The sequence below is a fragment of the Staurois parvus genome, unplaced genomic scaffold (assembly GCF_062004578.1).
Source record: "Staurois parvus isolate SC_StPar_1 unplaced genomic scaffold, SC_StPar_1.0 ptg000769l, whole genome shotgun sequence".
Taxonomy (NCBI): Eukaryota; Metazoa; Chordata; class Amphibia; order Anura; family Ranidae; genus Staurois; species Staurois parvus.
The window spans coordinates 81,572-224,687 of NW_028318565.1; the positions used below are offsets into that span (position 1 = coordinate 81,572).

The window sequence follows — 143,116 nt, forward strand, 5'->3', positions numbered from 1 at the left end:
AATAAACAAAAACCAATTAAGACCAAAATATTGACGGCTTAGTTTTGGTGGGTGGAGCCTAAACATGGCGGCGACGGAGAGCACGATGTGAGTGCTCTCCGACAACCTCCAAAATGAAGCCCTACCTGCCTGAGGAGGGCTCCAGGAGGGGAGAGACTGGCGCGGGGAGGGGAGAGGAGAGTGGGAGCGGACCTCCGGAGGGTGAACTCGCTGCGGAGACTCCAGTGCAGCTGTCGGGTTGCCGGGGAGACGAAGCAGGGCGGTGTGAGCACGCTGCTCGCCGCAAGTCACTACTGGGAGGCAGAGACGCCGGCCGGTTCCCTGTCAGAGCGGCAGTGACATGTCAGCTCCCCCTGCGCTACAGGACTGGAAATCCATGCGGCCAGTGGAGGAGTGAAGCTGGTAGGAGAAAGGGCCCAACTGAGGAGGACCTTGGAGGGAAAGAGGAGGCTGGTTGGTGCTCTGACACGACAAGGTGCTGCCGGCCTATAGCTGCCTGTACTCCCTGGCCGGCTGTTTGATCCTGGGTCAGGGAGACCCATAAATATCAGGAGATCCATTCTTCTTCCCAGAGACGATCCCCAAGGAGAGAGAAAGGAGGTGGAAAGAAAGAAATAAAGTATCGGATACCCCGAGGAATCCCCCCCAGGACTGAGCAGCAGTGAAGGCCCTCCACACAAGCCTGGAATCACCGTCCTGAGAAGGGAAGGGTGAGTGAAAGCTGTTGGGGGCTTATTGCGTGGTGAACCCCTGAGGGACATAGGCGACCAAGGGGTGAAAGCGGGGAGGATTCCCAGGGGTTAGAAGAGAAGAAGAAAGGAGGCCCAGGTGTCCTAGGAGAGTAAATGATATAGGAAAAATTGCAAGGCTATCAAGATATATAGAGGATATGAAGAACAAAGGTCCCAAGGGAGCAGGGCCCAAAGGGGCCCAAACAGGAACAATAAAGAAATTTACATCATATGGAAATACTACGCCAGAAAGGGCCCAAGGTGCAAAGGGGGAAATGGACATTAGTTCAGGAAATAGCCCTAGATTATCATGGGGCATGAATAGCAGCGGTAGCCAACAAATAGTGGAGGGCTCGGGAAAAAAAGAATCTGAAGGTGAACTACAAATACCAAATAAGAAGGAGATGGCAGAAATGTTTCAAAATCTGGAAAAAACGATAAAACATGAAATGACAGCTATCCAAAATGATTTAGGACACCTTCTATCAAGAATGGAAGAAACGGAGGAGAAAGTTAAAATCCAGGCCCAGAATATAGATAATTTAAGGGAAAAAATAAGCCAATTAGAAAATAACCAGAAAAAGATGATCTTTAGGATGGAAGTTCAAGAAAATAAAGAAAGAAGGTGTAATCTTAGAATACGAGGAATCCCAGAGACTGCCAAAGGGGAAATACTATATGAACTAGTTAAAAAAATCCTAAACTCCATAAGACATAAACCGGAATCTGACGGGATCGGTTTGGACGGAGTGTTTAGGGTAGGAAAGTTCAAACGGGCTACTGAGAAGGAAAGACCGAGGGACATAATTGTCCAGTTCCAAAATTTTGGGGTCAAAGACGAGATTTGGAAGAAGATCAAGGGAAGATCATTAATTAAGTTTGAAGACTTGACTATCCAAATCTATGCGGACTTAACAGTAGAGACCCTAAGGAGAAGGAGATCCCTGAAACCCCTGTTGGAGCAAATGAGAAAACAGAATGTGCAGTATAGATGGGGTACCTCAGCATTTCTAATTGGCTGGAAAAATGGGGTCACAGCGTATCTGAGATTTCCGGATGAATTAAGAGAGTTCTGTGATAGACTGGACTTGCAAAGAATGGAGATAGCTGGGTGGGAAGAAGAAAAAGAAGACAAAGGAAACACAAATGTTATAAGAAAAGAGGACTGGTAGCAGGTCGGGGTGAGGGAGGCCTCGGGGTTGGGGAGGGAGGAGAGGGAGAATTAAGTAGAAAATGATATTTTTTTTTTTTTCTCTCTTACTTCCCCCTCTCGCCTCTGGTCTTCCCCCTCCGGATGTTGAGACCCGCTTGGAGGCTCCGTTTAAGGGAGGGAGGTAAAGAGTAAAGACTCTTGCTGAGTCTAGACGATAGAGAGAGGGAATCGGGGGGGTTGGAGGAGAGGTGAGCCGTACATAGGCGGAGCTGACGCCCCAAATTTTAAATCAATGGTGGAAATAGATCCACAAATGATTTGTAGGCAGTTTATAGGCCTAAAAATGGGTAGGGGAAAAAGAAGAGAGGGTGGGAGGGGTGATGGGGGGAGGGAGGGAGAGTTGGGTGGGAGGGAGGGAGGGGAGGAGGTATTGGGTCAATACTCTGCAGGACAGAAGGGATAAAGAGGAAGAGGCAATCTGGAAGAGAGATGGAGTTAATTGGGAATGATGGAAGAAATACAGTTTATAACCTATAATGTGAACGGGCTGAGTTGTCCAGGGAAGAGATTTAGGTTGTTTAATGAGTTACATCATAGGGCTACGTCAGTGGTATTTTTACAGGAGACGCATTTTGAGATAGAGGCAAATATGAAATTGAAATCCAAATACTATCCAACATGGTACTATGCAGATTCTCCAATTAAAAGAGCAAAAGGGGTTGCAATAGGTTTGGCAAAGAATATGAGATTTGAACTGGAGGATAGAAGAACCGACCCAGAGGGGAGGTTTTTATTCTTAAAAGGTAGACTTCAGGGGATTGAGTGTACTTTAGCCAATATATACTGCCCCAATAAAAACTCGGAGATGTATATGAAGGGTCTGTTGAAAAAATTAATGGAATTTAAAAAAGGGCGCTTGATAGTAGCTGGAGACCTAAATTTCTGTATGGACCCACAAAAGGATAATACCTCTTCCATGCAAAGAGAGGGGAGTAGGTCTCTGAGAGCTCTGAAAAAAGTGATGCATGAATACCAACTAGTGGATACCTGGAGAATAACGCATATGAAAGACAGAGACTATACCTTCTTCTTTAATGCACATGAGATATACTCGAGATTAGATTACATCTTAATAGACCATCAACTTATAGATCATCTGGTAAAAATTGACATAGAGACAAGGACGTTCTCAGATCATGCTCTGGTCGTGATGAAGATGGGATGGGGAAGAAGGTGGACTGGAGGATTAGGGTGGAGGTTAAATGAGGTTCTTCTTCTGGATGAGGATGTAGTTCAGAAAATCGAGAAAGAGATTAAGGTATACTTTAAGAAGAACGAAATAGACGAAGTATCGATAGCTACAGTCTGGGAAAGTCACAAGGTATTCATAAGAGGAATCTTGATTGCGGCAGGAGCAAGGAAGAAAAAGGAAAGAAGAGAGAGGGTCAGTGGGCTCTTAAAAGAAATATTGGACTTGGAGCAGATCCATAAGAAGAAAATAACAAAAGATACGAGACAGAAGATAATGGATAAAAAAGATGAGCTAGAGAGGTTGATGGATGAGGAGAAGAGAAGAGTATACAACAGGGTTTTGAACGAGAGATATAGATGGGGAGACAGACCAGGAAGATATCTAATGAGAGCTTTGAATAAAAAGAAAAATAGGAACTATATAGAAAAGATAAAAAGTTCAAAGGGGGAGTTGGTCCACTCAAATAAAGAGATTATTAAAGTGTTTACGGAGTATTACAAAAAGTTATATAATATTAGCCCCCAAGGCCCTCTAAAATAAGCCCAAGAGGGAATTAATGAAAAAAAGATGACATACTTAAAAAATGCGGGATTACCAAAACTAAGTGAAGCACAGTTGAACTCCCTAGACGCAGAAATTTCCCAGGAAGAAATTAAAATAGCATTAAAAAGCACAGGAGGGGGAAAAAGTCCAGGCCTGGATGGCTATACAGTTAAGTACTATAAGAAATTTAGTGAAGTACTGTTACCCAAGCTGGAGAAATATATGAATGCTCTGGGAGGTGGGATGGAAGTGAGGAGAGAATCCCTACAGGCCCATGTAGTACTTATTCACAAGGAGGGAAAAGACCCATCTCAGTGCTCCAGCTATAGACCTATCTCATTATTGAACACAGACACTAAACTGTATGCAAAGGTGTTAGCAAACAGGTTGAGAGATCTGATGCCTGAATGGATCCATGGAGACCAGGTGGGCTTTGTACCGGGGAGAGAAGGTAGAGATAACGGCTTGAGAACCCTGATGCTTATTCAGAAAAGTAGAAAAGGGAAAGCCCCGGTGGTGCTCTTGTCAATTGATGCAGAGAAGGCATTTGATAGAGTGGACTGGGGCTTTATGATGGACAACTTAAAAGTGCTGGGGATAGGTGATAGAATGCGAGAGTGGATAAGTAAATTATATAGGGAGCCTACCGCAATCATTACGGTAAATGGGGAGAGATCAGAACCCATTGGAATGTCTAATGGTACAAGACAGGGCTGTCCTCTGTCCCCTCTGCTATAAGTATTGTCACTCGAACCTCTGTTGTCAATAATAAGAAATAAAATAAACAAAGTGCAGCGCTTTAAAACAGGTTTAAAAAGTTCGACCTCAAAAGTTCGACCGAGGATCGATCTAAAGACACACGTTTGAATGTTCATATGATCAAAATAGGCAATATGTGAACACAGCTGGAAATCTGGTCCGGGAAATGGCAAGAATGCGCACTCACCGACCGCACATAGGAAATGCGCGTTTACGTGTATCCAATCAAAACGAATGTAGATATCCCACAGAGAGAGATGTCCTCAATCGATCTGCTGGGCTGATGGATCAATCACAGGCACATGTTCCTTACAGGTACAGGTGTTCCTCCTCTGGATGATATGTAGCTGTGTCTGCCTACCCCTCAGTGGGGTTTAAGAAGTGGGAAAATACTCATGGTGTAGTATGTCAAATATTTATTGATAGAAGTGATTAAAAAGCTAGGTCAGTAATGTCACTGGCAATGTGCCATATAACACATATACAAAAGTGAAGAAGTAAGTTACTGACCCTTTAAGAGCAAGCACCCAGACCTCCTCGTGGTCTGGGTGATAAAGAGGCGTCACAGGCTGTCAGTTCCTCCTGAGGCCTTTCGTGCTAAGGCACATCTTCAGAGGGGATGCTGACAGCTCTGTGACCGACGCCAAATGAATATGTAGAGAGAATGCGGGATTCGCGCATGCGCAATAGATCGCCGCCATTTTCCGGAGGACCATACCACTGCGCATGCGCGCACATCGAAGCGCCATTTTGCCATAGATATATAGAACTGTCAGCAGTGGGATAACTAGCCATGCTGACAGGACGCATATACAGCGCAATTGAGCCTAAAGCATATGGCTCAGAGTACCCAGGGGAGTAGACCAGCAAAATCTTTTAGTTTGTATCCCAATAAAACGGCAACGGTGCCTCATTGATTAGTTCACCATAGTTAAGGTGACACAATAAGGGGGTGATGTGAATGGACCCATATTATGAAAAAAGCGCTCCGAGTGCCCAGGTTACAGACATTGACAATAATCCGAAACCTCATTACATGCAAGTAATTGACGGTCTGTCAGAGAATAGTTCTCCACCGCTATTGGTCAGTATATTTGTATCTAGAGACGCCATTATTATGCCAGATCAAGATGCATCTCTTAATTAATAATACTTCACCAGTTTAAGGTAAAGGGTAAATTGGCATTAATATATGGCAAATATAGATGGTCCAGGTGCAAAAAAATTTGTATAACATTAGACATATTCAAATATATACATATGAGTGACATATCATTTCCATACACAAAGAAATAAATAGATAGCTTATAATTATAGAATGGTAAATTGAATAAAATGGCTTATAATCAAATAAACCAAATAAAATAACATAAAAATAGAAATAGATAAAACTCAGCTAGGGGTAATGTCTAAAATATCTAATGTCCTATTCAATAATTGATTCTGTCTTTAGAGACACCAACTCATTACCAGAGATATATATATAGGTTGTGCATGCTACGCACCTCCAATTAATAAAAGAGTATACATGTGTTACTATGTGGTGATTAAACGTGTTCACCACATATATTGGATAATGTAAAAATGACACTAATTCATCCTTGACATATCTAAGGTGCTCACGGTGCAGTAGTCATCAACCCGTGTATAGTATTATATTTCTAAGAAATCACGATTACCGCCAGCAGTATATAAGAAGGAATAATTCCTTATGTGCTAGCTCTTATAACTAAAATCAGGAGTAATGACATAAATACTAGTGATAAGATTAAAAAATGGAATAGGATAAAATGGAATAGGTCCTAAAAGACCTGAGGAGTATCCCTATCAGGAACTCTTATAAGGGAACAGGTGATAATGTGGCAATTAAATCCTTACTCGAAAGGAAAGACCTTGTCATTAGACCAGCGGACAAGGGGGGCGGTGTGGTGATCCTTGGCAAAGTCCAATACATTACGGAGGTGGAAAACATCTTGAGTGACAATACTACTTATAGACCTTTATCACACGACCCATTAATAGGGTACAAGAAGGAATTGAAAAAGATTATTAACAAAGGTTATGACTTAAACATATTGAATAAGAAAGAAAAAGCATACCTTTGCCCTACAGCACCTAAATTACCCATACTGTACATCTTGCCTAAAGTACATAAGGACCCAGTCCACCCTCCAGGCCGTCCAATCATCAGTGGGATTGGATCCCTTAGCTCCAAAATAGGGGAATATGTAGACCACTATCTTCAGCCATTGGTGGTACAAACCCCATCATACCTCCAGGATACAAAACAAGTACTAAATATCTGCAGCACTTTGAACACACTACCAAATACTTACCTAGTTACCGCTGATGTAGCTTCACTCTACACCAACATTAATCATGCGGATGGGATGGAAGCGGTTGATTTTTACCTAACGAACTATGGTAACTTACCGCTATTACAGAAATGTTTTATTTTAGAATTATTAGCGTTTGCAATGGACCATAATTACTTTTGGTTTAATCGGTCCTACTATTTACAAATCAAAGGTGTCGCGATGGGGGCAAAGTTTGCCCCCAGTCTGGCGAACCTTTTCATGTCTCGCTGGGAAGAAGACATGATATATTCTAGAGACTGGCCAGAATTGGTTATGTACAAAAGGTATATAGATGATATCATCCTCCTATGGAATGGGGATGAGGAATCACTTATGAATTTCTTTACCAGCCTTAATAATAATAGATTGAACATCAATCTCACATTTCTATATAGTCAGTCTGAAATTAATTTTTTAGACCTTACACTCATTAATTTTAATGGTACAATTTTAACAAAATCATTTTTTAAAACCACCGATAGGAACAGCTACATTCCTACAAGTAGCTGTCATCACCCTAATTGGTTAACCAATATTCCTAAAGGTCAACCTATGCGCATTCGACGAAATTGTACAGATCTGAATACTTATTTCAACCAAGCGCTAATACTGAAAGAAAGGTTTTTAGAAAAGGGCTATAAGGAAGATATTCTGGATAAGACAATACAGATGGTTGCCCAATATGATAGAAATACTATGTTATCTAACAGACCAAGACGTACAGAAACAAGGGTCTGTCCTTTCATAACAGCATTTTCTACACAATTCAGACAGATTGGAGGGATTATTAAGAAGAACTGGGAACTATTGAAACTAGACCCCATATTATCTAAATTTTTACCAGACAAACCCGAGATCATCTACCGAAAAGCGCCAGCAATTAGAAATCGGATAGCCCCTAATGCAATAAACCCTCCGACTGGAACTACATTTTTTGAGGAATTAAAAGGGTTTTACCCCTGTAATAAATGTGTCATCTGTAAATGCAACAGTACAAGGAGGGGTAGGATTAACAACTTTGACTCTTCTACTACTAGGAAAACATACACCATTAACCAATTTATCTCTTGTAATAGTAGGTTTGTGGTATACCTTCTTCAATGTCCATGTCATAAGCAGTACGTGGGACGTACGACTAGACGTCTCCGTGACCGGTTGCGTGAGCATGTAGCCAATATAAGGAAGGGCTATAGAGAGCATTCACTCTCGAACCATTATAGGCTATTCCATAATTGTGACCCATCTTCCCTCAAATTTGTGGGAATCGAGATAATATCGCCACACTGGAGGGGTCTGAACAAAACCAGGGCTGTATCACAAGCTGAAACAAAATGGGTGTATGAACTTGATACCCTACACCCCAAAGGGCACAATATTGAAATTGATATTAATTGCTATATAGCAAATAATTAATGCCTTTCATAGCCACCAATATGTTATGCCATTTTACCATCTCTATATGGTTGAATACCTTCCGTCCTTTCATAAATTGAATTAGGAACTGTACAGAATTTACTTCACGACTGACTATTATTAGTCATACATTTCAATTATGAACTATCCATTCGCTTAGGCTGTTTTACTCTATTGTAGGTTATCCTATTCCATTTTTTAATCTTATCACTAGTATTTATGCCATTACTCCTGATTTTAGTTATAAGAGCTAGCACATAAGGAATTATTCCTTCTTATATACTGCTGGCGGTAATCGTGATTTCTTAGAAATATAATACTATACACGGGTTGATGACTACTGCACCGTGAGCACCTTAGATATGTCAAGGATGAATTAGTGTCATTTTTACATTATCCAATATATGTGGTGAACACGTTTAATCACCACATAGTAACACATGTATACTCTTTTATTAATTGGAGGTGCGTAGCATGCACAACCTATATATATATCTCTGGTAATGAGTTGGTGTCTCTAAAGACAGAATCAATTATTGAGTAGGACATTAGATATTTTAGACATTACCCCTAGCTGAGTTTTATCTATTTCTATTTTTATGTTATTTTATTTGGTTTATTTGAATATAAGCCATTTTATTCAATTTACCATTCTATAATTATAAGCTATCTATTTATTTCTTTGTGTATGGAAATGATATGTCACTCATATGTATATATTTGAATATGTCTAATGTTATACAAATTTTTTTGCACCTGGACCATCTATATTTGCCATATATTAATGCCAATTTACCCTTTACCTTAAACTGGTGAAGTATTATTAATTAAGAGATGCATCTTGATCTGGCATAATAATGGCGTCTCTAGATACAAATATACTGACCAATAGCGGTGGAGAACTATTCTCTGACAGACCGTCAATTACTTGCATGTAATGAGGTTTCAGATTATTGTCAATGTCTGTAACCTGGGCACTCGGAGCGCTTTTTTCATAATATGGGTCCATTCACATCACCCCCTTATTGTGTCACCTTAACTATGGTGAACTAATCAATGAGGCACCGTTGCCGTTTTATTGGGATACAAACTAAAAGATTTTGCTGGTCTACTCCCCTGGGTACTCTGAGCCATATGCTTTAGGCTCAATTGCGCTGTATATGCGTCCTGTCAGCATGGCTAGTTATCCCACTGCTGACAGTTCTATATATCTATGGCAAAATGGCGCTTCGATGTGCGCGCATGCGCAGTGGTATGGTCCTCCGGAAAATGGCGGCGATCTATTGCGCATGCGCGAATCCCGCATTCTCTCTACATATTCATTTGGCGTCGGTCACAGAGCTGTCAGCATCCCCTCTGAAGATGTGCCTTAGCACGAAAGGCCTCAGGAGGAACTGACAGCCTGTGACGCCTCTTTATCACCCAGACCACGAGGAGGTCTGGGTGCTTGCTCTTAAAGGGTCAGTAACTTACTTCTTCACTTTTGTATATGTGTTATATGGCACATTGCCAGTGACATTACTGACCTAGCTTTTTAATCACTTCTATCAATAAATATTTCACATACTACACCATGAGTATTTTCCCACTTCTTAAACCCCACTGAGGGGTAGGCAGACACAGCTACATATCATCCAGAGGAGGAACACCTGTACCTGGAAGGAACATGTGCCTGTGATTGATCCATCAGCCCAGCAGATCGATTGAGGACATCTCTCTCTGTGGGATATCTACATTCGTTTTGATTGGATACACGTAAACGCGCATTTCCTATGTGCGGTCGGTGAGTGCGCATTCTTGCCATTTCCCGGACCAGATTTCCAGCTGTGTTCACATATTGCCTATTTTGATCATATGAACATTTAAACGTGTGTCTTTAGATCGATCCTCGGTCGAACTTTTGAGGTCGAACTTTTTAAACCTGTTTTAAAGCGCTGCACTTTGTTTATTTTATTTATACCGAAGGTGGTTGTGATCATCTTCAGTGCTATTAGCTGCTTACTTGATTATTCAATTAGTAGCGCTCACTTTATTACATATAATAATAAGAAATAGTGGATCGGTAAAGGGAATTCAGATAGAATCCATAGAACATAGAGTAGCGGCCTTTGCGGACGACTTATTGTTCTACATGGGGAATCCCCGAATAACTCTCCCAAATATAATGAAGATTCTGAAGGAGTACGGTGAACTATCAAATTTAAAAATTAATCCAACGAAAACAGAGATCCTGAATATTAATATATCAAAGAATGAAAAAGAAAAACTACAAAAATAATTCCCCTTTATATGGAGAGAAAAAGAGATAAAATACCTAGGAATAAAACTCACTGCCTCATCTAAGCATTTGTATAGATTAAATTACATCTCTTTGATAAATGAGATCAGGGAAGATTTAAAAAGACTAGAAGGAGGAAATCCATCCTGGATAGGACGTATAAACTTAGTCAAAATGGTAATTATGCCTAAAATACTGTATAGATTTCAAATGGTACCAATTAAAATTCCAGAAGCCTTCTTTAAGATAATGAAAAAAAATGTTAACAAGATACATATGGAAGAATAAAAAACCTAGAATAGCATATGAAACATTGAGTAGGTCTACAGAGAAAGGGGGATTGGGTCTACCAGATGTCAAGAGATACTATAAAGCAGTGGTTTTAGCAAGAATATATGACTGGACATTTAACCATAAGGGGAAAAGTTGGGTAACAATTGAAAATGATCTTAGTGGCATTAGATTGAGTCAGATGATATGGGTTCCACCACAGTTCAGGGGAATTAAAGAAAGCACAAGTATCTACACTTTAAATGTTTTTAGGGTATGGGATAATTTACACAAAAATATGAAATGGGAATTTAATTCAATATTAATGCCTCTCACAAATACTGAGTACTTTCCCCCGGGAAAGAATAAGATATCAGGGAGATGGTTTAGAAAGGAGGATACCCAACTGAGAGATGTTTTGGTGGAGGGGGAATTGAGATCACTTAAAGAGTTAATAGAGAAGAAGGGAGACATTTTTATTAGAATAGATGAGTGGAAATATCATCAATTGAGTTTTATTGGAAATCTACCGAAACCCCTGAGAATAAAACAGGAGTGGAATATGTTTGAAAGGTTGTTAGAGACACGAAGGGATGGGAAGCACGGTATTTCAAAAGTGTATAGAATACTCACAGAATTAGACACAAACACAAAGTTAATTTTTATGACAAAATGGGAAAGAGATATGGGAGTTGGGTTTGATGAAGATAGACAGAGAAAGATGTTTAGATTGATACACGATAATGTTAGTATGAGAGAGGTTGAGGTTAATTATAAGTGTGTGACACGATGGCACATTACACCGAGTGTAGAGCACAAGATGAATGGGGAAAATTCAAATATGTGCTGGAGAGGATGTGGAGAGATAGGCACGGTGTTTCACATATGGTGGGAATGTCCGAAAATCCAGGCTTTTTGGAAGATAATAGTCAAGTTGATTGAAGAAATAACTGAAATAGACATAGGGTTAGACCCAACGACGTGCCTCCTACACAATGTGGAGACATCTGTAAATAAATATAAAGATTCAGGTATTTGGTACTTCTTGAATGTGGCGAAAGGGTTGATACCCAAGTTTTGGCGGAAAGCTGAGGTACCGAAGGAGGTAGACTGGATTAATAGAGTAAACCAGATAGGTAGAATGGAAAGATCATATCATATGCAGGAAGATAGGATGAGAATTTATTTCAGGAGATGGGAAAAGTGGGAAAGAGCAGGATTGAAAGAGAAATATAGGAAAATATGAACTAGGATGTTAATAAAAAATTAATAAGCCTCAAGAGATTAGAATGGGCTAGAGTCTGCAGAGGGGGAGGAGGGGGGAAGAGGGGCGGGAAGGGGGGGTAGTGGGACGGGAAAGAAAAGAGTTTTTAGTAAGGGAAATGTTATAAATGTCTATTTGTATGAGAATTATTTCCCTTTTTGGGTTTTTGTATTAACATGAAAAATGTAATAAATATTTAAATTAAAAAAAAAAAAAGACCAAAATATTGACGATCCAACACCCAACCACACGCTCTCCCCTTACAAATCCACAAGATATTGCTAACGCTTTTGCAACATATTACCAGAAACTATATAACATAAAAGATGATCCTAATACTACCCAACCAACGATTCCCACTATTGAACGCTTCCTACATAACACCAACCTCGCCCATATCACCCCTTCTCAACTTGAATCTTTATCGGTACCTATCTCACCCTTAGAAATTGAGAAAGTTATAACCACTCTACCTTTAAACAAATCGCCAGGGAACGATGGCTTCACTAATGAATTTTACAGGACATTTGCACCCGACCTTAAATCACACTTATCTGCCCTCTATAATCACGTAGCATCTATCGGGGAATTCCCCCCTGACATGCTACAATCGATAATAACAACCATCCCGAAAACCGGGCAAAGACCCCCAACTCGCTCAAAAATACAGACCAATTTCGTTACTTAACACGAACATAAAAATATACGCCAAGATAATTGCCCAAAGACTACTCCCATACCTGCCTACATTGATCCACCCGGACCAAGTGGGTTTTATACCTGGTAGACAAGCTCCTGATGCCACTAGGCGAATTATATCTTTATTACATCGCCTCGAAACAGACAAACGACCCTCCCTCTTCTTATCACTGGATGCCGAAAAGGCTTTTGACCGAATTCACTGGAAATTTACGACGCTAACACTACAAAAGTTTGGCATTAAGGATTGGATCTTGTCGGCGATCCTCGCCCTTTACTCTACACCCTCTGCTAGAGTTTTAACTGACGGCACGCTCTCACAACCCTTTTGTATAACTAATGGAACCAGACAAGGTTGCCCCCTGTCCCCCATAATCTTTGCCTTACTTATAGAACCACTAGCGACTAACCTTAGAAATGACCCAAAATTCACGGGAGCTGAATACTAGAGATGAGCGAATCGAAGTAGGCGAAGTGGAATTCGAGTCGAATATTGGAAAATTTTCGATTCGCGCCGAATCCGAAAAATAGCCTACTTCGGACACGCGAATCAAAATTTTTCCTAAAATGGCGGCGGACATGTGCGGCGACGGAGCGGGGATGTCTGGGAAGGCGCGCAGACAAGGCGCGCTGACCCATAATGCATTCCTTAATGACATGTGATCGCATTAGCCAATCAGCAGCCAGCCAGCCAGCACTGTGTAATGGTCGAGCTATAAATAGCGGCCATTTTAGAATTCTTCATTTGCCTCCAGTCATTCAAGAGAGGCAGACCGCTCTGTATTAGGGACAGAGTTAGGGCCACAGAAACGTTACTTGGGGAAAGAGAAATGTTACTTAGGGACAGAGAAACATTACTCAGGGACACAGAATTGTTAATGAGGGCCACAGAATCGTTACTTAGGGCCAAAGAAACGCTAGTTAGGGCCACAGAATTGTTACTCAGGGACAGACAGAATTGTTACTGAGTGCCAGAGAATTGTTACTTAGGGCCACAGAAATGTTAGTTAGGGCCACAGAATTGTTACTCAGGGACAGACACAGATTTGTTACTGAGGGCCACAGAACTGTTACTTAGGGCCACAGAAACGTTATTAGGGCCACAGAATTGTTACTCAGGGATAGACAGAATTGTTACTGAGTGCCAGAGAACTGTTACTTAGGGCCACAGAAACGTTATTAGGGCCACAGAATTGTTACTCAGGGACAGACAGAATTGTTACTGAGTGCCAGAGAATTGTTACTTAGGGCCAAAGAAACGTTAGTTAGGGCCACAGAATTGTTACTCAGGGTCAGACACAGAACTGTTACTTAGGGCCACAGAAACGTTACTTAGGGCCACAGAATTGTTACTCAGGGACAGACACAGAATTGTTACTGAGGGCCACAGAACTGTTACTTAGGGCCACAGAAACGTTAGTTAGGGCCACAGAATTGTTACTCAGGGTCAGACACAGAACTGTTACTTAGGGCCACAGAACTGTTACTTAGGGCCACAGAAACGTTACTTAGGGCCACAGAATTGTTACTCAGGGACAGACACAGAATTGTTACTGAGGGCCACAGAACTGTTACTTAGGGCCACAGAAACGTTATTAGGGCCACAGAATTGTTACTCAGGGACAGACAGAATTGTTACTGAGTGCCAGAGAATTGTTACTTAGGACCACAGAAACGTTAGTTAGGGCCACAGAAACGTTAGTTAGGGCCACAGAATTGTTACTCAGGGTCAGACACAGAACTGTTACTTAGGGCCACAGAAACGTTACTTAGGGCCACAGAATTGTTACTCAGGGACAGACACAGAATTGTTACTGAGGGCCACAGAACTGTTACTTAGGGCCACAGAAACGTTAGTTAGGGCCACAGAATTGTTACTCAGGGTCAGACACAGAACTGTTACTTAGGGCCACAGAACTGTTACTCAGGGCCACAGAAACGTTACTTAGGGCCACAGAATTGTTACTCAGGGACAGACACAGAATTGTTACTGAGGGTCACAGAACTGTTACTTAGGGCCACAGAAACGTTATTAGGGCCACAAAATTGTTACTCAGGGACAGACAGAATTGTTACTGAGTGCCAGAGAATTGTTACTTAGGGCCACAGAAACGTTAGTTAGGGCCACAGAATTGTTACTCAGGGACAGACACAAAATTGTTACTGAGGGCCACAGAACTGTTACTTAGGGCCAAAGAAACGTTATTAGGGCCACAGAATTGTTACTCAGGGACAGACAGAATTGTTACTGAGTGCCAGAGAATTGTTACTTAGGGCCACAGAAAGGTTAGTTAGGGCCACAGAATTGTTACTCAGGGACAGACACAGAATTGTTACTGAGGGCCACAGAACTGTTACTTAGGGCCACAGAAACGTTACTTAGGGCCACAGAATTGTTACTCAGGGACAGACTCAGAATTGTTACTGAGGGCCACAGAATTGTTACTTAGGGCCACAGAAACATTACTCAGGGACACAGAATTGTTACTGAGGGCCACAGAAACGTTAGTTAGGGCCACAGAATTGTTACTCAGGGACAGACACAGAATTGTTACTGAGGGCCACAGAACTGTTACTTAGGGCCACAGAAACGTTATTAGGGCCACAGAATTGTTACTCAGGGACAGACAGAATTGTTACTGAGTGCCAGAGAATTGTTACTTAGGGCCACAGAAACGTTAGTTAGGGCCACAGAAACGTTAGTTAGGGCCACATAATTGTTACTCAGGGTCAGACACAGAACTGTTACTTAGGGCCACAGAAACGTTACTTAGGGCCACAAAATTGTTACTCAGGGACAGACACAGAATTGTTACTGAGGGCCACAGAACTGTTACTTAGGGCCACAGAAACGTTAGTTAGGGCCACAGAATTGTTACTCAGGGTCAGACACAGAACTGTTACTTAGGGCCACAGAACTGTTACTCAGGGCCACAGAAACGTTACTTAGGGCCACAGAATTGTTACTCAGGGACAAACACATAATTGTTACTGAGGGCCACAGAACTGTTACTTAGGGCCACAGAAACGTTATTAGGGCCACAGAATTGTTACTCAGGGACAGACAGAATTGTTACTGAGTGCCAGAGAATTGTTACTTAGGGCCACAGAAACGTTAGTTAGGGCCACAGAATTGTTACTCAGGGACAGACACAGAATTGTTACTGAGGGCCACATAACTGTTACTTAGGGCCACAGAAACGTTATTAGGGCCACAGAATTGTTACTCAGGGACAGACAGAATTGTTACTGAGTGCCAGAGAATTGTTACTTAGGGCCACAGAAACGTTAGTTAGGGCCACAGAATTGTTACTCAGGGACAGACACAGAATTGTTACTGAGGGCCACAGAACTGTTACTTAGGGCCACAGAAACGTTACTTAGGGCCACATAATTGTTACTCAGAGACAGACACAGAATTGTTACTGAGGGCCACAGAATTGTTACTTAGGGCCACATAAACATTACTCAGGGACACAGAATTGTTACTGAGGGCCACAGAACCGTTACTTAGGGCCACATAATTGTTACTCAGGGACAGACACAGAATTGTTACTCAGGGACACAGAATTGTTACTGAGGGCCACAGAACCGTTACTTAAGGCCACATAAACGTTACTCAGGGACACAGAATTGTTACTGAGGGCCACATAACCGTTACTTAGGGCCACATAATTGTTACTCAGGGACAGACACAGAATTGTTACTGAGGGACACAGAATTGTTACTGAGGGCCACAACCGTTACTTTAGCCACAGAATTGTTACTCAGGGACACAGAAATGTTACTGAGGGCCACAGAACCGTTACTTAGGGCCACAGAATTGTTACTCAGGGACACAGAATTGTTACTGAGGGCCACAAAACTGTTACTTGGACAGACACAGAATTGTTACTGAGGGACACAGAATTGTTACTGAGGGCCACAGAACCGTTACTTAGGGCCACAGAAACGTTAATCAGGGACACAGAATTGTTACTGAGGGCCACAGAACCGTTACTTAGGGCCACATAATTGTTACTCAGGGACACAGAATTGTTACTGAGGGCCACAGAACTGTTACTTAGGGCCACAGAATTGTTACTCGGACAGACACAGAATTGTTACTCAGGGACACAGAATTGTTACTGAGGGCCACTTAACCGTTACTTAGTGCCACAGAAACGTTAATCAGGGACACAGAATTGTTACTGAGGGCCACAGAACCGTTACTTAGGGCCACATAAACGTTAATCAGGGACACAGAATTGTTACTGAGGGCCACAGAACCGTTACTTAGGGCCACATAAACGTTAATCAGGGACACAGAATTGTTACTGAGTGCCACAGAACCGTTACTTAGGGCCACAGAATTGTTACTCACGGACAGACACAGAATTGTTTCTTGTGGGACACAGAATTTTTACTGAGGGCCACAGAACCGTTACTTAGGGCCACAGAAACGTTAATCAGGGACACAGAATTGTTACTGAGGGCCACAGAACCGTTACTTAGGGCCACAGAATTTTTACTCAGGGACACAGAATTGTTACTGAGGGCCACATAAACGTTAATCAGGGACACAGAATTGTTACTGAGGGCCACAGAACCGTTACTTAGGGCCACATAAACGTTAATCAGGGACACAGAATTATTACTGAGTGCCACAGAACCGTTACTTAGGGCCACAGAATTGTTACTCACGGACAGACACAGAATTGTTTCTTGTGGGACACAGAATTTTTACTGAGGGCCACAGAACCGTTACTTAGGGCCACAGAAACGTTAATCAGGGACACAGAATTGTTACTGAGGGCCACAGAACCGTTACTTAGGGCCACAGAATTGTTACTCAGGGACACAGAATTGTTACTGAGGGCCACATAAACGTTAATCAGGGACACAGAATTGTTACTGAGGGCCACAGAACCGTTACTTAGGGCCACATAAACGTTAATCAGGGACACAGAATTGTTACTGAGGGCCACAGAACCGTTACTTAGGGCCACAGATTTGTTACTCACGGACAGACACAGAATTGTTTCTTGAGGGACACAGAATTTTTACTGAGGGCCACAGTACCGTTACTTAGGGCCACAGAAAAGTTAATCAGGGACACAGAATTGTTACTGAGGGCCACAGAACCGTTACTTAGGGCCACATAATTGTTACTCAGGGACACAGAATTGTTACTGAGGGCCACAGAACCGTTACTTAGGGCCACATAAACGTTAATCAGGGACACAGAATTGTTACTGAGGGCCACAGAACCGTTACTTAGGGCCACATAAACGTTAATCAGGGACACAGAATTGTTACTGAGGGCCACAGAACCATTACTTAGGGCCACAGAATTGTTACTCACGGACAGACACAGAATTGTTTCTTGAGGGACACAGAATTTTTACTGAGGGCCACAGAACCGTTACTTAGGGCCACAGAAACGTTAATCAGGGACACAGAATTGTTACTGAGGGCCACAGAACCGTTACTTAGGGCCACATAAACGTTAATCAGGGACACATAATTGTTACTGAGGGCCACAGAACCGTTACTTAGGGCCACAGAATTGTTACTCACGGACAGACACAGAATTGTTTCTTGAGGGACACAGAATTTTTACTGAGGGCCACAAAACCGTTACTTAGGGCCACAGAAACGTTAATCAGGGACACAGAATTGTTACTGAGGGCCACAGAACCGTTACTTAGGGCCACGTAAACGTTAATCAGGGAAAGACACAGAATTGTTACTGAGGGACACAGAATTGTTACTGAGGGCCACAGAACCGTTACTTAGGGCCACATAAACGTTAATCAGGGGGACACAGAATTGTTACTGAGGGCCACAGAAACGTTACTTAGGGCCACATAATTGTTACTCAGGGACAGACACATAATTGTTAGTGAGGGACACAGAATTGTTACTGAGGGACACAGAACCATTACTTAGGGCCACAGAATTGTTACTCAGGGACAGACAGAATTGTTACTCAGGGACACATAATTGTTACTCAGGGACACAGAATCGTTGAATTAAAGAGTATGTCAGACAACATGCAGAGGAGTGGCAGAGGAGGCAATGTTTTAGGAGCGAGCAGACGTGGCAGCAGAGGAAGGGGTCGAGGCAGCACTATTCGCAGCCAGAGGCCAGTGCTCCCGGTGTCATCCAGCGGTCGTGTCTCCACCGACAACCCTGCCGTCATCGATTGGTTGGCTCGGTCGTCTTACTCTTCCCAGGTCACCTCTGACACCTACAGCCAACGGTCGGTGGGTACGTCAGACACAACCGTTAGTTGGCATGGCCCGGGACCAAGCCCACTGAAATCACGTGTCCTCTACCTGCCCCTGTCCTTTGGTGTTCCCTCACCAAGCGAAGTATCGCATGCTGTGGGCTCAGCCCCACTGTACAGTGAGGAAGAGCTAACAGAGGGCGGTCAGGAACGGGGGGAGACATCCGCCTTTTCAGCAGCCAGGCGAAGAAGTAGTGGCGAGGAGAGTGGCCCGGTAGCCGGTCTAGAGACAGGTCTGTCTCCTGACCCAGACGCAGCCGAGGGGGCTAGTAGTGAGGCGGAGACCCTACTTGATGATGAGGAGGTTGATCGCACTTGGCAGCCTCGTCGTCATCAGGCAATTTCTTCCGCATCATCAGGAGAAGAGGGTGGCAGCTTGGCAGTGAGCGAAACAGTCGGTGGGTTGCCCAGGAGACAGCAGCAGGGTCGCAGCAGTGTCAGTGGAGCCAAACGGCCACGGAGTAGAGCACCAGCTCCACTGCAGCCTACCACCACGGCCAGTAGTGGTGCCGGTGTGCACGGAGGAAGCAGCAGTCAGCCAGTGAGGAGTATCGGGGGCAAAGTTTCCTACTCGGCGGTGTGGCAATTTTTCGTCAAGCCGCCCAAGGAAGTAAACGTAGCCGTAGGTCGACTATGTGTCCAGAAAGTCAAGCGTGGCCAGGGGGCCCATGTTGGGACTACAGCGTTGCGGCAGCATATGCAGCGTCGCCATTTGGTGGCCTGGGAAAACCGTGATAAAGACACAGCGGTTCTGCCCGCCCCAGCCCCCGCTCCATCACCCGCTCCGTTACTTGCTCCGTCACCCGATGTCAATCGCCCTCCATCAGCCAGTCAAGGCTCCAACACCTCTGCTGAGGGGAGTTGTCGCTCGTTGGCATCTTCCGCTCGTTCAGATGCTCCTTCTCCTGCTACTCCTCTTCACGGATTCCGTCAGCAGTCTTTCTTGGAATCCGTTTCCAAGAGACAACAGTTTGCGAGCACGCACCCGACGGTGCAAAAGCTGAACGTCCTCCTGTCCAAGTTGCTGGTGCTGCAGTCCCTCCCTTTCCAAGTGGTGGACTCAGCACCTTTCAGAGAAATGATGGCTTGTGCCGCGCCGCGGTGGAGAGTGCCAAGCCGTCATTTCTTCGCCAAAAAGGCAGTGCGAGCCCTGCATTCACATGTAGAAGACATGGTGGGCCAGTCTTTGAGCATGTCGGTCTCTGCCAAAGTGCACGGCAGCGCCGACGTGTGGAGCTGTAACTACGGTCAGGGACAGTACATGTCATTTACGGCCCACTGGGTGAACGTGGTGCCGTCACAGCCGCACCAGCAACTTGGACAGGTCACGCCGCTTTTGCCTCCACGTTTGCACGTCCTTGGTCCACAAAAGATGTCCGCCTCTACCACCTCTTCTTCCGCCGTGTCCTCAGCCGCCACCCCCGTGCAAAGTCCCATTACCCGACCGGCATATCACATGTGCAGGGCGCAACAGTGTCACGCTGTTCTGCACCTGGTATGCCTTGGCGAACGTAGTCACACAGGGGAGGAACTTCTCAGTGTAATGAACAGAGAAATCGACAGATGGCTGTCTCCGCGCAAACTGAAAATCGGAACCATGTTGACCGACAACGGAAAGAACATGGTGTCTGCTCTGCGTCATGGAAGGTTGTGCCATGCGCCATGCATGGCTCACGTGTTCAATCTGGTTGTCAAGCGGTTCCTAAAATCCACCATCCCACTGCAAGACATCCTTAAAATGTCACGTAAACTTTGCATGCATTTCAGCCATTCCTACACCGCAAAGCACACCCTCATTGAGCTGCAGCGGCAGAACGGAATTCCACATCATCGCCTGATCTGCGACGTTGCAACAAGGTGGAATTCAACCCTACACATGTTAGACCGCCTTTACGAGCAGCGAAAGGCCATCACCGATTTCCTGATGTTACAAGCGGATAAAGGTACTCCCCTGTGTAACTTCGATGTCAGCCATTGGCAGCTCATGCGTGACACCTGCCGCTTGCTCAGGCCCTTTGAGGAGGCCACGCTATTCGTGAGTCGGCAGGACTATGGGATGAACGACGTCATTCCTCTGTTGCACGTCCTTGAACAAATGCTGTTAACAATGGCTGGTCAGGGTGCGGTAGACGTGGCGCACAGATCTCAACGCCACATGACCCCTGTGGGGGCAGGACAGGAAGAAGAGGAGGAGGTAGAGGAGGACATTTGTGCTCAGGAATTATTGAGTGAAATGGGTGGTTTTTCCACTCAGCAGACAGGAGTGGAGGAGCAGGAGCATCTGGTAGAGGAGGAGGAGACAGAGGACCCAGACGCACCGTGGCAGTATGCTGTGGAGATGGAGGCAGGGAGTCCCTCGCATTCCTTGGCACAAATGGCCCATAGCATGCTCGGTTGCTTGCATAGCGACAGCCGAATAATAACCATCAGACAGAGGGATGACTTTTGGCTGTCCACCTTGTTGGACCCTCGCTACCGTTCAAAAATGGTGGCCTTTTTCACACCTGCTGAGAGGGATGCCAAAATAACGTACTATAAAAACCACCTATGTAGTCAGTTGGTCTCTGCCTTTGTGCGCCAATGTCCATCCTCAGACACTGTGGGCCCTGTGCGCTCGCGTTCCGCTGCCATGGCAGCAGGGGAGGGGTGGGGTGGTAGGAGCAGTGGCAGCTCCACCAGCAGCGGCTGCCTCAGTCTGCAGTCGATGATGAGTAGCTTTCTTCACCAGCGCAGTGAGGAAACTACTAACCAGCCGCAGCAGCAGCAGCAGCAGCAGCAGCAGCAGCATCAGGTGGACCTGGAGCAGGACCTCAAACAACAGGCTTGGGCCTACTTGGACAGCACCCTGCCAACCGAGGTAGACAATCCCCTTGACTACTGGGCAACGAAACTTGACCTTTGGCCCCAACTAGCTGAATTTGCCCTTGAAAGGCTGTCATGCCCGGCCAGTAGCGTGGCATCGGAGCGCGTGTTTAGTGCGGCAGGAGGTATTGTAACTCCGCGGAGAAAACGACTGTCCACCCAAAGTGTGGAGAGACTCACGTTTGTGAAAATGAATCAGGCGTGGATTAGTCTGGATTTCAAACCATCAGTTCCTGACACAACTGACTAAATCCGCCATGAATCATGCCTCAAACATGTGCCACTTTCAGGTCTCCTCACACACTGCTGGTGTGTTACATTTTTTGTCATAGGGTGCTGGCAGATTACGGGCCTCCTATAGCTGCTGCCAGGCCCCTAATCTGCCATAGGCCCCTATATACCGCCTCCTCATGCTGCTGCCAGGTCCACAGTCTCTCATGGGTCCCTGTACGGCCTCCCATTGCTGCTGTCTCCATCGCCACACTCTGCCATGTGCCACTTTCAGGTCTCCTCACACTGCTGGTGTGTTGAATTTTTTGACATAGGGTGCTGGCAGATTACGGGCCTCCCATAGCTGCTGCCAGGCCCCTAATCTGCCATGGGCCCCTATATACCGCCTCCTCATGCTGCTGCCAAGTCCAGAGTCTCTCATGGGTCCCTGTACGGCCTCCCATTGCCGCTGTCTCCATCGCCACACTCTGCCATGTGCCACTTTCAGGTCTCCTCACACTGCTGGTGTGTTGAATTTTTTGACATAGGGTGCTGGCAGATTACAGGCCTCCTATAGCTGCTGCCAGGCCCCTAATCTGCCTTAGGCCCCTATATACCGTCTCCTCATGCTGCTGCCAGATCCAGAGTCTCTCATGGGTCCCTGTACGGCCTCCCATTGCTGCTGTCTCCATCGCCACACTCTGCCATGTGCCACTTTCAGGTCTCCTCACACACTGCTGGTGTGTTGAATTTTTTGACATAGGGTGCTGGCAGATTACGGGCCTCCTATAGCTGCTGCCAGGTCCTTAATCTGCCATAGGCCCCTATATACCGCCTCCTCATGCTGCTGCCAGGTCCAGAGTCTCTCATGGGTCCCTGTACGGCCTCCCATTGCTGCTGTCTCCATCGCCACACTCTGCCATGTGCCACTTTCAGGTCTCCTCACACACTGCTGGTGTGTTGAATTTTTTGACATAGGGTGCTGACAGATTACGGGCCTCCTATAGCTGCTGCCAAGCCCCTAATCTGCCATAGGCCCCTATATACCACCTCCTCATGCTGCTGCCAGGTCCAGAGTCTCTCATGGGTCCCTGTACGGCCTCCCATTGCTGCTGTCTCCATCGCCACACTCTGCCATGTGCCACTTTCAGGTCTCCTCACACACTGCTGGTGTGTTGAATTTTTTGACATAGGGTGCTGGCAGATTACGGGCCTCCCATAGCTGCTGCCAGGCCCCTAATCTGCCATGGGCCCCTATACCGCCTCCTCATGCTGCTGCCAGGTCCACAGTCTCTCATGCCATGTGCCACTTTCAGGTCTCCTCACACACTGCTGGTGTGTTGAATTTTTTGACATAGGGTGCTGGCAGATTACGGGCCTCCCATAGCTGCTGCCAGGCCCCTAATCTGCCATGGGCCCCTATACCGCCTCCTCATGCTGCTGCCAGGTCCACAGTCTCTCATGGGTCCCTGTACGGCCTCCCATTGCTGCTGTCTCCATCGCCACACTCTGCCATGTGCCACTTTCAGGTCTCCTCACACACTGCTGGTGTGTTGAATTTTTTGACATAGGGTGCTGACAGATTACGGCCCTCCTATAGCTGCTGCCAAGCCCCTAATCTGCCATAGGCCCCTATATACCGCCTCCTCATGCTGCTGCCAGGTCCAGAGTCTCTCATGGGTCCCTGTACGGCCTCCCATTGCTGCTGTCTCCATCGCCACACTCTGCCATGTGCCACTTTCAGGTCTCCTCACACTGCTGGTGTGTTGAATTTTTTGACATAGGGTGCTGGCAGATTACGGGTCACCTATAGCTGCTGCCAGGCCCCTAATCTGCCATAGGCCCCTATATACCGCCTCCTCATGCTGCTGCCAGGTCCAGAGTCTCTCATGGGTCCCTGTACGGCCTCCCATTGCTGCTGTCTCCATCGCCACACTCTGCCATGTGCCACTTTCAGGTCTCCTCACACACTGCTGGTGTGTTGAATTTTTTGACATAGGGTGCTGGCAGATTACGGGCCTCCCATAGCTGCTGCCAGGCCCCTAATCTGCCATGGGCCCCTATATACCGCCTCCTCATGCTGCTGCCAGGTCCAGAGTCTCTCATGGGTCCCTGTACGGCCTCCCATTGCTGCTGTCTCCATCGCCACACTCTGCCATGTGCCACTTTCAGGTCTCCTCACACACTGCTGGTGTGTTGAATTTTTTGACATAGGGTGCTGACAGATTACGGGCCTCCTATAGCTGCTGCCAAGCCCCTAATCTGCCATAGGCCCCTATATACCGCCTCCTCATGCTGCTGCCAGGTCAAGAGTCTCTCATGGGTCCCTGTACGGCCTCCCATTGCTGCTGTCTCCATCGCCACACTCTGCCATGTGCCACTTTCAGGTCTCCTCACACTGCTGGTGTGTTGAATTTTTTGACATAGGGTGCTGGCAGATTACGGGCCTCCTATAGCTGCTGCCAGGCCCCTAATCTGCCATAGGCCCCTATATACCGCCTCCTCATGCTGCTGCCAGGTCCACAGTCTCTCATGGGTCCCTGTACGGACTCCCATTTCTGCTGTCTCCATCGCCACACTCTGCCATGTGCCACTTTCAGGTCTCCTCACACTGCTGGTGTGTTGAATTTTTTGACATAGGGTGCTGGCAGATTACGGGCCTCCTATAGCTGCTGCCAGGCCCCTAATCTGCCATAGGCCCCTATATACCGCCTCCTCATGCTGCTGCCAGGTCCAGAGTCTCTCATGGGTCCCTGTACGGCCTCCCATTGCTGCTGTCTCCATCGCCACACTCTGCCATGTGCCACTTTCAGGTCTCCTCACACACTGCTGGTGTGTTGAATTTTTTGACATAGGGTGCTGGCAGATTACGGGCCTCCCATAGCTGCTGCCAGGCACCTAATCTGCCATGGGCCCCTATATACCGCCTCCTCATGCTGCTGCCAAGTCCAGAGTCTCTCATGGGTCCCTGTACGGCCTCCCATTGCTGCTGTCTCCATCGCCACACTCTGCCATGTGCCACTTTCAGGTCTCCTCACACACTGCTGGTGTGTTGAATTTTTTGACATAGGGTGCTGGCAGATTACGGGCCTCCCATAGCTGCTGCCAGGCCCCTAATCTGCCATGGGCCCCTATACCGCCTCCTCATGCTGCTGCCAGGTCCACAGTCTCTCATGGGTCCCTGTACGACCTCCCATTGCTGCTGTCTCCATCGCCACACTCTGCCATGTGCCACTTTCAGGTCTCCTCACACACTGCTGGTGTGTTGAATTTTTTGACATAGGGTGCTGGCAGATTACGGGCCTCCCATAGCTGCTGCCAGGCCCCTAATCTGCCATGGGCCCCTATACCGCCTCCTCATGCTGCTGCCAGGTCCACAGTCTCTCATGGGTCCCTGTACGGCCTCCCATTGCTGCTGTCTCCATCGCCACACTCTGCCATGTGCCACTTTCAGGTCTCCTCACACACTGCTGGTGTGTTGAATTTTTTGACATAGGGTGCTGGCAGATTACGGGCCTCCCATAGCTGCTGCCAGGCCCCTAATCTGCCATGGGCCCCTATACCGCCTCCTCATGCTGCTGCCAGGTCCACAGTCTCTCATGCCATGTGCCACTTTCAGGTCTCCTCACACACTGCTGGTGTGTTGAATTTTTTGACATAGGGTGCTGGCAGATTACGGGCCTCCCATAGCTGCTGCCAGGCCCCTAATCTGCCATGGGCCCCTATACCGCCTCCTCATGCTGCTGCCAGGTCCACAGTCTCTCATGGGTCCCTGTACGGCCTCCCATTGCTGCTGTCTCCATCGCCACACTCTGCCATGTGCCACTTTCAGGTCTCCTCACACACTGCTGGTGTGTTGAATTTTTTGACATAGGGTGCTGGCAGATTACGGGCCTCCCATAGCTGCTGCCAGGCCCCTAATCTGCCATGGGCCCCTATACCGCCTCCTCATGCTGCTGCCAGGTCCACAGTCTCTCATGGGTCCCTGTACGGCCTCCCATTGCTGCTGTCTCCATCGCCACACTCTGCCATGTGCCACTTTCAGGTCTCCTCACACACTGCTGGTGTGTTGAATTTTTTGACATAGGGTGCTGGCAGATTACGGGCCTCCCATAGCTGCTGCCAGGCCCCTAATCTGCCATGGGCCCCTATACCGCCTCCTCATGCTGCTGCCAGGTCCACAGTCTCTCATGCCATGTGCCACTTTCAGGTCTCCTCACACACTGCTGGTGTGTTGAATTTTTTGACATAGGGTGCTGGCAGATTACGGGCCTCCCATAGCTGCTGCCAGGCCCCTAATCTGCCATGGGCCCCTATACCGCCTCCTCATGCTGCTGCCAGGTCCACAGTCTCTCATGGGTCCCTGTACGGCCTCCCATTGCTGCTGTCTCCATCGCCACACTCTGCCATGTGCCACTTTCAGGTCTCCTCACACACTGCTGGTGTGTTGAATTTTTTGACATAGGGTGCTGGCAGATTACGGGCCTCCCATAGCTGCTGCCAGGCCCCTAATCTGCCATGGGCCCCTATACCGCCTCCTCATGCTGCTGCCAGGTCCACAGTCTCTCATGGGTCCCTGTACGGCCTCCCATTGCTGCTGTCTCCATCGCCACACTCTGCCATGTGCCACTTTCAGGTCTCCTCACACACTGCTGGTGTGTTGAATTTTTTGACATAGGGTGCTGACAGATTACGGGCCTCCTATAGCTGCTGCCAAGCCCCTAATCTGCCATAGGCCCCTATATACCGCCTCCTCATGCTGCTGCCAGGTCCAGAGTCTCTCATGGGTCCCTGTACGGCCTCCCATTGCTGCTGTCTCCATCGCCACACTCTGCCATGTGCCACTTTCAGGTCTCCTCACACTGCTGGTGTGTTGAATTTTTTGACATAGGGTGCTGGCAGATTACGGGTCTCCTATAGCTGCTGCCAGGCCCCTAATCTGCCATAGGCCCCTATATACCGCCTCCTCATGCTGCTGCCAGGTCCACAGTCTCTCATGGGTCCCTGTACGGCCTCCCATTGCTGCTGTCTCCATCGCCACACTCTGCCATGTGCCACTTTCAGGTCTCCTCACACACTGCTGGTGTGTTGAATTTTTTGACATAGGGTGCTGACAGATTACGGGCCTCCTATAGCTGCTGCCAAGCCCCTAATCTGCCATAGGCCCCTATATACCGCCTCCTCATGCTGCTGCCAGGTCCAGAGTCTCTCATGGGTCCCTGTACGGCCTCCCATTGCTGCTGTCTCCATCGCCACACTCTGCCATGTGCCACTTTCAGGTCTCCTCACACTGCTGGTGTGTTGAATTTTTTGACATAGGGTGCTGGCAGATTACGGGTCTCCTATAGCTGCTGCCAGGCCCCTAATCTGCCATAGGCCCCTATATACCGCCTCCTCATGCTGCTGCCAGGTCCACAGTCTCTCATGGGTCCCTGTACGGCCTCCCATTGCTGCTGTCTCCATCGCCACACTCTGCCATGTGCCACTTTCAGGTCTCCTCACACACTGCTGGTGTGTTGAATTTTTTGACATAGGGTGCTGGCAGATTACGGGCCTCCCATAGCTGCTGCCAGGCCCCTAATCTGCCATGGGCCCCTATATACCGCCTCCTCATGCTGCCGCCAAGTCCAGAGTCTCTCATGGGTCCCTGTACGGCCTCCCATTGCTGCTGTCTCCATCGCCACACTCTGCCATGTGCCACTTTCAGGTCTCCTCACACACTGCTGGTGTGTTGAATTTTTTGACATAGGGTGCTGGCAGATTACGGGCCTCCCATAGCTGCTGCCAGGCCCCTAATCTGCCATGGGCCCCTATATACCGCCTCCTCATGCTGCTGCCAGGTCCAAAGTCTCTCATGGGTCCCTGTACGGCCTCCCATTGCTGCTGTCTCCATCGCCACACTCTGCCATGTGCCACTTTCAGGTCTCCTCACACACTGCTGGTGTGTTGAATTTTTTGACATAGGGTGCTGACAGATTACGGGCCTCCTATAGCTGCTGCCAAGCCCCTAATCTGCCATAGGCCCCTATATACCGCCTCCTCATGCTGCTGCCAGGTCCAGAGTCTCTCATGGGTCCCTGTACGGCCTCCCATTGCTGCTGTCTCCATCGCCACACTCTGCCATGTGCCACTTTCAGGTCTCCTCACACTGCTGGTGTGTTGAATTTTTTGACATAGGGTGCTGGCAGATTACGGGCCTCCTATAGCTGCTGCCAGGCCCCTAATCTGCCATAGGCCCCTATATACCGCCTCCTCATGCTGCTGCCAGGTCCACAGTCTCTCATGGGTCCCTGTACGGCCTCCCATTGCTGCTGTCTCCATCGCCACACTCTGCCATGTGCCACTTTCAGGTCTCCTCACACACTGCTGGTGTGTTGAATTTTTTGACATAGGGTGCTGACAGATTACGGGCCTCCTATAGCTGCTGCCAAGCCCCTAATCTGCCATAGGCCCCTATATACCGCCTCCTCATGCTGCTGCCAGGTCCAGAGTCTCTCATGGGTCCCTGTACGGCCTCCCATTGCTGCTGTCTCCATCGCCACACTCTGCCATGTGCCACTTTCAGGTCTCCTCACACTGCTGGTGTGTTGAATTTTTTGACATAGGGTGCTGGCAGATTACGGGCCTCCTATAGCTGCTGCCAGGCCCCTAATCTGCCATAGGCCCCTATATACCGCCTCCTCATGCTGCTGCCAGGTCCAGAGTCTCTCATGGGTCCCTGTACGGCCTCCCATTGCTGCTGTCTCCATCGCCACACTCTGCCATGTGCCACTTTCAGGTCTCCTCACACACTGCTGGTGTGTTGAATTTTTTGACATAGGGTGCTGGCAGATTACGGGCCTCCCATAGCTGCTGCCAGGCACCTAATCTGCCATGGGCCCTTATATACCGCCTCCTCATGCTGCTGCCAAGTCCAGAGTCTCTCATGGGTCCCTGTACGGCCTCCCATTGCTGCTGTCTCCATCGCCACACTCTGCCATGTGCCACTTTCAGGTCTCCTCACACACTGCTGGTGTGTTGAATTTTTTGACATAGGGTGCTGGCAGATTACGGGCCTCCCATAGCTGCTGCCAGGCCCCTAATCTGCCATGGGCCCCTATACCGCCTCCTCATGCTGCTGCCAGGTCCACAGTCTCTCATGCCATGTGCCACTTTCAGGTCTCCTCACACACTGCTGGTGTGTTGAATTTTTTGACATAGGGTGCTGGCAGATTACGGGCCTCCCATAGCTGCTGCCAGGCCCCTAATCTGCCATGGGCCCCTATACCGCCTCCTCATGCTGCTGCCAGGTCCACAGTCTCTCATGGGTCCCTGTACGGCCTCCCATTGCTGCTGTCTCCATCGCCACACTCTGCCATGTGCCACTTTCAGGTCTCCTCACACACTGCTGGTGTGTTGAATTTTTTGACATAGGGTGCTGACAGATTACGGGCCTCCTATAGCTGCTGCCAAGCCCCTAATCTGCCATAGGCCCCTATATACCGCCTCCTCATGCTGCTGCCAGGTCCAGAGTCTCTCATGGGTCCCTGTACGGCCTCCCATTGCTGCTGTCTCCATGGCCACACTCTGCCATGTGCCACTTTCATTTCTCCTCACACTGCTGGTGTGTTGAATTTTTTGACATAGGGTGCTGGCAGATTACGGGCCTCCTATAGCTGCTGCCAGGCCCCTAATCTGCCATAGGCCCCTATATACCGCCTCCTCATGTTGTTGCCAGGTCCACAGTCTCTCATGGGTCTCTGTACGGCCTCCCATTGCTGCTGTCTCCATCGCCACACTCTGCCATGTGCCACTTTCAGGTCTCCTCACACTGCTGGTGTGTTGAATTTTTTGACATAGGGTGCTGGCAGATTACTGGCCTCCTATAGCTGCTGCCAGGCCCCTAATCTGCCATAGGCCCCTATATACCGCCTCCTCATGCTGCTGCCAGGTCCACAGTCTCTCATGGGTCCCTGTACGGCCTCCCATTGCTGCTGTCTCCATCGCCAAACTCTGCCATGTGCCACTTTCAGGTCTCCTCACACACTGCTGGTGTGTTGAATTTTTTGACATAGGGTGCTGGCAGATTACGGGCCTCCCATAGCTGCTGCCAGGCCCCTAATCTGCCATGGGCCCCTATACCGCCTCCTCATGCTGCTGGCAAGTCCAGAGTCTTTCATGCGTCCCTGTACGGCCTCCCATTGCTGCTGTCTCCATCGCCACACTCTGCCATGTGCCACTTTCAGGTCTCCTCACACTGCTGGTGTGTTGAATTTTTTGACATAGGGTGCTGGCAGATTACGGGCCTCCCATAGCTGCTGCCAGGCCCCTAATCTGCCATAGGCCCCTATATACCGCCTCCTCATGCTGCTGCCAGGTCCACAGTCTCTCATGGGTCCCTGTACGGCCTCCCATTGCTGCTGTCTCCATCGCCACACTCTGCCATGTGCCACTTTCAGGTTTCCTCACACACTGCTGGTGTGTTCCATTTTTTGTCATAGGGTGCTGACAGATTACGGGCCTCCCATTGCTGCTGCCAGGCCTGTAATCTGCCATGGGCCCCGGTACCGCCTGGTCACGCTGCTGCTGGGTCCACAGTGTGACATGGGTCCCTGTACCGCCTCCCATTGCTCCCACTCTGCCATGTGCCACTTTCAGGTCTCCTCACACACTGCTGGTGTGTTCCATTTTTTGTCATAGGGTGCTGGCAGATTACAGGCCTCCCATTGCTGCTGCCAGGCCTGTAATCTGCCATGGGCCCCGGTACCGCCTGGTCACGCTGCTGCTGGGTCCACAGTGTGACATGGGTCCCTGTACCGCCTCCCATTGCTCCCACTCTGCCATGTGCCACTTTCAGGTCTCCTCACACTCCTGCTGGTTTCCATTTTGCCATAGGTTGCTGTATGGCCTTCCATTGCTGCTGCCTCCACCGCCACACTGTGGCTCCAAACACTGGTTTTGGCCCCGTGACTGGCCAAATGAGTGAAGTGTGCGGTGATTCTAAGATCGACGGCACTCATCTGCATGTCATACTGACTGACAGTATTATTTCTCTTCCCCAGCAGACTCCAAGGGCATTTAAATTAAAGGTACAGTGTTCTGCACTAATATTAAGTCTCTCTGAAGCCTAGAAACACCCTTTTTTAAGTTAAATTCACAGCGAATATATTCGACTCGAATCGAATATTTTCCACGAATTCGCCGAATCAGTCGAATCGAATTTTTGAATACTTCGCTCATCTCTATTGAATACCTCACCACTGAGCATAAAATCAGTCTTTTCGCAGACAACATTATACTGATGATTACAAATCCATACAAATCACTCCAGACGATACGTACACACATTCAAGAATACGCGGCGGTCTCTTACTACAAACTTAACGAACCTAAATCGTCAATATTAAATTTATATACCCCTCCTATAACCCAAGATTTACTTTCTAAACAATTCCCCTTTACCTGGGCAAAGGATAGCATTCCATATTTAGGGATTAGACTTACTAATACTACTAACCACCTTTACACAACTAATTACAAACCACTACTCAAAACTATCCCACAGGATCTAAAGAACTTTCGTACTTCTACTCTATCGTCATTAGGTAGAATAGCAACCCTAAAAATGTGTATACTCCCTAAGATATTATACATTTTCCGTACACTCCCTATTCCGGTCCCACATTCATTCTTCACTAAACTCCAGGCCATATTAAACAAATTCCTATGGAACTCAAAAAAACCCAGATGCACCACAAATCTTCTAATACGTCCAACCTCCAGAGGTGGAGCAGGCCTACCACATATGAAGTCCTACTATCAAGCTGTTCTATTAGATCAGCTCTTCTTTTGGTGGCACCTCTCCCCTGAAAAAATTTGGACCACCTTGGAAACATCTCTGTATCTTCCACATTCTATAACAGACATACTATATTTACCCCGAGCGGCGCATATTCAAGATCTTCACAAACACCCATGCATACAAGCCTCCTTAACAGCATGGCATGATTTTATTGATTATAATAAATTAGAGAACAACAACGTCTGAACCCCTACTCCACTATCGTCCCTACATCACATCATTCCCCATCTAAACTTGACAAAGTGGTCGGCCCTTGGCATACTCCACATTCAAGACTTATACTCCTCAAACAAATTAAACTCCTTCTACACCACTCAAAGCACATTCCACCTCCCTGAAAACGAACAATTTACGTACATACGTATAGCCCATGCACTTAAAAAAACAAATATCCCGCACACAACAGAAATTCCTGCAACGGCACATCACTTTTTTCATAGAACCAACTACCCAAAAAAAGGAATTACTATTTTTTACACACTTATAATTGAAACACAATTTGCAACACATACGTCCTCCTTAACCAATTGGGAGAGAAACTTCCACCAATCAATAACCCCGAGTATATGGGAAAAAACATTCACCATTACGTACAAGGCCTCAAAATGTTCATCCCACTGGGAAACATATTTAAAAATCTTACACGAGTGGTACTTAACCCCCACTAAATTAGCCCTATTCTACCCACAACACTCGCGAGCCTGCTGGAGACACTGCGGAGAGTCTGGTACACTTCTCCATATACTCTGGAATTGTAGGTCAATTAAGTCCTATTGGAATAAAATTTTCCAAATAATTTCCTCAATTACAGGTACTTTAGTAACCCCGAACCCCGCTTTAGCTCTCCTCCACATTGGCATAGATAAATTTCCTACAAATTTACTGACCATCATTATACACACCTTAGCAGCTGCAAAAATCAATATTACCAGACTGTGGTGCTCTACCACCCCCCCCCCCCCTTTATCTCGCCTCTTCTCTGATCTTAACCTCCAATGTGAAATGGAAAGACGGACAGCTCTCTGAAACTCCTCCTCTCACAAATTTAATAACCAATGGTCTCGATGGTTAAAAAACCCAAATTGCTCTGTAAAATGATTACAAATACTACCCAGTGTAATGCACGTAACCTGTACTCAGCTGGTGCCCTATCTTCCTTCCTTCCCCACCCATCTCCCATTTCCCCCCCCTTTATAACATATATTCCTATAGAACGGTTCGCATAACAATGAGCATACCTCTCATGTATACAATTAGAACATGAAAGATCCCCGGCCTCTTGGTGGGGATCCTATACTCCTATTTTCTACTCATGCATTATGATTCTTCATGTGAACCTTTCCAGTTTATTGTTAATATGTTTATGTTTTTGTCTGTTGGAAAATTTTTTTCAATAAATACCATTTGAATATATGAAAAATTGTAGAGAGGGGAGGGGGAGATATTCCAAAGCAATTTCCAGGTAAAGCTTTTTTGTGTTCTTTATTTTCTCCAGTTTATTCCTCGCAGTTATTACCTTTTGTCCCACCAGACCCTCTGTACTAGATTGTAAGCTCCCTGGAGCAGGGCCTCCTAACCCTCTTGTATTGAATTGTATTGTTGCTGTGTTGTCTCCATTTATATTTTTTTACAGCACTGCACAAAGTGTTGGCGCTATATAAATCCTGAATAATAATCACCATCATCATCAGATAATATTAATAATACTATTCCCTTCTTCTTGGTCTGAGCAAAAAAGAGGAACACCCGGATCCACCACATGGTAGATAATATTAGGATTTCCAGCAAACGTCTCATTATTGAAATGATCTCTGGGGGAATCGAATGTTGATGGATTGCAAAAATGTATCCAGCAGAGCAGAAAAGAGAAACATTTTAAGCAACAACAAAATCCTTCCCGTATATGTGTGTAAAATATACTGACACCTAATGGGAGTGTTGAGCATTGCAGCCAATCATCCCATCCCCCAATATGCAGGTTAGTCCGTCCCGGAGAGAGAGGGCCGTGCTTTGTGGATAGAGAGGAGCGGTGCTCTTGGGGGAGAGAGGAGCGTTGCATGACAGCTGACATATTCATTCATCAACTCTTGATGGTCATATTCTGGTGACAATTCAACATTTTGCAATATTCCTTTACTTTCCCTCTACCTGATAACACTAAACAGGACAAAGACTGAAGATGGAGCGCAGAGAGCAGAAAAAACGCTGCAATACTCTTTTTTTTCCAAAACAGAAAAGGTTTTCTTGTTTGTTTTGTGCGTGTTTTTTTCTGTACTTCACATAATTTGTACACTTTCATTTTTTCCCTCAGTGCCACATGAAAAACAAACAAACAACAGTATCTTAGGTTTGTTTGGGGAAGGAGATTAGTGTGTGTGTGTGTGTGTGTGTGTGTGGGGGGGGGGGGGGTAAGTGTCAGGGTCAGTAGACATGTGTTGGTCTTAGAGGAACCCCACCGCTCATTCCCCTCCAAATAGCCGACATTTCCTCTCCACATTCCCCACATGATAGACAAGAATGGGATTTGTAGCAAACTTCCTATTCCTGAAATGATCTCTCAGGGAATCCAAATGTGATGGATTGACTTCCATCACTGAAAGCATCAAATCCTATTGTAGATCCGAGGATTCCGAGCAAACCTCCCCCTGAGCAGAGATGAGCCGAGTTGTGTATTAGAGGGAAATGTTTGGTGATCTCCCCTCTTCCCTCGTGTAATGTGAAGCGGATTGTAGTGGGGGATGGGAGCAGATTGTTTTGTGGGTAGAATGTGTCCCCCCAAGCAGGTAGAAGGCAGAATGGGCCCCCCACTCCGGAGGATGGTTGTGTTTGCAGCCTCTGTGTTCAGCCTCGTGAGCAGCTCCTGACAGCTGGAAGTGACCCCCGATAAGTGACAGTCCAGGGAGCAGATCGGCTCCCCGGTGCACATCGGACATCGTTCTATTTCGGAATAAAATCGGTTTTATATCTACCGGGAAACACATGAAGGGAGAGAATATACTCCAACACTGGAATGACAGCCAGTGGGCGTGTCTGATGTGTAACCAATAGCAGTGCAGGCAGCTTGCTGTGTACCGACCAATAGCAGCGCAGGACGTTTAACATATAACCTCCGGCCAGCACAGGAGGGAAACGTATTTGTCCGATAGACTTTGTGGAATCATGACGGAGACTGAGAGCGCCCCAGCCGCCGCTCCTCCAGCGGAGGCCGCCGCCAAGAAGAAGCCGGCTAAGAAGGCGTCAGCCGGAGGAGCCAAGAAAGGCATCAAGAAGGCGTCCGGTCCCGCCGTGTCCGAACTCCTCGTCCAAGCCGTGTCCGCTTCCAAGGAGCGCAGCGGGGTGTCCCTGGCCGCCCTGAAGAAGGTCCTGTCCGCCGGAGGATACGATGTGGACAAGAACAAGAGCCGCCTGAAGATCGCCCTCAAGGCGCTGGTGACTAAGGGGAGCCTCGTCCAGGTCAAAGGCCATGGGGCCTCCGGATCGTTCAAGATCAACAAGAAGCAGCCCGACGGCGCCAAGGCGAAGCCCAAGAAACCGGCCGCCAAGAAGAGCAACAAGAAGCCGTCGGCTGCGGCCAAGCCCAAGAAACCGGTCGCCAAGTCCCCCAAGAAGAAGGCGGCCGGCAAAGCCCCCACCGCAGCCAAGAGCCCCAAGAAGCCGGCCGCCAAGAGACCGGCAAAGGCTGCCGCCAAGAAGGTGACCAAGAGCCCCAAGAAGAGCAAAGCTGCAGCCAAGCCGAAAAAAGGAGCCAAGAGTCCCGCTAAGGCCAAGCCGGCAGCTAAGAAGGCGGCTAAGCCCAAGAAGGCCGCTCCGAAGAAGAAATAATGGGCGGCGACCTCCATCTCCACCCCCCCCAAAGGCTCTTCTCAGAGCCCCCCACCTCCCCCCAACAGAGCTCTCCATACATACACCGACCACGAGCCGCATTCTCCCTCCTCCAGTCTCCATCCTCCTCACATTGTACACTTGTCCCTTATAGGTCATCCAATGATTCCTCCAATTCAACAAATGAGTACTGGTTGGCCAAATGAGAGATTCCTCCCGATACATTTCACAGGCCCGACCCCCCTCCACACACACCGACATCTGTCATATGCGGATTGGAGATCTGTCATTTCCCGCACACTGTCTGTGGGATGGGGGGTAACAATGAACATTTCCCGATCGTTCTACAAGGAATTCCCAGCCTTCATTATTATTGCGGCCATTGTGGAAGTTGTACGGAAACGCCATGTAATGATCGGGGACACATCATCCTCTGGACGGGATCTAATGATCGCACCGAGAACATCGTGTTGTGCGGACAATGGACTCCTTCCTATGGATGGATCGCCTCTACAACACAATACAACACGGGGAGCGGCTTTCCAGGTGCCATTTGGAGGAAAACAACCGATCACCGGGCTCTGCCAGTCTCCGGGGAAGATCCGCTACAGTCTGCTATTGGCTGACAGATAAAACGTCGGCTGCTGATTGGTGGAGAGGAATATTTTTAAATGTCCCGCTGCAATGATTACCCCCCAGATGATCGATAGGGAATCGTGAGACAGAAAAGGTTTCGGGGAGTTTCCAGATTCTCCAGAATGATGAATTGTATTTTCTATAGAACACCGGCCGGGGCGGCACACGGAGAGCAGAAGGAAGAATCCTCCCGGTGTGTCCGTGTGTCCCGCCCCGGAGGAGCGATGTGATCTGTGATGAGCCCGTTGTAGTATCGGAGGAGGTAATAGAGGACATGACTGACCCCCAATATTATTATTATACAGGATTTATGGCGCCAACAGTTTTCTCAGCGCTTTACAATATAAAGGGAGACAATACAGTTCAATATAGGAGGGCCTGATCCTGGGAGCTTACAATCGAGGAGAAATCTAGTTGGAAACATAAAAAAGGAAAATCCAGGCCTCCAGCACACCCAAATGTGTTAGATGCTTTGGAAGATTTTTTCAGCAGTGGTAAAACAGTGATAACAGAGGCGAGGACAGTCATACAGATACAGAATGTAGTAAAGTATTATTTTATAGTAAAACCTTTTTCCAAGTAGCAACAGAATCGCTTAAAGCAAACTGTACCATGGAAAGATGTGGAAGCACAAATAACACCAACTGACGTATGTAAAGGGACCACAAAAGATATCCAAAGAATATTCATGTATAAAAACCATTCAGACACCCAGATATCTTGTAGAGAAGTAGATGCCCCTCTGATTAGAGCTACAGGAACTAAATATTGTATAAATATTAAAATTAGCATAACGCAGACTTTTTTCATGCCAGAATTTCGATATCATGTGTGGCGCTGGTTACATTTGTGTTGAATAGTGACATCTCCGTGTGGAGGGGGATCATTCGGATGGTTATGAGCGGTTTAGAAAGGAAGATTTAAAAGAGGGAATGCCGATCCCAGGGAGGAATTGCCCGATTTCCCTGATATTATACAGATTCCCGTCTATCCTATTCATTGTAGTTCGGTAGTGTAGAGCTCTGTGTGGGGGGAGGTTGTGGCTCTGAGAAGAGCCGTTGGTTGGCGGGTTGTGTGGAATGTCTGTTGCGGGGGGTCTAGGCCCTCTCTCCGCGGATGCGGCGTGCCAGCTGGATGTCTTTGGGCATGATGGTGACCCTCTTGGCGTGGATGGCGCAGAGGTTGGTGTCCTCGAAGAGTCCGACGAGATAAGCCTCTGCGGCCTCCTGCAGAGCCATGACGGCGGAGCTCTGGAAGCGCAGGTCGGTCTTGAAGTCCTGGGCGATCTCTCGGACGAGGCGCTGGAAGGGCAGCTTGCGGATGAGCAGCTCGGTGGATTTCTGGTAGCGGCGGATCTCTCGGAGAGCCACGGTGCCGGGCCTGTAGCGGTGAGGCTTCTTCACTCCGCCGGTGGCCGGGGCGCTCTTGCGGGCGGCTTTGGTGGCCAGCTGCTTGCGGGGAGCTTTCCCTCCGGTGGACTTACGGGCGGTCTGCTTGGTACGAGCCATCTCTACTCCTCTCTTGCCAGGAACTGCGAATATAATGCGCCTCCTCTCTGCAGAGCAATTTATACACATCTCTTCCCTCTGATTGGAGAACTACGCCACGCCCCCTTCTAATGATTGGGTTACATAAAAAGAGCGGAATTTTCAAAATGCCCGCCAGGATCTGCACGTTATCTCTGTAGGTAGAGAAGCCCGCTGTGTCAGGGGTGGGGGAGGGGAGTTCCTCCACATCATACAATGCTCGGAGCTCTCCTTACTACCAAAGAAGAGAAGATTAATCAGAGATCAGAGACTCCCTGTACAATGTAACAATTACATCCATTGACATCGGACTGGATTCCTCCATAATACAGTGAATGGGATGACAGAAGATCCTCCTCCGATCTCACGGATCCGATGATTCCTCTGTTCGGGACTAAGAAGCAGAACGTTTGTCGCCCATCTCGGTCCATCCAGCACAATTGTGGACTAACAGGGACAGTCAGAAGGGCTGCAATGTATTGTCTATAGAAGAGCGAGATGACAAGAGACATGACTTGTGTGCGGATCTGGGAGGAGATACAATGTGATTTCTGCCTTTTCTCTCCGAATCCCACTTCCAAGGACAATCCGATCCCGGCGATGACAGTGTGGACTTTGATGGCACAATGACAATCTATCGCTGAGGATGGGAGGAGGCGGACATCTAGTCTGCAGCAATTCATCCCATTCATTTTACATTTACGAGTTTATTTGTAACAAACATTATTTTATTTATGTGTCTTATATTTTCAGAATGTTTTTTTTTTTTTTTAATTCCCGCCAAGATCTGCAGGTTATCTCTGTTAGCAGAATATCCCGATCTCTCTGGGAGCTCCTTACTGCCAGATGAGAAAACATTGATAAGAAAGATGTTTATAATTATATATTCAAACGTCTTATCAATGTAAGAATTGCAATCTCCGAGAGAGGACTATTACTGTCCATAATTCAGTAAATTAGATGACGTAAAGGGGGAGGGAAATAAATTGGTCCAATGCCCCCCCCCACCAACCCATTTATGATAACTGTATTACAATTTATAACCTCCACTTTCCATTCTGTGTATTAATCTGATGCACCTGAAATTCACAGAATGTTGTACAGAAAAAAGAGAGGAAAAAAAGAAAGATACATACATATACACAGTGGTGTATTTAATTTTTTTGCAGCCCCATATGATCCAGCAGTGTAGGGAGGGAGGCAGGGAGATCCCACAGAACACAACACAGCTCACCTCCTCCGGACTCATTCCTCTCCGACACTTCTCTCTCTGCTCCAGACTGTCCTCTGGTCCTGGCTCGTCAGCTGCTGGAGGGAGAGGTACAGGACCATCCCCTGCAACTGCCCTCCCCCGCATTGATTCTCCTGCTGTCCTGGCCACTGCAAGGTTACTGGTGCGACCCCTCTGCTGGCAGCCCTGCCCAAAAGGTCCCTTCATCTGGGGAGCGGTGCTACCCCCCTAAAAATTGCTGCCCTAGGCAAACGCCTTGTTTGCCTCTCGGTAGATATGCTCCTGCATATACACTATATTGCCGAAAGTATTGGTCTTAGCCATCAATTGCTCAGCAATAAACACAAACCTTGGCTAGCCACCTGTTTAATGTCAGCCAGGAGAGTCATCCTATAAAAAGTGGACGTCGCTACCCCCACCGTCAATAGATTTGAAACAAGGCCTCAACAGCCAACTTTGCATAGAACATCTGGATCTTCAAGTCTCTACCTCTCAAACTTTTCAATTGCAAATGGATCAATGACATAAGTAAATTGTATCCCACACCTGCCCTTCCAGCCTACTGGACAGGTTGACAATGTTTCCCTTCAGCTCAGATGATACAAACCTGAGCTACACTATATCTGAGTCAGAGCTCCCTAGTATCTATTCAGACGCCTCGTCCCCATAGAGGGATATATATGCTTCCACTACATGGTCCCCCCTTCACACCAGGCAGGCTCTAGTGATATGGTAACACTAGGAATGATTCTCTTTCAAATGCTACTGAGGGAACTAATGTCTTTCACAAGTTTAACTTAACCAAACATAAGTCATCTGAGATCCTTCTATTCTCTGTGCTCTCTATTCTTTACTTACCTCTCCCTTTTAACACCCCCACCTTCCTTTCTACTCCCTCTTTTACTGCATCTTATCTTCTGTTCAACTAAACATTTCCCCCCACCCCCCTCTCTTTCCTGGATATTTAACTATCCATTGTCCAGACACAAGAGTTAGTTGTATCAACCTTGATTTTCTAAATGTGTCGATATTATGTGAATGTTTTTGGTTATAAAAGAATATTGGGATGTTAATACTGCTTCAATGATCCAGCACTTGTGTTATATACTGTCAGAACTCCAATAAAAATCCCCTTAAAAATAAATATTCCACCCATAATCCCCATGCAGATCCATAATAACCACTTATTAGAAATGCATTTTATGTTTGCTTGGTGTTTATAATTTGTAATCTATTTTGTACTGGTTCCTAATGAAGTTAAAATGTAATGCTTTCCACATCTCGTACTATATGAAATCAGTAAATCTATTCCTAGTAATATATGGAGTAATGTCTCCATGATTTCTGTATAATTTCCTATGATGCCATGTTACAGCCGCACATATATCAGTCAGTGAAGAGTTAAACATTCGCCTCTACTACGTGTAACAATGTATCAAGCAGAGCAGAAAAGAGAAACAAGAAAATCCTTCCCGTCTGTGTGTAATATAGTGACACCTAATGGGAGTGTTGAGCATTGCAGCCAATCCTCCCATCCCCCCCCCAATGTGCAGGTTAGTCCGTCCCTAGAACGAATGTCCAGTGTAAGTGTGACGTGTGGGGGACCTCTAGCGGCAATACAATGTGATGACAGCTCAGTGATTGGAATGGTGGGCGGCTCTTAGAAGAGCCTTTGTGTCCCCTTGTTGGGATGATGGGGCCCCGGGGGGGATTACTTGGCGCTGGTGTACTTGGTGACGGCCTTGGTGCCCTCGGAGACGGCGTGCTTGGCCAGCTCTCCGGGCAGGAGGAGGCGGACGGCGGTCTGGATCTCCCGGGAGGTGATGGTGGAGCGCTTGTTGTAATGAGCCAGGCGTGAAGCTTCGCCGGCGATGCGCTCGAAGATGTCATTGACGAAGGAGTTCATGATACTCATGGCCTTGGACGAGATGCCGGTGTCGGGGTGGACCTGCTTGAGCACCTTGTACACGTAGATGGCATAACTCTCCTTCCTAGTCTTCCTCCGCTTCTTGCCGTCCTTCTTCTGGGTCTTAGTCACGGCTTTCTTGGAGCCCTTCTTGGGCGCCGGCGCAGACTTGGCTGGTTCAGGCATGATCAGGGTTCACCACTGCTTGGCTGGCTGCAAGGAAAGTGTGCTGGAGCCGCCCTCATGTGCTGCTTTTATAGGCGGTCTATGCAAAGGAGCCTCATCCCTCCTCACTCTTCTATTGGAGGACTCAGTCAGGTGATGGATGATGACGTCATGCTCTCTTTTCTCAGTTACAGATTAGTGTAGAAACAAGTCTGTTCGCTATTGGCTGAACTAAAAAGCAACCAGTACCAGCGTGTGACGTCAGAGCATGGAGTGTATAAAGGAGAGGAAGCGGCTGCTGGGACCTATCTGTGTGTGATTCTTCATTCATCCAATCATGTCTGGTCGCGGCAAACAAGGAGGCAAGACTCGGGCTAAGGCCAAGACACGATCGTCCCGGGCCGGTCTGCAGTTCCCCGTCGGTCGTGTTCACCGTCTTCTCCGGAAGGGCAACTATGCCGAGCGGGTCGGGGCCGGAGCTCCCGTCTATCTGGCCGCCGTCCTGGAGTATCTGACGGCTGAGATCCTGGAGCTGGCCGGCAACGCCGCCCGAGACAACAAGAAGACCCGCATCATCCCCCGACACCTCCAGCTGGCTGTCCGCAACGACGAGGAGCTCAACAAGCTGCTGGGCGGCGTCACCATCGCCCAGGGAGGAGTCCTGCCCAACATCCAGGCCGTGCTGCTGCCCAAGAAGACCGAGAGCCACAAGGCCGCCAAGAGCAAGTAATCCCCCCACAGGATTCCCTTCTATCCGCCAACACAACGGCTCTTCTCAGAGCCCCCCACATCTCCATACAAAGGGCGGACATACGGCTTCTATGGACACCAATCCCACACTCCTCTCTATCTCCCGCTTATTTTATAATTGTAAAGAGTAATAGAAAATGCTTCCAGTGTGAGACTCTGGGGAAATGACATCTTATTCCAGGGACTGATTTTATCCGCCTTCCTTTAGTTGTGATGGGGGGGGGGGGGAGGAGGAAAGTCGGCGACTTCTTCCCTCAGTCCTGCTCTGTAGATCTCGAATTAGTAAAGGACGTTCTGGGATGGAAGCTGTCACGTGTTTGTAACGAGAAAATGTTTTGTTCTGTTTTATTTAAACTGTAATAGCTTCAATTGGCTAAATTTCAATTTCCCGCCGGAGTTCTATGGACCGTTACCGACAATCTGCATCAATTTACCGTTTTATCTGGGAAGATCGATCAATCCTTCCATTCATTCCGAGCATTGCAGATATTCATCTGAAATGTTTTATTTGTACTTAAAACCCGACAACATGGAGTAATTAGTTTGATTTTGTTAAACTTCCAGCACTATGAATAGGGATCTCCGGATATATTTTCTTTGGACGACTTTTAAGAAAAGCATTATTGGCTAATGGAAACAACGCCCACAACTGATTGGCTCAGGTTCAAAATCCAGCCCTATTATACCGCCAACTCCGACTCGGGAGAACAAAAACACCAATACTTCCAAACCAGATTCATCGATTAGTCAGTAATGTATAGTGAATTATGAAAAATATTTCAATTCTTTGAGAGACTTAACTATGAAATCCAGATGGATGTGAAACGACCGGTAGAAAAAAAGTAACCCTGACCCTCCCAGATACATATGTACAATGAATCGATAGAGGAAATAACATGTCTGAAGAATCAAATCGGTTTACTCTTTGTAGCTAGAAATCAGCAAAATGTTTACAAGTTTCTAAATATGCGGATAGAGATGAGCGAATCGAAGTAGGCGAAGTGGAATTCGTTTCGAATATTGGAAAATTTTCGATTCGCGCCGAATCCGAAAATTATCATACTTCGGATGCGCGAATTTAAATTTTTCCTAAAATGGCGGCGACATGTGCGGCGACGGAGCGGGGATGTCTGGGAAGGCGCGCTGACCCATAATGCATTCATTAATGACATGTGATCGCATTAGCCAATCAGCAGCCAGCCAGCACTGTGTAATGGTCGAGCTATAAATGGCGGCCATTTTAGAATTCTCCATTTGCTTCCAGTCATTCAAGAGAGGCAGACCGCTCTGTATTAGGGACAGAGTTAGGGCCACAGAAACGTTACTTAGGGACAGAGAAACATTACTCAGGGACACAGAATTGTTACTTAGGGACACAGAAACGTTAGGGCCACAGAATTGTTACTCAGGGACAGACACAGAATTGTTACTGAGGGCCACAGAATTGTTACTGAGGGCCACAGAAACGTTACTCAGGGACACAGAATTGTTACTGAGGGCCACATAACTGTTACTTAGGGCCACAGAAACGTTAGGGCCACAGAATTGTTACTCAGGGACAGACACAAATTGTTACTGAGGGCCACAGAAACGGTACTTAGGGCCACAGAAACGGTACTCAGGGACACAGAATTGTTACTGAGGGCCACAGAACTGTTACTTAGGGCCACAGAAACGTTAGTTAGGGCCACAGAATTGTTACTCAGGGACAGACACAGAATAGTTACTGAGGGACACAGAATTGTTACTGAGGGCCACAGAACCGTTACTTAGGGCCACAGAATTGTTACTCAGGGACACAGAATTGTTACTGAGGGCCACAGAACCGTTACTTAGGGCCACAGAATTGTTACTCAGGGACACAGAATTGTTACTGAGGGCCACAGAACTGTTACTTAGGGCCACAGAATTGTTACTCAGGGACAGACACAGAATTGTTACTGAGGGACACAGAATTGTTACTCAGGGCCAGACACAGAATTGTTACTCAGGGACAGACACAGAATTGTTACTCAGGGCCACAGAATTGTTACTCAGGGACAGACACAGAATTGTTACTCAGGGACAGACACAGAATTGTTACTGAGGGACACAGAATTGTTACTGAGGGCCACAGAACCGTTACTTAGGGCCACAGAATTGTTACTCAGGGACAGACACAGAATTGTTACTGAGGGACACAGAATTGTTACTCAGGGACAGACACAGAATTGTTACTGAGGGACACAGAATTGTTACTGAGGGCCACAGAACCGTTACTTAGGGCCACATAATTGTTACTCAGGGACACAGAATTGTTACTGAGGGCCACAGAACCGTTACTTAGGGCCACATAATTGTTACTCAGGGACAGACACAGAATTGTTACTCAGGGTCACAGAATTGTTACTCAGGGACACAGAATCGTTGAATTAAAGAGTATGTCAGACAACATGCAGAGGAGTGGCAGAGGAGGCAATGTTTTAGGAGCGAGCAGACGTGGCAGCAGAGGAAGGGGTTGAGGCAGCACTGTTCGCAGCCAGAGGCCAGTGCTCCCGGTGTCATCCAGCGGTCGTGTCTCCACCGACAACCCTGCCGTCATCGATTGGTTGGCTCGGTCGTCTTCCTCTTCCCAGGTCACCTCTGACACCTACAGCCAACGGTCGGTGGGTACGTCAGACACAACCGTTAGTTGGCATGGCCCGGGACCAAGCCCACTGAAATCACGTGTTCCCTCACCAAGCGAAGTATCGCATGCTGTGGGCTCAGCCCCACTGTACAGTGAGGAAGAGCTAACAGAGGGCGGTCAGGAACGGGGGGAGACATCCGCCTTTTCAGCAGCCAGGCGAAGAAGTACTGGCGAGGAGAGTGGCTCGGTAGCCGGTCTAGAGACAGGTCTGTCTCCTGACCCAGACGCAGCCGAGGGGGCTAGTAGTGAGGCGGAGACCCTACTTGATGATGAGGAGGTTGATCGCACTTGGCAGCCTCGTCGTCATCAGGCAATTTCTTCCGCATCATCAGGAGAAGAGGGTGGCAGCTTGGCAGCGAGCGAAACAGTCGGTGGGTTGCCCAGGAGGCAGCAGGGTCGCAGCAGTGTCAGTAGAGTAGAGCACCAGCTCCATTGCAGCCTACCACCACGGCCAGTAGTGGTGCCGGTGTGCACGGAGGAAGCAGCAGTCTGCCAGTGAGGAGTATCGGGGGCAAAGTTTCCTACTCGGCGGTGTGGCAATTTTTCGTCAAGCCGCCCGAGGAAGTAAACGTAGCCGTATGTCGACTATGTGGCCAGAAAGTCAAGCGTGGCCAGGGGGCCCATGTTGGGACTACAGCGTTGCGGCAGCATATGCAGCGTCGCCATTTGGTGGCCTGGGAAAACCATAATAAAGATACGGCGGTTCTGCCCGCCCCAGCCCCCGCTCCATCACCCGCTCCGTTACTTGCTCCGTCACCCGACGTCAATCGCCCTCTATCAGCCAGTCAAGGCTCCAACACCTCTGCTGAGGGGAGTTGTCGCTCGTTGGCATCTTCCGCTTCTTCAGATGCTCCTTCTCCTGCTACTCCTCTTCACGGATTCCGTCAGCAGTCTTTCTTGGAATCCGTTTCCAAGAGACAACAGTTTGCGAGCACGCACCCGACGGTGCAAAAGCTGAACGTCATCCTGTCCAAGTTGCTGGTGCTGCAGTCCCTCCCTTTCCAAGTGGTGGACTCAGCACCTTTCAGAGAAATGATGGCTTGTGCCGCGCCGCGGTGGAGAGTGCCAAGCCGTCATTTCTTTGCCAAAAAGGCAGTGCCAGCCCTGCATTCACATGTAGAAGAGATGGTGGGCCAGTCTTTGAGCATGTCGGTCTCTGCCAAAGTGCACGGCAGCGCTGACGTGTGGAGCTGTAACTACGGTCAGGGACAGTACATGTCATTTACGGCCCACTGGGTGAACGTGGTGCCGGCACAGCCGCACCAGCAACTTGGACAGGTCACGCCGCTTTTGCCTCCACGTTTGCACGTCCTTGGTCCACAAAAGATGTCCGCCTCTACCACCTCTTCTTCCTTCGTGTCCTCAGCCGCCACCCCCGTGCCAAGTCCCATTACCCGACCGGCATATCACATGTGCAGGGCGCAACGGTGTCACGCTGTGCTGCACCTGGTATGCCTTGGCGAACGTAGTCACACAGGGGAGGAACTTCTCAGTGTAATGAACAGAGAAATCGACAGATGGCTGTCTCCGCGCAAACTGAAAATCGGAACCAAGTTGACCGACAACGGAAAGAACATGGTGTCTGCTCTGCGTCAAGGAAGGTTGTGCCATGCGCCATGCATGGCTCACGTGTTCAATCTGGTTGTCAAGCGGTTCCTAAAATCCACCATCCCACTGCAAGACATCCTTAAAATGTCACGTAAACTTTGCATGCATTTCAGCCATTCCTACACCGCAAAGCACACCCTCCTTGAGCTGCAGCGGCAGAACGGAATTGCACAGCATCGCCTGATCTGCGACGTTGCAACAAGGTGGAATTCAACCCTACACATGTTAGACCGCCTTTACGAACAGCGAAAGGCCATCACCGATTTCCTGATGTTACAAGCGGATAAAGGTACTCCCCTGTGTAACTTTGATGTCAGCCATTGGCAGCTCATGCGTGACACCTGCCGCTTGCTCAGGCCCTTTGAGGAGGCCACGCTATTCGTGAGTCGGCAGGACTATGGGATGAACGACGTCATTCCTCTGTTGCACGTCCTTGAACAAATGCTGTTAACAATGGCTGGTCAGGGTGCGGTAGACGTGGCGCACAGATCTCAACGCCACATGACCCCTGTGGGGGCAGGACAGGAAGAAGAGGAGGAGGTAGAGGACATTTGTGCTCAGGAATTATTGAGTGAAATGGGTGGTTTTTCCACTCAGCGGACAGGAGTGGAGGAGCAGGAGCATCTGGTAGAGGAGGAGGAGGAGGAGACAGAGGACCCAGATGCACCGTGGCAGTATGCTGTGGAGATGGAGGCAGGGAGTCCCTCGCATTCCTTGGCACAAATGGCCCATAGCATGCTCGGTTGCTTGCGTAGCGACAGCTGAATAATAACCATCAGACAGAGGGATGACTTTTGGCTGTCCACCTTGTTGGACCCTCGCTACCGTTCAAAAATGGTGGCCTTTTTCACACCTGCTGAGAGGGAGGCCAAAATAACGTACTATAAAAACCACCTATGTAGTCAGTTGGTCTCTGCCTTTGTGCGTCAACGTCCATCCTCAGACACTGTGGGCCCTGTGCGCTCGCGTTCCGCTGCCATGGCAGCAGGGGAGGGGTGGGGTGGTAGGAGCAGTGGCAGCTCCACCAGCAGCGGCTGCCTCAGTCTGCAGTCGATGATGAGTAGCTTTCTTCACCAGCACAGTGAGGAAACTACTAACCAGCCGCAGCAGCATCAGGTGGACCTGGAGCAGGACCTCAAACAACAGGCTTGGGCCTACTTGGACAGCACCCTGCCAACCGAGGTAGACAATCCCCTTGACTACTGGGCAACGAAACTTGACCTTTGGCCCCAACTAGCTGAATTTGCCCTTGAAAGGCTGTCATGCCCGGCCAGTAGCGTGGCATCGGAGCGCGTGTTTAGTGCGGCAGGAGGTATTGTAACTCCGCGGAGGACACGACTGTCCACCCAAAGTGTGGAGAGACTCACGTTTGTGAAAATGAATCAGGCGTGGATTAGTCTGGATTTCAAACCACCAGTTCCTGACACAACTGACTAAATCCGCCATGAATCATGCCCCTGCCATGTGCCACTTTCAGGTCTCCTCACACTGCTGGTGTGTTGAATTTTTTGACATAGGGTGCTGGCAGATTACGGGCCTCCTATAGCTGCTGCCAGACCCCTAATCTGCCATGGGCCCCTATATACCGCCTCCTCATGCTGCTGCCAGGTCCAGAGTCTCTCATGGGTCCCTGTACGGCCTCCCATTGCTGCTGTCTCCATCGCCACACTCTGCCATGTGCCACTTTCAGGTCTCCTCACACACTGCTGGTGTGTTGAATTTTTTGACATAGGGTGCAGGCAGATTACGGGCCTCCTATAGCTGCTGCCAGGCCCCTAATCTGCCATGGGCCCCTATATACCGCCTCCTCATGCTGCTGCCAGGTCCAGAGTCTCTCATGGGTCCCTGTACGGCCTCCCATTGCTGCTGTCTCCATCGCCACACTCTGCCATGTGCCACTTTCAGGTCTCCTCACACTCCTGCTGGTTTCCATTTTGTCATAGGTGGCTGGCAGATTACAGGCCTCCCATAGGTGCTGCCAGGCCCCAAATCTGCCATGGGCCCCCGTACCGCCTCGTCACGCTGCTGCTGGGTCCACAGTGTGACATGGGTCCCTGTACCGCCTCCCATTGCTCCCACTCTGCCATGTGCCACTTTGAGGTCTCCTCACACTCCTGCTGGTTTCCATTTTGTCATAGGTTGCTGTATGGCCTCCCATTGCTGCTGCCTCCACCGCCACACTGTGGCTCCAAACACTGGTTTTGGCCCCGTGACTGGCCAAATGAGTGAAGTGTGCGGTGATTCTAAGATCGACGGCACTCATCTGCATGTCATACTGAGTGACAGTATTATTTCTCTTCCCCAGCAGACTCCAAGGGCATTTAAATTAAAGGTACAGTGTTCTGCACTAATATAAAGGCTCTCTGAAGCCTAGAAACACCCTTTTTTAAGTTAAATTCACAGCGAATATATTCGACTCAAATCAAATATTTTCCACGAATTCGCCGAATCAGTCGAATCAAATTTTTGAATGCTTCGCTCATCTCTATATGCGGATAGCGGCTTCCACCATCCCCCCCAGAAGGAGTAGATTAATGATCTCGAGATTTCTATCGATAGCCCTTTGTATGAGAAGGTGGGCGGCCCTGAGAAGGGCTTTTGTGACGATGAAGGGGGGGGGCGGTTATGAGGATTTATCCTCCGAATCCGTAGAGGGTGCGTCCCTGTCGTTTGAGAGCATAGACGACATCCATGGCGGTGACGGTCTTCCTCTTGGCGTGCTCGGTGTAGGTGACGGCATCGCGGATGACATTCTCCAGGAAGACTTTCAGCACTCAGCGGGTCTCCTCATAGATGAGGCCGGAGATGCGCTTGACTCCCCCTCTGCGGGCCAAACGTCGGATGGCGGGTTTGGTGATGCCCTGGCTGTTATCCCGGAGCACCTTCCTGTGGCGCTTGGCGCCCCCTTTCCCCAGACCCTTCCCTCCTTTACCGCGACCAGACATGACGATTCTTCTTTACTGCAAACATCGACTGAGCTCTGACCTGGGCCCGCCTTCCTTTTATAGAGCATGAGCGGACTTGATGGGAACCCTTCTTGGGAGTCACACCCATTCATTACACAAAATACAATTGTATTCATTTGGAAGCTTTTTCCACGTTCCGCCCTTTTCTAATCCCAAATCCATGGGATTAGGGATTAGAAAAGGGCGGAACGTGGAGAAATCTCTTCATTCTTCTCATTTGTTTTCTATTTCTTCCTCGGAGATTACACAGAAACATTCATCTTTCACATTTCAGAACACAAACCATCATCACCAGTTACTATTGTTAACAGCAATTTAATATTGAGAAATATGACTTGGAAATAAACAACACAAACATTTATACCGATGCCCCTCGTTCCTGTTTATAATTCTGGGCGGACCTGAAGGGAGACTGATGGAAAGGGGCGGGGTCACAGCCATTCATTCCTCTGCAGAGAATTTCATTGATTTAGACCCTTGTAAATATTTGGATGATTTTTAGTGACTGATTTGGAGGAGGAAACCGATTTGGTTCCTCAGACATGTCATATGTTCTCTCTGGATACATTGTCCGTATTTCTCTGGCAGTCTCCTTATTTCTACCAGTCATTTCATAAATGTCTCATCTGATCAGTTCTCAGGTCGGATTTGGCGGTATAATCGGGCGGAATATTTGTCTGGAACGATCTACACAATCCCGGCGGGCAGAATGTGATGACAGCGATTTTAAATCTGAGCCAATCACAGCTGTGGGCGTTGTCTCCATCAGCCAGTAATGTTTGTCTGACGAGAAGTCCATAGAAATGTATCCGGAGATCTCGGTGTCGATGTTTCTAGTGCAGGAAGTGTTTTCTTGTTCTGTAGACTTTTCATTGATCTCTTCTCTACAACTAAATCAACAGACTAATAACTAGATCTTGTCGGGTTTTGTATTATGAGGGATTGGAGTGATAATAACACATTTCATATGAGTATTTGTAATGCTCCTATAATGATGTTTGGCTGATCGCAGAGTCTGGAATGAATGGAAGGGTTGATCGATCTTCCCAGATAAAACGGTAAATGGACGCTGTCGGTTCTCCGTATCGGTTTTGGCGGTAAGAGGGCGGATTGTCTGTGACGTCACATATAATTCCGGCTGGAGATTTGAATGAAGCAATTAGAAAGTTGATCCAATGACAGTTATAAACATTTCCTTCAGATAGTAAAACATCTTTTTTTTCTACGTGGAGTGTGAAGGAGGTGATGAGATCTGTTCCCTCAGTCGGGAGGATCGTTGTTCGGTATATATTGAACGATCTCTGATCTTCAGGAGAAACTCATCACAACTAAAGGAAGGCGGATAAGATCAGTCCCTGGAATAAGATGTCATTTCCCCAGAGTCTCACACTGAAAGCATTTTCTATTATTAATGTATAATTCTCATTATAATTAAAATGTATAATATGGTATTATAAAATAATTATAACATTTTAACTTTTAAATTCTACAAATAAACAAAAAAAATAAGTCAGTTATTTTAGATTTTGTAACAACATAACTTGAGGATAATTGACATGGGGGAAGACACATTAGCCACAGGACTTTAAAAACCGGTTCAGCTCCGCCCTATAGCAGAATTACTACTACAGGGCGGGCTCCCTGCACACAATCATATGTATATATACATGACTTGTGCTCCCGCCTTGATCGCAGGCCATGGACGCACGTGCCTGCCGACCCAGGGGTGCCGTGGTTCTGTGCCCAACCGATCAATCAGCAGATTATGGCCAGTGATGTTCAGGATGGATTTGCTGATTGCTCCCTGCCCTATCAGTGATCTTCCTGTACCTTTGGTTACACTTACACAGGTACAGGAAATGATGCAATCTTCTCTCCCTGGGCACATTCCATTCCAGAGAGAGAAGAAAGCAGATCCACGTGGGTCAAAAGCATTACACTTTTACAGTAAAAGCACAGCTAGGTCACATTTATCCCCCTGATCTCCCCCTGTTAACCCCTTCACTCCCGTCAGTATCTTTAGTACAGTGTACAGATTGTTTTACTGATCACTGTATTAGTGTCTCCGGCGACTTCATCTAGCATTAGCGTCCCACGATTCTGTTGAAGATGAGCTGTAACTGGTCTCAGGGAGCGCCTCTTGACCAAAGTTTGAGGGGATAAGTTGCTGAAGATCTGTTTTTTGTCTCCTTTGAATTCAAGGGATGTTTTGTTATGGGTAACAGCTGGCCAGTTTAGGCTATTGTCTGTGCCACCTGTAGATTTATGAAGAAAAAAGAACCTCTGCTATGTATCTAAATGATTTTAATTTTCTTTCAGCTGATTAACTGCTGGAGTACAAGGCAGATGGAGAACCTGGGAAGCCTGTTTGGATTAGCTGTCTGGCATCACAGGTGGGTTTGGAAAAGTGATCCTAACAATTGTTCCAAAATACAATAATAAACATGTAAGACTTACCTGCTCTGCACAGTAGTTTGCCACAGAGCAGCCCAGATCATTAATTTAGTTGTTCCCCCGCCAGCATTCCTTGGCCCCTCTTTCCTATCCAGCGCCCCCAGAACAAGCACCTTGTTCTAGTGTGAGGCCAAAAAGACTCATTCATGAGCCACGGATCCCAGAGAGGCAAGCTCTTCAAGCACATCATGAAATCAGGATGGGGATCCACTTGAAGTAACCATTAGTGTGCCTGGGGGAGGGGGGACCTTGTGCCTTTCCAAACACAGTAAATGCTCCAAGAATGTTTACTTCAACTCCTGAAATGGTTAAAAATAAAAAAAAAACACTCTAGCTAGCCTGCACTAAGAAGTGATTGTCATGATGAAATGTCAATGATCGTTTGATCTCATTTTACAGGAGTGTTCCTGCTGGAGGGTCAAGCTTCAAAAAAGCCACCTTCATGTCTTCCACTCACCTCAATTTGTGGCCAGTGGATATTTTGTGGCACCAGGAAAGAACTTGCAGCAAGGACCTGCATAAACACCCTGGCATGCCAGAGGTGGTTTGGAAGCAACACAGCAACTTGACCATCCCTTTGCTTTATGCTGCTTATGGGGGTGTGCAATTGCTTCTCATTCCTGAACAAACTTTCACCTGATATCGGAGCCCCATATTTTCAGATATGTTTGAGCCGTGTGCTGGCAAACAGTGGAGCCAGTTTTTGTTTTGAACATAAATTGGGAGCTGGCAGCCATATCTTACCATCAGGCCATGTATTTGCCTTTTTTTTTTTTGTTTTGTCGAATAAAGACTATTTTTTGGTTCCTTAAAAAAGTGTTATATCCTCTTGATTCTATTTCCTAGACTTAAGATGGCCAGTTAATATGCAATGTGATGAAAAGTCAGTGCAATTTCCTCCACAGGTAGCTAAAGTCTGGAATAGAAGGAGCTACCGGAACAATGCATTCATTTAGAGTGGACCAGGCCCATATAGTACATCATGGAGATTTGCTATGAAGGAACATTCACGTTTGGATACCTCAGCTCATGTGGTTTGGGTCCGAATATTTCTGGCCATTGCAACGTATTGACTATTGCAGCTCAACATAGATCAGACATACAGAAAAGTGTACCTTGTCCATAGAATAGCCACTGGGAGGTCCTATCTGGGCACAGAGATCTGGCCTATGCATAATTGGGTACATTGGAGAACGTGACAATTTGGGCTGCTTTATTATACTAAGGGGTTAGTTCATGCTTGCTTCAGGGGAAACATTACTAATAATTGTTGTATTTTCATTTGAAAACATGTCCAATTCCTAGATACATTGAGGTACGTAGCAGAGGTTCAAAGTATTCCATAGAAGAAGATATTGTTCTTTCTAACTATACAGGTGGCACAGACACAAGCATACACCCAGGGCCACTGTTAGATATTACGGGTCCCCGTACAGCCTACCTGTCAGGCTCCTCATCACCAGCAAAAATATCAACATTATATTTATGGTAAAAATAAACTAAAAACATTATTAATGGACATAATCCCAACCAAATTCCTTTTAAATCTAAACGATAAAACTGTACTGAGTTCATAAATAAAGCTGTGTGTGTAATTGAGGTCTTGGGGCTCATTCACATGGGTGCTGTGGCCTGTAGAGTGTGAATCAGTGGTTTGTTTTTGTGGCTGATTCCGATTGCAGGCAACCTATCTTACACTATGGAAATGCCACAGGTTATAATTTGACAAGCATATGGGTGCAGGGGTACAGCCCAGAACACAGACAGTGAGCATTCAGGGCCACTTCCCCATGCCTGCACACCTGTCAGATTAAAACCTGTGTTCATACAGCTGCTGTGTCCCCATAATGTAACAGGTGCCTCCAGCCACATGAACAACCCACTCTTTCATGCTGTACAGGTCAGTTGACCTGTGTGAATGTGGCATTTTTGACTTTTTTCCTAATTTCAATGGACTGCCTAACTTGTAGGAACATGCAAAAATACTGCAGGCATAATATTTTAAAAGTGTGTTGCACCTAACCACACAGTAGTGTGGTGCCATGCGATTTGGTGGCTGTGAATGTGTCTGTGTTTAGTAGACGTGTGGAGGTGCAATTAAGTTTGCATCATGGTACCTGCGCACATCTTCAAAGGGAATTGCATTTCTTTGCTGTGCAGGAAAATGTGTGCTCTTGCATGCGTTTCTGCACCACAAATGGTGTGAACAAATCCTAAGGGCCAGTTTACATTATAGAAATAGTCTAGAAGTGTTCCAGATGAGTTTTTGCATGCACTTTTTGGATGTGTGTTTAGAGTGTTCCAGTGCATTTTGGATGCATTTTTGACACGTTTCAGTGCATTTTTGTATCCATTCCAGTTCATTTTTTCCCCTTTCATTTTCTTCAGTTTAACTAGGGACATGTGTATTTTAGTGCTTTCCAGAAAAGTTCTGTGCATTAACAATGCAGATGCAGAAAAAAGCAACTGAAACACATGTAGTGTGAACTGGCCCTAAAGGTCATTATAGGTCAGGGAACGGGACTGACCAGGAATTGTGAATTCAATCAGATTAGTGGTGAGATACAATCAGGAATCATATAATAATGCAAGATCTGAGCTGGAGGTGATAGGAAATGAGACACAATAACTTGATCAGTAAACAAATAGTAAAATTAAAAAATGGGGCGGTGATACATAGATTTGCAGATGGAACAGATGATGACAGGGGGGGAAGGGGGGGGGGGTCAAATTGTATAAGGAGAGAGGTTTAAGAGAAGAGAAATAAAGTTGCAATTAAATGTAAACAGCAGGAAAATTGAAAGTTTCAAACTTGTCAGAAGAACAGGACACAGGTAAGTTTCACTCCCTTTCCGCTTTCTAGTCAGTAGCCAAAATCTTAATTGATTGATCAATATTCCTGGCATTGACAGAACCCTGGAAATTGATCTACATATTTTGGGCATTCACAAATGTCAAGGAGCTTACAATCTAAGGCCAGAAACTTAGACATATACTAGGCCCAATTAATCTAACAGCATGTCTTTGGAGTGTTGGCAGAAACACACCCGTGCAGAAAAAGAATGCAAACTCCAGACAGGTGCAGCAATGACTGGGATTAGAACCCATGACCCAAGTGCTGTAAGTTCTGACTACTAACCACTAAGCCACTGTAGGAGACAGAGTTTGAGCTGGAATGTAGAATAGTTACATGATTAAAGAGACTGAAGATATATAATTATATTGGGAAATCAGAACTAGACATTCAAATTATTTGAGATATAAGTGTGAAAATGTTTGACATTTGAAAATAGAATGTATGACATTCATTAGGAAATGCATTATTTGGCCTATCATTTTTGGAGAGACAGCAACAAAAAAAAAATATTTAAAAAAACTTTAATATAGGTGTGCTTTTTATTTTAAATTATAAGTATTCTCATATGCGAACAAATAAACGCCAACAGGACAAAGCCTGCGGTTGTGCGCCACCTAGCGAACATATCCGGCATTGTATCTAGAAATGTGACCAAAGTCATTTTGTATTTACAAACAGGAAAGAGTCTACAACAGCAATGGGCAAACTACGGCCCGCGGGCCGTATACGGCCCGGCGGACCTTTTAATCCGGCCCGCGGAGCTAGGCTCCCGCAAGGCCAGTGGTCGGCAAGCCGCGGCTCTTTGCCGGGCGCCCGCTCCCCTCCCTCCTCTCGGGCGGGCGGGCGACCTCCTCTCCTCCTCTCCCCTCCCCCCCTCTCGGATGGCCGCCCCCCCTCTCGGATGGCCGCCCCCTCCCTCCTCTCGGGCGTCAGGACTCTGCAGCTGTCAGGATGTAGGCGGGGCAGCCAGGATGTAGGCGGGGCAGCGTGACAAACTCTTCTCTCACAGTCCTCCCTGAAGACCAGAACGGCGCGGGAATACGAGAGGAACGTGCGGAGCAAAGGTAAGTGAATTGACACAGGGGGGACTTACTATATGGGGAATGAATTACTATATGGAGGACTTACTATATGGGGGATGAATTACTATATGGAGGACTTACTATATGGGGGACTTACTATATGGAGGACTTACTATATGGGGGATGACTTACTATGGGGGATGTATTACTATATGGGGAATTAATTACTATATGGGGGACTTACTATATGGGGAATGAATTACTATATGGGGGACTTACTATATGGGGAATGAATTACTATATGGGGGACGAATTACTATATGGGGGATGAATTAATATGGGGGATGAATTAATATGGGGGATGAATTACTATGTGGGGGATGAATTACTATGGGGGATGAATTACTATATGGGGGATGAATTACTATATGGGGGATGAATTGCTATATGGGGGACAAATTACTATATGGGGGATGAATTACTATATGGGGGATTAATTACTATGCTTACTATGGGGGAATATTACTATACTTACTATGGATGACACATACACATCATTCATCTACTCTTGGTCCGGCCCCCGGGTCCAATATATGAACCCATTGCGGCCCTCAAGTCAAAAAGTTTGCCCACCCCTGGTCTAGAAAGTAAACTCTTTCTAATCAGCTTGCTGGAAGCCTTTCTGAAGACTGACAGGTCTTGATTGATTGATTGAATTGAGCCTGCCTGAATGTGCAGTGTCTGCTGGTAGACTCAATTCTTAGTAAATCTGGTCCCTTCTGTCTTTCATGAATCCATGCTGTCTGTTGCTTAAAATATTTTTTTCCAGCAAGAACTCATCTATGTGGTCTTTTGTTAAAGAAAGAGAACAGCAGTCGTAAGAACAGCGGAGTCAAGTATCCACCAGCATGATACACACATCGAAAAGTAGAAAAGTGTTAATCGCCCATCAGCCCTCTATACGTTTCTGAGAAAGTGAAAGCATACCAATTGCACCATAGTTTATGGAATCTGGCAACCATGTCATCGGTCATAGTCAATGTCCTTTCCAACTCCTGAATGACGTTAACCTCTCTTATCCAGTCTTGAATCGAGGGGGCATGAGAGGTCTTCCAATGCCTGGGGATTAGTTGCTTGTACGACTTCAAAGAGCACTCAGAGATATGGAGGAGGTAACATTCGGGGGCTAAGGATAATTCAGTCTTAGTAATAGAGTATGTCAACCGCAAACTTTGTCCCAAAAAATGGCATAAGCCTTGGGCATTGCCACCAAATATGTAACAGGGAGACTTGGCTAATTCACAACACCAACATAATCCTGTCGTCTGGGGAAACCACCTCTTTAACCTATCCGGTGTAGCGTACCGTCTTTTTAACAATTTGTAGGAGGTTTCTTGAGTCCTAGTGCTGATGGAGCATTTGTGAGCAAAAATGCAGGCTTTTCTCCATTGCTCACCAACTCCTGGACCTCCTTCTTACAATCCTCAAAATGCCTACACCCCAAGGCTCTACACAATACACCATTATTATCGCTACAACTACTCTCCCTGGACTTAACTCTCCACCACTGGGTTGCAGCAGGTATGAAACACATTGGAGCCCTCTTCTCAAACCAAGGCCCCTTATCCTTTCAACAAATCTCTGACAAATTCCAATTGAGTAATAAAGACTTCTACATATACTTACGCATACAACACATTCTCTCTAAAGCTCCCTGTCAGGGATCTCCTTGATCCCCGCCGCGATGGTCCCGGCGCAGGCGCAGTGCACCGCCCTGTGCAGGGACACGGGCACTAGGTCCGGGCCGGCCGCGGCATTCGAGTTTGCGCATGCGCAGTAGAAGCCGCGGCCGCCTGCTGGGCACCAATGGCAGCGCAGGGCGGGATATTTAAATCGCCCTGAGCTTTCATTCAGTGCCTTCTGGTCTTTCCTGCATCCTGTGATTCTGCGAACCTGTACCCTGTAAGTTATTGACCCGAATTGTACCTGACCTTGCTATTTTCTCCTGTCCTGACCCTTGCTTTGCCTGACCTCTTTCCTGGATGCCTCCTATTGGATTTGACCTGCTTTTGCTGACCTGGCGTGTGACCCGACCATTCTCTGCCTCCTGCTTTGTACCATACCGTCCTCTCTGTTACCGACCCGGCCCATCTGACCTTGCTCATCCATCCATCCGCCCATCCCTTGCAGTGGGGTCTTCTGACCTCCTCATATCAGACTCTTTCCCGTGGGAGCCCTTGGCGCATACCACTACCACTGACGGACGCACCCAGTAGCCACGACCTGGTCTTGGGGGGCTCCAAGTCCATCCCCACCATCAGGGGCCCCGGTGAACAAGCACCCTGGGACTTAGATTCCGTGCACTGAGGACGCCTATTCAGTGGAGTGCTAGTGGTCCCTAACACTCCCATTGCAACGTCTACCATGAGGAGAGATCTCCTAATGTTCTACAACTCCGCTAAACCCGCACAGAAAGGAATATCCACCATCTATGGTGCTCTCATAAAACCAGATTCCAATTCTAAATCTCCAGCTATAGTATATTGGGAAAAAACTTTACAAATTGAGGTTCCTACCTCCATGTGGTACCAGGCTCTCTGTACACCCTCTGTTTTCTCTAGAAATACCTCCCACTGGGAATCTGCCATGAAAATTTACCACAGATGGTACTTTACACTGAGAAAATGTGCAGCCATCTACCCCAATTCAACCTCGTAATGCTGGAGGAACTGTGGTCTTGAGGGAGCTCTCCTACACATGAGATGGTCATGCCTGCCTGTATGTATCTTCTGGAAAGATGTATCTGAATGTATTCAGGGTTTGACCAAGATCACTACTGACCTTAACCCTGAGCTGACCCTCTTTAGCCTTCGCCTTCAGAAATGGCCATCAGTAATTCACCCTGTGTCAGGGACCATTGCGACGCATGGGTCTACACATGCGTAGGTGTCTGTCAAGACATGCAGGCGGCAGGGCACTAGGACCCAGGCGCACCCGTCGTCTATGACAGTAGTGGGCAGGCACTAGGACCTAGGCTGTACCTGTCAGGTGCAGGGCGGGCTACTTAAACCAGCCCTGCACAGACACTTGTTGCCGAATGGTGTTTGCGTATCATGTTGCCTGTGTTGTGAGTACTCTGATCTGGATTGTCTTGATCTGGACCTTGTTGCTGACTCCTGTCCTGACCCCTTGGCTTGCCTGACTCTGCTCCTGGATGCTCCCTTATAGATCTGATCTTCTGGTATTGAACCTGCGTGTGACCCGACTATCCCTTGCCTACCGTCTTGTACCGCACCGACCCGCTAGTTACCGACACGGCCTGTTTGACTCTGACCTTGCTCATCCATTCATCCATCCCTCAGGGATCCCCGGGCTCCCTCACATCAGACTCTGAACCCACAGGAGCCTCTGGCAGACTCCTCTACCTCTGGTAGAGATACCCGGTAGCTGCGACCTGGTCCCGGAACGCTCCAAGTCCATCCCCACCATCAGGGGCCCTGGTAAACAAGTGTATCGGTACTTAGACTCCGCACTCTGGGGAGGCTCTATCAGCGGACTGATAGAGGTGCTGTCAGGTGGTCCGTTACACCCTGTTCTGACACATATTCTCATTGCAGCACATCTCTCTATAGCAGAAATTTGGTAAAGCCTCAAAACCCCCTCACTACATTCAGTTATAACCAACTTGAACAAAAATTGTCTGATGGAATTTCTGTTTGCAAAAGCTCATCAGTCTCTACCGAAATTTTTCCGTCACTGGCAAATTTGGCTTAATGATACTAGATCACACCAATTACAATTAACCCATTCCCCCTCCTTTATGCATTTTTCATCATGCTTGAGGTCTTCTCTTGGTCAAAGCCCAATAGAGAGTCATTATCTGCTAGTGCCTCATCCTTCGCTTTCTAGCCTAACTTATCTTCCCTTTTCTCTCCCTTATTTCTCTACAGTATGTCTGATTCGACACTGGGATTGGTTTTTCCCCTACACGGGGATGACCCAATCCAATAGTGAATCTACATTGTTCAGGGCAAGAATATTATTAACTATTATATGTGTGCTAATATAGCAAAAGATTTGGAACATGTATAGTCTTCCTGTGTATGGTCCATGGAAGGTAGTGGAGGTCATACCCTCTTACCCTCTCACCACCCACTGTCTATGCTCATGTCCAAAACCAATATACTCTGTTTGATGTAATGTTTGTTACCCATGGTAAATTTTCAATAAACTAAAGTTATTAAAAAAAAAAGAAGAAAAGAAGTCCAGTATGGGATCGACACCTTACCACATAGCTCCTGGAGCTCTCCTTTGGACTTAACTCCCCCATGTTTGAGACAATGAGTCACCAGCAGAGATAAGCCTATCTCATGCATTGGAATCACCCCAGTCTCCAACCCAGGGGGGAACTCTGGATTACCAGCAATAGGAGTGAGAGGACCCGGAGAACTAGGAAAACGAAAAGTCATGAAATCAATCTAACGCTGTGTCAATTAAGGGGTGTGCTAACAAATGCTTTGTAGAAGCAGACTGACAGCCACGGTGAAAATATTAAAGGATCTAAAATGTAAGAACTTTCCAGGGAAACCCTTGGCATGACAATTCCAATCTATAATTCTGGTAAAGTGAGTAGCGTAGTTAATACTTTTTAAAGTCTGGTAACCCCATACCTCCAGAACTCTTGGTGCACGTGATGAGTTGAAATTGAATACGTGTTTTTTTATTGGACCACACAAAGGCTCTTTGAGCCTATGGTAATTTCTTAAAAAAGGTTGATGGAAGCCTAAACAGGAGAGCATTCATGAAATAAAGTATTCGAGGAAGAATATTAATTTTAATGATGGTTGAACTACCAAACATAGAAAAGTTTTTGCGTGATAATTTTCGAGATCTTACTGAATGTTGCGTAGTAAGGGGACAAAGTTTTGTGTGTACACATCATTGAGATTTGGAGTTAGCCAGATGCCCAAATATGTAAGGGCTGTAGAAACCCATCTGAAAGAGCAGTTTCACTTAATGAGGGCTAAGAAGGAGCTTACTGTTAAATTCAAAACCTCTGATTTAGTGTAATTTATTTTCAAATTTGAGAGAAAATGATAATGGTTGAATAAGCTAAGAAGGTCACGTACAGAAATGTGAGGTTGAGATATAAAAAATAACAGGCCATCAGTTTTGAAAATCTCGTATTCAAACAATTTTATTTTTTAACATGGAACAGTATAAAATAATAAGCAAAAGTATGGGTCATTGAAGGTGTACATTAATTGCACAGTAAGAAACCCAATAATACAAAGTCAGGCATCACTAATAAAGAGGACTATCAAATGGCAGTTAAGGCCTAACAAAATGGGGGGGGGGGGGGAAGGATGGGAAGGGGCATACGGCTGCACAGTAGGGGGAGAAGGGGGAAACCCGCAGTATGGTTAAGGAATGGTACCATCAAACAAAAGATGCAGATTACGGATTGAGAAGGGAGTCATCAAAATTGGATGGAAGGAAATGCTCTACCCAGGGATTCCAAATCTTCTTGAACTTAGGGATGGAATCTAGGATAGTGGCTTCTATTTTTGCGTGAATCATTGCCTGAGTGACCCTATTCGAAACTGCAGTCATACTCAACGAGGGAGATTTCCATGATTTAGCGATAACCTGCTTGGCTGCGGTGGTGACTTGTAGAATAAGTTTGAAATGCGCCTTAGCGATGCCAGGTGGTCGCAGGTTAAGAAGCGCGATTAATGGATCGGGATAGAGGGTTACGGCAATGAGTGTAGATAATATTTTAAAAACCTCCACCCAAAATGCACGGACGATGGAGCAATCCCACCAAATATGGAAAAAGTACCCAGGTCTGCGCAGCCCCTGAAACAAACTGAGGGGTAATCAGGGGTATATTTCGCAATTCTAGCTGGGACTAGGTACCAGCGGGTCAAAACTTTGTAATTGGTCTCCAGGGCCACAATATTCTGTGATGACTCCTTGGTATTGGACCAAATAAGGTCCCAATCTGAGGGGTCAATTTGACGTCCTAAATCCACTTCCCGTTTATTTGTATACGAGGGAAACGCTGAGGTAGTTGAAGTTGTGAAGAGGGAATATAAATAGGAGATGAGGCCCCGTCTATGGGGGTCCCTGAGGCAAGCTCGCTCAAAAGGTGACAAAGTAGGTGTTGGGTTATGTGCCGTTGTGTACGGAGCAAAGAAATGCTTCAGCTGCAGATACCTGAATATCTCAGAGGCAGGGAGGTTATGGGATTCACATAGTGAGGCAAAGGATTTGAATTTATTCCTGCATACGAAGTGTCGGGTCTGGGTGAGACCAGCTGTAGATCAGTGAGCAAAGACGTGTGGTGCGGACCAGGCTGGGGGGAAGGCCGGATTGCGAAGGTAGGAAAGGAGGGGATTATGTGGTGATTGTAGGAGATAACGGGACTTCAGTTTATCCCAGAGGGACAAAAAATGCGAGGTAATGGGATTCGCAATCGTGCGGCGATCAACACGTCTCAGCCAAAGAAGGTTTCCTGTACTAAAGGGGTCGCACTCAATGGATTCCAGAATGACCCACTGCGGGGTTTCATTGGTAGCATGATACTTTGGCAATTGTGCTACATGCGCCGCTTGGTAATACTTGCTAATTTCAGGGAGGCCCAGACCACCATGAATTTTTGGTCGGTATAGAGTAGAGCAAGGAACACGGGGGCGGACTTTACCCCAAACATAGGAGGAAATACGGCGCTGCAATACGCGAAGGTAGTGAGAAGGTACTGGGATAGGGAGAACTCTGGAAAGGTAAAGGATTTTGGGGAGGATCGACATCTTCACAACAGCTATCCTGCCCAGCCAAGCCAACGGAAGGGAGGACCATTTGGTCATTAGTGCCGTTAGACGAGCTAGCATAGGAATGTAGTTAGCTGTATAGAGACCTGAAATATGCGGGGTGAATTTTATACCCAAAAAGGGAACAGAGTCTTGCGACCACGAGAATGGCTGGATCAATTTTAGATGGTTAAGTTCATTGGGTGGGAGCGAAATATTAAGTGCAAGTGACTTCTGGGGATTTATTTGGAGGCCCGAGAGCATCCCAAACCTATCAAGTAGCTGAAGAAGAGTAGGTGTGGATGTTAAGGGGGAGGTGAGAAAAAGTAAGACATCATCTGCAAATAAGCACAGTTTATGTGTGGTGCCTCCTATCTCAAGTCCGCGGATATCCGGGTCAGTCCTAATCAATAGGGCCAGCGGTTCTATAGCTAATGCGAAAAGCAGAGGGGATAGGGGACAACCTTGTCTGGTGCCACGCATAATTGGGAAATGAGCAGATCGATGCCCTAAGTATTTGATCCTGGCCGAAGGGCCCTGGTAGAGAGAAAAGATCCAGGTTAAGAAATGCGGGACAAAACCCCATCGGCGCAATATATAGTGTAGGTATGGCCACGAGACAGTGTCGAACGCTTTCCGTATGTCCAAGGACAAGAAGCAAGCAGGAATATTGCGAGTTTTGGCTAAGTGTGCTAAAAGGGATGCACGTCTGACGTTGTCCCCCGCTTGTCGGGTTGGTATGAACCCGACCTGATCATTGTGGATTAGGGATCCAATACATGTATTGAGGCGAGTGGATAGAATTTTAGCTAGGAGTTTAACATCTACGTTAAGAAGGGAGATTGGTCTATAATTGGACCATTGCGTGTCATCTGAGTTCGGCTTGGGTATCATAGAAATGTTGGCTTGCACTGTATCTGAGTTAAAGGTATGGCCTGAAAGTATGGCATTAAACGCATTGGTTATAACAGGCGTGAGAATGGGGGCAAACTTTTTATAATACGTGGCAGAAAAGCCGTCGGGTCCTGGGCGTTTACGGGGCTTTAGGGAATTGATAGCATTTAAGGTTTCAATTACTGAGATAGGTCGCTCCAGTGGTCCTAAGTGAGTCTCAGCCAATTTCGGGAAAGGAAGGGAAGCAAAAAGGGCTTCAGCATGGGAAGAGTCAAAGGGCGTGGAGGCAGAGTAAAGGCGCGAGAGATGCTTGTGGAAGGTGTGCAGAATCCGTTCGGGGTTGCTAGAGAGATTCGCAGTTGAGGTCCGTAACCGTATGGGTCTAACAGTTTGGTCTAGTTTACGAAGAGAGAGAGCAAGGAAAGTGCCAGGTTTATTGGCTTTAGTGTAGAATTTGTGTCGAGATCTGCGGATGGAGAGCTCGGCTTGGTCAGTGAGGAAAAGATCCAGGCCTAGGCGGGAGTGCTCGAGAGCTTCTTTGTTAGCAGGGGTGGGGGAAGTTTGGAAGGCGGCATGGGATTGGTCATAAGCTTGTTCAAGGAGGAGGCGTTTCTGCCTCCTCTCTCTACTCAGGAAGGAGGCTTTGCTGATACAGAGTCCGCGAAGTACCGGTTTGTGTGCTTCCCATAGTAGAAGGGGGGAGATATCAGGGGTTTGATTTAAGGAGAGATAGTCCTTAAGCGCAGCTGCTATCTCTGAGCAATAAACTGGGTCAGCCAGCAGGTTTTCGTTAATGATCCAGGAGGGATCAGGGGGAGCTGGGGCCAAAGAAGCAATGGTAGTGACCACCGCACAGTGATCCGACCAAGGGATCGGTAGGATATCAGAAGCTAAGATGCGGGGGGAAGAACTGGCGGTCAAAAAAATATGATCTATTCTCGAAAAAACCTTATGTGGATGGGAGTAAAAAGTATACTGGCGTTTAGTGGGATTGAATTCCCTCCAGGAATCGACCAATGAGTAATGTTGCAGTATGGATTGGAAGGAGTGGTTGGGGGTGCGCGGAGAAGGTGATTGTGGGGATTTATCTAAGAAGGGGTATATTATATGGTTAGAATCTCCACAGAGTATGAGCGTGCCTCGCTTATGATGATCTATAACCGAGAAGAGGTGGGAAAGTAACGGTAGAGGACCCTGGTTCGGAGCGTAATACGTGGCTATGGTGACCTCATAGTCCACCAACTGCCCAACCAGTATGATATAACGACCCTCAGGATCCTTAATCTCAGTTTGTAACTTAAAAGGAGTTGTACGGTGGAGGGCGACTAAAACCCCTCTACACTTAGTGGCAGCAGAGGCCGCGTAGACCTGTGGGTAACGAGGGCCAAAGAATTTGGGAATAGAGGTAGGAGTGAAGTGTGTTTCCTGAAGACAGACTATATGCGCATTGTGCGACGCAAATGAGCGGAATGCTTTGTTGCGCTTCTGCGGGACGTTAAGACCCTGAACATTCAGGGTGAGAATATTCAAGGAACCCATGGGTAGAGCAAACAATGGGTAAGCGGACAGTGAGGTACCATCACGAGGAATGTTATGTCAATTTGGCGCCGGGAGGGTATGCGGTTACTCGAGCTAAGCTTTAACGTGCAGTCGTATGCGAGAGCAAGGAAGGGGAAGGGGGGAGGGGAGGGTATTCTATGAGAGACACTGAAGGACATAAGAACCCCCCCAAGAAAGAGGGAAGAAAAAAAAAAACAAAAAACAAAAAAAAAAAAACAAAAACAAAAAAGAAAAAAAACAACAAAAAAAACAACGGTCCCCGGGAGCACCCAAAACCTGGTGGCCCGGGGAACAGATGTAGCCCAGGTGGTGTAAAAAAATGGAACACCAAGGGGGCTAGTGGTGAGTGCGCAGAAACGCAGGCGGCTAGGAAGACAGCATGTAGACAAAGGCATATTAAAGTGATCCTGGTAGGAAGAAAGCATCAAAACCAACAAGCAAAAAGCCCACAGAGCCCCGGCGCCGGTGGCCCCGGTCAACCTGGTCCGGCCCCAGAGAGGTCGGAGCCAAACCAACCGAAACGCCGGAACCGAGGGTCCGCCAGGCGAGGTAAAGGTGCAACAGCAGTCCAAACATGGCGTACATCAAACAAAACAATAGACCAATATGATTCCCAACCCGAGCAGCATGTATCCGGTGCTGGTCAGGCTTAGGTAAAAAAAACACAAAACACAAAAAACAACTGAAGCACAACAGACCAGTATAAGGATACAAAGTTGCAACGACGGCAGTCAGGTAGACAGTCAATTGACTAAACCCTGTGGGTGGCGACTGTGTGGGTGGTAACGGACCACCACATAAGGAGCAGGATTAAGGATCAAAGGTAGTCAACGGGATTCAGTCCATTGAATCTTGTGGTGAGGGAGCAGGAGAGGAAAAGCGTCCCCGCTTGTGTGCGTTTAGGTTAGGAATTTGTGACGGCTGGGATTTCTGCTGTGAGCATGACGCCGAACGCCTTCTGGAGGTCTCAATCTGTGCAGCGGGAGGGTGCAGCTGGAGGTTTCGTAGCGCGTTCTGAAGCTCGTCAGTAGTCTTGCATACGTGGTCACGGGCTTGATGGCGGAAGCGTACCGCAAAGGGAAAGCACCATTTATATGGTATACTATGCTGTTGTAGCACTAGCAAGTGCGGTTTCATAGCTCTGCGTTTGGTAATGGTAGTAGGGCAAAGGTCCTGAAACAGCTGGTAATGGTGACCTTGAAACAGGAGGGACTCCGAATTGCAAGCGGCTTGTAGTAGTTGCTCCTTTGCTCGGAAAAAATGAAGTTTAGCTATGATGTCTCGCAGCAGGCCGTCAGTGCGCTTTGGAGCTAGTGCCCTGTGAACCCTATCCATCTCGAGGCGTTCTATTGGGATAGCAGGGGCGAGCTCTTGGAATAGCGCAGTAGCTGCAGATTGGACATCAATAATTGACTCGGGGAGGCCACGAATACACACGTTGGAGCGTCTGGCCCGGTTCTCAAAGTCCTCTAAGCGCGCCTGAAGTATAGCGTTTTCGTCACGCAGCAGGTCTAGCTCATCCCCTTGCGTTTGGAGAGATGCATCAAGGTCGTCCACCCTCTGTTCTAGGTCCGCAGTGCGTCGCCCAAACTCACGGATTTCCCTGGACAGCTGGTTAGTTATGCGGTCTGAGGTCTGTTTCAGGGCCTTATGTAGCATTATTTCAAAGCGAGCTAGAATGTCAGGGGTAGTAAGGTCAGGCGTCAAGGCATGTTTGGGGGTCGCAGTGTCATCATCTGACTCACCCTCTGAAGAGCTTGGGCGGCTTGGCTGCTCCGTTTGCAGGACTGCAGGGTTGGATAAGGCTGGCTGGCTCTTGTGGTGCTCCGATGCGGTGGCCATCTTGGAGGAGGCACGAGCAAGGGCCTCCTTTATCGGCTTATGCGGCGGCGCCGCTTGATGCTTATTTGCCCCCCTGACCATATTGACAGATGGCCGGGGGGTTGCGCTACCGATCGGTGCCGCTCGTGGAGCGGTGCGGGGCCGGATCATGCAGCGGTGAGGCTGTCTTCCCTGCGGCGTGGAGGAGCCTCAGGGAGACATGTCCTGTGCCGTCAGCCGCGCATGCGCACTCCCAGTTTTGAAAATCTCATTGTTGATCTGGAATCCATGTATCTCCTCATTTTGCTGAACCAGCCATATGAAGGGTTCAAGAGTGAGAAAGAACAAAAGAGGAGACAGAGAACAACCCTATCTCATTCTAGTCTTAATAGTTATGGTTTCAGAAAGCGTGCCATTAACCTTAATTTTAGCTGTTGAATTCTGTTATACAGCAGAGATCCAATGCAACATATGAGATTCCAGTCCAAGGTGAACACACGTAGCGAACATAAAGTTCCAAGATACACGATCAAGGGCCTTCTCCGCATTGGTAGAGAGGAGAAGACCCTCAAAGCCCTTGACCATCGCTCTATGGATTAGGTTAAGGACCTTGACAGTATTGTCACGTGCTTCCCTACCTGGCATAAAACCAACCTGTTTCGGTACAATGATATCAGGTAGGTAAGGTCTAAGCCGTTTGGGTAGTATTTTCAAAAGCAGCTTTACTGTATGCTCTTTTTAACTGCGGATGACAAATCTCATCCAACAGCACTGCACACACTTACTTATGTATATTCTGACAGCAAGACCCTGTTGCTGTCATAAAAAACAAATTGGTGCTGCGCCTGAAAAGCATTCCTGCAAATAGATTGCACTAGTTAACAATTAAACTGTAGCAATAAAACCATAATAGTAAAACAGTAAATTGACAACAATAAACAACTATTTTTTTTTTAAGGGTTTTTTTTTACTTTGTATTTTTTTTAACTCTTTTAAACTTGTTTTTTTTTTATTTTAACCAGATGATAGGGTCTTTGAAAATGCGATAGCCAGTTTCCTGACAACCTAACATCTTTCGAGACTCTGTGCATATATGTGCCCTACATTTTGCCATGCTGCACCCTATACTAATAGTACACTAGTGTATGATAGCTACGGAAGCAGTCCATGAGGCAGAGACCAGGTTGGCAAGGAAAGGAGGGACAAAAAAAGCGGGTGTCACAACTAATTCTACGTCTACTACAAACATGACATCTTTTTTGGGGTGCCTTTTTGGGTCGGGATACCAGCAATGGCATCGAGAAAATGTCTCTCATGCAGCCGGCTCACTGTGTTAGGAGTATGGGCCACAGCACCTTCTGGATACAAAAGGGCCATGATGATCTCTTCCTGGAATTTTAGGATGGATCAACTTTGACCAGTTGCTTTGTAAAGCACAAAAGCGTTATATAGAGCCAATTGAAAAAAATAAACAGTTTCCTGAAAAGCCAGACACTGGTACAAAAAAGTGTCTTAGTACGGCTTCATCATCTGGTCGTTGAAGTCCACTCCTCCCATATTAAGGTTATAGGGACTGTCGCAAAAGCGCGTCTCAGAGATAGATGCGGTTTTGGTTTCAACCTCCATCTTGGCGAAGGGACTAACCTTCCTGAAATATATTTTCCTGCATTCTCCCCACTTTCCTCTCTGTTCAGCCACAGCAACATCTGGTTATGGGTCACTGGCAGGCTAGAACAGCAAGGGGCCCAGAGCTACAAAAGCCCCCCAGAGAGACAGAGCCTCTCTGCCCAAGAACCTGTGTAATCTCTCACCTCGTAACAGAGATAAGGCAGCTTTCCCAGGAATTGAAAGAATTGTAACCTCATAAAACCTAGCTCAGCGTAGGTGGCAGGATCAGATAACTTCTAGTAAAATCAGTTTTTCCCCTGTTTCATATCTTGAAATCTGGAAGACTTACATAAAAACCGGGTACCTCATCAGATGGCCAATGTGCCGACGAACATTCTTATGGGTCACTCATCCACCTCAGATCATCAGGGGATCCAAAACATAGAACTTGTACACCATGTAATGTACAATTTCATAATTCATATCTACATGATCCTTAGACTTATCTGCATAATAAAATACTCCCGGAGAGATTGTCGCTTGTGCAGCTGGGAAGTTATAGGCCAGAATATGAATTATGAAAGATGCTGGTTCTAATTTTAGGTTCCGCCTGACAATCCCTCCCTAAACAGAGTATTGGTCATTTATTCAGAGCCACCCCCCTACTGGGGGACTTAAAAAAAAAGGCTAGCAGGCCTCAGTGTGTTAAGTTGAAGACATCTCCTATTTTTCCATCGTAACAGTGGGAGATCAAAGCACCATTCTGTTCTAAAAAACTTGGATCTTCTTACATCAAAGGCTTAAATGGCAGGCAACTTAACCCTTTAACTTTTCCCTGTTATCTCTTTTCTGTGCTGCACTGTTTTCTATGTATATATATATATATATATATATATATATATATATATCTTAGTTACATCTTCTTTGAAAATATTTTTATTGCACCTGTTTGACCCTTTTCATAATAAATCTTTCTTCTGAAAATGTTGAACTGTTCCTATAGCTCTTAATCGCAATTCACAAATCCCTGCCTTTGAAGAGACGCTACTGTTTGTTTTAATCTCTTTATAACTGGCCTTTGGACCGTTTTATACAGACAATTATTTCAATCATTATAGTGTTATAGCTGAACCCTGAGTTTCCTCTTTCTCTGATAAAAAAGGAGGTGGTGGCAGTGTGAAGAAGGGTTAGTTGCGTAATTAACCTGACCCAGTAACAAGCGCATTCAGGCTGCCAGTACATAGACTGTTGTCCATTAGCTGGAAAATAGTTGTGCAGGGTGCAGCTGGGTGTGGCATTGTTACGCACGTCACATCACGGTTTTAGATTGGCCAGTCCTTCGGTCATGAGTTTGGTGAGAAGGTCTGGGGTCTGACGCTGCGATTGTGACGTATTGGTGGTCATGGTCGTGAGATTGTTGCATGTTGAGGGTGGCGATCGTGCGATCCGTGACTTCTCAACAACACTAGCTGTCATGGAAATTTGGATGGTCCTGTCTGCGTGAATGGAAGACAGGACGTAAATATCCCGTTTGTCCTTCCACTTTACTACAAGTAATTCATCATTTCTCAAGCAGGCTTTTTCCCCTTTCTAAGAAGGGTATCTACAAGCCGTTGGGGGAAGCCCTGGCAATTAGATTGCACGGTGCCACAGGTGCCAATTTCAAGATTGTATAAATGGCTAAATAGCGGCAAGCTTGCAAAAAAATTGTCCACATATAAATGGTACCCCATATGGAGAAAGGGTGACACCGTGTCCCCAAGTATCTTATCTTACCACTGCTCCCCAGGTGACTATCTTTTCCCTCATAAATCCAAAAATTACATGTATAGCCTGTATATATTTTATATTTATTTATATATTTTTACCCTATATCTGGCACGCTTGCTGGGGAGAAATTGTTTGAATGGAAGGCAGACACAAGAATTAACGAGGAAGTCATCAATGCATATATTTTGCTGGAGAGTATAGTAATCTGCAAATGTGTGGTTAAAATGATTATGAGGGGCCAAATTTTGTAGAGCCGGTCAAATTCAGGGTCACCCCGAGGACAACAGAGTGTATTGTCGTTGAAATGCATAAATCGCATTATATTCTTATATCTATGACTGGCCATTGCAGAAGAGAACCCGGGCATATGATGAATCGGGTCTGTGGACCAATACAGCCGCAATTCATTGTTTTTAGTAATGCCCATGATGAGGGTTAAGCCCCCTCCAAAAAAAAATTTAATTTGGAATCCGTAATGGGTTTCCATGCAAATGGCCTGGCAAGGTTTGATTATGGGTTGGCGGCGATAAATTATTGTTCATATAAATTACTTTAATCCGCAATCAATGCACACAGATCTTCCATAAAAAAAAAGCAAGGGGATTAGTTAAATTTGCTGTTTCCACCTGAATTCTGGGTTGGGAAGAGAATGGGGAAAGTATGGGTGTCGCAGAATTTGTGGGCTGCCAATCAGGATCTGGAAGGACACAAGCGGCTCTAAGGGTCTGTGTGCAAATTCTTGGTGGATGCAGGACACTACTTGTGCTCGCCACTGCACTTATGCGAATCGCCACTTCACCGAGTGATACTGCAGTGCTGGTATCCGAAAGACCAGGATGTACTAGGCCGCTAGTGTTTGCCAGTTCACCAAATGCTAGAGAGGCACTAGTACTGGCAGTCTGCTGCATATGAGAGTCATCATGCAATTGTACCACCTCAGCAACCTGGGAATGGGGTCAGGTATGCCTGACCTTAAAAGGGACCTCTACTCCATCGCCTGAGCTATCTGTCAGGGTGCCGCTTCTGTCTACAGATGTGTATTCTAAGGCAGAATCTGTCAGTGAGGCTTCCCCTTTGCTCTCATCTGACATGCTCAGAATTCTGTAGGCCTTTTCAGTAGAGTACCATTCGTTGGACATGTTGGCCACTAAATTTATGGGTACCAAGTGTGACTCATGGGAAAAAGAGCATCTGGCTGTCAGGAACTGCTTGAACCGCTACAAAAAAAATACCTGCATGTGCTAACAGAGATCAGGCCTGATTCTGCTAACTCTGCAGTTTTCTGTGCAATGCATAAGTGACAGTGATCTACTTACACTGCACTTGCTGGGGGAGAAGTGGGGTAGGAGTAGGGGCTAAACGCAGGTGCTGGAAGGTGGTGGGGCTGATCCTGCGAACGCTGTATTTTTGGGGGCACTATACTATTGTGAACACAGGTATAGTTCTAATGTGATCAAATATATTTATGCATTCAGACACTATACTAGGAATTGGTATTTATTGTGTATATGAGCTTGTCCCTGGTAATCAAAGGGTTAAATGTGATGACTGATGTAGTGGTGGGCAATCTTACGCTATCTGGGAGGGACGCTAATGCTAGCTGAAGATGTCAGAGACATTAATACAGCGATCAGTAAAAAAATCTGTACACTGTACTACAGACACTGGTGACAGAGGTGTGAAGGGGTTAACAGGGGGGAGATGAGGGGGTTAAATGTGACCTAGCTGTGCTTTTACTGTAAAAGTGTAATGCTTTTGACCCCCGTGGATCTGCTTTCTTCTCTCTCTGGAACAGAATACGACCGGGGAGAGAAGATTGCATCATTCCCTGTACCTGTGTAAGTGTAACCACAAGCACAGGAAGATCACTGATAGGTAAGGGATCAATCAGCAAATCCAGGCCAAATATCACTGGTCTGAATCTGCTGAGTGATTGGTGGGGCACTGAACCGCAACGCCCCTGGATCGGCAGGTGTGCACACCCATGGCCTGCGATCAATGCAGGAGCACAAGTCATGTATATATGCATATGATTTTGTGCAGGGAGCCCTCAGGGAGTAATTCTGCTATAGGATGGAGCTATGTGTCTTCCCCCATGTCATTTATCCTCAAGTTATGTTGTTGCAAAATCTAAAATAAATATATATTTTTTTAAATGTGTTATTATAATTTAAATGTTAAAATGTTATAATTATTTTATGATAATATATTATACATGTTAATTATGACAATTATACATTAATAATAGAAAATGCTTTCAGTGTGAGACTCTGGGGAAATGACATCTTATTCCAGGGACTGATCTTATCCGCCTTCCTTTAGTTGTGATGAGTTTCTCCTGAAGATCAGAGATCGTTCAATATATACCGAACAACGATCCTCCCGACTGAGGGAACAGATCTCATCACCTCCTTCACACTCCAAGTAGAAAAAAAGATGTTTTACTATCTGAAGGAAACGTCTATAACTGTCATTGGCTCAACTTTCTAATTGCTTCATTCAAAACTCCCGCCGGAATTCAATGTGACGTCACAGACAATCCGCCCTCTTACCGCCAAATCCGATATGGAGAACCGACCGCATCCATTTACCGTTTTATCTGGGAAGATCGATCAACCCTTCCATTCATTCCAGACTCTGCGATCAGCCAAACATCATTATAAGGACATTGCAAATATTCATATAAAGAACGTTTATTAAGATTTATGTTTTCCCTCCAATCCCTCAGAATACAAAACCCGACAAGATCTAGTTATTAGTCTGTTGATTTAGTTGTAGAGAAGAGATCAATGAAAAGTCTACAGAACAAGAAAACACTTCCTGCACTAGAAACATCGACACCGAGATCTCCGGATACATTTCTATGGACTTCTCGTCAGACAAACATTACTGGCTGATGAAGACAACGCCCACAGCTGTGATTGGTTAAGATTTTAAATCGCTGTCATCACATTCTGCCCGCCGGGATTGTGTAGATCGTTCCAGACAAATATTCCGCCCGATTATACCGCCAAATCCGACCTGAGAACTGATCAGATGAGACATTTATCCGAGAAGTATTATCATCGCTTTCATCCCAAGTAGATGTATTGATGAGTCTGGAGATGGATTTCCATATTTACCGAATCATGTAACACATTGTGAATACAAGTATTGTAGATTCCATGATCACATCTGTATACGATCATGTCACTGACCGATATTTATGTGTCCCTCCTTCAGACATGTAGCAGTTACAGATCCCCCTCCCCCCATATCACATCCAGAATATTCATAAAAACAAATGTGAAATGACTGGTAGGAATAAGGAGACTGCCAGAGAAATACGGACAATGTATCCAGAGAGAACATATGACATGTCTGAGGAACCAAATCGGTTTTCTCCTCCAAATCAGTCACTAAAAATCATCCAAATGTTTACAAGGGTCTAAATCAATGAAATTCTCTCAGAGGAATGAATGGCTGTGACCCCGCCCCTTTCCATCAGTCTCCCTTCAGGTCCACTAGGGAATTATAACCAGGAACGTGGGTTATCGGTATAAATGTTTGTGTTGTTTATTTCCAAGTCATATTTCTCAATATTAAATTGCTGTTAACAATAGTAACTGGTGATGATGGTTTGTGTTCTGAAATGTGAAAGATGAATGTTTCTGTGTAATCTCCGAGGAAGAAATAGAAAACCATTGAGAAGAATGAAGAGATTTCTCTCCTAGAGATGGATTTATATTTGAAAACCGCAGAATGTGTATAATGGTTACAAATGAATCCAATTGTATTGTGTGTAATGAATGGGTGTGACTCCGCCTCTTCCCAGGATGGTTCCCATCAGGTCCGCTCAGGCTCTATAAAAGGAAGGCGGGCCCAGCCCAGAGCTCAGTCGGTGTTTGTAGCAGAGAAGAATCGTCATGTCTGGTCGCGGTAAAGGAGGGAAGGGTCTGGGGAAAGGCGGCGCCAAGCGGCACAGGAAGGTGCTCCGGGACAACATCCAGGGCATCACCAAACCCGCCATCCGACGTTTGGCCCGCAGAGGAGGAGTCAAGCGCATCTCCGGCCTCATCTATGAGGAGACCCGCGGAGTGCTGAAAGTCTTCCTGGAGAATGTCATCCGCGATGCCGTCACCTACACCGAGCACGCCAAGAGGAAGACCGTCACCGCCATGGATGTCGTCTATGCTCTCAAACGACAGGGACGCACTCTCTACGGATTCGGAGGATAAATCTTCACAACCCCCCCCCCCCCCCCCCTTCATCGTCACAAAGGCCCTTCTCAGGGCCGCCCACCTTCTCATACAAAGGGCTATTGATTGATCTCCAGGGTTCTATCTGCTCCTCCTGGGGGGAGAAGGATTGCCGCTCATTGCAGTAATGGGGATAGTGGAACTCCATTCTTTCATCATACTATATAACAGGATGACGTCATGTATAGATATAGTTCAACAATTCCACTAACTAATCTGTCCAATCACCTGATTGCATAGTGTGTGATCAGTAATCGGGATGGATCTGGTTCGCAATGACGGATTTTGCATTCTAAGGTCTGAGCCTCGAATAATGAAAGGGTTAATGGATGCTTTACAAAGAGAAACACATTTAATTCTTCATACATGTAATTTCTCTATCAATTCATTGTACATATTTATCTGGCAGTGTCATGATTACATATTTCTATGAGATCTTTCAATATTCTGGATGTGATATGGGGGGGGGGATCTGTAATTTCTAAAAGTCTGACGGAAGGACAAATACATATCGGTCAGTGACATGATCGTATAGAGATCTGATGAAGAATCGTACAATACTTTATTCCCATCATATATGGCATGTATCCAGGGGCGGACTGACAACTCATGGGGCCCCCTACTGACCTCGGGCAGTTTCCAAGATTCCAAATGGTCAGTCCGCCCCTGCATGTATCTCACATGTTCTGTGTGTTGCAGGGGGGGAGGGGAATCCTGGCTTGACTATGGATACAAGACAATATAAGGAAGTAATCAGAATCCATTTCTAGTCATTGTGATTTAGTCCGCAAACACATTGGATATAGAGGATCCTGGGGACAGAGAACAGAACAAGGATTGACATGACTCAGTAATCACCGACATCCATCTGTAGACATCCCTGACTAATCAATACAACTGTCTGGAATTAAAGCGGTGATATTTCTCGGATGTCTCATCTGATGATCTCCTTTGTTCTCCGGCTCGGATTTGGCGGTATAATCGGGCGGAATATTTCTCTGGAACGATCTACACAATTCCGGCGGGAGAATTTGAAATCTCAGCCAGTAATGCATTTCTTACGAGAAGTAAAAAAAAAAAAAAGTATTCGGAGATCTCTATTCCTAGTGCAGGAATTTCTCCATCTTGTCGGGTTTTGAGTACAAATAAAACATTTCACATGAATATCTGCAATGCTCGGAATGAATGGAAGGATTGATCGATCTTCCCGGATAAAACGGTAAATGGATGCAGATTGTCGGTAACGGTCCATAGAACTCCGGCGGGAAATTGGAATGTATTAGACAATTGAAGAAATTACAGTTTTTTATTCAAATAAGACAAAAAACAATGTGGGGAGGAAATGATCTGATCAGGAAATGTGATAATCTCACTGAAATTATTCTCTATTTTTACCTTTTAGAATTCGGATGTGTAATCCGGTTATCAGCTACAAATAACCCGCCCAATCCCGGGGCGCCGAGAGATCACTTTCTCCCCAGAAAGTTCAACATAGAAATCCTTCCCGGCGTCCAAACGTCTTCCTATGGAGAAGCAGAGATGACACCCGGATGTAGAGGAGACTTACTGTCCGGACGGCGGGAAGGATTTCCACCGTTTAGAATTGTCATTACAAACACGTGACAGCTTCCATCCCAGAACGTCCTTTACTAATCCGAGATCTACAGAGCAGGACGGAGGGAAGAAGTCGCCGACTTTCCTCCTCCACCCCCCCCAGACCCCGAGAATCCCATAGAAGCGGGAGATAGAGAGGAGTGTGGGATTCATGTCCATAGAAGCCGTATGTCCGCCCTTTGTATGGAGATGTGGGGGGCTCTGAGAAGAGCCGTTGTGTTGGCGGATAGAAGGGAATCCTGTGGGGGGATTACTTGCTCTTGGCGGCCTTGTGGCTCTCGGTCTTCTTGGGCAGCAGCACGGCCTGGATGTTGGGCAGGACTCCTCCCTGGGCGATGGTGACGCCGCCCAGCAGCTTGTTGAGCTCCTCGTCGTTGCGGACAGCCAGCTGGAGGTGTCGGGGGATGATGCGGGTCTTCTTGTTGTCTCGGGCGGCGTTGCCGGCCAGCTCCAGGATCTCAGCCGTCAGATACTCCAGGACGGCGGCCAGATAGACGGGAGCTCCGGCCCCGACCCGCTCGGCATAGTTGCCCTTCCGGAGCAGGCGGTGAACACGACCGACGGGAAACTGCAGACCGGCCCGGGACGATCGGGTCTTGGCCTTAGCCTCCTTGTTTGCCGCGACCAGACATGATTGGATGACTGACGAATCACACACAGATAGGCCCCAGCAGCCGCTTCCTCTCCTTTATACACTCCATGCTCTGACGTCACACGCTGGGATTGGTTGCTTTAGAATTCAGCTAATAGCGGTCAGACTTATTTCTACACCAATCTGTAACTGAGAAAAGAAAGCATGACGTCATCATCCATCACCTGACTGAGTCCTCCAATAGAAGAGTGAGGAGGGATGAGATTCCTTTGCATAGGCCGCCTATAAAAGCAGCACATGAGGGCGGCTCCAGCACACTTTCCCCGCAGCCAGCCAAGTAGTGGTGAACCCTGATCATGCCTGAACCAGCCAAGTCTGCGCCGGCGCCCAAAATAGGGCTCCAAGAAAGCCGTGACTAAGACCCAGAAGAAGGACGGCAAGAAGCGGAGGAAGACTAGGAAGGAGAGTTATGCCATCTACGTGTACAAGGTGCTCAAGCAGGTCCACCCCGACACCGGCATCTCGTCCAAGGCCATGAGCATCATGAACTCCTTCGTCAATGACATCTTCGAGCGCATCGCCGGCGAAGCTTCCCGCCTGGCTCATTACAACAAGCGCTCCACCATCACCTCCCGGGAGATCCAGACCGCCGTCCGCCTCCTCCTGCCCGGAGAGCTGGCCAAGCACGCCGTCTCCGAGGGCACCAAGGCCGTCACCAAGTACACCAGCGCCAAGTAATCCCCCCCGGGGCCCCATCATCCCAACAAGGACACAAAGGCTCTTCTAAGAGCCGCCCACCATTCCAATCACTGAGCTGTCATCACATTGTATTGCCGCTAGAGGTCCCCCACACGTCACACTTACACTGGACATTCGTTCTAGGGACGGACTAACCTGCACATTGGGGGGGATGGGAGGATTGGCTGCAATGCTCAACACTCCCATTAGGTGTCACTATATTACACACATAGACGGGAAGGATTTTCTTGTTTCTCTTTTCTGCTCTGCTTGATACATTGTTACACGTAGTAGAGGCGAATGTTTAACTCTTCACTGACTGATATATGTGCGGCTGTAACATGGCATCATAGGAAATTATACAGAAATCATGGAGACATTACTCCATATATTACTAGGAATAGATTTACTGATTTCATATAGTACGAGATGTGGAAAGCATTACATTTTAACTTCATTAGGAACCAGTACAAAATAGATTACAAATTATAAACACCAAGCAAACATAAAATGCATTTCTAATAAGTGGTTATTATGGATCTGCATGGGGATTATGGGTGGAATATTTATTTTTAAGGGGATTTTTATTGGAGTTCTGACAGTATATAATACATGTGCTGGATCATTGAAGCAGTATTAACATCCCAATATTCTTTTATAACCAAAAACATTCACATAATATTGAGACATCTAGAAAATCAAGGTTGATACAACTAACTCTTGTCTGTCTGGACAATGGATAGTAAAATATCCAGGAAAGGGGGGGGGGGGGGGGGGAAATTGTTTAGTGGAACAGGAGATAAGATACAGTAAAAGAGGGAGTAGAAAGGAAGGTGGGGGTGTTAAAAGGGAGAGGTAAGTAAAGAATAGAGAGCACAGAGAATAGAAGGATCTCAGATGACTTGTTTGGTTAAGTTAAACGTGTGAAAGACATTAGTTCCCTCAGTAGCATTTGAAAGAGAATCATTCCTAGTGTTACCATATCACTAGAGCCTGCCTGGTGTGAAGGGGGACCAGGTAGTGGAAGCATATATATCCCTCTATGGGGACGAGACGTCTGAATAGATACTAGGGAGCTCTGACTCAGATGTAGTGTAGCTCAGGTTTGTATCATCTGAGCTGAAGGGAAACATTGTCAACATGTCCAGTAGGCTGGAAGGGCAGGTGTGGGATACAATTTAGTGATGTAATTGATCCATTTACAATTGAAAAGTTTGAGAGGTAGAGACTTGAAGATCCAGATGTTCTATGCAAAGTTGGCTGTTGAGGCATTGTTTCAAATCTATTGACGGTGGGGTTAGCGACGTCCACTTTATATAGGATGACTCTCCTGGCTGACATTAAACAGGTGGCTAGCCAAGGTTTGTGTTTATTGCTGAGCAATTGATGGCTAAGACCAATACTTTCGGCAATATAGTGTATATGCAGGAGCATATCTACCGAGAGGCAAACAAGGTGTTTGCCTAGGGCAGCAATTTTTAGGGGGGTAGCACCGCTCCCCAGATGAAGGGACCTTTTGGGCAGGGCTGAGCAGAGGGGTCGCACCAGTAACCTTGCAGTGGCCAGGACAGCAGGAGAATCAATGCGGGGGGGGGGGGGGGGCAGTTGCAGGGGATGGTCCTGTACCTCTCCCTCCAGCAGCTGACGAGCCAGGACCAGAGGACAGTCTGGAGCAGAGAGAGGAGAAGTGTCGGAGAGGAATGAGTCCGGAGGAGGTGAGTTGTGTTGTGTTCTGTGGGATCTCCCTGCCTCCCTCCCTACACTGCTGGATCATATGGGGCATCAAAAAATCTAAATACACCACTGTGTATATGTATGTATCTTTCTTTTTTTTCTCTCTTTTTTCTGTACAACATTCTGTGAATTTCAGGTGCATCAGATTATTACAATTTATAACCTCCACTTTCCATTCTGTGTGTTACAGTTATCATGAATGGGGGGGGGGGGGGGGCATTGGACCAATTTATTTCCCTCCCCCTTTACGTCATCTAATTTACTGAATTATGGACAGTAATAGTCCTCTCTCGGAGATTGCAATTCTTACATTGATAAGACGTTTGAATATATAATTATAAACATCTTTCTTATCAATGTTTTCCCATCTGGCAGTAAGGAGCTCCCAGAGAGATCGGGATATTCTGCTAACAGAGATAACCTGCAGATCTTGGCGGGAATTAAAAAAAAAAAAACATTCTGAAAATATAAGACACATGAATAAAATAATGTTTGTTACAAATAAACTCGTAAATGTAAAATGAATGGGATGAATTGCTGCAGACTAGATGTCCGCCTCCTCCCATCCTCAGCGATAGATTGTCATTGTGCCATCAAAGTCCACACTGTCCTCGCCGGGATCGGATTGTCCTTGGAAGTGGGATTCGGAGAGAAAAGGCAGAAATCACATTGTATCTCCTCCCAGATCCGCACACAAGTCATGTCTCTTGTCATCTCGCTCTTCTATAGACAATACATTGCAGCCCTTCTGACTGTCCCTGTTAGTCCACAATTGTGCTGGATGGACCGAGATGGGCGACAAACGTTCTGCTTCTTAGTCCCGAACAGAGGAATCATCGGATCCGTGAGATCGGAGGAGGATCTTCTGTCATCCCATTCACTGTATTATGGAGGAATCCAGTCCGATGTCAGTGGATGTAATTGTTACATTGTACAGGGAGTCTCTGATCTCTGATTATTAGCAGATCTCTGATTAATCTTCTCTTCTTTGGTAGTAAGGAGAGCTCCGAGCATTGGATGATGTGGAGGAAATCCCCTCCCCACCCCTGACACAGCGGGCTTCTCTACCTACAGAGATCACGTGCAGATCTCTTTTTATGTAACCCAATCATTAGAAGGGGGCGTGGCGTAGTTCTCCAATCAGAGGGAAGAGATGTGTATAAATTGCTCTGCAGAGAGGAGGCGCATTATATTCGCAGTTCCTGGCAAGAGAGGAGTAGAGATGGCTCGTACCAAGCAGACCGCCCGTAAGTCCACCGGAGGGAAAGCTCCCCGCAAGCAGCTGGCCACCAAAGCCGCCCGCAAGAGCGCCCCGGCCACCGGCGGAGTGAAGAAGCCTCACCGCTACAGGCCCGGCACCGTGGCTCTCCGAGAGATCCGCCGCTACCAGAAATCCACCGAGCTGCTCATCCGCAAGCTGCCCTTCCAGCGCCTCGTCCGAGAGATCGCCCAGGACTTCAAGACCGACCTGCGCTTCCAGAGCTCCGCCGTCATGGCTCTGCAGGAGGCCGCAGAGGCTTATCTCGTCGGACTCTTCGAGGACACCAACCTCTGCGCCATCCACGCCAAGAGGGTCACCATCATGCCCAAAGACATCCAGCTGGCACGCCGCATCCGCGGAGAGAGGGCCTAGACCCCCCCCGCAACAGACATTCCACACAACCCGCCAACCAACGGCTCTTCTCAGAGCCACAACCTCCCCCCACACAGAGCTCTACACTACCGAACTACAATGAATACAACACCCGGGAACAGGCTTCTGTTGTCGGGGAAATCTCTACTTCCTCCTCTCAGCCCCCCCCCCGGTACCGGCATTCCTTTTATTTCTAAAACGCTCATAACTCCAGACATGGAATGTAAGTGATCCGTACAATGAGATCCATCCTCCAAATGGCACCTGGAAAGCCGCTCCCCGTGTTGTATTGTGTTGTAGAGGCGATCCATCCATAGGAAGGAGTCCATTGTCCGCACAACACGATGTTCTCGGTGCGATCATTAGATCCCGTCCAGAGGATGATGTGTCCCCGATCATTACATGGCGTTTCCGTACAACTTCCACAATGGCCGCAATAATAATGAAGGCTGGGAATTCCTTGTAGAACGATCGGGAAATGTTCATTGTTACCCCTCCCCAGACAGTGTGCGGGAAATGGCAGATCTCCAACTGTGTGGAGGGGGGTCGGGCCTGTAAAATGTATCGGGAGGTATCTCGCCGTTGGCCAACCAGTAATCATTTGTAGGATTGGAGGAATCGTTGATGACCTATAAGGGACAAGTGTACAATGTGAGGAGGGAGAATGCGGCTCGTGGTCGGTGTATGTATGGAGAGCTCTGTTGGGGGGAGGTGGGGGGCTCTGAGAAGAGCCTTTGGGGGGGTGGAGATGAAGGAGGTCGCCGCCCATTATTTCTTCTTCGGAGCGGCCTTCTTGGGCTTAGCCGCCTTCTTAGCTGCCGGCTTGGCCTTAGCGGGACTCTTGGCGCCTTTTTTCGGCTTGGCTGCAGCTTTGCTCTTCTTGGGGCTCTTGGTCACCTTCTTGGCGGCAGCCTTTGCCGGTCTCTTGGCGACCGGCTTCTTCTTTGGGGACTTGGCGACCTTCTTGGCGGCCGGTTTCTTGGGCTTAGCTGCAGCCGATGGCTTCTTGTTGCTCTTCTTGGCTGCGGTCGCCTTGCCGCCGTCGGGCTGCTTCTTGTTGATCTTGAACGATCCGGAGGCCCCATGGCCTTTGACCTGGACGAGGCTCCCCTTAGTCACCAGCGCCTTGAGGGCGATCTTCAGGCGGCTCTTGTTCTTGTCCACATCGTATCCTCCGGCGGACAGGACCTTCTTCAGGGCGGCCAGGGACACCCCGCTGCGCTCCTTGGAAGCGGACACGGCTTGGACGAGGAGCTCGGACACGGCGGGACCGGACGCCTTCTTGATGCCTTTCTTGGCTCCTCCTCCGGCTGACGCCTTCTTAGCCGGCTTCTTCTTGGCGGCGGCCTCCGCTGGAGGAGCGGCGGCTGGGGCGCTCTCAGTCTCCGTCATGACTCGTGAAATGTTTCCAAAATAGTTTATTACAAATTATACGACCTCCTAACACTGCGATTGGTTGATACACAACTCGACTCTGAGCTGCTATTGGTTACACATCAGACACGCCCACTGGCTGTCATTCCAGTGTTGGAGTATATTCTCTCCCTTCATGTGTTTCCCGGTAGATATAAAACCGATTTTATTCCGAAATAGAACGATTTCCGATGTGCACCGGGGAGCCGATCTGCTCCCTGGACTGTCACTTATCGGGGTCACTTCCAGCTGTCAGGAGCTGCTCACGAGGCTGAACACAGAGGCTGCAAACACAACCATCCTCCGGAGTGGGGGGCCCATTCTGCCTTCTACCTGCTTGGGGGGACACATTCTACCCACAAAACAATCTGCTCCCATCCCCCACTACAATCCGCTTCACATTACACGAGGGAAGAGGGGAGATCACCAAACATTTCCCTCTAATACACAACTCGGCTCATCTCTAGCTGACTACAAGGAGCCGGGAACAAAAACATCGGCCGATCACAGGAGATCCATGTGTCATGTCATGGCAGACATTGGGACAGATACAAAGGGCTCCGCCCATTACAGGGTGTCAGGTGTCATGTCATGGCAGACACTAGAAGTACATTATATATTACATGTTCTAATCAGCTGACACCTTTGTATTTCTATACATCATATTATGGACATCATCTCTTATATATTGTCATCCAAATATGTTGAGTTTATTACCACATATTACTATACAGATATATATACTACTCAGGTATTATGTTTCCTTGTATAGCACTACCCCTTAGGGGGTCACTGATGTTTTGGGTTCCCCTATAGTCCTGCTCAGCCAGCCAACACAAATTTTCACAATAACTTGCATCCAGGAGACACTAACCAGTCCTTGAGCTCTATTTTGAAGTTTTATTAGGGAAATTGATCTTGCATAGGGGTGTATGGGATGCCCAATGGAACTGTGAAACTGAGGACAACTGCCTGGAACTATATACAGTACAAGTTTTAGACTTAAAAAAACAAAAAAATAAAAACACCTTTTTTACTTTTAAGTTGTTTGAAAAATCTCTGCACAAGTACTCTGTGACATGAAAAATTACAGCACCCACCATTTTATTCATTAGGGTGCAGGGGCGGACTGACCATTTGGAAACTCGGGCGCTGCCCAAGGGCCCGGGGTCAGTAGGGGGCCCCATGAGATGCCCCTGGTACCTTTTTTGAGTTTGGGCAAGGACGCAGGGGCCCCATGATCCCCTATTGCCCAGGGGCCCCATGAGTTGTCAGTCCGCCCCTGCTAGGGTGTCTGCTTTAAAAAATAGATATAATGTTTGGGCGTTGAAAAAAAATCAGTATTTTTTGCTAGGAAATTATTTTGATGTGAACAAAAAGTGTCAGAAAAGTCTTGGTCTTCAGGTGGTTAGAAGAGTGAATGATGTGTGGCATAAACTTCTAATGTTGGGCATAAAACGCCCCCACCCCCCAAAACAACCCGTTTTTGCAAAGTAGACACCCCAAACTATTTGCTGAGAGATATGCTGAGGCAATAGAATCATTTATTTTTTTTTACCACAAGTTTTTGAAAAATGACAAAAGTTTTTTTTACACAAAATTGGCACTTAAATTATTTACTGCTCATACATGCCACGAGTATATGAGGAATTACTCCCCAAAATACATTCTGCTACTTCTCCAGAATATGGGGGTACCACATGTGAGAGAATTTTTGGCAGTCTAGCCAAGTACAGGACCCCAAAATCCAACAAGCACCTTCAGGATTTTAAAGGGCTTTATTTCCTCATTTCACTTTCTCACTACCCCTATCACAGTTTCGAAGGTCCTGAAATGCCAGGATAGCACCTAACTCCCCCAAATGACCCCTTTTTGGAAAGTAGACACCACAAGGAATTTGGTAAGAAGCATGGTGATGATTTTGCAGATCTCGTTTGTTGTCACAAGTTTTTGATAAAGGAAGAAAGAAAATAAAAACATGTTTTTCTTTTCTTCTATATTTCAGACCTTGTGAGAAAAAATGAGGTCTGTAAAATACTCACCATGCCTCTTTTTAAATTCCTTGGGGTGTCTACTTTCCAGAAAGGTTTTTTTTCTTGTTTTTTTTTTTTTTTTTTTGGGGGGGGGGGGTTGTTGCTGCTACGCTGGCATTCCAGGGCCTCCACAACTGTGATAAGTAGTGAGAAAGTGAAATGAGAAAGTTACGCACCTTCAGACTTTCAAAGAGGTCATTGGATTGCAGGCTCCTGTATGTGGGTAGGCTCCCGAAAAGTCTCACACATGTGGTATCCCCATACTCGGTAGAAGTAGCAGAATGTATTTTGGGGTGTAATTCCACATATACTCATGGCTTGTGTGAGCAATATATAATTTAAATGAAGACTTTGTGTAAAAAAAAAAAAAAAAAAGGTTTTGTCATTTTCCAGAAACTTGTGGAAAAAAAATAAATCTTTCATGGACTCAATATGCCTCTGGGTCATATGGGGATGTTTGTACTGTCCTGGTATTTTAGCACCTCAAGAAATGTGATGGGCAATCAAAAAGTAAAAGCTGTGTAAATTCCATTATCTATACCATAGATTGTAAATGCTATAACTTTCACACAAAGCAATCAATATACACTTATTGGGATTGTTTTTACCAAAAACATGTAGCCGAATACATGTTGGCTTACATTTATGACTAACTTTGAGTTTGCTATATATTTTTTATAGCCGAAAGTAAAAAAATATAGTTTTTATTAAAAATTTTTGGTCTTTTTTTGTTTATAGCGTGGAAAAAAGGGCATAAATTCTGTTTTGATGCTCTGTACCATTATCAGTTAAACTAGTGCAGCGCCGAATAGCAAAAAGAGGCCTCGTTATTATGGGTAGTAAATCCTCAGGATGGCAAGTGGTTAAGAGTTAATTCCTGGCTCTGAGGCTGCTCTCTCAACCCTACCCTTGCCCCACAGGATACAGGATGGACAAATGGGTGTATAGACGGGCGTATTTGCCGCTAGGCAAACTAGGCATTTGCCTAGGGCAGAACTTTTCAGGGGGGCAGCACGGCGGCAGTGCCGCCCCCCCCCCCTTTCCCACGGAAGGGACATTTCCGTGGGAAAGGGACAGAGGAGAGCGGAGTGCTGGGCGGATACCCGGTGTGCGCTCGGAGTGCGTGAGGGGCGGGGCCCGCTGTCAGTGTGCCGGGATCCTCAGGAAGGCCAAAAGGTGCCGCTGAGGAGGAAGCAGAAGAGGACGAGGTGAGGGGGGTGGAGCCGGCCCACTCCTTTGCAGCAGCCGCAGGAGATAGTGGGGGAGAAGGGACACAGGCGCCCATCCTGGAATGATCCTGACACCATCTGGAGGAGCCGCTGCCGGACAGGTAAGTGCTTGGAGGACTGGTGCTCCCTCGGTCCTGTCTCACTGTCCCCTGATAAACTGCCCCCCACCTGTTCTACTTCCCTCCCCCGTCCCATTGCCCCCCATCCATCACTCTGCCCCCACATGTCACTCTGCCCCACACCTGTTCCACTTCCCCCTCCTGTCCCCCACATTGTCCCACTACCACCCATCTGTCCCCACTGCCCCCCACCTGTCCCTCTGTGCTCCTCCTGTCCATCTGCCTCTCACCTGTCTCTCTGCGCTCCTCCTGTCCATGTGTGCTCCTTCTCCTGTCCCACTGCCCCTCACCTGTCCCACTGCACTCCTCCTGTCCCACTGCGCTCCTCTTGTCCCACTGCCCCTCACCTATCCCTCTGCGCTCCTCCTGTCCATCTGCCCCTCACCTGTCTCTCTGCGCTCCTCCTGTCCCTGTGTGCTCCTTCTCCTGTCCCACTGTCCCTCACCTGTCCCACTGTGCTGCTCCTGTCCCACTGCCATTCACTTGTCCCACTGCTCTCCTCCTGTCCCACTGCGCTCCTCCTGTCCCACTGCCCCCACCTGTCCCACTGCCCCTCACCTATCCTTCTGCGCTCCTCCTGTCCCTCTGTGCTCCTTCTCCTGTCCCACTGCCCCTCACCTGTCCGACTGCGCTCCTCCTGTCCCACTGCCCCTCACCTGTCCCACTGCCCCTCACCTGTTCCACTACGCTCCTCCTATCCCACTGCCCTTCACCTGTCCCTTTGCGCTCCTCCTGTCCAGCTGCTCCAATCCTGTCCCATGCCCCCTGTCACGCTGCCCCCCATCTGTCCCTCTGCGCTCCTCCTATCCCACTGCCCCTCACCTATCCCTCTGCGCTTCTCCTGTCCCGCTGCCCCGATCCTGTCCCATGCCCCCCATCACGCTTCCCCCTACCTGTCCCTCTGCGCTCCTCCTGTCCTGCTGCCCCGATACTGTCCCATGCCCCCTGTCCCACTGCCCCTCACTTGTTCCACTGCGCTCCTCCTGTCCCACTGCCCCTCACCTGTCCCTCTGCGCTCCTCCTGTCCCACTCCCCCTCACTTGTCCCAGGGGTGTATTTGCCACGAGGCAAACAAGGCATTTGCCTAGGGCGGCACTTTTCAGGGTGGCGGCACAGCAATGTAAGTATAATTGGTGTCAGTGGGAGTAATAGTGCCCCATCATTAGTGTCAGTGTGGGAGGAATAGTGTCCCCTCATTGGTGTCACTGACACCAATGTGGGGGCACTTTTCCTCCCACTGACACCAATGGTGGGGCACTATTCCACTGACACCAATGATGGGGCACTATGCCTCCGGGCCTCCCACTGACACCATTGATGGGGCACTATTCCTCCCACTGTCACCAATTATGGGGCACTATTCCTCTCACTGATACCAATGATGGGGCACTATTCCTCCCACTGACACCAATTATGGGACACAATTCCTCCCACTGATACCAATGATGGGGCACTATTCCTCCCACTGACACCAATGATGGGGCACTATTCCTCCCACTAATACCAATGATGGGGCACTATTCCTCCCATTGATACCAATGATGAGGCACTATTCCTCCCACTGATACCAATGATGGAGCACTATTCCTGCCACTGATAGCAATGATGGGGCACTATTCCTCCCACTGATACCAATGATGGGGCACTATTCCTCCCACTGACACCAATGATGGGGCACTATTCATCCCACTGACACCAATGATGGGGCACTATTCATCCCACTGACACCAATGATGGGGCACTATTCCTCCCACTGATACTAATGATGGGGCACTATTCCTCACACACTGACACTAATGATGGGGCACCATCATTGGTATCAGTGAGAGGAATAGTGCCCCATCATTGGTATCAGTGGGAGGAATCGTGCCCCATCGGTGTCAGTGGGCGGAGCTCTAATAGGAAGATGTGGAGCCTAAAGAGGAAGGGATGGAGATTACTGATGAAAGGGTGGTACAAATTAAGATGCGGGGGGGGGGGGGGTGTGCCCAATTTTAGTCTTGCCTAGGGCAGCACAAAACCAAAATACACCACTGTGTGTAGAGGATGGAAAATGGTGGATTAGAGGGAAGGAAGTTGGACGAATGGTATGGGTACCTCTGTTTCGCTCTCTCCCTTGTTTCCTCACTTGGACTTACCACAGCTCTGCCTAAACTCCCCACACTCTGGTGTAACAGTCTCCCCAATTTCCACACTCATATCACAGCTTTCTTCCCGGTCTCTGTTCTATGATTCATCACAGCTCTATCCATACCACTAGAGTTCCCAGCATCATGTTCTATGGCTGGTCTCCCCAATTTCCACTCACCTGTCAGAGTGGATTCTATCTGTTCTACTAAATCTGCTGTCTTCTACTTGGCTCCCCTCTGCTTGTTCTTTTTCTTCATTTGCTTATGTAAAGTATAATATAATATATTATATTATTATTTTATAATATAATAAGAATGCCATACCAATGAAGACATCCCAGTCCCAGTATTTAGAGTTGAACAAGACCGTTCTAAACAGCTAAAACGTTTTTGGGGTTCACTTCCACTAATGTAGGGCTCAGATATTGTGTACTTGGGAGGACTCAAAAATGGCAGAATTCCAGATTCCACTGTATGTATTGTAGCACCCTCACAGATTAGGGCACGATGTTAGGTAAATGTAGTTGTCTCCTCTGTTGTCAGGAATGGACTCAGCACTGGTGGTGGGACTCACCTGTCGTGTGGGCTGCAGTACCAGGGCTGACCAGCGGGTGCTCTCAGCAGCCAGAAGCTCACTACTGCAGTCAGCCAACACCTGAAGCTGATTGCAGGAAGTGTATTTAAGGAATGACCAGGCCTGTGATCTGGGCCTTGGTGTATGTTTCCCATGAGCCCCTGTACCTGGTATCCTGTGTTCCTGCCTTGTTGCTGACCCTGTTTTGATCCTGACCTCTGCTGACCGTCTCCTGTTGAACCCCTGGCTTGCCTGACCATCCTTCTGCCTGATCCTCGGTACCGCGCTGCCCGCTACCTGCTGAACCTGGCTTGTGACCCTGACCATTCTCTGCTTGCTCCTCCTGTACCACACTGCCTGCACGATACCGGCCTGTCTGACTACGCTTATTTCACCCGACGATCCATCCATCCCACACGATCACCTTTAGTAAGTCTGCTTGCCTCTTCCCATCAGACTCCATTCCTGCACTCCCGTGCCAGTACTCTCTACTACAGCCAGACGCACTTAGACCCCGCTCCCTGAGGAAATCCGTGTTGTGGGCCCGGCCTACCTGACCGCTCCACCTCTCCAGCCCTAACTGCATTGGTACCTATTAGTTTAAGGTTTATTGCACCTGGTTGTACATATTTATGTAAGTGTTGAGTTTGGTTGTTTGCACTGTGTTTATGTTTGTGTTGCTTTTTAGTAAATTATATTGTGTTACACGCTATACCTGAAGTCTGTGTTTCCCTGTGTCAGTCCACACACTTCTGGTCATACCTGGAGCCCTGACATTTGTAGTCAGTGGAGCAAGGTTTGATTGGTCTAACTTGCTCCATGTCTCACAGGCTTCTGTTCTGATTACTTCCCCTGTATTCTATAGGATTATAGAATCACATAGGCGAGAAGAACAGAATAAGCACCCTGAATATATATGGAAGTACAAACAATCCCTGAGAGGGGAGCACAGAAGGAGGCTAAACAGCCCATAAAAATCCTGAGGCCTGAGGCAGGGTGTGTTCCTGGGTCCATTTTTGCTGAAGGAGACACCTGTGCTGGGGCAGAGTTATTGGAGGTGCCAACTAGAAGACATTGAGGTCCCAGCTGGAGCCCTAGTTGGGGGAACAGTTTGCAAAGTCTAGTACTGGAGCCAGTTTGAGTCTGGGGTAGCTCACTGGAGAGCTTCAGGAGAAAGTTGAAAGAAGGGTTTCCAGCTGTCCTATGGTGCAATGAGTCTTTGTCTCCCTCACTAGATAATGCACGGTGGATATTGGGAGGTGGCAAACAATGATCCTGTGTCAGTGTGAGTAGATGGTTCAAGTGCTAGAAAGTTAGTGACTGTGTGTAGCTCTCTTGGGAGAAGTCATAGTCACCATCAGCATTAGAGATTCTGTGCAACATTTTTGTGTAGCTCAGCAAGATAGAAAATAGTCCTCAAAGTGTTCAGTTTTGGGGTACCCCATGCTCCTTTCCCTTGATCCAAGTTCATAGTTCCAATAAAACCCTAAAAAGATACCCCTAGACCATGGGTCTCTAAACTATGGCCCTCCAGGTGTTGAGGAACTGCAAGTCCCATGAGGCCTTGCAAGACTGCCAAACCACATACAAAACTCCCATAGGTAGAGGCATGATGGGACTTGTAGTCAGGGGCGTATTTGCTGCGAGGCAAACAAGGCATTTGCCTAGGGCAGTGATGGCGAACCTTTTGAGCCCGAGTGCCCAAACTGCAACCCAAAACCAACTTATTTCTTTCAAAGTGCCAACACTGCAATGAAACCTGAATATCAAGCTTTTGATTTAGAAAAAACAACTCGTACAGTAGTGCAAACTAATTAACAGCTTTTGTCTTAAAAGAAAAACACAATAACAGAGCTTTCAATTATACAGGAGATGACCAGAGACTGCGGACATAGTACAGGAGATGACCAGAGACTGCGAACAGTACAGGAGATGACCAGAGATTGCGGACATAGTACAGGAGATGACCAGAGACTGCGGACACAGTACAGGAGATGACCAGAGACTGCGGACAGTACAGGAGAGGACCAGAGACTGCGGACACAGTACAGGAGATGACCAGAGACTGCGGACAGAGTACAGGAGATGACCAGAGACTGCGAACAGTACAGGAGATGACCAGAGACTGCGGACACAGTACAGGAGATGACCAGAGACTGCGGACACAGTACAGGAGATGACCAGAGACTGCGGACACAGTACAGGAGATGACCAGAGACTGCGGACACAGTACAGGAGATGACCAGAGACTGCGGACACAGTACAGGAGATGACCAGAGACTGCGGACATAGTACAGGGAATGATTAGAGACTGCGGACACAGTACAGGGGATGACCAGAGACTGCGGACATAGTACAGGAGATGACCAGAGACTGCGGACACAGTACAGGAGATGGCCAGAGACTGCGGACAGTACAGGGATGACCAGAGACTGCGGACACAGTACAGGAGATGACCAGAGACTGCGGACACAGTACAGGAGATGACCAGAGACTGCGGACAGTACAGGGATGACCAGAGACTGCGGACACAGTACAGGGATGACCAGAGACTGCGGACAGTACAGGGATGACCAGAGACTGCGGACAGTACAGGGATGACCAGAGACTGTGGAAAGCACAGGGATGACCAGAGACTGTGGACAGTACAGGAGATGACCAGAGACTGTGGAAAGCACAGGGATGACCAGAGACTGTGGACAGTACAGATGACTGCTGACCTTTGGGGAGGGAGGGGGGAGCGGGTACCTGAATTTGACAGGTACCCGCTCTTACTTCCGCAGAGTTTTTTTTTTATCTTACCTGTTCCTTTATCCAGCCGCGTGCTGTCTTCCCGGCTTCTGTAGTGTCGGCACTCGTCGGACAGCCGGATGCCCAGTGCGCATGCGCGAGAAGCGCTGAGCTTTGTGATTGGTCCGGCGGCTTCTGGGATCTGTCATGTGTCCCAGGTACCGCCTTACCATTCACAAAGAGCACTGCTTCTTGCGCATGCGCACTTGGGACCCGGCTGTCACGCACACTACAGAAGCCAGCGCGCCGCTGGATAGAGGGACAGGTACGGTCCCACTGCAGAGCTGAGCGGCCGGCCCTGTATTCTGACACGGCGGCGGTAGAAATACCGGTCTATATTCGCTCCATAAGACGCACTGACATTTTCCCCCCTTTTTTGGGGGAAAAAAAGTGCGTCTTATGGAGCGAAAAATACGGTATTCTCCTGGCGTGCCCACAGATAAGGCTCGGCGTGCCGGCTGTGGCACGCGTGCCATGGGTTCGCCATCACTGGCCTAGGGTGACACTTTTCAGGGGATGGCACGGCGGCAGTGCTGCGCCCCCCCCCCCCTTCTCACGGAAGGGATACTTCCGTGGGAAAGGGACAGGGGCTGCTGTGTCTTACCTGTGTCCGCAACTTTGTGTCCCACGTCGATCCGGTTCACAAGGTGCTGCTGGAGGAGGGGTGCAGAGGGTGTCCATCCGGTGTCTTCATCTTCCTGGATCTTGATCGCGATGTGGGCGGGATGACAAGCCACCCCTTGAATCTGGCCGCACCCCTAGGATCACTGGGCAGACTATGGCAGCCTATGGCAGCCTGTCCCTCCCTCTGCAAGCTCCACCTCCTCGCTGGTGATTGGGGGCCATATCTGTAGCTCAGAAAAGGCACACAGGCATCCAATCACAGGCGAGGAGGCTGAGCTTGGAGAGGAGGAGCTGAGCGGCAGCACGGAGATTGAAGATCGAGTGAGGGAGCAGCTGGAGCCAGTGAAGAGGAGGAGAGTGACTGGAGAAGGAAGACAGCTGATGGGTAAGTGTCTGTTCTTGAAGGAGGGAACTGGGCTGGAGCAGGGGTCAGCACAGTGATGTAAGTATAATTGGTGTCAGTGGGAGAAATAGTGTTCCATCATTGGTGTCAGTGGGAGTAATAGTGCCCCATCATTAGTGTCAGTATGGAAGGAATAGTGCCCCCTCATTGGTGTCACTGACACCAATGTGGGGGCACTTTTCCTCCCTCTGACACCAATGATGGGGCACTATTCCACTGACACCAATGATGGGGCACTATGCCTCCGGACCTCCCACTGACACCAATGATGGGGCACTATTCCTCCCACTGACACCAATGATGGGACACTTCCTCCCACTGACACCAAAGATGGGACACTATTCCTCCCCCTGACACCAATGATGGGGCACAATTCCTCCCCCTGACACCAATGATGGGGCACGATTCCTCCCCCTGACACCAATGACGGGGCACGATTCCTCCCACTGACACCAATGACGGGGCACGATTCCTCCCACTGACACCAATGATGGGGCACTATTCCTCACACACTGACACTAATGATAGGGCGCCATCATTGGTGTAAGTAGGAGGAATAGTACTCCATCATTAGTGTCAGTAGGAGGAATCGTGCCCCATCATTGGTGTCAGTGTGAGGAATAGTGCCCCATCATTAGTGTCAGTGGGAGGAATTGTGCCCTATCATTGGTGTCAGTGGGAGGAATAGCATCCCACCATGTCAGTGGGTGGAGCTCTAATATAAGGAGGTGGAGCATAAAGATGAAGGGGTGGAGTTTGCCGATTAAAGGGTGGGGCACATTTAAATGCAGGGGGGGAGTGCCCAATTTTAGTCTTGCCTAGGGCAGCACAAAACCAAAATGCACCACTGCCTGTAGTACTTCAACAGCTGGAGGGCCATAGTTTGGAGACCCCTGCTGTAAAGTGTTCATTTGAGTCAGTGGAAAAGTGAAGAAAATGCTGTGTGCTTTAACTGGTGAAAAAACAGTTAGTTCACCATCAGCTTCCTAAGGAAGGTGCTACAGTAGGAATGCAGCCATCCTCAACTGCCCAATCCGGACATGGACTATGATGTTTGTAGTGTGCATAGAGCAGTGTACATGACCATAGCTACCATGCACTGCTCATTTCATACAAAAGAACATGAGCAGGAAGAGGGGAGGTTCAAAATGTTGTAATGGGGCCAAAAAAACACAGTAAGAAACAACTTCATGAAAAATAGATGGAAGGGCCATTACTTAATGGATGTGTCTGGAATATTTTTTGAGAATGGGGATATTGTTTAGTTAATTCTGGCAACTAATGAAGGAGGACACATGGACAATCTCCAGATTGCCACCTCATTTTCCATGCTGATACTTGTTTGAGTGCCAACACTTGATGGATCTGAGCTGCCAGCAACGCCTTCCTGTGTCTGCTTCAAATGTTGTGCCTCCTGTACTGATACCAATAACCATTTTTATCTCTTCTCAGCCGCCCACCAAGCCCAAAATGTGCCCTCTAAAAATAGCAGCTGTAATTTGATTGGTGGATGAGAGGAAATGTTCAAATTTGCCAGAAACAAATCACACCTGATTGGATTCTTTATGCAATCCTATTTTACCGTATATAGGGCTTCTACAAGTAGCAGTATCAAGAGTATTTTCCATTTCCAAAACAAAACCAAACAAGATGTTTTTTTTTTCTATTTAATAATAAAGATACAGAATTGCTTTTATATACAGATATAAATTGATTTAAAAAAAATTGAGTGCTCCCGGCCATGTGTAAAATACTGACAGGAAATCCATTGCGTGGTAATTTCGTACAACATGGGACGGAATGGCTTTTGTTCTGTGATCTGTGTGTGTGCTCGGCGATCAGCCAGAGTCTGCGATTGTTTCCTGATCTTCATGAGATAACGCAGCCTCCTTTTCGCTTCACCTCCGTCATGGAGAGGATGAATCCCAGCCGACTTTCGTTGTATGGAGGGTAACGCGCTTCATTGAGTTTCTCGCGGCCGTCACTGCGCAGGAGGCACGCCCGCTTATGGGAAAAGGTGTCAAAAGTGAACTTGCCATGATACATTCCCATCCCGCTGTGTCCTGCAAGATAAAAGGACAGATGCTGACAGAAATATAATGAACAAACAATGCTTGTAAAGAAAGGAAAAAAAAAAGAAAATGGTTTTCCTTAATAAAAGCTGCAGCGCGCCAAACTGTATATCTCTCTCCTAATTTATATGATCATCAGTCCATGTAAAATAAAATAATGGGTGCCACTCTAATACTTATTGTCAACTTTTATTGTGATTAATATAAGTTACAACATGGCACCCATTATTTTAATTTTAAAGGACAGATGCTGTAAGATGGCAGTGGAGGTAGCGACTCACAAAATAAAAAGTGATGAAATATAGCATCTCAACTAACCATATCCACAGGTATGATTACAAATGGACCATATGGGAATTTTTGGACCCTTTTGGGTCAGCAATTAATTAGCAATGACCCAAAATTATGTGATTATGCTACTAATTAGTGCATCTATCCTTGCAGATGACTTGCTATTTATGATAGGTATTGAGGACTGATGTTAGGAACAGGGGCGGATTGACCATTCCAGCACTGGGGCACTGCCCGAGGGCCCGGGGTCAGTAGGGGGCCCCATGAAATGCCCCTGGTACCTTTTTTATATGTTTTTTTTGAGTGTGGGCAAGTACACAGGGCCCCATGATCCCCTATTGCTCGGGGGCCCCATGAGTTGTCAGTCCGCCCCTGGTTAGGAACAATAATAATAATATCTCTGTTTATGAGGGCTGTGTAATCCTGAAAAGACTTAAGGTGGACAAACTGATGGAGATATGGAAAAACGCCAAGCTTCAAGGCCATTAGTCACTCAATTGGGACAGATTTGTGACAATGAACTATGGTGGTGTAATTTGACCTAAAATGATGTGATTGAGCTAGTCATTAATGCATTCATCTCTTGCCAGCTGGCCAAACCTAATTTAGGTGGAAATTCCCTGCTTGCTCACGTGACCACAACCACAATGGTTCCACAGACAAAATGATGACACCACATGTGCCCAGGGCTTTAAGTCACCGGGACACTTTCAAAAGTACAAGAAAGCCATCTGTGAAGACCCTTCTATCTTCCCTCTGGAAATCTCAGGAGAGCTTCCAACTCTGTCTATGAGTGTGATTCTAAAAGGACAAACTTGACAAACATCAAGGAATCAAATAATTTTGTCCAAAGACCCTTCAAATATCACTCAGATCCACTATTTGAGTGGAATCCTAGACATACTAAAACAGGTTGCATAACACTATGTATGGCTTTTTCTGAACAAAAGCCACATTCAGTTAGAATTTTGTTTGTGAGAAAAATAAATACATCCTGCTTCTTTGAATTTTCTTCTCAGTATGGTTGAAAACAAAAGTAAATTTGACCCTCACCACTGGAAGAAATTTTAAACCAAAACCTTACTGGTGTATGGCCAGCTTTAGTCAAGGTTTATAGTAATATGACTAAAGCTGGGCTGAAGAGACACAGGAAATGTGCTGTGAAGATAGTTCCTAAAAATTTCACAGCAGAAGACACACATTATTATTATTATTTCAGGTACTTATATAGCGCTGTCAATTTACTCCGCGCTTTACATATATATTGTACATTCACATCAGTTCTTAACCCTCAAGGGGTGTACAATCTAAGGTCCCTAACTCACATTCATACATACACATATTAGAGCCAATTTAGACAGGAGCCAATTAACCTACCAGCATGTCTTTGGAGAGTGGGAGGAAACCGGAGTACTCGGAGGAAACCCACGCAACCACAGGGAAAACATGCAAACTCCAGGCAGGTGAAGACAAGCAGGTCTGGCGCAAGCAATAGGCAGATCCTTCAGATCCTCCTCCAGACTAGGACTTCGGGGCAGTGACCTCTAGTAAAAATTAATTAGCATTCTCCTGCAGGCCCTCAGCCCAGCTCCTGCTGAGGTCAAGACTGCAAAATTTTGTCTCATAAGCTATCCCCTAGGGGCAACAAACCCAGGAGAAACAGGAACCCTAACCAGACTGTTAAACCCTGGGTCCAAACCTGGGTCTTCTGTGGTGAGTGGCAATGTTTCTTCTTGCTGAGCCACCTGGAATGCTGGACAGCTCCCTTGACAATTATTTGGATGATCCTACCTTGATCTTCTGTGTCATGAACCTTAAACCCCTTGCTCCTCCCATAAACTTCCTGATATAAGCCATGTATCTGAATTTCTTGTTTGCCAGATTATTGTGCTCTCCGGCCAGTATCTTGTTCCTTGCCTTTTCTGCTGTCATCCATATTTTGTACCACTCGTTATTGACCCTTGGCTTGTTCTCAACTACGCTTCTGCCTGCTCCCAACCTGCGACTGCTCATTACCGACCTTGGCTTGTTCTCGGCTACGCTTCTGCCTGATCCCAACTTGCGACTGCTGATTACCGACCTTGATTTGTTCTCGAACTACACTTCTGCCTGATCTCAACCTGCGACTGCTCATTACCGACCTTGGCTTGTTCTCGACTACGCTTCTGCCTGATCCCAACCTGCGACTGCCCATTACCGGCCTTGGCTTGTTCTCGACTACGCTTCTGCCTGATTTCGACCTTGGCTTGTTTACTGACCACACTTTTGTTTGCTCCTTACCTGCTTAATACGCTACTGGACCTCCTCTTACTCACCTCCTGGTGGGGTGATCCTGAAGACCGCGACCTGGTGCTAACACCCAGCAAAACCATTTCCACCATCAGGAGCTCTAGTGAACACCGGTTAGTACTTAGACTCCGCACCTCAGGTGAGCCCACTCCTCTGCCACGGTGACCTGCCTGTGCCCCTATCCTGCTGGTTTTGGTGTGAGCCTTTCCACTGCTCTAGCAACTGGTCTTCGAGCCTGACAACTGATCCTGACACAGACATGAACAATAGATCACTGCTCTACTGGCCACATTGAAGCTACATTTTTATTTAACCTAACAGCTTAACTAGAAGCAAACACTACACTAAGAATACTCTTGGAATCTGGGACTCAGAACATGTTGCAAGGGGTTTATGGGCTCTTCTGCTGATGGCTCCCAATTTGCGGCCCTCTGACTTATCCAAACAGGCAGTTACAGAGGAAACAAGCACCAACATGCAGGAGAAAGTATCTTGCAGCATTGAGGTACAGGGAACACAGGTATATTAAAGTGAGAGTCCCTTGATGCACTGGGGTGCTGGGAACACAGGAACACTGTGTTTAGAGATACAATGGGGCTTTGAAACTTTTGTGCTCAAATGTCAAGCAACACGTGAAAAAGCCATTTAGGACAGCCTCTGATTGGCTGCACCTGGTGCTAGAGCAAGGGACAGGTGAATGTGACAGAATTTTTTTTTTTTTTTAAGAGTTGGGGAAGGATAGATCCTGACCCTGTCAGATTTTTATTTTTTTCTCTGTCCCTGTTGAATTTTCCCATTGTCAAAGGAAAACAAGTGAAGGGAGAATCTCTAATGCCCCAGATGGTAGAGACATCCTCTTAGCCAGGATAGACTTTACAAGTAGACATGTGTACACTGGGAATTTTAGCTTCAGGTGCATTTGTTCATGGAAGAATTTTGGTTTATCATATTCATTATGTTGAACCGATTTGTGTTTGGAATTTGTTTTGCATCTTCAGCACTTGTTTCCTATATTGGTTGGTCTGAGTGTATACAAAAAATGTTGCAGTTTTTCCAGAAGATTGCTACAATGGGTATAGAAAAGAATCACCCCCTTTAAAATAATCATAGTGTGTTGCTTTGCAGCCTGAAATGAAGACAGACACAGTTTTTGTTTTATCCAGCTGTATTTACTCACTGCATCCAAGTGAAAGATATAACACCAACGTGTCAGAAAAAAAATCAAAAAGTTGGAAAAATGAACACCCCACTCCTAAAAATGACTTGTAAACTCCATCAGGTGTATATAGTCATCTTCTCAATGACACACAAAGCCATTTGACTTTGAACTGCGATCAGCGGTGGTCATTTTGATTAGCTCACATGAAAAGAGCTTTCCTGGTGCAAATGAAGCAAACAATCAACTATGCCGTCCAAGGTCACGTTATTCCCTGGTTTCTTGCCTAAGAAAATGATGTCACACATCCCAGGAGTCTTCAGGAGCGGAGGAAGGGCTTTCTCAGCTAAGCACCCCCTCCTGCCTGCATGCCTGAGATAAAGGCAGATGGATTCTAGGTTTTGTTACTGTATTGTCTCATGTACTGCCCCCCACTATAATGTACAGCGCTGAGCAAACCTTCTGGCGCTATATATAAATACTGTATAATAATAATAATAATAATAATAATAATAATAATATTGGGTGGTGAGGCACTGTCAGAAGATAAAGTTGTGGAGAGACACAAGTCAGGAAATGGATACAAAAAATGTCAAAAGCTTTATCAATGCCTAGAAGCACAGTGATGTATATTATTAAGAAGTGGAAGGTATTTGGTACAACTCAGACCTGTCCTGGATCAGGATGTCTCTCCAAACTGGATGAAAGAGCCGGGAGGAAACTGGTCAAAGAGGCTACCAAGAGGCCTACAGTAACTCTGAAGCAGTTGCTGGAATTTATTACAAAGAGTGGTCATTGTGTGCATGTGACAACAATATCACAAATTCTCCACAAATGTGGTTGTATGGGAGGGTTTGAAGAAAAAAGCAGCTCCTCGCATGCTGTCACGACTGAGCTTTGCCAAAACGCACCTCGAAGATTCTGAGGTCACATTGAAAAAAGTGTTTTAGTGTTGAGGCCAAACCATTCAACTTTAATCTCATCTGACCAAAAGACAAGTCTGGTGGAAATCCAATCCAGCTCACCATCCAAATAACAGCATTCCATGGAGGTGGGGATATTCCGTTATGGGGGGTTTCTCTGCAGCCGGGACTGGAGCACTTGTCAGGATAGAGGGAAAAATGTATAGGGCAAAATGCCATCAAATTCTTAAGGAAAATCTGCTGCCCTCTGCCAAAAAGTTGTCAATGGGAAGAAGGCTTACTTTCCAACATAAAAATGACCCAAATCACACAGCAAAAATGACCACATGGAGGTTGGAGGAGAAAAAGGTGAATGCCCTTGCATGACCTAGTCAGAGCCCAGACTTAAACCCCATTGGAAATTTGTGGAATGACTTAGGCTGCTCTGTGCATGAGAAACATGGAAAAGAAACCCCTGACTCTTTACCAAAAACACATTGTACCAACTCACATGGTGCTGCAGCAACCTGTGATTTGTCATGTGCAAAAATGCGTATTTACAGCTGCATGGAGGTGACATTAACAATGAATGACACCACTGCACATCTGCTAAAAGGCAGCGTGTTGCTCTCCCTCTATACGTGATTGAATCACCCGAGTGGGTAAAACGGCGGACATGGAAGAATTGGTTGCGACTGCACTCGACACTCCTACGAAATTCTCCCATGTATGGGCCTGCTGGACCCACTTTCTGACTACCCCGGAGTATCGATCCCTCATGGACCAATCTGTCTGAATCTGACTTGGACTTCCTGATGGTGTTATTCAGTTGTATTTGACCTGATGGGTGTCATCATACTCCCCCCTGCGTTCCACCCACATTCATTTGACGCCGATGATAGCTTAGATTCCACCCACTCCTGCTACTGTTTGTATTGAGGATAAGATATTTTTGGCGGTTATCCCCTCCCTTACTTTACCCTTCCCATTTGCTTCCCCCCCCCTTTTTTTTTTTCTTTACCTTTTTCTCGCCTTCTCTCTTCTTTTCCTCTCATATGCTCACACACGTTTCGGACAATCCTTCCAGTAGAATACTGAGTATGCTGCCAGCATCATCCCCCGCACTCCATTAGCGTTCCTCACGACAATTTACTCCTACATTCGCATTCGGATGATTCCACCATCGCAATCTGTAGTACTGACTCTTACCTAGGCATCATATTTACTCTTCTCCCCCCTACAGATTCTTACCGCAAGACATTATGCTAGGAGGCCAGACGTCTCTTTATTTTTAGCACTTGACAAGCATACCTAAATATTACAGGCACAACCCTGTCGTGGCCTAGTTCATCCACACTGATTGGTCTTGCGTTGGACCTCATTTGCCTTTGTATGATATATTCTTTGCTGCATGTCCTATGTACACTTCATCTGTACATTTTCGTGTGATAATTTGTATCTTGTTTTCAATAAACTTTGTTTTTTGGAAAAAAAAAAAGGCAGCGTGTTTCCCTGCTTGTTGGGAAGCACACAATTAAATGCACATTCCCGACATGCAAAGGTCTTCACCTACCCTTAGGAGCTAAGCACATGTTGACCTCATTACCTCTGACAAGCCTGCAGGACTAGCTAAAACAAAGAGAATGGTGAGGAGTTCACTGCGGCAGTGTCCTATATCTGAGCTGTACCTCTAGGTTTCTACAGCAAATGCCCAATCATCATTCAATCATCTGAAATTTAAGTGATGCCAGAAGAAAGAGAAATCCACCAAATGGACAGGCTGAAGGTGTCCTTTACTCACCGACTCCTCCAAATGGCAGAGACATGATGGTGGTTTGCATGATACCGTCATTAGCACAGAAGCTGCCACTGCTTGTCCTGTCCAGGAACTGATTGATGATCTGACGGGGAAAAAAATGGCAATATCAGTTCTCTGTACTGGCAGTTTTTGGTGTGCAGGCAATGAATTCTGCCCCCATAAAAAAGTTTGAGCTATGAGTAGGTGACCCCAAATCTTCTGCATATGAAGGAGAAAATGTTTCTGTGTCCAGTATAAATGTGCCTTGCCATTACACTCCATGTACAGAATAAATCAGAATTTCTCTTTATCCCCCTAACCAATCAGCTTTCAGGAGGTTTAAGGCTTTTCTGACAGTTCTCTATGTAACTGTATTACTGTTTAAAGTTTGCATTGTTTAGGATAATGTGATCAAGCTCTTATCTGATTTTGTGTAATATAAATTGTGTGTGAATTTTCAATAAAAATGGTTCCTGTTTGCACCTAAACTAGTGTCATCTAGTTCTTGGATGCACTTCCCAGCTATGATACCTTATTCCTGTGTTCCAGTGGTGAGGAAGCAGCTATCTGGTGGAGGCACCCAGGTGGGGTGCCAGGTGGTCTTTCATAATCATAGGCCCATGTCTAGCTGCTGCATGGGGGCCTAAATACCCTTTCTGTATGTAATATGATGGATTTGTATCTAGGTACTGCAATGAGGTCCAGAGACCCTTCCTAGAAGTAATACGAGGAGTTTGTGGCAAGGTACTGCAATGGGGTCCAAAGACACTTTCTATCAGTAATACAATCAGTTTGTGGCTAGGTACTGCAAGGGAGTCCAGAGACCCTTTCTATCAGTAATATGAGTTTGTAGCTAGGTACTGCAATGTGATACAGAGACCCTTTCTATCAGTAATATGATGGGTTTGTGGCTAGGTACTGCAATGTGATACAGAGACCCTTTCTATCAGTAATATGATGAGTTTGTGGCTAGGTACTGCAATGGGGTTCAGAGACCCTTTCTATCAGTAATATGATGGGTTTGTGGCTAGGTACTGCAATGTGATACAGAGACCCTTTCTATCAGTAATATGATGGGTTTGTGGCTAGGTACTGCAATGGGACCCAGAGACCCTTTCTATCAGTAATATGATGGGTTTGTGGCTAGGTACTGCAATGGGACCCAGAGACCCTTTCTATCAGTAATATTATGGGTTTGTGGCTAGGTACTGCAATGGGGTTCAGAGACCCTTTCTATCAGTAATATGATGGGTTTGTGGCTAGGTACTGCAATGGGATACAGAGACCGTTTCTATCAGTAATATGATGAGTTTGTGACTAGGTACTGCAATGGAGTCCAGAGACCCTTTCTATCAGTAATATGATGAGTTTGTGGCTAGGTACTGCAATGGGGTTCAGAGACCCTTTCTATCAGTAATATGAGTTTGTGGCTAGGTACTGCAATGGGGTTCAGAGACCCTTTCTATCAGTAATACGACGAGTTTGTGGCTAGGTACTGCAATGGGATACAGAGACCCTTTCTATCAGTAATACGATGAGTTTGTGGCTAGGTACTGCAATGGGGTTCAGAGACCCTTTCTATCAGTAATACGATGAGTTTGTGGCTAGGTACTGCAATGGGGTTCAGAGACCCTTTCTATCAGTAATATGATGAGTTTGTGGCTAGGTACTGCAATGGAGTCCAGAGACCCTTTCTATCAGTAATATGATGAGTTTGTGGCAAGGTACTGCAATGGAGTCCAGAGACCCTTTCTATCAGTAATACGATGGGTTTGTGGCTAGGTACTGCAATGGAGTCCAGAGACCCTTTCTATCAGTAATATGATGAGTTTGTGGCTAGGTACTGCAATGGGGCTAACAGGTTTTAGAAGATAAAAATAGAAGTGTTTGGCGCTCTTCTAACAAGGAGAATAAAAATACCACAGAAGGGGCATAGTAAACTGAGCTAGGAAACAACTCCTAGAGGTTACTGTGTAACAGCCAACTATAAACAGGTTTCTTTAGTAATTGTCATGTAGAAACAATGAAGTGAGCTGCAATGAATTGCAATACAAGTGTCAGCTTGTTGTAAACTTAATCCGGAGGCTATGAGCAACTTCTAATCAATGGATGACTAACTGCAGGCTGTGCAAGGTTGCCTCCTGTGTCTGGCTGGGAATCTAGAGTCTGTGAACAAAACAATCAAAAGAGAGGAGGAGGCCAAGCCAACCATAGTGTAGTAACCAAATGTATTATATATTCAAATAGTTTTTATTGAAGTTTAAACATACATAAGTAATATATGATAGTCAAACATTTTGGTTCACATCGAGAATAACATTATACGAAAGATAAAGACAAAAGAAAAAATTGGAGGCTCCCCACCAAGTGGCCGGGGAACCTGTAGTTCTGTGATTCAGTTACATGAGAGGTATGCTCTGTATGTTGTGAACCATTCTAGGAGACTAGTGGGACATAAGAGTGGGGAGAACATGAGGGTAGCGGAACAACTGGGAAGGAAGTGGGGGGGAAGGGGGGGGAAGCACCAATTCTATATGAGCAGAGAGTATTGTATTCCTTTCGAATAGTAGTCATTTTATTGAGCAACTGGGGTTATTTAACCATTGTGACCAATGGACTATAAATTTATGATAGGAGGAGTTATAAAGTGCGGTTCTTCTTTCCATCTCGCATTGGAGGTTGAGATCGGAGATGAGGCGGGATAATAAAGGAGTTGTGGTGGATCTCCATAGTTTGGTGATGTTAATTTTTGCAGCTGCTAGAATATGGATGATAATAGTGCGTACACTTACAGGGAATATGTCTATTCCAACGTGGAGAAGAGCTAGGGCGGGATTTGGAGTAATTGAAGTTCCTGTGAGTGATGAGATGATCTGGAAAACCTTGTTCCAATAAGATTTAAGGGATTTACAGTCCCATAGTATGTGAAGGAGAGATCCCTTTTCTCCACAGTGTCTCCAGCAGAGTTGTGAGTGTTGAGGGTAAAATTGGGATAATTTAGTTGGTGTCAGATACCATTTGTGTAGAATTTTCAGGTATGTCTCCCAATGGGAGCTACATTTAGAGGCTTTAAAGGTGACAGTGAATGTTTTTTCCCAAGTGTTTAGAGTGATTGGTTGGGAGAAATTCTTTTCCCAATTGAGTAAGGAAGAATTGTGTGTAGGGAACTGCATTTCGGTTATTAGTGAATAGAAGGTCGAAATTCCTTTCTTAGGGTATTGTGTCTTTTGGAAGAATTGTCGTGCAGTTGCCGGAATTTCTATTTCAAGTGGTAATTGTGTTTTGTGAAGAGAGTGGGCAATTCGCATATAGATATATTGTTCTTTGTCGGGAAGATGAAATTTCTTTTGGAGGACGGAGAATGAGTCTAGTTTGTGTTTTGTGTAGAGATCTTGGATATGGATTATACCAAGGCTGCTCCATGTTGATATGTTTAAGTGAGGAGTGAGAAGGCGTAGGGATGAAAAGGGGGTGGGAATTTTCACATTACCCTTGTTTGCTTGATTGTGGGCTGAAAAGTCAAACCAAGCATTTAAAGAAGCCTGGAAACACAGGTGCGTTTGCAAATTTTTAGGTAGGGTTGTCCTGGGTATGTACAGTAAGTCTGTTATTGTGTGTGGTGAGCATAAGGAGTTTTCTAATTTGGTCCAGATCTTCTCGTCGGTTGGGTGCCACCAAAAGAAGAGTTGGTCTAAGAGGACTGCTTGGTAATATGATTTTAGGTGGGGGAGACCTGTCCCACCTCTGGAGGGTGGGTGTAATAATACGTTTGTGGAACATCTGGGTCTTTTAGAATTCCATAGAAATTTATTTAGCGTAGCTTGAACTTTAGAGAAGAAGGTATGAGGGACTGGTATAGGAAGCGTTCGAAAAATATATAGTATTTTAGGTAATATACACATTTTTATGGTTGCTACTCTACCTAAAGTTGATAGTGTGGTAGTGCGTAAATTTTTAATTTCTTGGGGGATGGTTTCTAGTAATGACTTGTAGTTAGTTGCGAAAAGTTGGCTAGTGATTGCGGTAAGTTTGATCCCTAGATAGGGTATGCTATGTGATTCCCAGGTAAAGGGGAAATGTTTGGAAATTAGAGTTTTAGTATCAATAGGTGTATGCAGGTTGAGTATAGATGATTTGGGTTTTTTGAGTTTATAATACGAAACATCCGCATAACTACGGATATGTGAACGTATCGAATGAATTGATTTATAGGGGTTTGTAACCATAAGAATAATATTGTCTGCGAAGAGACTTAGTTTGTGCTCATGTTGATACATTTTAATTCCCGTAAAGTTTGAGTCATTTCTAAGATTGGTTGCTAATGGCTCGATGAGTAAGGCAAAAATTATGGGGGATAGAGGGCATCCTTGTCTGGTACCATTCGTTATACAGAAAGGTTGTGAAAGTGTGCCGTTAGTCAGTACTCTGGCGGTGGGCTTGGAGTAGAGGGATAGTATAGCTGAAAGCATCCAGTCTGTTATTCCAAATTTTTGTAATGTAAGGTTCATAAATTGCCAATGAATTCGGTCAAATGCTTTTTCCGCATCTAATGATAGAAGAAGGGAGGGTTGTTTTGTGGTCTCTAGGTGATGCAATATGGATATAATTTGTCTTGTTGCGTCTGGGGCCTGTCTACCGGGTATAAATCCCACTTGATCTGGGTGGACTAATGTAGGTAGATATGGGAGTAATCTTAGGGCGATTATTTTGGCATATATTTGTATTAAGTAATGAAATTGGTCTATAATTTTGTACTAATTGGGGATCTTTGCCCGGTTTTGGGATAGTGGTGATTATGGACTGTAGCATGTCCGGGGGAAATTCCCCATAGGTTGCGACATGATTATATAAGGCCGCTAGGTGGGAAGTAAGATTGGGTGCTAGAGATTTGTAAAATTTGTTAATAAAACCATTGTTTCCTGGTGATTTGTTTAAAGGGAGAGTATTTATAGTTTTTTTAATCTCTAAGGGTGTTATCGGCATAGAGAGAGATTCAAGTTGATGAGGAGTGATACAAGGAAAATTTGTGTTCTGTAGAAAGTTTCCAATGGAGAGAGTTGTTGGTTGGATTGTGTTTGGGTCATCCTTTATATTATACAGATCTTGGTAATATGTCGCAAACGCATTAGCTATGTCCTGTGGGTTTGTTAATATGGTGCGAGTGTTAGGGTGTTGAATTGTGGAGATTTTAGCTTTAAGTCGTTTTTGTTTGACAATTTTGGCGAGGAGTGAGTTTGCTTTATTTCCTAGTGCGTAAAATTAGGTTTTTGTTTTTTGAAGATTGTTATCATAATTGTGGAGTAGGATGGTTCGTAGTCTGTTTCTGTTTAGGGTGAGGGCTGCGGACGTGGAAGGATTTGGGTTCTTTTTGTTTATCTCTTCATGTGCGCGGATGGAGGTCAGTAGCTGGTCAATTTGTTGGGATCTGTGTCTATTTGTGCGGGAATTCAATTGTATGAGGATACCTCTCATGTAGGCTTTGTATGTTTGCCAAAGTGTAGTAATAGAAATATCAGGAGTAGAGTTTGTTTCAAAAAAAAGGTTGTGAGCTTCTAGGATATGTTTCAGGTTTTCTGGGCTTCTCAGTACTGAAGAGTTCAATCTCCAGATGGGTGGTATTGCTGAGCGTGGATTGTCATCTAAGGATATACTGATTGGAGCGTGATCTGACCAAGTTATGATACCGATGTTAGATGATCTCACATGCTGTAATGTCCATTTGTCAGTGATGAAATTGTCGATTCTTGAATAAGAGAGATGAGGAGGGGAGTAGTAGGTGTAATCTCTTTCAGTGCCATGCTGAGATCTCCAGATATCATATAAGTCGTGGTCATGTAAAAAATGGTTAAAGTCAAGCTTGGAGGATTTTTTAGTGGAAGACGAATCTAAGAGCGGATTACCCATAATGTTAAGATCGCCTCCGATGATAAGTCTGCCTTGTTTGTGTTGTGATATGATTTTGTGGAGTTTGCGGAAAAAAGACAGTTGTTTGCTGTTCGGGCCGTATACATTCACTAGCGTGTAGATGATATTGTCTATTTGGCACACCAAAATATGGTAACGACCATGCGGGTCGGCTATGGTTGAGAAAGTTCGGAATGCGATAGAGTCTTTAATGGCGGTGAGAACTCCATTCTTTTTTTTAGTATCAGTTGCCATAAATACTTTGGGGAATCTGTGTAGCTGTAGTGTAGGAATTTTTCCTGTGGCAAAGTGGGATTCCTGTATAAAGAAGATGTCGGCTTGGGATTTCCGGACTTCTTTGGAGAGCATCGATCTCTTGAAGGGAGAATTAAGGCCTTGTACATTAAGGGATGTGATTTTAATCATTTAATGGTCTTTTCTTGAGGTGTATATTTGAGTGGCATGTTGTTTGAGAGAATCGTAGCTCAGTGTATAGCCATATGCGAGAAGAGAGGGTTCTGATTTTGTTATGCGGAGTAGGTTCAATTGGTGGATTAGAATCGGTCTTCCATAAATATTCAAGGTAAGCAGGTCTTGAGTTAAAGTTGAGTACTAGGTGGTGCCACATTAGGGGAAGGTAAGGGACACAAAGAACAATAGTAAAAAAAATCTTGCACAAAATGCAAGCAAACCAAGTAGCTTCCTTAGCTACTGCAAAACTGGGGGGTTTGAACAGGCTTTGACCGTCAGAAGGGTCAAACCAGATGTAAACACGTAAAACAATTTTCATCGGTTCTAGGCCGATCGCCAGTAACTCGGTATTGAACTAGAGCCTCTGGGGAAGAGTGTGAATATAAGTTTGTTTCAACTTATCTTGATCTGCGTCGTTAGTCATGTTGTCTCCATATGTTGGAGGGAAGGTAGTGCAGCTCCCTGCTAATCTATGGGTATAATGTTCCATGTTTTAAGTAGGTCTAGGCCTGCTTCTAGAGATTTGATTGTGAAAATTCTGCCTTGGTGTCGCACTGTTAGCTTCGTGGGGAGACCCCATTGGTAAGCTATGTTATGGTTTCTTAGGGCCTTGGTAATGGTAACCATTTTTTTCCTGTTGAGAAGTGTAGCTTTTGATAAATCAGCATATAATCTAATATTTGCATGTGTTGGTGGGAGTGACGGTGGATTTCTGGCCGCCGTCATGATTCTCTCTTTGATATGATAGAAATGTATACGAGCCAAAACATCTCTTGGAATAGCAGCGGATAGGAATGAAGGTTTGGGCAACCTATGGGCTCGATCGATCGCCAGCTCCAAGTCAGGGATCATTGGAATGAGAAGCTTAATATACTGTTGTAGATAAGGTAGTAGTGTCTCATTAGTAACAGATTCAGGTATCCCTCTAAATTTAATGTTGTTGCGGCGCGATCTATCTTCTAGATCGGCAAGTTTTATGTTGATTTGTTCAATTTCCGAAGTGTGATCTGCGTGAGCATCAATCAAATCGTTATGTGGCGTTATGATATCTACCATATTAGTTTCTATATGCTGTATTCTGCGATCTTGTTGACCTATAATGCTCGTAAGTTGGTTGAGCGACGTGGAAATATCAGTATGTAGGGTCTGACGTAATGATGAGAGCATGTTTCTCATGCAAATCTCTGTCAGCGGTTGGTCTGATGCAGGGAACGCATCAATTTCAGTAAAGGCTGCGTGTGGCGTTGGAGATGGGATATTTAGGGCCTGATATGCAGGGCCAGGGTCATCATCTAAGCGTGGCCGAGATTTGGCTGGGCTGCTGGTTGTGGGGGACAATGGGGGTGGTACCTCACCAGGGTCCCCTGGGTATAGCTGCTGCCTCAATCTGGGATCCGTATGCTGGGCCCTGTAGTCCTTCTCAGTGCTGCCTCTGTCTCCCTGTCTGTCTCCCTGTGTGCTGTTGCGGGCGCCATCTTGGATTCCCGGCCCGACCGTTGGGAAGAAGTTTGTCAGCTTCCCGGATTGCCCCGGGGTTTTCCTCCTGCGGGGCATATGAGTAGAGGTGCGGGCACCCTTCATGAAGGGCTGTAAGCCGTTAGTGGTCCCCAGGGTCAGTGTGCCGCTTAGTGCTGGCGAATGGACGGAGCTGCCTTCAAAGCGCTGCCATCCAGGAGCCGGCCGCGCATGCGCCCCTGACTGGCCTGGAATTTAAACCTTGGTACAATAGCATATTGTCACATTTCAAGGAGAAGGTTTGTTCATCACACTTTCCAAGGTTTTCTGTGAGCTTTCAGACAATCAGGTTTGGCTCCCCTATTGTCACTTCCAGACCTTGTATATGTTCACCTGCAGAAGTCCAAACAGTGGTGTTTGACCACCTCTAATTAAGTTTCCTGCTATCAAAGTATCTCCTAGCTTCCCATAGACAATGGTACCTGTTTATGATACACTTTCACAAGGTCTTAGAATAACCAGAATCAGATCCCACCGTTGTCTTTTTCTGGTACTCTTGTTTGATCACCTGTAGAAATTCAAATAGTAGTGTTTGTCTCATTGTCTTTTAAACAAGTTTCTTCCACTCACTGGTTTTTGTAACTTCCTAGAAGGTCATTTGAATTTCAACCAAGAATGTTAACCCATAACAGTCAGCCAGGATTCACAATTTTGGAAAAATATCATTTCTTAATAAATAGTCCCCCAAAAGTCACTACACTCGTTTAGGAGGTGGGCGATGCAGGCAGAGAGTGAGGTGGGGGTGGAGAGGTAAATTTGGGTGTCGTCGGCATAGAGGTGATAATTGAAACCATGGGAGTTAATAAGTTTGCCAAGGGAGGAGGTATAGATAGAGAAAAGGAGGGGCCCGAGGACAGAGTCTTGGGGGACCCCGACAGAGAGGGGGAGGGAGGGGGAGGTGGTAGTGTTGTAGGTGACGCTGAAGGAGCGTTGGGAAAGGTAGGAAGAGAACCAGGAGATAGCAGAGTCCCTGATGCCAAGGGAGTGCAGTTTTGCAAGGAGGAGAGGGTGGTCAACAGTGTCAAAGGCTGCAGAGAGGTCGAGGAGCAGGAGGATAGAATAGTGGCCATTGGCTTTGGCGGTTAGCAGGTCGTTGGTGATTTTAAGTAGGGCGGTTTCGATGGAGTGCAGGGGACGGAAGCCAGACTGTAGGGGGTCAAGGAGGTTGTTATCAGTGAGGTGGGCGCTTAGGCGATTGTAGGCCAGACGCTCAAGGAGCTTGGAGGTGAAAGGCAGCAGGGAGATGGGTCTAAGGTTGTTAAGGTTAGTGGGGTCGAGGGAGGGTGATGTGTGCGTGCTTTAGAGGGGAGGGGGAAGGTGCCAGTGGAGAGAATGAAGATGTTGGTGAGGGAGCGAATGATGGAGGGGAGGGGGGGTGACTGGAGGAGCTGTGAGGGGATAGGGTCCAGGGGGCAGGTGGTGAGGTGGGTTTCAGTGAAGACCTTAGAGACCTTCTCAAGGGTAGTTGGACTGAAGGAGCGGAGTGTTGGGGAGGTGATGGTGTGCAGGGCATTAGGTATAGTGGGGGGTAGTGCAGCTATGAGATAGGGGGAGGGTTGAGGGGTTGGAGGAGGGCGGGAGGCTGGGTGGAGAGGTGGATTGTGAGTTGACAATGTCCTTACGGATTGCGTCAATCTTGTTTTGGAAGTGATTGGCAATCTCGTGGGCGGTAAGTGAGGTGCTGGGTGGAGGTGGCGGGGGAGAGAGCAGGGATTTGAAAGTGGAGAAGAGCCGAAGAGGACAGGTGGAGAGGGTGTTGATAAGGGTTATGAAATAGGCTTGCTTGGCGGAGTGGAGGGAGGTGGTGTAGGCGAGATAGGCGGCTTTATAGAGGGAGAACGCGTGAGGGGATCTGGTTTTGCACCATAAGTGTTCCAGCACGCGACTGCGTCATTTGAGGCTTTTTGTGCGGTCGTTTTGCCAGGGTTGAAGTGGTTGGGGTCTAATGCTATGTGTGGTTAGGGGTGCCAGGGAGTCAAGGGCAGCTGACAGTGAGTTGTTGTATGCAGTGGTGGCCAGGTCAGGGCATGACAGAGGGAGGATACTGTCATACAGACGGTCAGCTGCCGAGTGGAGATGGGTCGGGTTCAGATTGCGGAGGTTGTGGGTGATGGGTAGACGCTTCGGGGGGGGGGGGGGGGGGAGTTGAGGGAGGGGGAGATGGAGAATGTGAGGAGGTGGTGGTCAGAGAGGGGGAAGGGGGTGTTAGTGAAGTCATGGGGGGTGCAGAGGTGGGAGAAAACGAGGTCCAGTGTGTTTCCATTGGAGTGGGTGGAGGACTGTGTGTGCTGTGTGAGCACGAAGGAGGAGGTTAGAAGGAGGAGTTGGGAAGTCTCCGGGCTGTTGGCGTTGATTGGGATATTGAAGTCGCCTAGGATGATGGTCGGTAGCTCGGAGGAGAGGAAGAAGGGAAGCCAGGCGGCAAAGTCATCTAGGAAGGGGGATGCGGCACCAGGAGTCCGTTAGATTACCGCAATCCTTGTTCAAACAATTTTATTAACAATAAATCAGAGTGGGACAAACAAAGAGACATTGCTAATGTACATTGGACATTGAAATGGCAATAGAACATGAAGAAAAAAAAAAAAAAAACAATATGAAAGAGGGTCATAGTACAGTTGTCTATGCATTACTAGCGGAAAGAGGTAGGTAATAGTTGATAACAAAAGACATTATTGTTCCAGCCAATCAAAATGATGTCTCCCAAATGCGTTAAAGAAATAGGGGGAAGTTTAAAGGGGGGTCAGACAGGGGTGGGGTGGAGGGGAAGGGAAGAGGAACAGCAACAATGACTTCATGAGCGTTCAGCATGTGTACAATAACTCCTACGTATTGTGTAGAAAGGGCCAATGACAATATCTTTAGCGCATAATACACAAATCAGGGGAGAAGGAGTGATTCGTCAAAATTAGGCGGGAGGAAGCGCTCTACCAAGGGGCTCCATATGCGCAAGAATTTAGGAATCGTGTCCAGAATTGTGGCTTCCACCTTTGCATGTATCATGGCTTGCATTATTCTGGTTTTGACGGCCGCAACACTTAGGGTGGGGGATTTCCAGGATTTCGCTATAACCTGTTTAGCCGCAGTCGTAAGTTGCATGATGAGCTTAAATTGCGAATTGGAGATGCCAGGGGGGCAATGGTTGAGTAAGGCGGTCATTGGGTCGGGTTGTAGGGTAGTAGTGCTAAGTGTAGATAACATGGCGAAAATTTCATCCCAAAAGATTTGGGCTATTGGGCAGTCCCACCACATATGGTAATGTGTTCCTGTGTCTGTACAGCCTCTAAAACAGTTGGGCGAGTAATTAGGGGTGAATTTTGCAATTCTCGCCGGGACCAAGTACCAGCGGGTTAAGACTTTATAATTCGTTTCCAATGCTATAATGTTCTGTGAGGATGATTTTGTGTTGGCCCAAATATGGTCCCATTCAGACGGATCAAATTCCTTACCCAAATCCACTTCCCACTTGTGGGTATACGGAGGGGGGGACGTGGTAATCGAGGTAGTAAAGAGTGAATATAAACAGGAGATAAGCCCACGTCTATGAGGGTCTTTGCAGCACGCTCGTTCAAAGATAGACATGGTGTATGGTCGATTGATTATTGTGGTGTAGGGGGCGTAAAAGTGTTGTAGCTGCAAGTACCAAAATATCTCGGAGGCCATGCGTTTCCCGCAGCGAGGCAAAGGATTTAAACTTATTCCTCTGTAGGAAGTGATGTGTACGGAATAAATTAGCAGAGGACCAGGCTTTGAATAAAAGGGGTGTCTGCCAGGCCGGGGGAAAAGCTGGGTTTCGCAGGAACGAGAGCATAGGATTATGTGGAGATTGGAGGAGATAGCGGGTTTTCAATTTGTCCCACAAGGATAGGAAGTGAGACGTGATGGGGTTGGATATAGTGCGGCGGTCTATTGGTCTCAACCAGAGCAAGTTAGCTGTGGATAAGGGGTCACATTCAATCGATTCAAGCACAACCCATTGAGGGATTTCAAAAGTTGCATGATATTTAGGTAACTGGGCTAAGTGCGCTGCTAGATAGTATTTGCTAATATCGGGTAGGCCTAGACCTCCACTGAGCTTAGGGTGATAGAGGGTGGAGCGAGGTATACGAGGACGAGTATTGCCCCAAATATAGGAAAAGATGCGACGCTGCAGTGTGCGGAGGTAATGAGGGGGAACTGGGACTGGGAGGACTCTAAACAGATATAGAATTTTTGGGAGGATTGACATCTTAATAACTGCTATTCTGCCTAGCCATGCGAGGGGAAGGGAAGACCATTTGGTCAGAAGGGCAGAAAGGTGGCTTAGCATCGGAAGATAATTAGCTGCGTAAAGGTCTGATAGCTTAGGAGTCAGTTTGATTCCCAAGAAAGGGATATGGCACTGTGACCAAGGGAATGGTAAAATCTGCTTCAAGTGCGCCAATTCTATAGGGGGGAGAGAAATGTTGAGTGCTGTTGATTTATTAGGGTTTATTATTAGGCCCGAGAGCTCGCCAAACTTCTCGAGAAGCCGGAGTAAGGAAGGCAAGGAAGTCAATGGAGATGTGAGAAAGAGCAAGACGTCATCCGCAAAGAGACATAATTTATGATGTGTGCCCCCTATTTTGAGTCCCTTAACATCCAGATTAGCTCTGATTAAGAGGGCTAGGGGCTCTATAGCCAGGGCAAAGAGCAGGGGGGACAGAGGACAGCCCTGTCTCGTGCCTCTAGAAATCGGGAACTGAGCTGACCTGTGCCCCAGATACCTAATTCTGGCTGAAGGCTCTTGATACAGCCAGAAGATCCAGGTTAAGAAGTGTGAGCCAAAACCCCAACGGTGCAAAATATAGTTGAAGTATGGCCATGAGACGGTATCAAATGCTTTCCGGATATCTAGGGAGAGGAAACAGGCAGGAATATTACGAGACCTGGCTAAGTTAGCTAAAAGAGATGCACGCCTGATGTTATCTCCTGCTTGTCTAGTTGGGATAAAGCCCACTTGGTCATTATGAATTAAAGAACCAACACACAAGTTAAGACGTGAAGAGAGGATTTTTGCTAACAGTTTGATATCAATGCTAAGGAGAGAGATTGGCCTATAATTGGACCACTGCATGTCATCAGAATTCGGCTTTGGGATCATTGAGATGTTCGCTTGCACTGTTTCATGGTTGAAGGTTTGGCCTGATAGTAAAGCGTTAAAAGCATTAGTAAGGATGGGAGTGAGGAGATGAGCAAATTTCCTGAAATAGGTAGCCGAGAAGCCATCTGGTCCTGGGCGTTTCCGTAATTTTAGATTTTTAATAGCGTCTAGGGTTTCGGCAGGGGAGATGGGTCGCTCAAGCGTCGACAACTGGCACTCTGAGAGTTTCGGAAAGGAAATGGAAGTGAGAAGCATATCAGCTTGTGCGGGGTCAAAAGGTGTGGAAGAAGAGTAGAGCTGTGACAAGTGTTTATGGAAGGTCTGTAGAATATGTTCTGGCTTACTGGTAAGGTTGCCAGAGGAGGTGCGAATCCGGATAGGTTTAGTGAGTTGGTCGAGCCTACGAAGAGAGAGGGCGAGGAATGTATTGGGTTTATTCGCCCTAGTATAATATTTATGTCTAGATCTACGAAGTGAGAGTTCAGCTTGATCTGTGAGAAAGAGATCCAGAGCCAATCTAGATCGCTCCAAGGCTTCACGATTGGCCGGCGTAGGAGCCGTCTGAAAGGTTTGATGGGAGCGATCATAGGTTTGCTCCAGTAAAAGACGTTGTTGCCTTTTGGTTTTATTTAAGAAGGATGCTTTGCTAATGCAGAACCCTCGTAATACCGGTTTATGCGCTTCCTATAACAGGAGAGGGGATATATCGGGCGACTGGTTAAGAGTGAAATAGTCTTTTAATGCTGCTTCGATTTCTAGGCAGTGTGCTGGGTTTGCAAGCAGGTTATCGTTAATGATCCAAGAGGATTCAGTGGGGGATGCAGCTAACGAGGCCATAGCCGTGAATACGGCGCAATGGTCAGACCAGAGGATTGGAATTATTTCAGAGGTCAGAAGCCGAGAGGAAGAGGCGGTGGTAATGAAAATATGGTCTATTCTGGAGAATGACTGGTGGGGATGAGAATAGAAGGTTTATTGGCGTTTAGTCGGATTAAGTTCCCGCCACGTGTCTATCAAAGAATAACGTTGTAGTATGGCTTGGAAGGTTTGTTTAGGGGCAGGGACGGGGGATGGTTGAGGAGATTTGTCGAGAAAGGGATATATTACACTGTTAGAGTCTCCGCTAACAATTAAAGTTCCGCGCTTATGATGGTCTATAACCGATAGTAGGTGGGAGAGGAATGGTAAGGGGTCTTGGTTTGGGGCATAGTAAGCAACAATGGTGACATCCACATCTAGGAGCTGCCCTACTAACAGGAGGTAACGACCCTCTGGGTCCTTGATTTCGGTGCATAGCGTGAAAGGTGTTGTGCGGTGGAAGGCAATCAGTACCCCCCTGTGTTTGGTGGTGGCAGAGGCTGTATAGACCTAAGGATATCGAGGACCAAAAAACTTAGGAGTCGAGTTGGGAGTGAAGTGTGTTTCCTGTAAACAGACCACGTGAGCTTTAAGTGTTGCAAAGGTTCGGAAAGCCTTATTCCGTTTCTGTGGAATATTGAGACCCTGTACATTCAGGGTAAGGATATTTAACGAGCCCATGGATAAAGAGCATAGTGATTTGAATAGCAGGGCACTCTCACTCGGGATATAGCCTGACAATTACTGTTGGGGATGAGAGCATTACGGAGTGTTTTGCGCAAAGTCATGGAGTCATGTTGAAAGGAAGGAGGGGGGGTACGGTTTGAGACAGGTAACAGGAAAGAAGGGGTGTAATAGGCCATTAGTGGCCAAAAAGGTGGGTTCCCAAGGACACCCTGAGCAGGGTGGGCCAGGTAACAATAGTAGCCCAAGTGATAAAAAATAACCACTAACACAGGGGCTAGGGTAGAGTGGGCAGGTACGCGGACCGCGAGGATGACAGCAATGTAATTAACAAACGGTGGCAAGGTCCCGGTAAAAAACAAAAACACAGGTACATAAAAAGAACATTCAACATTCAAGAAAATCAAGGATCCTAGACTCAGACGGCATTAGTAGTGCTGGTGAGACAACATTGGCGCAGGGGTGTAGCATCCCATGTCGCCGGAGTCCAGGATCCAAAATATAAGCTACAATGTAGCACCGAAGGGGGGTAAAGAACAATCCCCGGGTAGTGGGGCAACCAAAATTCAACAGGTAGAGGGAGAAAGGATAACAACGGTATTAACCGCCCTGATAACCAAACGAGTACACCGTATGGTGTGTGTGGCATAAAAAGGGGGGGAAAAGAGAAGAATAAATGTAGGACCGCATTCAGTCCATGGTATCTTGTGAGGTTAGTCCTGGAGACGAAAAACGCCCTCTCTTGTGGAAATTGAATTGACCTTCAGTTGCACGTGCGGGGAGGGAATTCCGCGGCGAGCAGGATGTGGACCTCCGCTTGGCGCTTTCTGAAGGCGTCGCTGGGGGATGTAGTTGCAGGACCCATAGGGTGTCCAAAAGATCCTCTGGAGTTTTGCAGGTGAAATCTTGGGACTGGTATCGGAATCTCACTGCGAAAGGGAAGCTCCACCTATATTGTATAGCGTGCTGTTGAAGCACCTGTAGATGGGGTTTCATAGCCCTGCGCTTGGAGATTGTTGTGGGGCATAGATCTTGGAATAATTGGTAGGGATGACCTTGGAATTGTAGAGATTCCGCGTTACGGGCAGCTTGCAGGAGTTGCTCCTTAGTACGGAAAAAGAGGAGCTTGGCAATAACATTGCGTGGCGGACCATCTGCGCCTCATGGCGCTAACGCCCTGTGGACTCTATCCAATTCCAATCTGTCGATTGGGATAGCCGGGGCAAGCTCTTGGAACAGAGCTGTTTCTGGAAGGCCACGGATACGTAGGTTTGAGCGCCGTGCTCGGTTTTCAAAGTCCTCCAGTCGTGTTAATAGTATTGCGTTTTCGTCACGCAGAAGATCAAGGTCAGCCGTGTGTGTCTGAAGCGAGGCGTCAAGACCATCCACCCTCTGTTCTAGGTCCGCAGTGCGCTGTCCTAGCTCACGGATTTCCCTAGATAGCGTGGCAGTGATGCGGTCTGAGGTTTGCTTCAGAGCTTTGTGCAGCATTTTTTCAAAGCGTGATAAGAGGTCAGGAGGTGTAAGGTCAGGCGTCAGGGCTTGTGTAGGGACATCTGTTTCAGTGTCAGACTCACCCTCAGACGTGCAGGGATGGCTGGGCTGCGGGACCTGCAGAGCTGCATATGCCCCTGCTGCATGCTTGCACGTGCTGGGGCGGTGGCCATTTTGGTGGAGGCCTTTGCCAGGGCCTCTTTGATGGTTTTAGTTGATGGGGGTACCTGGTGCCGGGATGCCCCTTTATCCATTTTGCCGCTTGTCAGGACGGGGGGGGGGCTGTTATAGTGAACTCAGACCCCCCAGCTCTCTCCCTCTTCAGCCTGTGTGCAGTGGTGAGCTGTGTGCTGAGGTGAGCTGTGTGCAGCAGTGGGCGGGCCTGTGCACAGCTCTCAGCGGGGATCGAGTCCTCGGTCAGAGTACTCTGACCTGGAGCGGAGAATCCGCCGCAGACCCGGGCGGATCAGACTCCGGGAAGGTTGCCCGGGGGATCGGATCCCCCCAAAGTGTTTTGCGGGCCGGGACCCGCCGCTTCTGGGTGCCGTCACCCGACGGGAAAGCGGAGCCTCGTCGGGACATGTCCATCCCGCCGGCCGCGCATGCGCACTCCCAGATTACCGCAATCCTTAGGGGGGGTGGGAGAGAAGAGCCGGATGCAGTGGGCCTCGAAGGAGGAGAAGGATAGGGAGGGGGGGTCGGAGAGGACCTGGAAGGTGCTCAGCGCCGGTAGGAGCATACCGACCCCTCTGCCTCTGCGTCCGCTCGGTCAGGGTGAATGGGTCCAGACGAGGCCTCCATAGGACAGGGCAGCAGGGGAGGTGGAGTCAGTGGTCTGTACCCAGGTTTCGGTGACCGCTAGGAGGTTGAGGGAGCGGGAGACAAAGAGGTCCTGGATGGCGGTGAGCTTGTTGCAAACCGAACGGGCATTCAGGAGTGCAACCGAGAGGGGAGGGGTGGATGTGGGGAGGAGGGGGACATATGTGAGATTGGGGGTTGCAGTGATTGGCGTGAGTAGGGGGGTGCCAGGAGGGGGAGTGGGGAGATGGGGGGCCAGGGTTCGGGGAGATGTCACCATCGGTTAGCAGAAGAAGGAGGTTGAGGAAGGTGCAGGAGCACCTGGGTCTGTTGGTGGTGGCATTTGGGTCGTCGGGGGACTGGAGTATCAGGAGGAGGTGGTGAGAGCCGTAGGGGGGGGGGGAAGGAAGAAGTGAGGGTGCAATGTAGAGCTGTTTTGGGGGAGTAGGGGTTAGAGGGAGGCAAGTTTGGGGATGGAGGAGAGGAGGAGGAGTGCAGGTGGCATGCTAGGGTGGGCAGAATGCTGATCGAGTCGGAGAGGAGGGAGGTTTCAGTCAGGACATGAGGATGGGGAGAGACCGTTATGCCATGTCGGAGTTCAACAGTGTCCAATCATAGGAAGGGAGTGGGAGTGGTGGGCGGTTGGGGCCGCAGCTGGCTGGTTGCAGTCTGTGGGTGCTGAAGGCCGGCATCTGCGGGTTTTGTGGCACGGCGTTGGTGGGCACAGTGGTGTGGCAGCTGGTCGAGCCATGGGATGCCGTGATTGGAGGTGTTGTAGGCCCGGCGTTGGGGTTGCTGGAGGCCTGGCGTCAGGAGGCATTGAGTGCAAAGCTTCGGGAGGTGATGAGGGCCCGGCGTCAGGAGGCGTTGAGTGCAAAGCTTCGGGAGGTGATGAGGGCCCGGCGTCAGGAGGTGTTGAGGGCCCGGCATCAGAAGGTGTTGAGGGCCCGACGTCGGGAGGTGGTGCAGGCCGGCGTCGGGAGGTGGTGCAGGCCCATGTCCGGAATGGGCTAGGCGTTGGTGGGCTCCTCCGTCAGATGGAGCGGGGCTCAGGGATGTACGTTTCAGAGGCACGGTTGAGAGGAGCACGGTGGGGAGGAGATTTGGCAGCGGTGGCTTCCCCACTCGGGGCCGGTGGCGGCAAACCCTCTTTGTGGCAGCGGGGGCAGTTGCTGCTTCCTTCGATCTGCGGGACTCGGAGCAGGGCGTTGCAGCAACAATTTTATAATTATTTAATAATTATTATTAGTATTATAGTAGTAGTAGTATTATAGTAATTATATAGCGCCAACAGTTTGCTCAGTGATGTACATTACAATGGGAGACAGTACAGTAACAATACAGTGCAATACACAAGGGTTCGAGGGCCCTGCTCCTTGGAGCTTACAATCTAGGAGGGAGGGGATAGTGGTACTGGAGGAGGTGGCTGTGGGGGATGGAGTGGTAGGAAGAGTGGAGGAGATCTGCAATTAAGTGAGGGCGGGGTAGGCTTCCCTGAAGAGATGGGTTTTCAGGCTGCGCCTAAAGGTGTGGAGGGTAGGTGAAAGTCTGATGGATTGGGGTAGTGAGTTCCAAAGGATGGAATATATATATTAATATTATATATTTTAATTATGATGACAATTATACATTAATAATAGAAAATAATAGAAAATGCTTTCAGTGTGAGACTCTGGGAAAATGACATCTTATTCCAGGGACTGATCTTATCCGCCTTCCTTTAGTTGTGATGAGTTTCTTCTGTTTACTCCGTTCAATATTTACCAAATAACGAGCCTCCCAACTGAAAGGGAACAGATCTCATCACCTCCTTCACACTCCACGTAGAAAAAAAGATATTTTACTATCTGAAGGAAACGTCTATAACTGTCATTGGATCAACTTTATTATTATACATATAACTTTATATTATTATAACTTTCTAATTGCTTCATTCAAATCTCCCGCCGGAATTCTGTGAAATCACAGACAATCCGCCCTCTTACCGCCAAATATGATACGGAGAACCGACCACATCCATTTACCGTTTTATCTGGGAAGATCGATCAACCCTTCCATTCATTCCAGGCTCTGCGATCAGCCAAAAATCACTATAAGCATATTGCAAATATTCATATAAAGAACGTTTATTAAGATTTATGTTTTCCCTCCAATCACTCAGAATACAAAACCCGACAAGATCTAGTTATTAGTCTGTTGATTTAGTTGTAGAGAAGAGATCAATGAAAAGTCTACAGAACAAGAAAACACTTCCTGCACTAGAAACATCGACAACCGAGATCTCCGGATACATTTCTATGGACTTCTCGTCAGACAAACATTACTGGCTGATGGAGACAACGCCCACATCTGTGATTGGCTCAGAATCCGAATTCTCACCGCAGGGATTGTTGTTTATCGTTCCAGACAAATATTCCGCCCGATTATACCGCCAAATCCGAGCCGGAGAACAAAGGAGATCATCAGATGAGACATTTATCGGCGAACAATCACCAACACTTTCATTCCAAGTAGATTTATCGATTAGTCAGGAATGTCTACAAATGTATTCTGATGATTACTGAATCGTGTGAAACATTTCTATAAAGAATTGTACATTGCTATATCAGATCTGTATACGATCATGTCACAATGACCGCTGTGTGTTTGTCTCTCTTTTAGACACGTAGCAGTCACTGACCCCCCCCCCCCCCCCCCACATATCACATTCAGAATATTGATAATACGAAATGTGAAATGACTGGTAGAAATAAGTAGTGATCATGACACTGCCAGATACATATGTACAATGAATCGGTAGAAATAATATAACGTCTGAAGAACCAAATCGGTTTCCTCGTTGTAACTAGAAATCAGCAAAATGTTTACAAATTTCTAAGTGATATTCTCTGCAGAGGAATGCATTGCTGTGGCCCCGCCCATTTTCTTCCATCTCCCATCAGGTCCGCTGGATTTATAAACAGACACGTGGATTATCAGTATATGTTTTCCTTTTCACAGTAATATTTTATACATTTGACATTATTATAAAGAAAAGTAACTGGTGATGATGGTTTGTGTTCTGAAATGTGAAAGATGAATGTTTCTGTGTAATCTCCGAGGAAGAAATAGAAAACCATTGAGAAGAATGAAGAGATTTCTCTCCTGGAGATATATTTCTATTGTCATTAAGGGATCTGAAAAGGGCAGAACGTGGAGAAAGCTTCTAAATGAATCCAATTGTATTGTGTGTAAAGAATGGTTGTGACTCCGCCTCTTACCAGGAGGGTTCCCATCAGGTCCGCTGAGGCTGTATAAAAGGAAGGCGGGCCCAGCCCAGAGCTCAGTCTGTGTTTGCAGCAGAGAAGAATCGTCATGTCTGGTCGCGGTAAAGGAGGGAAGGGTCTGGGGAAAGGCGGCGCCAAGCGCCACAGGAAGGTGCTCCGGGACAACATCCAGGGCATCACCAAACCCGCCATCCGACGTTTGGCCCGCAGAGGGGGAGTCAAGCGCATCTCCGGCCTCATCTATGAGGAGACCCGCGGAGTGCTGAAAGTCTTCCTGGAGAATGTCATCCGCGATGCCGTCACCTACACCGAGCACGCCAAGAGGAAGACCGTCACCGCCATGGATGTCGTCTATGCTCTCAAACGACAGGGACGCACCCTCTACGGATTCGGAGGATAAATCCTCACAACTGCTCCCCCTTCATCGTCACAAAGGCCCTTCTCAGGGCCGCCCACCTTCTCATACAAAGGGCTATTGATTGATCATCTCCAGGGTTCTATCTGCTCCTCCTGGGGGGAGAAGGATTGCCGCTCATTCCAGGGGGGGATTAAACTATCCGTTAGTCATTCTATATAACAGGATGACGTCATGTATAGAGATAATTCTGCAGTTCCACCAATGAATCTGTCCAATCACCTGATTATAGTGTGTGATCAGTAATGGGATGGATCTGGTTCGGAATGCCGGATTTTGCAGTCTAAGGTCTGAGTGACAAACATGTCGGTGATCGCAATGCGCTTGTAACGATTGTGGCCAATCAGCCTCGAATAATGAAAGGGTTAATGGATGTTCATACAAAGAGAAACACATTTGATTCTTCAGGTATGTAATATTTCCTCTATCGATTCATTGTACATATTTCTTTCAATATTCTGGATGTGATATGGGGGGGGGGGGGGGGATTTGTAATTGCTAAAAGTCTGACGGAAGGACAGTACATATATCTGATGAAGAATCGTACAATACTTTATTCCCATCATATAGAAAGGTAGAGATCTATCTCACTCATGTTCTGTATGTGGGGGAGGGGAATCCTGGATTCTGGGAATGGATACAAGACAATATATGGAAGTAATCAGAATCCATTTCTAGTCATTGTGATTTAGTCCGCAAACACATTGGATATAGAGGATCCTGGGGACAGCGATAACAGAACAAGGATTGACATGACTCAGTAATCACCGACATCCATCTGTAGACATTCCTGACTAATCAATACATCTACTTGGAATGAGAGCGATGATATTTCTCGGATAAATGTCTCATCTGATGATCTCCTTTGTTCTCCGGCTCGGATTTGGCGGTATAATCGGGCGGAATATTTGTAACGATCCAGACAATTCCGGCGGGAAAAATTTGATGACGGTTTGAACTCTGAGCCAATCACAGCTGTGGGCGGTCCCTTCATCATCCAGTAATGTTTTCCTTACGAGAAATCCATAGAAATGTATCCGGCTTTTGTATTATGAGAGGGAAAGCTGAATTCCAAAGTGGAGCCAACAGACAGTTCTGGGCGATTCCTTCAGATAATAAAACATTTGTTTCTTCTCGGAGTTTGATGAGATCTGTTCCCTCAGTCGGGAGGATCGTTGTTCGGTATATATTGAACGATCTCAGATCTTCAGGAGAAACTCCTCACAAGTGAAAGGTGGAGATCAGTCCCCGGACTCCGATGTCCATTTCCTGGAATCTCACACTGAAATCATTTGTATTATTAATTGTAAAAACCTTCATAATTGTCATCATAATGAAATGTAACATTTATAATGTCCTCTACATAGATGGATTGTCCAATCACGTGATGTCACGATATTAGACTTGAGGGGGGTCATCCCTCCCCAGGACTTGGTGTCCTATCACCTCCCCGGGAGATAGAGAGGAGTGTGGGATTGGTGTCCATAGAAGCCGTATGTCCGCCCTTTGTATGGAGATGTGGGGGGCTCTGAGAAGAGCCGTTGTGTTGGCGGATAGAAGGGAATCCTGTGGGGGGATTACTTGCTCTTGGCGGCCTTGTGGCTCTCGGTCTTCTTGGGCAGCAGCACGGCCTGGATGTTGGGCAGGACTCCTCCCTGGGCGATGGTGACGCCGCCCAGCAGCTTGTTGAGCTCCTCGTCGTTGCGGACAGCCAGCTGGAGGTGTCGGGGGATGATGCGGGTCTTCTTGTTGTCTCGGGCGGCGTTGCCGGCCAGCTCAAGGATCTCAGCCGTCAGATACTCCAGGACGGCGGCCAGATAGACGGGAGCTCCGGCCCCGACCCGCTCGGCATAGTTGCCCTTCCGGAGCAGGCGGTGAACACGACCGACGGGGAACTGCAGACCGGCCCGGGACGATCGGGTCTTGGCCTTAGCCCGAGTCTTGCCTCCTTGTTTGCCGCGACCAGACATGATTGGATGACTGACGAATCACACACAGATAGGCCCCAGCAGCCGCTTCCTCTCCTTTATACACTCCGTGCTCTGACGTCACTCGCTGGGATTGGTTGCTTTAGAATTCAACTAATAAGGGTCAGACTTGTTTCTACACCAATCTATGCACGAGGAAAAGAAGCATGACGTCACTTTCGATCACATGACCGAGTCCACCAATAAAGGAGTGAGAAGAGATGAGTCTCCTTTGCATAGGCCGCCTATAAAAGCAGCACATGAGGGCGGCTCCAGCACACTTTCTACTCAGCCAGCCAAGTAGTGGTGAATCTTTATCATGCCTGAACCAGCCAAGTCTGCGCCGGCGCCCAAGAAGGGCTCCAAGAAATCCGTGACCAAGACCCAGAAGAAGGACGGCAAGAAGCGGAGGAAGACTAGGAAGGAGAGTTATGCCATCTACGTGTACAAGGTGCTCAAGCAGGTCCACCCCGACACCGGCATCTCGTCCAAGGCCATGAGCATCATGAACTCCTTCGTCAATGACATCTTCGAGCGCATCGCCGGCGAAGCTTCCCGCCTGGCTCATTACAACAAGCGCTCCACCATCACCTCCCGGGAGATCCAGACCGCCGTCCGCCTCCTCCTGCCCGGAGAGCTGGCCAAGCACGCCGTCTCCGAGGGCACCAAGGCCGTCACCAAGTACACCAGCGCCAAGTAATCCCCCCGCCGGGGCCCCATCATCCCAACAAGGACACAAAGGCTCTTCTAAGAGCCGCCCACCATTCCAATCACTGAGCTGTCATCACATTGTATTGCCGCTAGAGGTCCCACACACGTCACACTTACACTGGACATTCGTTCTAGGGACGGACTAACCTGCACATTGGGGGGATGGGAGGATTGGCTGCAATGCTCAACACTGCCATTAGGTGTCACTATATTACACACATAGACGGGAAGGATTTTCTTGTTTCTCTTTTCTGCTCTGCTTGATACATTGTTACACGTAGTAGAGGCGAATGTTTAACTCTTCACTGACTGATATATGTGCGGCTGTAACATGGCATCATAGGAAATTATACAGAAATCATGGAGACATTACTCCATATATTACTAGGAATAGATTTACTGGTTTCATCTAGTACGAGATGTGGAAAACGCTACATTTCAACGGTTTTATAAAACTTTAAAAAAAGAGAGATTATTATTTTTTTTTAATTTCAAGCAAAAAAGTTTATGCATTTCTGATAACAATGTGGTTATGATGGATCTGCTTGGCGATTATGGGAGGAATATAAAGGTTACATATTCCATATAAATTAAATTTCACCTTTTTAAATATATGGGTAACTGCTTTTTGGGGGGAATATCATGGTAACGCAACATATTTCGGATAAGCAAATGCATATAATTTTTCTATATTAGAATTATGGGTGCATTTTTGTGGATACACATGCCAAGGATCACCTTTCATCTATTTCTGAAAAGACTATGGATATTGTTCTTTTTTAACATGGGGATTATGTGTGGAATATGGTTAAACATGCCTGTTTATGATAATATGAGAATAGCATTTTTTCAGCATTGGGATGGGTGGATGATTGCAGATACACATGTCAAGGACCATTTTTGAATTGTTTTTCCCAAGAGTATGGGTATAGTTACTTTTCTATATGTGAACTATGGGTGGAATGTCATGGTTAAACGTGCCTAGGAACATATTTGACCCCATTCCAATAAGAATATTTTTTTTTTCTCAACATGGGGATTATGGGTGGAATTTAGTTTTTTTACATGCCTTGGGACACATTTGACCTCTTTCTGACAAAATATGAGCATCATTATTTTTCTATATGAGGATTATGGGTGGAATATCATGGTAAACATGCCGAAAAACACATTTGCAAATTGGATAACAGGCATATTGTGTGGCAGTCCATGTTTGTATGATGAGTTCTAAATGGGTAAGAGTAGTCTAGTAGGCACTAAGGACAAGCTGTGTTGGAGCGAAGCATAACTCTGCAGAAGGGAAACAAAGAAACACCACACCTCTAAGTGTCTACTGTGAAGGTATTTAATAGAAAGATAGGTAGTAACTCACATCGTAGAATTTAAAAACTGGCTCATGGGTAAGAGGGTGAGACGTCTATAGCCAGATGTGTAATTCCACCCATAATCCCCATATTCTAGGGAAAACATGTCAAATATGGTTGTTGACGTGTATCTGCAACCATCCACCCAAAATCCCCATGTAGAAAAATAATTATGCCCATATTTTTTTCAGAAATGGGTGAAATATGGTTCTTGCCATGTGTATCCACAATGCACCAATAAACTCCATGTAGAAAATAACTAATCTCTTCTTTTTTTATATCACAAACTGGGGGGAATATTATGGCTATACATGCCTAGGAACACATTTGACCCCTTTCTGATAAGAATAGGCAAATATATTGTTTTCTACATTGGGATTATGGGTTGAGTATTTTATTAATTTCTAACAAATAATTTTTATTAATAGAAAACAGAACATATAAACATCAATGAACTTTGCTTATTGTGAAGTCATGTAGTACACAGCAACAAATGTTGGCTTCTGAAAAAACTCAATAGTACAATCAGATCATTGTTCTACATTAGGCACTCACAGATTTAAACGTTTATAGATTGCAAGTACAAACATCAAATATGACAAAGTGCATAAATAAAAGGAGATTTGGCAGAGAAAGAAAGAGAACAGCAGTCATAAGAACAGATCTAATTCTGCAAGTGTAGTCAAGTATCCACCAGCATGATATGCGCATTGAAAAGTAGAAAAGTGTTAATCACTAGAGATGAGCGAATTATTCAAAAATTTGATTTGGCTGATTCGCCGAATTTGTGGAATAAATTTGATTTGATGCGAATTTAACTTATAAAAAGGGTTTCTAGGCTTCAGAGAGCCTTTATATTAGTGCAGAAAACTGTACCTTTAATTTAAATGCCCTTGGAGATGAGGAAGGAGAAGGAGAAGGATGAGGAGAAGGATGAGAAGAAGGAGAAGGATGAGAAGAAGGAGGATGAGAAGAAGGAGAAGGAGAAGGATGAGAAGAAGGAGAAGGATGAGAAGAAGAAGAAGGATGAGAAGAAGAAGAAGGATGAGAAGAAGAAGAAGAATTCCAAGCCGGCAAAAAGTGTTTACTTCTTCTTCTTCTTCTTCATCCTCATCCTCAGAAGAAGAAGAGAATGAGGATGAAGAAGAAGTAGGATGAAAATAAGTAGAATTCAAACACTTTTTGCAGGCTTGGAATTCTTCTTATTTTCATCCTACTTCTTCTTCTTCTTCTTCTGAGGATGAGGAGGATGAAGAAGAAGAAGAAGAAGAAGTAGGATGAAAATAAGAAGAATTCCAAGCCGGCAAAAAGTGTTTCTGCAGAGCTCCGCTATTTCTGACAGTTCTCTGACAGTTCATTCACATTTACAGCGGTTAAAACATTGTATCTATTTGTTTCCATTTATTCTGAGGATGAGGATGAAGAAGAAGAAGAAGAAAAAGAAGAAGAAGTAGGATGAAAATGTTTCCATTTCTTCTGAGGATGAGGCTTGGAATTCTTCTTATTTTCATCCTACTTCTTCTTCTTCATCCTCATCCTCATCCTCAGAAGAGGAAAGAAGAAGAGGATGAGGATGAAGAAGAAGTAGGATGAAAATAAGAAGAATTCCAAGCCGGCAAAAAGTGTATCTGCAGAGCTCCGCTATTTCTGACAGTTCTCTGACAGTTCCTTCACATTTACAGCGGTTGAAACATTGTATCTATTTGTTTCCGAATAAAAAACATCTGTATCCTAAATGGAAACAAATAGATACAATGTTTCAACCGCTGTAAATGTGAAGGAACTGCGAGAGAACTGTCAGAAATAGCGGATCTCTGCAGGGACACTTTTTGCCGGCTGTAGAAGGGATGAAAATCGGACGATCGGGGAAAATTTGATTCGTGCATCCGAAGTTGGCTGAATCCTGAAATTCAAAACAAATTCCACTCTGCCTGGTTCGATTCGCTCATCTCTATTAATCACCCATTGTCCCTCTATATGTTTCTGAGAAAGTGAAAGCATACCAATTGGACCATAGTTTATGGAATCTGGCAACCATGTCATCGGTCATAGTCAGTATCCTTTCCAACTCCTGAATGACCTTAACATCTCTTATCCGGTCAGAATTGAGGGGACATGAGAGGTCTTCCAATTCCTGGAGATTCGGGACTTGGCTGCATTCAAAAGGTGCCCTACCAAAGATTGCTTGTACGACTTAAAAGAGCACTCAAAGATATGGAGAAGACAACATTCGGGGGTTAAGGGTAATGCAGTCTCAATAATAGAGTATGTCAACCGAGAACGTAGTCCCACAATGGCATAAGCCTTGGGCATTGCCACCAAATATGTAACAGGGGGCCCTCGGCTGATTCACAGCACCAACATAGGCCTGGCATCTGGGGGAACCCCCTCCTTAACCTATCCGGTGTAGCATAACATCTTGTTAAAAATTTGTAGGAGGTTTCTTGAGTCCTAGTGCTGATGGAGAATTTGTGAGAAAAAATGCAAGCTTTTCTTCATTGGCACATATTGATGTTCCATCCTGGAGGAGTTGGACTGCCTGTGCAACCTCTGTAGGGGCCAGGTATCACTTCATGCCATGTCCTCATGTCAGTAGTGACACTGACCCGAGCCAAATGCAAAACTAGTGACAAACAGAAAAGATGTCAGTAGCCACCACCTGTAAATCCATTTCTGTTTAGGGGGTTGTCTTATTGTTGCCCATCTAGTGCACCTGTTTATTTCATTATTACAAAAGCAGATGAAACTGATTAACAATCCCCTCGGCTACTTAACAGACCAGATCAATATTGCAGAAGTTTAAATGACTTGAGGCTATACTCTGGTTAAAAAAAGTTTTCCTTGTTTTGAACAGTGTATATAAATATACACGCACACACTATATTGCCGAAAGTATTGGAACACCCCTCCAAATCATTGGATCCAATCACCTCCATGGCCACAGGTGTATAAAATCAAACACCTAGGCATGCAGACTGCTTCTACAAACATATGTGAATTATTATTATACAGGATTTATATAGAGCAGACAGTTTCCTTAGCGCTTTAAAATATAAAGGGGGACAATTTAGCAATGTGACAGTTCAATACTGTAGGGTTAGCAGGGCCCTGCTCCTTAGAGCTTACAATCTAAGAGATTTGTGAAAGAATGGGTCACTCTAAGGAGCTCAGTGAATTCAATTCAATCGTGGTACTGTGATAGGTTGCCACTTGTGCAATAAGTCCATTCGTGACATTTCCTGGCAACTAAAAATTCCACGGTACACTGCTAGTGGGATTATAACAAAGTGGAAGCAACTGGAAAAAACAGCAACTCAGCCACCAAGTGATAGGCCACGTAAAATGACAGAGCGGGGTCAGCGCATGCTGAAGAGCACAGTGCACAAAAGTCGCCAACTGTCTGCAGAGTCATTAGCTTAAGACCTTCAAACTTGGTGTGGCCTTCAGATTAGCACAACAACATGAATAGAGAGCTTCATGGAATGGGTTTCCATGGCCGAACAGTTGCATCTAAGCCTTACATCACCAAGTGCAATATAAAGCATCAGATGCAGTGGTGTAAAGCACACCGCCACTGAACTCTAGAGTAGTGGAGACGTGTTCTCTGGAGTGACCAATCATGCTTCTCTGTCTGGTAAAAAAACATGGATGAGCCAGTTTGGGGTAGAGGAACTTGACTGGCCTGCACAGAGTCCTGACCTCAACCCCATAGAACACCTTCTGGATGAATCAGAGGGGAGACTGTGAGCCAGGCCTTATCATCTGACATCAGTGTCTGACCTCACAAATGCACTTCTGGAAGAATGGTCAAAAGTCACAATAGACACCCTCCTAAACCTTGTGGACGGCTTTCCCAGAAATGTTGAAGCTGTTATGGCTGCAAAGGGCGGGGCCAACTCAATATTGAACCCTACAACTATGACTGGGATGTCAAAAATTAATTTGTGTGTAAAGGCCGGCCGACCAATACTTTTGTCAATATAGTGTATATGTATGTATCTTTTTTTTTTTCCTCTTTTTCATTTGAGCATTCGTTGAATTTAAGGTGCATTAGATTAATACACAGAATGGAAAGTGGAGGTTATAAATTGTAATACGGTTATCATGAAGGGGGGGTGGGGGTGTAGATGCATTGGACCAATTTATTTCCCTCCCCCTTTACTTTACATCATCTAATTTACTGAATTATGGACAGAAATAGTCCTCTCTCGGAGATTGCAATTCTTACATTGATAAGACGTTTGAATATATAATTATAAACATCTTTCTTATCAATGTTTTCCCATCTGGCAGTAAGGAGCTCCCAGAGAGATCGGGATATTCTGCAATCAAAGGAAACCCGCAGATCTTGGCGGGAATAAAAAAAAAAAATTCTGAAAATATAAGACACAGAAATAAAATAATGTTTGTTACAAATAAACTCGTAACTGTAAAATGAATGGGATGAATTGCTGCAGACTAGATGTCCGCCTCCTCCCATCCTCAGCGATAGATTGTCATTGTGCCATCAAAGTCCACACTGTCATCGCCGGGATCGGATTGTCCTTGGAAGTGGGATTCGGAGAGAAAAGGCAGAAATCACATTGTATCTCCTCCCAGATCCGCACACAAGTCATGTCTCTTGTCATCTCGCTCTTCTATAGACAATACATTGCAGCCCTTCTGACTGTCCCTGTTAGTCCACAATTGTGCTGGATGGACCGAGATGGGCGACAAACGTTCTGCTTCTTAGTCCCGAACAGAGGAATCATCGGATCCGTGAGATCGGAGGAGGATCTTCTGTCATCCCATTCACTGTATTATGGAGGAATCCAGTCCGATGTCAATGGATGTAATTGTTACATTGTACAGGGAGTCTCTGATCTCTGATTATTAGCAGATCTCTGATTAATCTTCTCTTCTTTGGTAGTAAGGAGAGCTCCGAGCATTGTATGATGTGGAGGACCTCCCCTCCCCACCCCTGACACAACGGGCAGATCCTGGCGGGCTTTTTGAAAATTCCGCTCTTTTTATGTAAACCAATCATTAGAAGGGGCGTGACGTATGTTCTCCAATCAGAGGGCAGGGATGTGTATAAATCTCTCTGCACAGCGGCTTCAGTTCTCAGCCCAGATCTGAGAAGTAATGGCTCGTACCAAGCAGACCGCCCGTAAGTCCACCGGAGGGAAAGCTCCCCGCAAGCAGCTGGCCACCAAAGCCGCCCGCAAGAGCGCCCCGGCCACCGGCGGAGTGAAGAAGCCTCACCGCTACAGGCCCGGCACCGTGGCTCTCCGAGAGATCCGCCGCTACCAGAAATCCACCGAGCTGCTCATCCGCAAGCTGCCCTTCCAGCGCCTCGTCCGAGAGATCGCCCAGGACTTCAAGACCGACCTGCGCTTCCAGAGCTCCGCCGTCATGGCTCTGCAGGAGGCCGCAGAGGCTTATCTCGTCGGACTCTTCGAGGACACCAACCTCTGCGCCATCCACGCCAAGAGGGTCACCATCATGCCCAAAGACATCCAGCTGGCACGCCGCATCCGCGGAGAGAGGGCCTAGACCCCCCGCAACAGACATTCCACACAACCCGCCAACCAACGGCTCTTCTCAGAGCCACAACCTCCCCCCACACAGAGCTCTACACTACCGAACTACAATGACTACAACACCCGGGAACAGGCTTCTGTTGTCGGGGAAATATCCGCACTTCCTCCTCTCGGCCCCCCCCCCGTACTGGCATTCCTTTTATTTCTAAAACGCTCATAACTCCAGACATGGAATGTAAGTGATCCGTACAATGAGATCCATCCTCCAAATGGCACCTGGAAAGCCGCTCCCCGTGTTGTATTGTGTTGTAGAGGCGATCCATCCATAGGAAGGAGTCCATTGTCCGCACAACACGATGTTCTCGGTGCGATCATTAGATCTCGTCCAGAGGATGATGTGTCCCCGATCATTACATGGCGTTTCCGTACAACTTCCACAATGGCCGCAATAATAATGAAGGCTGGGAATTCCTTGTAGAACGATCGGGAAATGTTCATTGTTACCCCCCCCCCCCCCCCCCCCCCATCCCAGTGTTCGGGAAATGACAGATCTCCAATCCGCACATGACAGATGTCGGTGTGTGTGGAGGGGGGTAGGGCCTCTGAAATGTATCGGGAGGTATCTCTCCGTTGGCCAACCAGTGATTTGGAGGAATCATTGGATGAGCTATAAGGAAGAAGTGTAAAATGTGAGGAGGATGGAGAATGCGGCTCGTGATCAGTTTATGTATGGAGAGCTCTGTTGGGGGGAGGTGGGGGGCTCTGAGAAGAGCCTTTGGGGGGTGGAGATGAAGGAGGTCGCCGCCCATTATTTCTTCTTCGGAGCGGCCTTCTTGGGCTTAGCCGCCTTCTTAGCTGCCGGCTTGGCCTTAGCGGGACTCTTGGCGCCTTTTTTCGGCTTGGCTGCAGCTTTGCTCTTCTTGGGGCTCTTGGTCACCTTCTTGGCTGCAGCCTTTGCCGGTCTCTTGGCGGCCGGCTTCTTCTTGGGGCTCTTGGCTGCGGTGGGGGCTTTGCTGGCCGCGTTCTTCTTGGGGGACTTGGCGGCCGGTTTCTTGGGCTTGGCTGCAGCCGATGGCTTCTTGTTGCTCTTCTTGGCGGCGGCCGCCTTCGCCTTGTCTTTGGCGCCATCGGGCTGCTTCTTGTTGATCTTGAACGATCCGGAGGCCCCATGGCCTTTGACCTGGACGAGGCTCCCCTTAGTCACCAGCGCCAAGAGGGCGATCTTCAGGCGGCTCTTGTTCTTGTCCACATCGTATCCTCCGGCGGACAGGACCTTCTTCAGGGCGGCCAGGGACACCCCGCTGCGCTCCTTGGAAGCGGACACGGCTTGGACGAGGAGCTCGGACACGCCGGGACCGGACGCCTTCTTGATGCCTTTCTTGGCTCCTCCGGCTGACGTCTTCTTAGCCGGCCTCTTCTTGGCGGCGGCCTCCGCTGGAGGAGAGGCAGCTGGGGCGCTCTCACCCTCCGTCATGACTCGGGAAATGTTTCCACAATAGTTCATTACAAATCACACGGCGCTCCGCCTTATATACAGACCTTCTAACATTGCGATTGGTTGACACACAACTGACCTCTGAGCTGCTATTGGTTACACAGACACGCCCACTGGCTGTCATTCCAGTGTTTTCTCTCCCTTCATGTGTTTCCCCGGTAGATATAAAACCGATTTTAATCGGAAATAGAACGATGTCCGATGTGCACCGGGGAGCCGTTCTGCTCCCTGGACTGTCACTTATCGGGGGTCACTTCCAGCTGTCAGGAGCTGCTCACGAGGCTAAACACAGAGGCTGCAAACACAACCATCCTCCGGAGTGGGGGGCCCATTCTGCCTTCTACCTGCTTGGGGGGACACATTCTACCCACGAAACAATCTGCTCCCATCCCCCACTACAATCCACTTCACATTACACGAGGGAAGAGGGGAGATCGCCAAACATTTCCCTCTAATACACAACTCGGCTCATCTCTAGCTGACTACAAGGAGCCGGGAACAAAAACATCGGCCGATCACGAAGTGGAATTCGTTTTGAATATTAGGAAAATTTTGATTCGCGCCAAATCCGAAAATTAGCAGACTTCGGATGCGCGAATCGAAATTTTTCCAAAAATGGCGGCAACATGTGTGGCGACGGAGCAGGGATCTCTGGGAAAGCGCGCAGACAAGGCGCGCTGATCCATAATGCATTCATTCATGACATGTGATCGCATTAGCCAATCAGCAGCCAGCCAGCACTGTGTAATGGTCGAGCTATAAATTGCGGCCATGTTAGAATTCTCCATTAGCCTCCGGTCATTCAAGAGAGACAGACCTCTCTGTATTAGGGACAGAGTTAGGGCCAAAGAGACTTTAGGGCTATAGAATTGTTACTTAGGGACACAGAACTGTTACTCAGGGACACAGAATTGTTACTCAGGGACAGACACAGAATTGTTACTGAGGGACACAGTAACAATTCTGTGTCCCTCAGTAACAATTCTGTGTCCCTCAGTAACAATTCTGAGGGACACAGAATTGTTACTCAGGGACACAGAACTGTTACTCAGGGACACAGAATTGTTACTCAGGGACAGACACAGAATTCTTACTGAGGGACACAGAATTGTTACTCAGGGACAGACACAGAATTGTTACTGAGGGACACAGAATTGTTACTGAGGGACAGACACAGAATTGTTACTGAGGGACAGACACAGAATTGTTACTGAGGGACACAGAATTGTTACTCAGGGACACAAAACTGTTACTCAGGGACACAGAATTGTTACTCAGGGACAGACACAGAATTCTTACTGAGGGACACCAAATTGTTACTCAGGGACACAGAATTGTTACTGAGGGACACAGAATTGTTACTGAGGGACACAGAATTGTTACTGAGGGACACAGAATTGTTACTGAGGGACAGACACAGAAAGGTTACTGAGGGACACAGAATTGTTACTCAGGGACACAGAACTGTTATTCAGGGACACATAATTGTTACTCAGGGATAGACACAGAATTGTTACTGAGGGACACAGAATTGTTACTGAGGGACACAGAATTGTTACTGAGGGACACATAATTGTTACTCAGGGACACAGAATTGTTACTCAGGGACACAGAATTGTTACTGAGGGACACAGAATTGTTACTGAAGGGACAGACACAGAATTGTTACTGAGGGACACAGAATTGTTACTGAGGGACACAAAATTGTTACTCAGGGACACAGAATTGTTACTCAGGGACACAAAATTGTTACTCAGGGACACATAATTGTTACTGAGGGACACAGGATTGTTACTGAGGGACACAGAATTGTTACTGAGGGACACAGAATTGTTACTCAGGGACACAGAATTTTTACTCAGGGACAGACACATAATTGTTACTGAGGGACACAGAATTGTTACTGAGGGACAGACACAGAATTGTTACTGAGGGACACAGAATTGTTACTCAGGGACACAGAATTGTTACTCAGTTACAGACACAGAATTGTTACTGAGGGACACAGAATTGTTACTGAGGGACACAGAATTGTTACTGAGGGACAGACACAGAATTGTTACTGAGGGACACAGAATTGTTACTGAGGGACACAGAATTGTTACTCAGGGACACAGAATTGTTACTCAGGGACACAGAATTGTTACTGAGGGACACAGAATTGTTACTGAGGGACAGACACAGAATTGTTACTGAGGGACACAGAATTGTTACTGAGGGACACAGAATTGTTACTCAGGGACACAGAATTGTTACTCAGGGACACAAAATTGTTACTCAGGGACACATAATTGTTACTGAGGGACACAGGATTGTTACTGAGGGACACAGAATTGTTACTGAGGGACACAGAATTGTTACTCAGGGATACAGAATTTTTACTCAGGAACAGACACATAATTGTTACTGAGGGACACAGAATTGTTACTGAGGGACAGACACAGAATTGTTACTGAGGGACACAGAATTGTTACTCAGGGACACAGAATTGTTACTCAGTTACAGACACAGAATTGTTACTGAGGGACACAGAATTGTTACTGAGGGACACAGAATTGTTACTGAGGGACAGACACAGAATTGTTACTGAGGGACACAGAATTCTTACTGAGGGACACAGAATTGTTACTCAGGGACACAGACCTGTTACTCAGGGACACAGAACTGTTACTCAGGGACACATAATTGTTACTCAGGGACAGACACAGAATTGTTACTCAGGGACAGACACAGAATTGTTACTCAGGGACACAGAATTGTTACTGAGGGACACAGAATTGTTACTGAGGGACAGACACAGAAAGGTTACTGAGGGACACAGAATTGTTACTCAGGGACACATAACTGTTACTCAGGGACACAGAATTGTTACTCAGGGACAGACACAGAATTGTTACTGAGGGACACAGAATTGTCACTCAGGGACACAGAATTGTTACTCAGGGACACATAATTGTTACTCAGGGACAGACACAAAATTGTTACTGAGGGACACAGAATTGTTACTCAGGGACAGACACATAATTGTTACTGAGGGACACAGAATTGTTACTGAGGGACACAGAATTGTTACTGAGGGACACAGAATTGTTACTGAGGGACACAGAATTGTTACTGAGGGACACAGAATTGTTACTGAGGGACAGACACAGAATTGTTACTGAGGGACACAGAATTGTTACTCAGGGACACAGAATTGTTACTCAGGGACAGACACATAATTGTTACTGAGGGACACAGAATTGTTACTGAGGGACACAGAATTGTTACTGAGGGACACAGAATTGTTACTGAGGGACACATAATTGTTACTCAGGGACACAGAATTGTTACTCAGGGACAGACACATAATTGTTACTGAGGGACACAGAATTGTTACTGAGGGACACAGAATTGTTACTCAGGGACACATAATTGTTACTCAGGGACACAGAATCGTTACTCAGGGACACAGAATTGTTGAATTAAAGAGTATGTCAGACAACACGCAGAGGAGTGGCAGAGGAGGCAATGTTTTAGGAGCGAGCAGACGTGGCAGCAGAGGAAGGGGTCGAGGCAGCACTAGTCGCAGCCAGAGGCCAGTGCTCCCGGTGTCATCCAGCGGTCGTGTCTCCACCGACAACCCTGCCGTCATCGATTGGTTGGCTCGGTCGTCTTCCTCTTCCCAGGTCACCTCTGACACCTACAGCCAACGGTCGGTGGGTACATCAGACACAACCGTTAGTTGGCATGGCCCGGGAGCAAGCCCACTGAAATCACGTGTCCTCTACCTGCCCCTGTCCTTTGGTGTTTCCTCACCAAGCGAAGTATCGCATGCTGTGGGCTCAGCCCCACTGTACAGTGAGGAAGAGCTAACAGAGGGCGGTCAGGAACGGGGGGAAACATCCGCCTCTTCAGCAGCCAGGCGAAGAAGTACTGGCGAGGAGAGTGGCTCGGTAGCCGGTGTAGAGACAGGTCTGTTTCCTGACCCACACGCAGCCGAGGGGGCTAGTAGTGAGGCGGAGACCCTAATTGATTATGATGAGGCTGATCGCACTTGGCAGCCTCGTCGTCATCAGGTTATTGCTTCCGCATCATCAGGAGAAGAGGGTGCCAGCTTGCCAGCAAGCAAAACAGTCGGTGGGTTGCCCAGGAGGCAGCAGGGTCGCAGCAGTGTCAGTGGAGGCAAACGGCCACGGAGTAGAGCACCAGCTCCACTGCAGCCTACCACCACGGCCAGTAGTGGTGCCGGTGTGCACGGAGGAAGTAGCAGTCAGCCAGTGAGGAGTAGCGGGGGCAAAGTTTCCTACTCGGCGGTGTGGCAATATTTCGTCAAGCCGCCCGAGGAAGTAAACGTAGCCGTATGTCGACTATGTGGCCAGAAAGTCAAGCGTGGCCAGGGGGCCCGTGCAAAAGCTGAACGTCCTCCTGTCCAAGTTGCTGGTGCTGCAGTCCCTCCCTTTCCAAGTGGTGGACTCAGCACCTTTCCGAGAAATGATGGCTTGTGCCGCGCCGCGGTGGAGAGTGCCAAGCCGGCATTTCTTCGCCAAAAAGGCAGTGCCAGCCCTGCATTCACATGTAGAAGAGATGGTGGGCCAGTTTTTGAGCATGTCGGTCTCTGCCAAAGTGCACGGCAGCGCCGACGTGTGGAGCTGTAACTACGGTCAGGGACAGTACATGTCATTTACGGCCCACTGGGTGAATGTGGTGCCGGCACAGCCGCACCAGCAACTTGGACAGGTCACGCCGCTTTTGCCTCCACGTTTGCACGTCCTTGGTCCACAAAAGATGTCCGCCTCTACCACCTCTTCTTCCGCCGTGTCCTCAGCCGCCACCCCCGTGCAAAGTCCCATTACCCGACCGGCATATCACATGTGCAGGGCGCAACGGTGTCACGCTGTGCTGCACCTGGTATGCCTTGGCGAACGTAGTCACACAGGGGAGGAACTTCTGAGTGTAATGAACAGAGAAATCGACAGATGGCTGTCTCCGCGCAAACTGAAAATCGGAACCATGTTGACCGACAACGGAAAGAACATGGTGTCTGCTCTGCGTCAAGTAAGGTTGTGCCATGCGCCATGCATGGCTCACGTGTTCAATCTGGTTGTCAAGCGGTTCCTAAAATCCACCATCCCACTGCAAGACATCCTTAAAATGTCACGTAAACTTTGCATGCATTTCAGCCATTCCTACACCGCAAAGCACACCCTCCTTGAGCTGCAGCGGCAGAACGGAATTCCACAGCATCGCCTGATCTGCGACGTTGCAACAAGGTGGAATTCAACCCTACACATGTTAGACCGCCTTTACGAACAGCGAAAGGCCATCACCGATTTCCTGATGTTACAAGCGGATAAAGGTACTCCCCTGTGTAACTTCGATGTCAGCCATTGGCAGCTCATGCGTGACACCTGCCGCTTGCTCAGGCCCTTTGAGGAGGCCACGCTATTCGTGAGTCGGCAGGACTATGGGATGAACGACGTCATTCCTCTGTTGCACGTCCTGGAACAAATGCTGTTAACAATGGCTGGTCAGGGTGCGGTAGACGTGGCGCACAAATCTCAACGCCACATGACCCCTGTGGGGGCAGGACAGGAAGAAGAGGAGGAGGTAGAGGAGGACATTGGTGCTCCGGAATTATTGAGTGAAATGGGTGGTTTTTCAACTCAGCGGAAAGGAGTGGAGGAGCAGGAGCATCTGGTAGAGGAGGAGACAGAGGACCCAGACGCACCGTGGCAGTATGCTGTGGAGATGGAGGCAGGGAGTCCCTCGCATTCCTTGGCACAAATGGCCCATAGCATGCTCGGTTGCTTGTGTAGCGACAGCCGAATAATAACCATCAGACAGAGGGATGACTTTTGGCTGTCCACCTTGTTGGACCCTCGCTACCATTCAAAAATGGTGGCTTTTTTCACACCTGCTGAGAGGGAGGCCAAAATAAAGTACTATAAAAGCCACCTATGTAGTCAGTTGGTCTCTGCCTTTGTGCGCCAACGTCCATCCTCAGGCACTGTGGGCCCTGAACGCTCGCGTTCCGCTGCCATGGCAGCAGGGGAGGGGTGGGGTGGTAGGAGCAGTGGCAGCTCCACCAGCAGCGGCTGCCTCAGTCTGCAGTCGATGATGAGTAGCTTTCTTCACCAGCGCAGTGAGGAAACTACTAGCCAGCCGCAGTAGCATCAGGAGGACCTGGAGCAGGAGCTCAAACAACAGGCTTGGGCCTACTTGGACAGCACCCTGCCAACCGAGGTAGACAATCCCCTTGACTACTGGGCAACGAAACTTGACCTTTGGCCCCAACTAGCTGAATTTGCCCTTGAAAGGCTGTCATGCCGGCCAGTAGCGTGGCATCGGAGCGCGTGTTTAGTGCGGCAGGAGGTATTGTAACTCCGCGGAGGACACGACTGTCCACCCAAAGTGTGGAGAGACTGATGTTTGTGAAAATGAATCAGGCGTGGATTAGTCTGGATTTCAAACCACCAGTTCCTGACACAACTGACTAAATCCGCCATGAATCATGCCCCAAACATGTTATTAGGGACAAATAGGCCGCTGTCTTTACAACTTTATAATTCCATGCAGTATATAGCCCTATCAGCCACTTTCTGGCATCCAGTTGCTGTAGCCCCCATCACCACACTGTGCCACGGGCCCCTGTACCGCCTTCTCATACTGCTGCCAGATCCATCCTCTGCCATGTGCGTCTTTGTCGTCTGCTCACGCTGCAGGGTTCCAGTTTTAAACCTAGGCCTGTGTATGGCTTCCGAATACTGCTGCCTCCACCGCCACCCTGCGCCATGTGCCTCTGTCGTCTGCTCACGCTGCTGACGGCTTCCGCTTTTTAAACTAGTCCTGTGTATGTCTTCCGAATACTGCTACCTCCACCGCCACCCTGCGCCATGTGCCACTTTCAGGTCTCCTTACACTGTTGGTGGGTTCCATTTTGTGATAGGGTGCTGTATGGCCTTCCATTGCTGCTGCCTCCACCGCCACCCTGCGCCATGTGCCTCTGTCGTCTGCTCACGCTGCTGACGGCTTCCGCTTTTTAACCGAGGCCTGTGTTTGGCTTCCGAATACTGCTGCATCCACCGCCACCCTGTGCCATGTGCCTCTGTCGTCTGCTCACACTGCTGACGGCTTCCGCTTTTTAACCGAGGTTTGTGTTTGGCTTCCGAATACTGCTGCATCCACCGCCACCCTGCGCCATGTGTCTCTGTCGTCTGCTCACGCTGCTGACGGCTTCCGCTTTTTAACCGAGGCCTGTGTTTGGCTTACGAATACTGCTGCATCCACCGCCACCCTGCGCCATGTGTGTCTGTCGTCTGCTCACGCTGCTGACGGCTTCCGCTTTTTAACCGAGCCCTGTGTTTGGCTTCCGAATACTGCTGCCTCCACCGCCACCCTGCGCCATGTGCCACTTTCAGGTCTCCTTACACTGCTGGTGGGTTCCATTTTGTGATAGGGTGCTGTATGGCCTTCCATTGCTGCTGCCTCCACCGCCACCCTGCGCCATGTGCCTCTGTCGTCTGCTCACGCTGCTGACGGTTTCCGCTTTTTAACCGAGGCCTGTGTTTGGCTTCCGAATACTGCTGCATCCACCGCCACCCTGCGCCATGTGTCTCTGTCATCTGCTCACGCTGCTGACGGCTTCCGCTTTTTAACCGAGGCCTGTGTTTGGCTTCCGAATAATGCTGCCTCCACCGCCACCCTGCGCCATGTGTCTCTGTCGTCTGCTCATGCTGCTGACGGCTTCCGCTTTTTAACCTAGGCCTGTGTATGGCCTTCAATTGAAGCTGCTTCTGCTCCGCCACTCTGCTATTGGACTCTTGATAGTCGTCTCCCCACGCTGCTGCTGGGGGGACATTTTAACATAGGCCTCTGTATGGCCTTCAATTTTAGCTGCTTACGCTCCGCCACTCTGCCATGGGCCCCTGTACCGCCTCCTCATGCTGCTGCCAGGCACGTAATCTGCCATGGGCCCCTGTACCGACTCCTCATGCTGCTGCCAGGCCCGTAATCTGTCATGGGCCCCTGTACCGCCTCCTCATGCTGCTGCCAGGTCCAGAGTGTCTCATGGGTCCCTGTACGGCCTCCCATTGCTGCTGTCTCCATCGTCACACTCTGCCATGTGCCACTTTCAGGTCTCCTCACACTGCTGGTGGGTTCCATTTTGTCATAGGGTGCTGTATGGCCTCCCATTGCTGCTGCCTCCACCGCCACACTGTGGCTCCACACTCTGGTTTTGGCCCCGTGACTGCCCAAATGAGTGAAGTGTGCGGTGATTCTAAGATCGACGGCACTCATCTGCATGTCATACTGACTGACAGTATTATTTCTCTTCCCCAGCAGACTCCAAGGGCATTTAAATTAAAGGTACAGTGTTCTGCACTAATATAAAGGCTCTCTGAAGCCTAGAAACACCCTTTTTATAAGTTAAATTTGCAGCGAAAATATTCGCCTCAAATCAAATTTATTCCGTGAATTCGGCGAATCAGCCGATTCAAATTTTTGAATAATTCGCTCATCTCTAATTATCTACCATGTGGTGGATCCGGGTGTCACCCTTTTGCTCAGACCAAGAAGAAGGGAATAGTATTATTAATAGTATCTGATGATGATGATGATTATTATTCAGGATTTATATAGCGCCAACACTTTGTGCATTGCTGTAAAAAAATATAAATGGAGACAATACAGCAACAACACAATTCAATACAAGAGGGTTAGGAGGCCCTGCTCAAGGGAGCTTACAATCTAGTACAGAGGGGCTGGTGGGACAAAAGGTAATAACTGCGAGGAATAAACTGGAGAAAATAAAGAACACAAAAAAGCTTTACCTGGAAATTGCTTTGGAATATCTCCCCCTCCCCTCTCTAGAATTTTTCAGATGTACCTCAGCTACTGTTGCATTTTCATAAGCTCACAGACACCAAGACAACCCCCCCCCCCTTTCCCTCTGCACACTCGGCCTTTGTAAGAAATAAATAGAATAATAGGAACAATCGGCACACTATTGTACAAAATAAAAATCAGTTTTGGATTAGGAGGAGAAAGGGTAGACAGTTTTTTCCTGCTCCCTGCGCCCCATTAGATAGATTCACCTTCTCGTTTTCCCTGTTTACTGTTATCAGGCAGAGTGAAAGTGAAGGAATTTGCCCAGTTTTGGGTTGTCACCAGAATCCTGGGAGACTCACGCCTTCCTAATATGTCAGTTCTCATCTGCATCAAAGCTTCTCTGTATCACATTTATGCCTTATGCAGTGTGTTGCTTGACACAGTAGAAGACAGAGGGGAGAATACTCCCTGAAAAAAACAAATGGAAGAAAATGTGTGGGGTCCCCCTTAAATTCCTACTGTACTCTTGATCCGAGCACAGGCCTGGCAGGGCAGGAAAGGGGGGGGGGGGGATAGGCAACCTCCCATGCACCTTACCAGGCCATGTGCCATCAGCTTTGAGGGGGACAAGGGCCTCTTCCACAGAGCCCTGGCCTGGTGGTTATGGGGCTTTGCTGGCAGACAGGCTCATTAGCATCAGGGTATCTCTTTAAAAGAAGGGGCACCCTGATGCTGCCCCCCACCTGTGGATGAGTGAGCTGTAAGCCACCCGTTCACTAAAAGGTTACATGTAGAAAAAATAAGGACACCAAACTTTTGAAAAATCCCTTTAATTGAACAAACAACAGTTTTTGACAAGTCTTTTAATACCCACCGCCATGTAGCAGATATACTGCTACATGGCGGTACAGGTGCACAAAATCACGTATATATACTTTTTTTGCATTTCCGGATGGGGGGGCGGGGGCGCGAGGCATGACCGCCCTACCCGCTCCACCGATCACAGCCCCGGGTGTCAATCACCTGATCCCGGCCAGTGATTACCCGCTGGTGCCCGGTGATTGCAGAGGATCACCGACGGGGAAGAGGGTTACTTTGTTTACCAACATAGCTCCTCCTTATCAGCTTGGACACACTTCTCTGAATGGTTGAGCAGAGCCATCAAGAGCAGTGTGCTTTACAGTGAAGCGCCACCGCCTCTAGAAAATAATAAAAAAAAAAATCACCCAACACACAGTTAACCCTTTGATTGCCCCTAAATGTTAACCCCTTCCTGTCCAGTGTCATTAGTACAGTGTCAGTGGGTTTTTTTTTTTAACACTGATCACTGTATTGGTGTCACTGGGGATGTCAGTGACACCAAGTCAGTTCTTCCCAGTGTTAGAATGTCCACAAAATTGAAGTTATAGGGGATATTTGCCTTTCCTGTGATAGCATTAAAAGTGTTCAAACGAAAAAAAAAAATGAAAAGGGGCAGTGTAAAAATAATAAAAACAAATCAAAATAACTTAAAAAAACCAGCACCCTCCTCCCCCCATCTGCTCGAGTATTGACCTCCTCTGTAAATCTAAAACGTAGCTTGTAAAGGCTTTTATGGCCTATGGATATTAAAAATATATGCAGTTTGTCGCCAGTGCACGGGGCATGGACAGTTTTAAAGCATGTCATGTTTGGCATATATTTACATAGCATACCATCATCTTTTGTATTTTAACAAATAATTGGAAAATATATTTTGTTTTTGTGCATTTTTTAAAAAAAAATAGTGGTTGAAAAACTGCTACGCAAGTACAATGTGCCACACAAAAATTGCAGACTCCACCATTTTATTCACTAGGGCACCTGCTTTAAAAAATATATAATGTTTGGGGGTTCAAAGTAATTTCCTACCAACAAATACTGATTTTTCTTTTTCATGTGAACAAAAAGTGTCAGAAAAGGCTTGGTCTTCTGGTGGATAGAAGAAAAAGTGATGTGTGGCATAAACTTCTAATGCTGGGCATAAAATGCCCCCACCATGCCAAAATGACCTTTTTGGAAAGTAGATACCCCAAACTATTTGCTGAGATCCATGTTGAGTCAGTAGAAGAATTTATTTTTTACCACACATTTTTAGAAAATGACAGAAAAAAAAAGTTTTTTTATTTTTTTACACAACATTTTCACTTAAATTATTTATTGCTCACACATGCTATGGGTATGGGGGTACCACATGTGAGATAATTTGTGGCAGTCTAGCCAGGTACAGGACCCCAAAATCCAATAAGCACCTTCAGGCTTTTAAAGGGCTTTATTTCCTTATTACACTTCCTGACTACCTATCACAGTTTCGGAGGCTCTGAAATGCCAGGATAGCACCCCCCAAATGA

At 47.1% G+C, this 143,116-nt stretch overlaps 12 protein-coding genes, 1 long non-coding RNA gene and 3 pseudogenes across 13 annotated transcripts; 9 read left to right on the plus strand and 7 right to left on the minus strand.

Moving 5' to 3' along the window:
* Positions 1-35,062: 35,062 nt before the first annotated feature.
* LOC149444817 (histone H1 pseudogene) lies at positions 35,063-35,743 on the plus strand (annotated as a pseudogene).
* A 1,655-nt stretch (positions 35,744-37,398) lies between these two features.
* LOC149444818 (histone H3) lies at positions 37,399-37,882 on the minus strand. Its single transcript, XM_089654429.1, has one exon. The coding sequence runs from the start codon at positions 37,867-37,869 to the stop codon at positions 37,459-37,461; it is 411 nt and encodes a 136-aa protein (XP_089510555.1). The 5' UTR covers positions 37,870-37,882; the 3' UTR covers positions 37,399-37,458.
* Positions 37,883-40,768: 2,886 nt separating this feature from the next.
* LOC149444819 (histone H2B 1.1) lies at positions 40,769-41,234 on the minus strand. Its single transcript, XM_089654431.1, has one exon. The coding sequence runs from the start codon at positions 41,208-41,210 to the stop codon at positions 40,830-40,832; it is 381 nt and encodes a 126-aa protein (XP_089510557.1). The 5' UTR covers positions 41,211-41,234; the 3' UTR covers positions 40,769-40,829.
* Positions 41,235-41,526: 292 nt separating this feature from the next.
* On the plus strand, positions 41,527-41,977 carry LOC149444820 (histone H2A type 1). Its single transcript, XM_089654432.1, has one exon. It carries the CDS (start codon positions 41,527-41,529, stop codon positions 41,917-41,919), a length of 393 nt encoding a protein of 130 aa, XP_089510558.1. The 3' UTR covers positions 41,920-41,977.
* Positions 41,978-49,704: 7,727 nt separating this feature from the next.
* On the plus strand, positions 49,705-52,451 carry LOC149444821 (uncharacterized). Its single transcript, XR_016306518.1, has 3 exons — positions 49,705-50,239; positions 51,501-51,574; positions 52,035-52,451. It is a non-coding gene; the product is annotated as an uncharacterized LOC149444821 (long non-coding RNA).
* A 21,433-nt stretch (positions 52,452-73,884) lies between these two features.
* Positions 73,885-74,196, plus strand: LOC149444822 (histone H4). The gene has a single exon (XM_089654445.1). It carries the CDS (start codon positions 73,885-73,887, stop codon positions 74,194-74,196), a length of 312 nt encoding a protein of 103 aa, XP_089510571.1.
* Positions 74,197-76,023: 1,827 nt separating this feature from the next.
* Positions 76,024-76,478, minus strand: LOC149444823 (histone H2A type 1-like; annotated as a pseudogene).
* Positions 76,479-76,779: 301 nt separating this feature from the next.
* Positions 76,780-77,625, plus strand: LOC149444824 (histone H2B 1.1-like; annotated as a pseudogene).
* A 2,479-nt stretch (positions 77,626-80,104) lies between these two features.
* On the plus strand, positions 80,105-80,556 carry LOC149444825 (histone H3). The gene has a single exon (XM_089654464.1). The coding sequence runs from the start codon at positions 80,118-80,120 to the stop codon at positions 80,526-80,528; it is 411 nt and encodes a 136-aa protein (XP_089510590.1). The 5' UTR covers positions 80,105-80,117; the 3' UTR covers positions 80,529-80,556.
* A 715-nt stretch (positions 80,557-81,271) lies between these two features.
* On the minus strand, positions 81,272-81,920 carry LOC149444826 (histone H1C-like). The gene has a single exon (XM_089654463.1). The coding sequence runs from the start codon at positions 81,918-81,920 to the stop codon at positions 81,297-81,299; it is 624 nt and encodes a 207-aa protein (XP_089510589.1). The 3' UTR covers positions 81,272-81,296.
* Positions 81,921-93,493: 11,573 nt separating this feature from the next.
* On the minus strand, positions 93,494-100,474 carry LOC149444827 (aldehyde dehydrogenase family 3 member B1-like). Its single transcript, XM_089654466.1, has 2 exons — positions 100,354-100,474; positions 93,494-93,905 (listed from the first exon to the last, which is right to left on the minus strand). The coding sequence occupies exons 1-2, from the start codon at positions 100,391-100,393 to the stop codon at positions 93,712-93,714; spliced, it is 234 nt and encodes a 77-aa protein (XP_089510592.1). The 5' UTR covers positions 100,394-100,474; the 3' UTR covers positions 93,494-93,711.
* Positions 100,475-120,550: 20,076 nt separating this feature from the next.
* LOC149444828 (histone H4) lies at positions 120,551-120,862 on the plus strand. Its single transcript, XM_089654446.1, has one exon. It carries the CDS (start codon positions 120,551-120,553, stop codon positions 120,860-120,862), a length of 312 nt encoding a protein of 103 aa, XP_089510572.1.
* A 935-nt stretch (positions 120,863-121,797) lies between these two features.
* On the minus strand, positions 121,798-122,870 carry LOC149444829 (histone H2A type 1). Its single transcript, XM_089654465.1, has one exon. It carries the CDS (start codon positions 122,845-122,847, stop codon positions 122,455-122,457), a length of 393 nt encoding a protein of 130 aa, XP_089510591.1. The 5' UTR covers positions 122,848-122,870; the 3' UTR covers positions 121,798-122,454.
* Positions 122,871-123,128: 258 nt separating this feature from the next.
* On the plus strand, positions 123,129-123,605 carry LOC149444830 (histone H2B 1.1-like). Its single transcript, XM_089654433.1, has one exon. It carries the CDS (start codon positions 123,164-123,166, stop codon positions 123,542-123,544), a length of 381 nt encoding a protein of 126 aa, XP_089510559.1. The 5' UTR covers positions 123,129-123,163; the 3' UTR covers positions 123,545-123,605.
* Positions 123,606-130,033: 6,428 nt separating this feature from the next.
* Positions 130,034-130,514, plus strand: LOC149444831 (histone H3). Its single transcript, XM_089654434.1, has one exon. The coding sequence runs from the start codon at positions 130,044-130,046 to the stop codon at positions 130,452-130,454; it is 411 nt and encodes a 136-aa protein (XP_089510560.1). The 5' UTR covers positions 130,034-130,043; the 3' UTR covers positions 130,455-130,514.
* Positions 130,515-131,194: 680 nt separating this feature from the next.
* On the minus strand, positions 131,195-131,915 carry LOC149444832 (histone H1-like). The gene has a single exon (XM_089654447.1). The coding sequence runs from the start codon at positions 131,913-131,915 to the stop codon at positions 131,250-131,252; it is 666 nt and encodes a 221-aa protein (XP_089510573.1). The 3' UTR covers positions 131,195-131,249.
* Positions 131,916-143,116: the final 11,201 nt, after the last annotated feature.

What these genes read in the sequence shown, in the direction of transcription:
- LOC149444818 (XM_089654429.1), bottom strand. Translation starts at nt 37,869, where the DNA reads ATGGCTCGTACCAAGCAGACCGCCCGTAAGTCCACCGGAGGGAAAGCT.
- LOC149444819 (XM_089654431.1), bottom strand. Translation starts at nt 41,210, where the DNA reads ATGCCTGAACCAGCCAAGTCTGCGCCGGCGCCCAAGAAGGGCTCCAAG.
- LOC149444820 (XM_089654432.1), top strand. Translation starts at nt 41,527, where the DNA reads ATGTCTGGTCGCGGCAAACAAGGAGGCAAGACTCGGGCTAAGGCCAAG.
- LOC149444822 (XM_089654445.1), top strand. Translation starts at nt 73,885, where the DNA reads ATGTCTGGTCGCGGTAAAGGAGGGAAGGGTCTGGGGAAAGGCGGCGCC.
- LOC149444825 (XM_089654464.1), top strand. Translation starts at nt 80,118, where the DNA reads ATGGCTCGTACCAAGCAGACCGCCCGTAAGTCCACCGGAGGGAAAGCT.
- LOC149444826 (XM_089654463.1), bottom strand. Translation starts at nt 81,920, where the DNA reads ATGACGGAGACTGAGAGCGCCCCAGCCGCCGCTCCTCCAGCGGAGGCC.
- LOC149444827 (XM_089654466.1), bottom strand. Translation starts at nt 100,393, where the DNA reads ATGCAAACCACCATCATGTCTCTGCCATTTGGAGGAGTCG. An exon ending in TCTGCCATTTGGAGGAGTCG is followed by an intron (nt 93,906 to 100,353) that starts GTGAGTAAAGGA and finishes TTTATCTTGCAG; the next exon opens with GACACAGCGGGATGGGAATG.
- LOC149444828 (XM_089654446.1), top strand. Translation starts at nt 120,551, where the DNA reads ATGTCTGGTCGCGGTAAAGGAGGGAAGGGTCTGGGGAAAGGCGGCGCC.
- LOC149444829 (XM_089654465.1), bottom strand. Translation starts at nt 122,847, where the DNA reads ATGTCTGGTCGCGGCAAACAAGGAGGCAAGACTCGGGCTAAGGCCAAG.
- LOC149444830 (XM_089654433.1), top strand. Translation starts at nt 123,164, where the DNA reads ATGCCTGAACCAGCCAAGTCTGCGCCGGCGCCCAAGAAGGGCTCCAAG.
- LOC149444831 (XM_089654434.1), top strand. Translation starts at nt 130,044, where the DNA reads ATGGCTCGTACCAAGCAGACCGCCCGTAAGTCCACCGGAGGGAAAGCT.
- LOC149444832 (XM_089654447.1), bottom strand. Translation starts at nt 131,915, where the DNA reads ATGACGGAGGGTGAGAGCGCCCCAGCTGCCTCTCCTCCAGCGGAGGCC.